General features: G+C 42.4%; 1 protein-coding gene across 4 annotated transcripts; it reads right to left on the reverse strand.

The window, feature by feature from the left end:
* Window positions 1-2,473: 2,473 nt before the first annotated feature.
* LOC137376233 (GDNF-inducible zinc finger protein 1-like) lies at window positions 2,474-48,764 on the reverse strand. 4 transcript variants are annotated; one of them, XM_068044378.1, is made up of 8 exons: window positions 48,594-48,761; window positions 43,390-43,474; window positions 33,088-34,425; window positions 20,987-21,955; window positions 20,252-20,346; window positions 18,401-18,568; window positions 10,484-10,641; window positions 2,474-4,205 (listed from the first exon to the last, which is right to left on the reverse strand). In XM_068044378.1, exons 3-8 carry the CDS (start codon window positions 34,422-34,424, stop codon window positions 4,026-4,028), a joined length of 2,907 nt encoding a protein of 968 aa, XP_067900479.1. In that variant the 5' UTR covers window position 34,425; window positions 43,390-43,474; window positions 48,594-48,761; the 3' UTR covers window positions 2,474-4,025. The 4 variants fall into 4 exon arrangements, with proteins under 4 accessions (XP_067900479.1, XP_067900478.1, XP_067900480.1 ...); XM_068044377.1 differs by having other exon boundaries at window positions 43,390-43,540; XM_068044379.1 differs by lacking the exon at window positions 43,390-43,474.
* Between the last annotated feature and the right edge of the window lie 95,415 nt (window positions 48,765-144,179).

Raw genomic sequence — 144,179 nt, forward strand, 5'->3', positions numbered from 1 at the left:
ATAATTATAATTACTGCATGAGGAGTCGGGCGCCCAAGAGCTTTGGAGGCTCCAGGATTTGGGAGGATGGTTACAGGAGGAATAGTAGTATTAGGCATGGGGAAAAGGTCTGGCAATGGGATAGATGCCCAATCCATGGCTCTTGGGAGACCTGCCTGTGGAACAGATTGGAGTCTAAAAATAGCAAGGACAGCAAAGAAAAAAGGGCGTTGATAGCAGGGCGAGATAGTACAAGCCGGCTAAGGAGGAAGTCTATCCAAGGTGAAGGGAGACGACCAAAATGTTGAAAAATTCAAAGTTTAATAGAAGCAAGAAGGCCTGGACAACATCCAAGCTTGGGCTGCTAAGTGGCAAATAGCATCAGTGCCACATAATGTGAGGCAATGACCATCTCCAACAAGACAGAATCTAACCATCTCCCCTTGATCTTCAGGTTTTTAAATATAGAATGAAGTCTGATAGGTGACAACTTCAGTTCTAAGAATTTCTTCAGATGATCCAGCAAAACCAACATCTCATCGCAAAGCATCTGTCTCATTGACATGTCCACGTTTGTTCCTTCATTGGCACTGCTGGCCTCCCAAAATGTAGCAAGTTGAAGACACCATTCAGGCCCATTTTAACTGATACACTGTTTTCATTTAGTAGAGGTTCCATTTTTAAAAGGAATGCAAAGGCATAACACACTTACGAATGGAAGATGTTTATGACTCTGATTGTTCAGCCTTGATGAACTCCTGCATGCAAGTCAGCAGTTCAAACTTTCTGGTGAATTGGTAATCCATTGGAATGGATAGCCCAGGCTAATGGAGTGACAGTATTTATCAAATGTAACTTAATTGTCAAATCCTTGATCTCAGTCATTGAAATGATTCATCACATTCTGTAGAATATCAGTCTATTCTGTAGAATGAGGCCCTCAGGAGTTTCAGATATTAGGGGGTTGCAGCAGTGTCCTGCCATAACTCCAGTGAGGCACTGCCAGAACACATTGGAAAACAGCAGGGGTCCGATTATGCAAGATCTTCACTCAGATTTTCCAGCATATAAGGAGCAGAACCTCTACTATTCTATAACTTCTTTTAAAAGCTATACTGTCAGTATTTCCTATGTAAATAGTCACAAATGTCATTGCAACATCTTATGGCTGAAGCCATCACATGACCTGCTGGGTGATGACCTCTGTACCAGGAGCATTAAATATGACAAGAAGGGAATCCCAATGGACACTGATAAAAATGTTCTGTGCCTAGCACAGATCCACTGTACAGCATGGATCCCTCATGCCGACGTTATATATTGCTATAAAACAAGACAGGTTGCCTCAAATTTCTCAGCAATCAAAAATGCATCAACACTTACTTCACTGTCTCTCATCGCTCTCTCTCAAACTTCTTTCTACATCCTTTAAGCAATGTTGCAAATTTTAGGTCTCTAAATATTCTCTCAGGTTTAACATCACTAGTTTTTCCCCAAAAGTGTTGATCAGGAGTCTACCTTTACTGGCCAGTATCTAGTCATGTGATAATTGTTTTAATTCTGGGACACACTAAGCCTCCTGCTAAATGAACAAGATATTCTAATCTCATATGTTCACACATATGTACCTATCTTCTGAAAGAATGCAAATCATCCAACTGGTTTATTGTACAATTACTGAGAGAATTAAGAGAAAAACATTTGTAGCAATCTCACTGCACTTTGATGACATAATACTGCATCATTACTAGTGGCAAAGGAAACAAAATGCAACTCTGCCTCTGTTATGTCAGTCCTTTCAGAATCTGACAGGGTCTATCTTAATATGTCTTTTGATGTGTCTCTCAGAAGATCTCAATTGTTGCACTGATCATGTGTGTGCGTCCTCTTGTTGACAAGAAGTGAAGGGAGTGATCTCTGACTCTTCCTCTGTATCGGAATTGGCCAGCCAGTAATTGGTGAAAAATGTAGGAAAATTTGGCAGCGAGGCCTACTGTTATGTTGCTGCCCCAACTGCTAATTTATTTGCCCGTTCCAACCACAATGGCTGCTGACTGTCCCTTCCCTGTCCCTGAAAGTTGGGGCTAGGCTAGCTGCTTAATTACCCTAACTTCTGCCCATGCCACCTTTGCCTGAGGCCACTAGGAGATAGGTGGCAGTGTTCTATGTGGTTGTGGTATAAGACTTGCTGATACCGGTTTTCGAGGAAGAGGGTCTGGTAGCGGGGATCTTTCCCTCCCTTGCCTTTGTTGGGCCTTGGCTCAGTCTGAGGCTACAGTTATTTTTACTGTGAAATCCAGGCCATAGTCTTTTTTTAAAAATTGCTAAAATGCAGAGTTTTTCATTCATTGCAAAAGGTTTTTTTTCCCCATTAACACTGAGAATCATTGGAAAATTGTATTAAAAGTCTAATTATTTTCATATACTCTTGCTTTTATAATATACAAAAAATTAAAACAATGATTTTAAAGGCTTGTTTGAAATAAAACACACTTTAATGCTGTTTGATTTCATACTGCTACTGCAATAGATTAACAATCATGATATGTTTTGCAATTATTATTGCACCAAAGTTTTCAATGTGACACCTCCATTATCAATTCAAAGTCAAGTGCATTAAAATATACCATTATGGTATATTTAACAGACTAGGTTTAATGCATCCATAAATTACAATGGATGCCTCTTAAAAGTTACAGGCTTTGTACCACAGCAGATGCGCACTCCTTATGACCATACAAGAAAATAAATGGAGCACAATACACAAAGGGTCAGTAATATGACATCATATAGTTGTAACATTTAATATAGGACATTACAATGATGTGATATGATATTATTGGTAAACAAGACATCATAGTCCCATTAGATGCTGAGCAAATACATGTCTAATATGATGAGCTCTCATTGAACGCCAGAAAATTACAGCTAGTCTGAGTAGGATCAGGAGTGTAGTATGTTCAACATATACAGTGCTACCTAGATTTTATAAGTGGAGGGAAAGGACATTTAATTTTCAGATATCTATCAGAATGCTGAAAAAATTATCAACAGTTAAGTCTGCAAAAAAGTACCAAGATTGGACACCTTGTGAAGGTCCATTCTGATCAAATAACAATGCTTCTTTTTGGCTTTTTCCTTCACTACTTACAAACCTCCTCTTCCAAAATATTGCACTGCATGTTAGATTATAAACATAATGCACTGAAAAAAATCCCATGGCAATTTATGTCATTAACCAAGTTCTTCTAAACTGCTTGAGTTCAGAATTGTTAAACTTTTGAGTTATACCAACCATTTAAATAACTGAAAATAGATTTTAAATTAATCTAGGGTTACAAACAGAGATGCAAATAGCCATCTTCACAGTAAACATGTTACTAATTATACTTCTCTAGTGTTATAAGAAATAAGGTACATATCAGATGGGGTTATTTCTAAGATTTCAAACAAATGTAGAGTACATTTTCGAACATTACAACTGAAATGATTTATTAAAACAATTTAGCTGTATAGATTTAACTTGCAGGTGCACTTCTGCTCACTGCACCAATGAAGCAAACTTCCTTCATCTGTCACTGCTTACTGGTAAGTTGTTTAAATATATAGAAGAAAATAATAATTTTGATGGAAAGTTAATTTCTGTAATACTAGATAATGCCACAGTGATACCCTGACCTCCAACAGCAAGGTACAAAAAAATTACTTCCACTGTAGGAAATAAACAGAAGTCTGATATTGATCACTTACTATGCTTCATTAATGCTTACTTAATATGATAGACTTAGATATGTCAGGGTTTTTATGAATGGACTAACTACAGAAATTCTGCCTGATGCACAACAAAAGATCTAAAATGACAATGTGGCTGATTGCTGTACATTTGACTAACTGAATGGCATGTATGTGGTGTATATGGTCAAACTATTACCAGCTTTTTTTTTACAGAAACAGTTCATTAGAAATAAAAATATACCCTATTTTTCATTGTAAATTTGAAGACAATACATACTGTGTGTTGTGTCCACCTGTTTCAGTAACATTGGTCAGTGACCTGTTTGTATGCCCTCCACCGGTCGTTCATTCCGAATGTTCATCCAGCTAACAGGTACAGGGTCATCGGAGAGGCACACATCTGCTAAAGTTTCAATTTTAGACCAATTATGATCTTTCTTTGAGGTAAGATCAATCAAGTAGGATCGCCAATGGGCATTTCGGTCATGAACCTAAAAGCAAAACACAATTCAAACAGAAAAATGAACCTGGATTTACACCTGTTAATTCATTTAACAACAAATGTTTTACCAACAATTCATTAAACTGCAACTCTTTTTAAAAAATGGAGGTACTGAGTAGGAAACAGACATCATACGGTTTCTGTGTATACAATAGTAAAGAACTTCCATATACATAAAATAGATTGCAATAGTTCCCTTGATGGTCAAATGGGTACAAGTATTGTCTGTTGTTAGAAAAAGGGTTAACTGAACAGGCAGTATGCCAGTTTGGTTGCACAATCACCATCAGCAGGGTTCCTGCTCCTGATTGCTATCAGCTGTAAAGTGCTTCAAGTTTGAACAAGATTCTACTTGGCTCTGATGCCCCCCCACCCCCGTCCCCTCCCTAGGGAGGAATATCCTGCAGGCACTTACCTAGTAGGTTCAGACATGAAAACTGGCCAGTCGGGAGAGGTGCCAGAGGGAATCCCAACAAGAGTAGGCCATCCAAAGTGAACAGAATTTTTATAGCATTAAGTATGAAAGGAAAAATCATTTAGGGTTGCATGTCCTGATAGTTATTTAGCGTCACCTGTTGAATGTGTGGATGCCAAGCAAGGACGAGATTGAACTCAATTATAATGTCTTTATGGTACATTGCCTACCGGCATTCAATGTCAAAGTGGGCACATGAATAATGGCCTATTGAGGGCAACCTCCTCTGCTTAACTGTACTCTGTTAAGACTTGATATTTCTCGAAAAGGAAAAAAAAAATCAGAAGTAAAACAAAATGAATTAGGCCTGGAAGAAACATCACTGCACCAAGACCAATAAATATGAATCAAAATCTTTTCTTTTGGGCCTCCTTATCTCGAGAGACAATGGATACGCGCCTGGAGGTGGTCAGTGGTTTGTGAAGCAGCGCCTGGAGAGACCAATAAATATGAATCAAAATGGTATTTAAAAAAACAGAATACTGAATGTAACTGAATCTTTCAATCATTTTGTATTGAAGGATCAGCACATTCAAGAATTTTATGGTCATCTGAGGAACTTTAACATAAGTCACTGACCTCAGGAGAGGAGAGAAAGCAGAGTAAAAATATAGAGAAGGATTCCATTGAGTACAAAATATCCCTACTATTGTGGAAACCTCTTAAAATAGATTTCTTTCTATGCATAGTAGTCCCTGCCTACTATGTACAAAAACAGCTTTTAATGTCCCTATTTTAATCTGTGAAATTTTAATTTTCCTGTTCCTCTCCCTGTTAAGAGGACTGATAACTCACTGTCTGCACCTCTGCTTCCCCGGTGCTCTTTCTCCCAGGTACCTCTGAACATATTCTTAGCAATAAATAGTTACAGTCGAGTTTGGCGCTTCTAGATAACACAGAAACTAGTAAAGAAACATGTTGAAACTTGTAAGAATAAACAGCCGAGTACCAAACTTCTGTACGAACTATTAATTTAATTGGAACTGCAGTTGTCATTTATGTTCAACACCTTTGCAAGTGTTCACAAACTGGAGATTGACGATTAACTGCATCAATCTCTTCAAACATTACTGACAAAATGTGGTAGGATGGAGGAATTATATATCACACTAAATAGCTAACATTGTGTCAATCTTTGCAGCCTGTATCATCAGAAAAAGGAAGAAAAATGGTGAAATTTGTAGGTATAAGTGTGTCCACTGGCCTTTCCTAGCTATGCAACAATGAACACACTTTAAAGAATCCTGTTAGAGTTCACCAGAATACAACTGCTGCAAAAATATATATATATATTTTATATGAGGTAACGAATTTAACAGTCAACAGATATACAAATTTGGCCCAATCAGAAACACGATTGGACATTTTCATTTTGCTCTTAAAATGGGCAGATCATTTGAAATATTTGTTTAGAGCAATATTTCTTACTAAAAATGCCATACAGTTTAGATATAGGGGAAGTTGAACAGTTTGTTTTGTTTAGGAAAATGCTACAAACTTTCTAATATGAAGTGGTGCAACATATTAAAAGAGGGATGATAGTTTTATTTTAGTTTGTATGTATCTGCAGATCAAGGAGGTCTGTAAAAAGAAAAATGTACTTAGCCCCGAAGAGGAAAAATGAGGATCATAGGTCACAGTTTGGATTTAAACAAGGCTAACTTGGATGGAAAACAAAAAAAAAATGAAAGCAATAGGCAAAGTTGTTATTGGTAAATCTACATACCAGTCAAATCTGTAAGAAGGTTCAAATCTGAAGAAATGGATCATAAAACAAGCAATGCCGTGAAAGGCAGAAGAAGAATTTTTCAGGTGATGCAACTATGCTCAATTAGAGTGTTAGAAACAGGAGAAGGCATATTTGAGGGAAAATAAGTGACAAGAATAAGGACTAGAAGGATTATATAAAAAATGAATAAAATTTAAAGATGGTATCAAGGGCAACAAATGCTTATATACATAAGAAAAACAATCACGGTAAATGAGGAGAAAGGCCTAATAAAAAGAGTTTTAGGAATGACAAAAGCAGAGGCTAAGGATATGTCAGAACTGCTAATTGAGAATATGATACCAGAGGTACAGGCCTGGAGCTTAGTGAAAATGGAAATTTACAGGCGTGAGTATAAACAGAAAACTTCAATTGATAATCTAATGGAATTGAAGGTAGGCAAATCTTTAGGATTAAATAGGTTCCACCCAAGCATATGAAATGAAATTTGGCTAGGAAATTGAAGATTTCTTAGTTATGATTGTTCAAAGTTTAAAAGGTAGAAAATGGCACATCATTTTTTCAAAAAGGAAGAAAGGACAAACCAAGTCTACAATGCATTGCCTGAGAATGTGGTGAAGGCAGGTTCAATTGAAGCACTCAAAACGGAATTAGACTATTACTTGAAAAGGATGAATGTGCAGGGTTACGGGAGAAGGTGGGGGAATGGCATTAAGTGAATTGCTCATTTGGAGATCCGGTGCAGACACGATGGGGCAAATGGCCTCTTTCTGTGCTCTCGAGACAAGGAGGCCAAAGAGAGAAGAGAAGAGAATAATTCTGTGATTCTGCTATATGCCAGTGAGTTTGTTAGTTGTGGGAATATTGCTAGAATCCACTATCGGGGCAAAGTGCACACTTGGAAATATAGGTTGATTCAGGAAAGTCAGTATCTTTTTTGTGAAGGAAAAGTGATCCTGGGCTTTCTGCCACCCCCATCAATTTTTTGACAGTTGGAGCCAGAGAGCACATTGGAGACACAGCAGAACACATTCTCCCCCTCCTTGCAGCTGTCCGTTAGCTGCTCCTTCAATGGAAAAGTATGGATGCCCACATATAAATAAGTGCTTGGTAAATTGCCTGTACTGCGTTTCCCACCATATACAATCTTTGAATTTTGGATGCAGGGGCATCTATTGAGCCCTGGTTTACAGTATTCGGAGATATGCTGAGGGGGTCCTGGGATAGAATTATGACAGTAAACCTTTAAAGCTCAAACTCTTGGTCTAATCTGTGTTTCTCTCTTTTGTCAGCATCAGTACTGACAAGAGGTATTAAAGATAGTGTTCTAAATGCTGTTCCTATTTTCCCATTTAGCTGACACACAAAATTTCCTGAAACTATAGAGAACCACATTACAGAACTTAAAAAGCAATGTCTAAAATAACAATTTATATTTATATAGCGCCTTTAATGCAATAAAACGTCCCGAGGTGCTTCACAGGAGCATTCTAGAACAAAATATGACACTGAGCCACATAAGGAGCTATTTGGTCAGAGTTTGGTCAAAGAGGTTGGTTTCAAGGAATGTCTTAAAGGAGGAAAGCAAGGTAGAGAGGCAGAGAGGTGTAGGGAGGGAATTCCAGAGCTTAGGGCCTAGGAAACTGAAGGCACACCCACCAATGGTGAAGCGATTAAAATTGGAGATGCTCAAGAGTCCAGAATTAGATAAACACAGATATCTTGGAAGGCTGTGGGGCTGGAGGAGATTACAGAGATAGGGAGGGGCTAGGCCATGGAGGGATTTGAAAGCAAGGATGAGAATTTTAAAATAAAGATGTTGCTTGACTGGGAGCCAATGTAAGTCAGCGAGTAAAGGGGTGATAGGTGAGCAGGACCTGATGCGAGTGAAGACCTGGGCAGCAGAGTTTTGGATGACCTCAAGTTTACAGAGTTTAGAATGTAGGAGACAAGCCAGGAATGCATTGGAATAGTCAAGTCTGGAGGTAAAAAAGGCATGAATGAGGATTTCCGTAGCAGATTAGCTGAGACAGGGCAAAGTCAGACGATGTTACAGAAGTGGAAATAGGCGGTCTTAGTGATGGCGTGAATATGTGGTCAGAAGCTCAGCTTGGGGTCAAAAATGACACTAAGATTGTAAACAGACTGGTTTAATCTTCAACTGTTGCTAGTGAGAGGCATGGAGTCGATAGCCAGGGAATCGAGTTTAGAACAGGGACCAAAAACAATGGCTTCGGTCTTCTCAACATTTAACTGGAGAAAATTTCTGCTCATCCAATACGGGATGTCAGATAATCCGTCTGATTATTTAGCAACAGTGGAGGAGATGAGAAAGGTGGTGGTGAGGTAGAACTGGGTATGATGAGCATATATAGGGACAGGTGGGGATGTTTGGTAGGAATATGGGATTAGTGTAGGATTAGTATAAATGGGTGGTTGATGGTCGGCACAGACTCGGTGGGCCGAAGGGCCTGTTTCAGTGCTGTATCTCTAATCTAATCTAATCTAATATGCGAAAACTAACGCTGTGCTTTCGGATGATGCCGCTGAGGGGCGTACAGATGAGAAATAGGAGGGGGCCAAAGACAATTCCTTGGGGGACACCAGAGGTAACAATTCAAAAGTGGGAAGAGAAGTCATTGCAAGTGATACTCTGGCTATGATTAGATAGGTAAGAATGGAACCTGGTGAGAGCAGTCACACCCAACTGGAAGATGGTGGAGAGGCATTGGAGGAGGATGGTGTGGTCAACTGTGTCAAAAGCTGCAAACAGGTCGAGAAAGATGAGGAGGGATAGTTTACCTTTGTCAGTCAGGTAGGATGTCATTTGTAACTTTGATAAGAGCCATTTGGTACTGTGATGGGGCAGAAACCTGATTCGAGGCATTCAAACATGGAGTTTCGGGAAAGATTTGGGAGGCGACAACATGTTCAGGACTTTGGAGAGGAAAGAGAGGTTGTAGATAAGTCGATAGTTTGCAAGGACAGTGTGGCCAAGGGTTTTTTTTTTTAAAAAGGAGAGGGGTGATAACAGCAGATTTAAATGAGGGAGGGACAACACCCGAACAGTGAGAAGTGCTAACAATATCAGCTAACATGGGGACCAGGAGGGCAAGTTCTGTGGTCTGCAGTTTAGTGGGAATAGTGTCATGGGAGCAGGAGGTGGGTCGCATGGACAAGATGAGCTTGGAATGGGCATGAGGGGAGATAGGAGAGAAACTAGAGAAAGATGTGAGTTCAGGCCGCTTTACAGGAGGTTTGGCTCAGTGGGCTAGTGGAAGGGAGGGAAACGGCAGAGGCAGCTGATTGGATGGTTTCAATCTTAGTGACAAAGAAGTCCATGAGCTCCTTGCATTACTGTTGGAGGTGAGGGTGGAGGAGATGGGTAGAGGGGTTAAGAAAATGGTTTGCAGAAGAGAAAAGAAACTGGTGGGGGTGGGGTGTTACCTTTGCATTTTAGGAAGATCCTGGAATAGTAGGCAGTTTTAGCAGACGAGAGCAGGACCTGACAGTGCTTTATTGGTCCACCTAGATCCTTTCAAGTCTGCATCCCTTGGACCAAAAGGAGCAGAGATGAGAGCCATACCAGGGATAACAGCCAAGGTGAGAGAGAGTAATGGTTTTATTGGGGACTAGGCATCAAAGATGGAGGTGAGGGTGCGGTTCAGCAAATCAGCAGTTGCAGAAATTCTGTGGCATCCTCAAAGTGCCAACACCCACTATACTGTCAAGTTGGATATTCATACACCATCTGTAGTAGTGTGCTGTCACTCTTCAAAAAAAAATAGATCAATTAAATAACTGCACAAACATCCAACTTGTAAATAAATAGAGATGTAGGAGAGAAATATCAGTCCACATGAAAAATAGAAGCCTACACGTTACAGACGTATTTCTGAATGCATCACGTACTATAATTACATACTTTAAGAATGTATTCTTGTTTATGGGGATGATCAGCTTTAAAGGTCATAATCACTGACCATACGTTATTTCCAAAATATATTTTCAATATATTTTCAAGCATGTATTGTTTCAAAATGCAAAGTTAGGGAGCACTTACAGACACGTGTCTTCTCAAAGTGGACATATCTGTGAAAGTTCGCTCACAAGCCTTGCATTTATAAGGCTTCTCCCCTGTGTGAATTCGTTGGTGACGTCGAAGAGCTCCCTGTTGGGTAAAAGCCTTTCCACACTGTTCACAAAAATATGGACGTGTTTCTGTGGAAAATTACAAGATTCGAGGAAAACTACCACAAGATAGAGCGAGACAATAAAACATTGCCATTTTCATTCATAAGAACTATGCCTAAATGTATAATTTTACAAGCATAAATGTAAATCAATCCAATCCTTTGGGAGCAGGGCAAATAACTCAGACCCTAATGATCTCTGCATTAGGTCATCCTACCGAGGATTCTTCTTTTACAATCAATACTTTGTGCATAGATTTTGGTCTTGACCAGTATGCTCGCTTGGTATACATGCAATATTTGTTAATGACTATCTTAAAATTGCTCTGTCCTATATTTTCAAAATGTACTGCTTAAATCTATTCACCCTGCTGTTATCTTGTTCTATATAATTTATTACAAACCACTGACTAGCAGAGGTCATTTTTAGATTTTATCATTCCTGCATGAAATTCTCCTATCAACTAGGCTTCAGTGCCTGGTTGCTATTAATCAAGCACTTAGTCAAGTTGAAGGAAGATAAGTGTTTAGGAAGTCTCTCATTCCTCAAGACAAAAAATCTAAACAGGACTGAAGCTATCATAATTAAATTTATATGGATTCTGATCACTTGTACAGCTTAACAAAAAACTTTATATCTCAGTATCCAATTAATTAGACAGACGTGTTACTTTTAGTAATGTATGTAATAGTTCCAAATAATTTGATATCAAGAATCACTTAGAAAATATGCCTTAGGAAGGAATGCAAAATATGGTATTTTTATTTTTGATAGTATCATTTGATGGTTATGAGTCAAATGATACAAAACTAGGTGGGAATGTAAGTTGTGAGGAGGATGCAAGGAGGCTTCAAGTGGACTTGGACAGGCTAAGTGAATGGGCAAGAACATAACAGATGGGGTATTTCTTAAATGGTGAGAGATTGGGAAGTGTTGATGTCCAAAAGGACCTGGGTGTCCTTGTTCATGGGTCACTAGAAGCTAGCGCGCAGGTGCAGCAAACAATTAGGAAGGCAAATGGTATTTTGGCCTTCATCGCAAAGGGATTTGAGTACAGGAGTAAAAATATATTGCTGCAATTGTATACAGCCTTGGTGAGATCACACCTGGAGTATTGTGTAGTTTTCGTCTCCTTATTGAAGAAAGGATATAATTTCCATACAGGGAGTGCAACGGAGGTTCACCAGACTAATCCCTGGGATGGCGGAATTGTCTTATGAGGACAGATTAAGGAAACTGGGCCTGTATTCTGTAGAGTTTTGAAGAATGAGAGGTGACCATGGAAACTTACAGAATTCTTACAGGGACTGACAGTGTGGATGTAGATAGGATGTTTCCACTGGCTGGTGAGTCGAGAACCAGGAGACATAGGCCGGAATGTAGTGGTGAGTGACTGTTTATCAGACGAGAGCAGATAAAAGCAGAAGTAGGAAAACATAAGGGACATCGTGACCATAATATAATACGTTTTAAGATGATAACAGAGAAGGACATAAGTATGACTAAAGCCAGGTTAACAGATTGGAGAAAAGCTGATTTTGAGGGGCTGACAATGGAACTTGGGAAAATAAAATGGGCAACGTTATTGGCAAACAACATAGAACGAGGAACATCTGAAATGGTGTTCAACAGATTGCTGGAAAAATATATTCCGCTAAAAGGAAGGAACAAACTAAACACTAGTGAGATTTCATAGATGAATAAAGACATAAGGGAACGAATGAGGGTTAGGAAAGATGCATACATTAAGTACAGAGACTGCAGAGGACTGCATGGTAAAACAGAATATGAAGAGATTAGGAGAGAAGTCAAAAACAATTAGGAAGGCAAAGAGGAACTATGAAATTAAATTATCAAGGGACATAAAACAAAATAGTAAAATATTTTACTGTCATGTCAATATAAAAGGAAGGCTGTGATGGGAATAGGACCATTAAGGGATAGGCAGGATAATACCACAGGCAACGATAGAGCGCTAACAGAAATATTAAATAATTATTTCACTTTAGTGTTCACCAGGGACATAGAACTGGTAGACATGACATTGACTGATGAGATGAGCATTGAGATAAGTATATTTAAAATAAAAAAAGGATGTACTAAATAAACTAATCAACCTCAAAGAGGATAAAACCTCTGGTCCCGATGGATTGCAACAATGTATTTTTAAAGAAATCTAGGAAAGAACTGGCAGAAGCATTATTACACATATTTAATAATTTACTAGAAAAAGTAATAAGGGGGACAGAACATGCCAGGGAATTATAGACCAGTCAGTGGTAGGAAAAATAATGGAATCGCTACTAAAGGAGAGATTAGAAGAACTAGAAATGAAAAATATAATAAATAGTCAACATGGATTTCAAAAGGGAAAATCTTGCTTGACCAACCTTATTGAATTTTTGGAGGAGGTCTGCACTGAGAACTGCTGAGTCTGGTAAGTCTGGTGAAGAGTTTTAAGGGTTAATTTCTATCTAAAGTCCAGTTCTTTCTTCAATTTAGTAGTAACTAAAAATTACTCAAGTTAAGAGAAGTTAAGTTTTATTCCAGCCTTAAAACAGGGGTATACAAGCTCTCTGGGAGCAGCTGCAGCTAGTTACTTGGAGCTGGCTTAAACTGTTTTTCAGAAGCTTGACTTGGTTGTTTTTCAGAAAGTATAAAAACAGGGCTTCCTCAGTGCTGCTTCATCTGCACTGAGCTACTTTCAATGCAGAGAGTGTAAAGTGGGAGTTTGGTGAGGGAGGTGCTCCTCTCTTTTTCTACCTTTTCTCAGCCTCCAGTAGCTGGCTCTTTCTTCGGTACGGGGGGAGCAGCTGATTGGTGAGTAACTGGTAAATTATTCTACTTATTGCAATTGTAATAAATCGTTTTTAAAGTTATGGTATGGCAAGTCAGCTCGGCCAAGTGGAATGTACATCCTGCGGTATGTGGGAAGTCATGGACGCACCATGTGTCCTAGACAGAAACATCTGCAGGAAGTGTCATCGGCTGCAGAAGCTTGAGCTCCGGGTTTCGGAACTTGAGCAGCGGCTGGAGTCACTGTTGTGCATCTGCAAGGCGGAGGACTACGTGGATAGCATGTTTAGGGAGGTGGTCACACCGCAAGTTAGGAACATGCAGGCAGAGAGGGAATGGGTGGCCGCCAGGCAGTCTAAGAGAACCAGGCAGGCAGAGTAGGAGTCCCCTGAGTCTATCTTGCATGCTAATCGGTTTTCCATTTTGGATACTGATCAGGGCAATGGTTCCTCAGGGGAGAGCAGCCAGAGCAAAGTCCGTGGCACCATGGGTGGTTCAGCTGCACAGGAGGGGAGGAAGAAAAGTGGAAGAGCAATAGTAATGGGGGATTCAATAGTCAGGGGATAAGACAGGCTTTTCTGCGGCAGTAAACCTAATTCCAGGATGGTGTGTTGCCTCCCTGGTGCCAGGGTCGAGGATGTCATGGAGTGGCTGCAGGATATCCTTCTGGGGGAGGGTGAACAGCCAGAGGTTGTGGTCCACATTGGTACCAATGACATAGGTAGGAAGAGGGATGAGGTCCTGAAAGCAGACTTTAGGGAGTTAGGAAGGAAATTAAAAAGTAGGACCTCAAGAGCAGTAATCTCAGGATTACTCCCAGCATCACGCACTAGTGAGCATAGGAATAGCAGGATTGATCGATTGAATGTGTGGCTGTAGAATTGGTGTAGGAGGGAGGGCATCAGATTTCTGAGGCATGTGGGACCTGTACAAGATGGATGGGCTACACCTTAAATGGACCGGAGCTAATATCCTCACAGGGAGATTTGCTAGTGCTGTTGGGGAGGTTTAAACTAGCTTGTCAGGGGAATGGAAACCTGAGGGGTAGCTCAACTTGGAAGGAAGTAAAGCTGCTAACAGGTGGTAGAAAAGTAGCAAGCAACATTAGAAGGTAGGCGAAACAAAGGCAAGCATCAACTAGGCTGAGAATGCAGAATAATGTCAAGACGGCAAGGTTAAGGACACTCTACCTGAAGGCATGCAGCATTTACAAGATAGATGATTTAAAGGCACAAATAGAGGTAAATGGGTATGATCTAATTGCCATTATGGAAACGTGACTACAGGGTGACCAAGACTGGGAACTGAATATTCAACATTTAGGAAGGACAGGCAAAAAGGAAAAGGAGGTGGTGTTGCGCTGATAATAAGGGATGCGATTAGTACATTAGTAAGGGAGGATCTCAGGTCGGAAGAACAAAATGTGGAATCTGTTTGGGTGGATCTAAGAAACAGCAAGGGGCAGCAAACATTGGTAGGAGTTGTTTATAGGCCATCAAACAGTAGTAGTACTGTGGAGCAGGGTATTAATCAGGAGATTAGGGAAGCATGTAGCACGGGTAATACAGTAATCATGGGCGAATTCAATCTGCATATAGACTGGGTAAACCTAATAAGCACTAATGCTCTGGAGGACGAGTTTCTGGAGTCTGTTAGGGATGGTTTTCTAGAGTAGTATGTTGAGGAACCGACTAAAGAACAGGCTATTTTAGATCTAGTATTATGTAATGAGAAAGGGTTAATTAATAATCTTGTTTTAATAGAACCTTGAGGGATGAGTGAACATAATATGATAACATTTTACATCATGTTTGAAAGTGAGGTGGTTCAATCTGAAGCCAGGGTGTTAAATTTGAACAAAGGAAATTATGAAGGTATGAGGGGTACTTTGGTAGGAGGAACAGATGTGCAGAGTATTTCTTAAATGGTAACAAATTAGAAAGTGTAGATGTACAAAAGGACCTGGGTGTCCTCGTCAATAAGTCACTGAAAGCGAACATGCAGCTGCACCAAGCAATAAGGAAGGCTAATGGTATGTTAGCCTTTATCGCAAGACGATTTGAGTACAGGAGTAGCAAGGTCTTGCTTCAATTGTATAGAACCTTGGTTAGACCGCACCTGGGGTACTGTGCGCAGTTTTGGTCCCCTTATCTTAGGAAGGATATTGTTGCCATGGAGAGAGTGCAACGAAGGTTCACCAGACTTGTTCCTGGGATAGCAGGACTGTCCTATGAAGAGAGATTGGGGAAACTGGGCCTGTATTCTCTTGAGTTTGAAGAATGAGAGGTGATCACATTGAAACCTACAAAATACTTAAAGGGATAGACAAGGTGGCTGCAGCTATGATGTTTCCCCTGGTTGGGGAGTTTAGCATCAGGGGACACAATTTCAAAATAAGGGGGAAGCCACTTAGGACCGAGATGAGGAGAAATTTCTTTATTCAGAGGGTTGTGAATCTTTGGAATTCTGTGGAAGCTCAGTCATTGAGTATGTTTAAAGCAGAGATTGACAGATTTCTAAATACCAATGACATAAACCACAAGGATAAGTGCTGCGACCACTGCTTTTCACAATTTACATTAACAATTTGAACTTTGGAATCAAAAACACAATTTCTAAATTTGAAGATGACACCAAATTTTGGCGGGGGAGGGGATTGCTGGTAAGAGAGAGTTAGGAAATACTGAAGAGGACTGCAACAAATTACAGGAGTACATTATTAAACATGTAGAATGGGCAAATAACTGGAAAATGAAATGCAACATGGATAAATGTGAGGTAGTACATTTTGGTAGGAAGATTAGGGAGGCCACTTATTACTTGGAAGATGCAAGTCTAAGTAGGGTAGAAAAACAAAGGGATCTCAGACTACAAATGCACTAATCTCTAAAAGTTGCGCCACAGGTTAGCAAGGCCATAAAAAACAAACCAAGCACTTAGCTTTATTTCTAGAGGGATAGAATTGAAAAGTAAATGTTATGCTAAACCTATATCGAACCTAACCTTGGTGTAACCACACTCAAAGTACTGCGTGCAGTTCTGGTTGACATATTATGTAGAGGCAGTAGAGAGGAGCCAGAGAAGATTTACAAGGATGATACCAGAAATGTGTGGGTATACATATCAGTAAAGGATTGACAGGCTAGATCTCCTTTGATAAAAGTAGGCTAATGGGTGAATTAATAGAGGTCTTTAAAATTATGAAAGGTTTTGATAGAGTGAATAGAGAGATAAAAGATACAGAATGTTTCCTTTTGGGGAAGAGCATAACTAGAGGCCATCAATATAAAATAGTCACCAAGAAATGCAATAGGAAATTCAGAAGAAACTTCTTTGTCCAAAAAGTGGCGAGAATGTGGAACTCTGTACCACAGGGAGTGGCTGAAGCAAATAGTATAGATGCATTTAAAGGGAAGCTAGAGAAGCATATGAGGAAGAAGGGAATAGAGGGTTACAGTGGTAGGTTTAGATGAGGAAAGATGGGAGGAGGCTGAAGTAGAGCATAAATGCCAGCATAGACTGGTTATGCCGAATGGCCGGTTTCTGTGCCATTTATCCTAAATAAATCACTGGTTGGGTCCAATTCTGTGCACCACACTTTAGGAAAGATGACAAAGCATTAGAGAGGGTGCAGAGGTGATTTACTAAAATGGTAACAGGAATATGAGGGGCTTCAGTTATTTGGAGAGACGAGAGAAGCTGGGGTTACCTTCTGTATAGCAGAGAAGGTCAAGGGGAGATTTAATAGAGGAGTTCAAAATCATGAAGGGCTTTGACAGAGTTAATAAGAAGAAATCTTTTTGGCAGAAGGGTCAGATTCACAGTCATTGGCAACAGAACCAGAGGCAAAATGATGAGCATTTTTTTTGCAGTGGGTTATGATCGGAAATGCATTGCCTGAAAGAGTGGTGAAAGCACATTCAATAATAACCTTCAGAAGAGAACCTAGGAATTGTATAAATGCTTGAAGGGGAAATATTTGCAGAGTTATAGGGAAAGGGCAAGAGCATAGGACTAATTGTATAGTTCTTTCTAACAGCCGGCACAGACATAATGGGCTAAATAGACTCCTGCTATGCTGTATCATTTTATGATCCTGTCGCTGCTAAGATTAGCTAGCTCAGTAGAGACTAGGGATTGATGATGGACCCTTTCTGGTTTCTATGGTTCAGCCACTATGGTTTAGCAGGGTAAGCTCAACTCGAGATAGAATTAGTTAGGTCCTTAAAAATGAATGCAATTAGTGCCAACTATTTACATAACTTTCATTTTATGCCACAACGTTACTTAAATTGGGCAGTGTGATCCCACATGCTTAAATTAACACAATAACGTAACAGACTTTTCACCCTTGAATACTACTGTTCAGTATCAGAGGCACTGACAAATATTGGCAATTACAACATCTATAGTGGCACAGTGGTGCAGTGGTTAGCACCGCAGCCTCACAGCTCCAGGGACCCGGGTTCAATTCTGGGTACTGCCCGTGCGGAGTTTGCAAGTTCTCCCTGTGACTGCGTGGGTTTTCGCCGGGTGCTCCGGTTTCCTCCCCCTACCAAAGACTTGCAGGTGATAGGTAAATTGGCCATTGTAAATTGCCCCTAGTGTAGGTAGGTGGTAGGGAATATGGGATTACTGTAGGGTTAGTATAAATGGGTGGTTGTTGGTCGGTACAGACTCGGTGGGCCGAAGGGCCTGTTTCAGTGCTGTATCTCTAAATAAAAATAAAATAAAATATTTTATAAAAATGAAGATGTAGAACACACCATGAACATCAATGGTTCATGCTTATCTCCAACATGACCATTTTGGTTGGCTCTCCAAAAATGTTCTACTCTGTAGAGAGAAGTAAAAGTAAGCAATGTCTATTTGATACCTTGAATCATCCTTGAGTAAAAATACATTCGATGTTAGAATGAAAGCAATATTATAAGCTATGTAGAAATTTGAAATAGAGATATTAATCCCTTTTTATAGAATTGCTACACACCTGCATGTATATTGCTGTGTTGGGCCAAGGAGGCTCTCAGACCAAAGGTTTTCCCACATACATCACACTTATAAGGTTTGGCACCCATGTGACATCGCTTGTGACACTTCAAGTACTCATTGGTTGCAAAATGTTTCCCACATACATCACACCCAAAAAGGCGCTCCCCTGCAACATAATCATTATTTTTGTCAGTCACTAGTCAATTAGCCTCTTTATTTAAAGATAAAATGAACCCAATACAGTATATGTTTAGGTTTAATCAAAGTTTAATTGACTAATACTAGAGTGACAGACTCTTCCACAGGTGCTGCAGGTAAAATTGGTTGTCAGGGCTGTTTCGCAGTTGGCTCTCCCCTTAGCTTCTGTCACTCTAGTATTGGCCTTTATAGCCACTCCAGGCGCTGCTCCACAAACCACTGAACACCTCCAGGCGCTTACCCACTGTCTCCCGAGACAAGGAGGCCAAAGAAGAAGAATTGACCAGAAATACATTCACAAAAAATCTTGCGTTTCTCCTATGTTTTTGTGCCAAATTTCTCTCCTACTCTTGAAGTTGACTCTTTGCTGGTTAAGTCGCCCTGTACCACAACCCCCACACCCAAAACAGTACCTTAAATAAATGACCATTCTTCATGTACGAGCCTATGGCCTGAGTGTTGCTGAGCCCATCCTGTACCTTATCCAATATTCATACACGTGTACTTCCACCAGGGATCACTGGATAACAATTACAAGTGGGAATCCCGGTTATTTTTTCTGTCTTTGGCTAGAGGTGCTGAGATTAGCAAACTCGGGTTGCTCAGAGAATCAGGCCTGGCTTCCTCCTGGTCTGTACGACTCAGCTACTCACTTAGTTAATTAGATGAGCCATGTGAGCAGCATGATTGAATGAACTTTGACATGTTTTTTTAGGTATTATTTCTAAGAAGTAAAATGCAATTTACCTGTACACAGTATTAGTGAAGTGCACACTTTCGAGAAACTTTGACCAGTAGTGCAAAGCAGGAAGAGATAACTGTTTCTACACGGTTCTGGAATATAGGTGAGGATTTTATAAATGATGATTCTATCAGTGGCTCTTCTTTAAAAAAAAAATTCTTTAAAAATAAGTACGGGACAGATGTTGCCACTTGTTGAATAATTTTCCTTCTTGGCTGTATGAGTGTAGTTGATCAGAAAAGGCTGCCATACTAGATTGATGCTGCCACAACAATTATTATATACCTAGTAGAGAGTTGAGCTAGAGCTGTAACCTAAAACATGCACACGTTAGGCCCTACACTTGACAAATGTGGTACAGACCCTAGCAATGGAGTAACTGTGGTCATTTCATAAATCCAAAATTATTTTCAAAGTTTCAAACAATAGCATTATAGAACACTTACTCTGTGTAGTATCTAGATGCTTAATAGATTCTATGAACTGCGCAATACATAATCCTACAGCCCATTATGAATAGTTCAGTTATTGCTTAATGTTATTTACAAATGCCACAACTAAATTTAGATATAAAATTCATCTTCCACAGCATATGTGCTACAGATGAAAGATAACTATTCTAGAAATTTAGTATTATTTTAGAGTGAGGATCACCTGGAAAATAAGATACAGAATTGTCAGATCACCAGTCCAACCGTAACAATGAAATACAATATTGTTTTTGTGCCAACAGTATCTATCTGGAGAGACTGGAGGGCCTTAGTCCTCATTCCTTTTGAAATGGACAATTGTCCACAAAGTTTTAAATTTTCCATTCAGCACTCCTGGTGTGATATCAGGAAATTCTGCCTCCCCAGCCACGATTATTCTACCAATAATTTTAGCATATACTTCAGAACTGTTTCGCACCTGTGTGTGTTCTCTTATGACCATTTAATTTAGCTTTATCAGTGAAACAGGCTCCACAGTCCTCACAAATATAGGGTCTCTCTCCAGTATGTGACCTGCAATTTGTATAAAACAATATCAAGTTTTAAAACCACTTTCAATTCACAGTAGGTAATCTCATGAAAGTTCAAAAAATAAATTACTTGACGGACACTATGTGGACAAATAGATTCCCTGCCAGATGATGACATTTTTAAAAAGTTAGATAACATTTATGTTTTTAAATTAAAAACCATTAGTATGCCACTTTGAAAGTTTATAACAGTATTCTGAAAAACCTTAGGGATAAATAAGTCTAATACTGTAGAGATTAAGCCACTTGCTCCCCAAATCCCAGAATTGTCTGAGATGTGACACAGCATGGGCCAACGACTGTGATGAGCTTTATTAGTTCCTGCACAGGTGGCTAAATAGCAAAAAACTCAAATGTTCAATATTGTTGTAGCAATAAGTTATCTAATTATAACTCACGTTGGTGCAAATGTGAAGACGACAGCTGCCCGCCTGCTTACTCACCCATCTAATCAGCACAGCAACGTTAATAGAAGTAAAAGGTTGCTTGCCCACACTAACAGAAGGGGAGACTCGAGAGGGGAAAGCCCTTTTTATCAGAAAGGGATGCCCTGTACAGATGGACGTCTGCATGGCAGAAAGAAAATTGATGGATAAATGGAAACTAAAGTATAAGGACGTGACCTTGTGTGAATTTTCAGCTGTGATGGTTGGGCAAATCGAGAATGGCAAATGGAGCATTCATAAGGTTTCTCTCCAGTGTGTGTCCGCATGTGGAACACCAGTGCTGTTCGTGAGCTCAGAATTTTCCCACAAACTGAGCACAGCGGACGTTTAATGCGCCCTTCATGCTTCCGAGCATAGTGAGTCCGTACATCTCTTTTTCTCTTAAAAGTTGCATTGCATAGAGTGCAGGCAAAGTGCCTTTCATCGCTGTGAACACAAGCACAGTGCTCTTTCCAACTGTTGTGGGTTGCAAAAGCCTTCCCACAGATCTCACAGTGATAGACTTTTCCTGGTAATGATTGGTGAACATCTTTGCAGTGAACCACATAATCCTTTCTGGAATCAAATTCATCATCACATTTGTCACATTTAATGATGTGATTTGATTTTCGTGATCTTCCCCTTTTACTGCCTTTCTTTACATCAAAGTCCTCATCAGAATCGTTTGGTTCAGGATCACGCTCATTTGAATAGTCTTCATCTTTACCATTATCATCCTCATTGTCTGTGCTATTTTCTTCATCATCCTCTACCTCACACTCTGCGTCACCATCATTGTCATCATCATCATCATTTTCAAAGTCTTCAGTTTCATCCTCTCCACTATTTTCTTCATTCTTAACATGAGCTTCTTTGTTATTTGGTGGGCTATTTTGTGCATTCCTGGTACCTTCACTTTTCTCTTCTTCAATTTCATTGTTATTATTACATCCAATTTCTGTATCGGATGTGCTCTGTTGCTCTTCTTCATCACATGTTTCCTTGTTATCACTAACGTCCATGACCAAGTCATTATCTTCTGATCTATCCCATCTGTCCCTGACGTCCATGTCAAAACTAGCAACGTTATCTGACTTATCTACTTGTGGCACTACTTTCCAGTAAATAAATGGTGGTTTCTTCTCTTGACCAGATTCATGTATCTTTCTGTAAAGAAAAACACTTCAATTAATTTTAAATGCAGTTTTCAAGGTTCAAAAAGCATAATAGCTTCAGGAGAAAACTATTTATATCAACCTAATTCCTTGGAACATAAACAAATCATGGCTCAACTTAAGGTCTGGATAACCTAACACAGCAAACAAGTGAAAGATGCCAAATAATCAGAAATTATTTCGGTAATTTGATTTTTTTTATCATTAATACTTGATATTGTATTGATATTATAATGATCTTCTAAAGCTCATCATTTCTGACACTTTTGGGAACAAGTTTACATGGTGCCTTTAATGTAGTAAAACCAAGGCGAAGGCACAACCACTAATGGTTGGGAAAAGGGAGAAATGCGCAAGAAGCTGTAATCAGAGAAATGGAAAGTTCTAGGGAAGCAGAAGGCAGTTGTAGTACTGTAGAAGGTTACAGAGTTAGGGAGGAACAAGGTATTGGATGGCTTTAAACATTAAGTATAATTTTAAATTCAGTATGTAAATTTAGAGACCAGGAACTAATGCAGGTCATTGTCTATGGAAGGTGGAGGATCAGAGACTGGCCAGGTGAGCATTCTAATAGCTGAATCTTGAGGTATCAATGGCACTGATGAGGGTTTCAACAGCAAACAGGCTGAGGTACAAACAAAGGCAATGTTACAGAGGTAGTAGGTGGTCTGTGATGGAGTAAATATGGAGTTAGATGCTTAATCAGGGCTGAATAGGGTAGCAAGGTTACATAGTCTTGTTCATCAGATAGTGACCAGAAAGAAGGATGGAGTTGGTGCAAAGATATGGAGTTTGTGGCAGTGACGAAAGATGATTTGTTTATCCCCATGTTTAGTTGGAGGAAATTACGGGTCATCTAAGACTAGATGTCAGATAAGTAGTCTGAAAGTAGAGGTAGTGGAGGGCTCAAAAGAGCTAGGTGTCATCAGTATATACGTGGAAGCTGATCTCATGTCTGTGGATTACGTCACCAAAGGACAATATGTAGATGTGGAACAGGATGGATTCTTAAGGGATTCCTGTGGTGTAGGAAAAAGGGTCTTTGGAAGAGATGCTCTGGCTATGTTAAGATAGATAAGAATGGAAATAAATGAGGGTCATCTAACCACGCTGGCCAACAAAGGAGAGGTGTTAGATGGTATGGGCGGCCATATTAAAGATTGCAGAGAGTTCAAGGAGGGATAATGCATCATAAAGGAGGCTATCTGGAACTTTGGTTAGCATTGCTTTGTTGCTGTGGAGGGACAGAAATCTGCGAAGAGAGTTTTGAATAAAAAGTTTTGGGAAAATGGACAGAGATCTGGGAGTTGATATGTTCAAGGATTTCAGAGAAGAAATGGAGGCTGCAGATGGTGCAGTAGTTAGGGAGGATAAAGGGGTCAAGGGTGGATTGTTCGAAATGGAGGGTCATGATGGTGGTTTTCAAGGGCTTCAGGAAAGGGAACCATTTATAATGTCAGCTATAGTAGGGCCAGGAAAGGAAGTTGGGTGATTAGCAGTATTAGTGGGAATAGGATTGAGGCAGAAAGAGATGGATGTGGTGGGTGAGTTTGGAGAGGGTATAGAGATGGGAGTGGGTTGGGGAAAGAGTTGAGAGAACAAAGATATTTTCCGATGCCATGCTTAGGTTACAGTGTTTTAAAAAATTTTTTTTAAAACATTTAATATTCTAAGTTTCCTATAACATTTTAAGTTACTATCTAATATTCATAATCACAATTATTCTTGATTCATCAAGAACTTAATTATACAGGGAGCATGCATTTTTGAGTACTGAATTTTGCTTGCACTTTGCAATGTATTAAAAAGCACACATTGTGAAAAATAATAATAGTAAACTATGTGAAGGCTTAACAGATGGTGCAGAAAAGATTCATGAGAATGATTCTAGAGATGAGGGACTTTAGTTACGTGGATAGATTGGAGAAGCTACAGTTCATCTTCTTACAGAAGACCAGGTTGAGGGGAGATTTGATAAAGTTGTTTAAAATTATGGGGGTTCAAGACAGAGAAACTTGAAAGAAACTGTTCCCATTGGCGGAAGGGTGAGAATCAGAAGACATAGATTTAAAGTGATAGGTAAAAGAACCAAAGACGACATGAGAAAAAACTTTTTTTACGCATTGAGTGGTTATGATCTGGAATGCAATTCTTAAAAGGGTGGTGGAGGCAGATTGAATTGTAGCTTTCAAAAGCGAATTGGATAAACACCTGAAGGGAAAAAAAAAATTGCAGAACAACAGGGAAAGGGAGGGGGAGTGGGACTTGTTAAATTGCTCTTTTAGTGAGTTGGCAGGGGCTCGATAGGCCAAATGGACCCCTTCTGTGTTGTAACCATTCTATGATTCTATTAAGTTATATTTGTACAATCACAGCACTTGCTGAAAAATAAAAGAAAAAACAGAATCCAATGGCGGAAAAAACTTAAAAGGCAGCAAAACCAAGCAACATTTGGAGCAATGCATAGCTTTTGTCTGTACAAGTGATGTATTCAAAATGCATTCAAAATGTATTTCAATTATTTGAGCTCCTGGAATTCAATGGGCTGGATTTGGCAATTAGAATAATGGTGAGACAAACAATGCTCATTGTCATAATGGGGTAAAATGGACAGCAACATCTGGCATCGCACAGTTAAATGTGCAAATCTGGAAGTTGCTGTCAGAGACACCCTGCGCCTCCACAGGGTGCAGTCCTGGCCGATCGACTCAACACTGAAATGAATTCAACAGTGTGAATTTGGGGTACCTGCCCACTACTTTCCCACAAAAATGGGTGAAAAAATTAGGGCCGGTGCATTTAGGCATGAGTGAGTTTTTAATGGTGTGATAAGTACTGCCAAACAACTTCTTTAGCCTGGAAAAATTAATTTTACAAGTGTGGAGTTTTATTTCCGTAGAAGATAATTAGCGATGGAGATTTTAAAAAATTAAAACTTTTTCTGCCTGTCTCTTTTTATCTCTTTCTCTTAATGCCATCTGTATTTCCCAATCTTTATTTCACTTTTGGTACAAAACTTAAATCTAATTTATGTCTCCTGCTTTTATAGTTCTTGATTTAAACTCTGCCTGTCTCAGTGAGGATTTTTCAATCTGATTGGCTGAACAGCCACATTGTGTCTTTCTCTGCTCATGCACTTCATATATCCCTTGCAGAGGGCGCTGTGTTGGATCAGATGCTGGATCTAGGCATGTTTGTGCTGTAAAGCCCACAAAAACTTTGTGGACAGCTATCAGTGAGGTGAATGGCAAGTGCTGTTGCTTTGCCTCTGACTGCAAAATTCAGGTCATTGTTTCCATGGGCCATGATACACAGAGTTGGCATATCCTTGGCAATTCATACTTAATCCATTTAAGGTGAAACAATTTCCTTAGCAGTAGCGTTTTACAATTGCATGTCTGTTCAAATGATGTAAATTTGCTGTGTGCCTAAAATTCAATTCACTTCAAAGCTGTGTTTTCCACTGTTTATTTTCAGTTTCAAAGTATTTAATAAAGTGAGCTCAGGGGGATTTTTAAAAAATTCGTTTGTGGGATGTGGGTGTTGCTGGCTGGGCCAGCATTTATTGCCCTAATTGCTTTTGAGAGTCAACCACATTGCTGTGGGTCTGGAGTCACATGTAGGCCAGGCGGCAGATTTCCTTCCCTAAAGGACATTCGTGAACCAGATGGGTTTTTTTTTTTACAACAAATCGACAATGGTTTCATGGTCATCATTAGACTAGCTTTTTAATTCCAGATATATTAATTGAATTCAAATTTCACCATCTGCCATGGTGGGATTCAAACCCATATCCCCAGAGCATTAGCCTGGGCCCTGGATTACTAGTTCAGTGACATTACCAAAAAGCCACCACATTGTGCTCTTGTTGCAGAAATACTTGAATCAGGAACATGGATAAAGAGACAATTTTGGAGACAGAACATTTGAAGAATGCATTTCAGAGTAATTGCTAAGAAGCCAACTTTTGTTTTTATTGTTAGTGCATCGCACTAAATACTTGCAATAGGAAAGTCTGGATTATTTTTTAAAAATGCATGCATGTCAGGTACAAATTATTAAAAAGTTTCTGCTGATAAACGTTCACCAGGTGTTACAGGCAGGAGAAGCAGCAGAAGATAAGATAAATCATGACAGACTTCACGATGATATGATGTGTTGGCGCTCCAAATCATAACATTTCAGAATGGCAGAATGTGGACTTGCTCCCCATGCAGAGATCTCAAGCTCAAAACATAAATGAAGGCAGGCACTTTCACAAAGGGTAGGAAAGGAAAAAGAATTTGTCTAATATAGTTCCTCATCAGGTCATCGAGACATCCCAAAGTGCTTTAATATATTAATTTTGTAGTACCGTCACTGTTGCTATGTGGGAAATGTGACAGACAATTTTGTACACAGAAAGCAAATAAATGAATATCAGATAACATTTTCTTGACGGTGTTGGTTGAGGGGTGAATATCAGGATGCCTGAAGAACATCTTACTCTTCAAATAATGATCCTTTACTATTAGGTTCAACATAGGAACCTGTTTCTTTTATTATTTTTCAGCAAGTTCTCCGATTGTACAGCTGTCACTTGAGCAGGCAGCCAGGGGTCCAGTTTAATCTGTCATCTGAAAAGATAGCACCTCCAACAAAGCATTACTGCACTGACGTGTCAACCTAGATTATGCGCTCAAGTCCTGAATTCATACTGTCCTAACACGAGCATTATTGTTACCTACTGTGCCAAGCTAACAGTTAGTTGCAAGGGGGAGGGAAATGGTGAGAATCAGTCATCCCAAGGTAATTCTCATAAACCTCCATGCAGCCAGCTGCAGAATGGCATTGGTGGAGGTTTAGAAGCTGGTTCCCAAACTGTCCTATTAACCCTGGGAGGTTGTGTGACATTAGGAAACTATGCGATAAGAAAATAGATGAGGAAAATAAAATACATTATTTTTAAAAACAATTAGGATAAAGAATATGTCAGCATATTTGGAAGATCAGGTTCATGAAAACAATGCTACAGCATGAACAATGAAGTCTGAAAACCACTTCTAAATAATATCTAGTTTATGTTATTACTAATATAGAACTTGTAACAGTTTAAAGCAGCTGTTACAGAAGTGCTTCCATTTTTCAAATTTTTTTTGAAGACTTGTGTTAAAGCTGAAAGGATTCCATGGATGTGTTTTTTTTTAAAAAACAGGTTCACCTCCTTCTCTACCTCTTTGAAGAAATTCTGCAAAGATCCAGTGTGGGACAGCTAAAGTCCCTGCTGCTGCAAAACTCCTGAGAAGTTGGAAAAATCCTGTGATTCAAGTGTGTGCTGGCAGAAAACCCTAATGCCACATTTCTCCTGGAAAGCCTACTAGAATAATTCTCAACATTTCCAGAACGAACTGCTTCTGAAACAATCCCAGTGACCCGTCTCCGTATACCCGGATGCCAGACCAAACGAAGGGACACCTGACATCCTTCTATATCTTCTCTTTTCTCCATCAAGAATTAGCAAGTATTTGGCCAAAGTAGTCTTTGCCTTTTTTTGTAACAAACCTCTACAAAGAGAATTTCTGTATTTTTTCCCAGTGTGTGTGTGTGTGAGTGTAATTGGGGAATTTAAAAAGGGAACTTTCATATTTTAATCTGTGTGTTAATGCTTTGCTTCGTTACTGGTTAAGTCTTGTTTTATAATAAACTGATAATTTTGTTGGTTATTAAAGAAATGTGGTTGGTGTATTTTATTCTGGGATAAAAAATAGAGTATATGATTGGCTGTACCGGTAACCAGGTAAATATTTAAATATATGTTGTGACCTGTGGAGAAGGGGAACTAGAAAAGACAGGGCCCTTCTCCCGCCTCGGTCGTAACTATTATCAGTTATTACTGATCTAGAACTCATAGCTTAGTTTAAAGCGGCAAATGGAGGTCAGATTTCAGAGGTGTCCAGTCTTTGGTTGTTCCTATAAATGGGGAGCTGAAGTTAGATCCTCTGGTAATTTATGAAGTTACTATACTGCACTTTCTCTGTAAAGTTACAGATGTCCCAAATAAATCGAACACTTTAATCAATATTAAATATTGCTTTCATCTGTAATATCAGAATTTCCAAAAATAATTTTATAACTGAAGGCTTCAGAGCTCACTGTTTCTGCCAGATAGATGTCTGATTTTAAAGGAATTTTATGAATATCTTTTTCAGTTTTAATTATAACATTGTGCCTTTATTAATATTTTTAATTTTTCCTAGTGATATCCTGACAATATATCTTTTCCTCTTCGACCCAATGTAAAGCTATATTCCTTCCTTATCTCTTTCTCACCCCCCTCACCTGTTACAGGAAAAAAATTGCAATTCTGGAGATGTGATTTTGAACTAGAGTTGCGTAACCTTGCTTTGTCTTGGCAGCATAGGACTCGTGGATTAGGCATATGATAAGAACATTTTAATGAGACAAACTCTCTGTTGGAAACTGCTTACTTAGCAATTATTCTGCAGCACATTCTGTAGCATTCAGTCTCCTCTGTTATCCATCTATACCAGTTATTGATTAGGTGCCCAATGCAATTTTGATTAATCAGCCCAAAATAAAGCATAATTATCTTTATAGAATAAATAATGAACATATATTTTGATAAATAGACCAGCTTCCTGGTCGCTAACCTATCGTTGCTAAAAATATTAAAGTCCCAGCATATTACAGTCAAGTCCAATTATATGATCACCTAACATGTTTTTTTTTTAAAAAATGAAGCCTCAATTTCCTGATATGGTCAGCACAGTACTTGTTAATAGCTTTTCTGGTTAAATTAGGCAAATTTGGTTAAAAAAATTGAAAACAAAGAAACCTTATTTCTAATTAGTTTTTACTAGCGTATTTCTGGATTTTTAAAATGAATATTTATCAGCTTTAATGTAAAGTATTCCAGACAGACTATTAAAATAGTATGCTTAAGTACTAACCTATTTAGGTATATTACCAGCTTCTCAGTTTATAAAGTAGCACAAAATTTAACACTCTTACTCATCACTTGCAATATAAAGCTTGATTATGTCATTATTTTATTGCAGAAAACAACAGTGCACACGGTCTAAATTTTTTGAAACAAATAAAACCCAATATATATGTATATGTCAGGCCAGGTGTTGAAACCTGACGCTGTAATGCCTGAGACTAGTCAATATGGAATGGTGGACGACAGTTACATAATCTAGATAGACAACATGATACAATTCCCTGCGTTAAGCGGTATGAAGGACAGTTTTTTGTTATTTGCAGTTATTTCCCGATAATTTTCCAAATTTGAGATAATCTGAAGAGTTTGTTCAGATAACAACAGGATTAAAGCAGCTGTCATACTAGAAAGATCTCCAATAACAGTATTTGACTTCAGGACCTATTTCGACCATTTCTTCAAAAGAAACAGCGAATCTGTAGCTTTAGATTGGCCAGTCCCTATTTCAGATAAACATTACAACTATGCTGCAGATCCCAGATCTCAAGTAAGAGAGTAACTCAATGGGAGAACTGCTAGTCAATTAAATTTTCCAGATCAAAAATAAAATAGATCTGTGATAATGATTTTCATCTTCATCAAGTTAGTTCCAAAATATCTTAATATCATTCGCACACATTCCCTCTCCTTGACACTACATACTGTTAGGAAAAACAAATGTTAGCTTTTACTAAATGGCAGCGTTTTGCCTGGCTTCATTGGGATTACAAAAAATATATATAATCTATAACCGGAGCAAGGTCTGTAGACTGCTAGATATAATTACTGTTGAATAGGTTTGCCTAAATATGCATTTTTAGGTCTGGCTTTACTGCAAGATTAATAATACACCACCATGGATACTTAAAGTAAGCCCTTATTACCTATCTTGGAAATGACCAAAAATCAAATTTTTTTTTGGATTGGATTTTTTTTGATGGATTGAGTCTGTGAACTGCTTTGCCTAAGACATGCTTTTTTTAAATTAGCGAAGCAATCTTTGCTGAGTAAATTCATAAAATAGGTTTAGATGAAGGTTTTTCAGTCCATATAACCTCACATTCTAGGATACCATTACAGTTTTAAGGACAGATTATTGTCCAAAATGACTGTCTGCAGATGAGACCAAAATGGGTACTAACCAACGTGCAAAACGTAAAAGAGCTCAGCATAAACTGAAGCAATGGGCAGAGAGGTGGCAGATGGAGTTCAACACAGTTAAGCATGCACTCAAGATTAGGTAAAGGAGGAGTAATATGTGGCATATGTATTAAATGGAAAAGTATTTTGAGTAAAAGCAAGAGAGCTGGAAATTTTGGCAGATGTTCACAGTTAGTCAAGTCAGTAAATAAAATGGTTTGTGTATATTGGCCGAGTGGTTAACAGTGAGGTGGAGTGTCTTAGGTTACAGGAAGATATAGAAGGGATGGTCAAATGGGCAGAAAAATGGCAGATGGAATTTAACGCTGAAAAGTGTGAGGTGATACACTTTGGAAGGAGTAATGTGACACGGAAGTATTCAATGAATGGCCTGACACTGGGAAGTTCCGAGGAACAAAGGGACCTTGGAGTGTTTGTCCAGAGATCTCTGAAGGCAGAAGGGCAGGTTAATAGGGTGGTGAAAAAGGCATATGGGACACTTGCCTTTATCAATCAAGGCATAGATTACAAAAGCAGGGAGGTCATGTTGGAGTTGTAGAGAACTTTGGCAAGGCCACAGCTGGAGTACTGTGTGCAATTCTGGTCGCCACATTATAGGAAGGATGTGATTGCATTGGAGGGGGCGCAGAGGCGATTCACCAGGATGTTGCCTGGGATGGAACATTTAAGCTATGAAGAGAGGTTGGATAGGCTTGGGTTGTTTTCACTGGAGCAAAGAAGACTGAGGGGTGACCTGATCGAGGTGTACAAGATTATGAGGGTCATGGACAGGGTGGATAGGGAGCAGCTGTTCCCCTTAGTTGAAGGGTCAGTTACGAGGGGTCACACGTTTAAGATGAGATGCGGGAGGTTTAAGGGGGATTTGAGGAAGAACTTTTTTACCCAGAGGGTGGTGACGGTCTGGAATGCCCTGCCTGGGAGGGTGGTAGAGGCAGGTTGCCTCACATCATTTAAAAAGTACCTGGATAAGCACTTGGCACGTCATAACATTCAAGGCTATGGGCCAAGTGCTGGCAAATGGGATTAGGTAGACAGGTCAGGTGTTTTAATGTATCGGTGCAGACTCAATGGGCCGAAGGGCCTCTTCTGCACTGTATTATTCTGTGATTCTATAGCTAAGCATTCCTGTTAGTTAACTGGATTCAGCACTATTGGTTCTAGAATCACAATATGTAACCTAATGGGAGACTTGGATGGTTAGACTAAATGGACATGATCTTTTCCTATCCAAAACATTACAATGTTACCATTAGCCCTTGGTAAGGCAACATTCCTAAAGTGGCAGTATCAAGTCTGATGGATAGACAAATAACAGGACATTTCCAATGCTCACCAACAGGTTTTAAGATATTTTTAAACTATTATACGGTCATCTGTTCATAGCACACATGTCCAGTGTAGTCAACACCACCACCCAAAGTAAATTTACCTTCCTTCATTCAATTGACACCAGTGGAGGTCATTTTTTCCCCGCATTTCCATATCTGTAGCTGCCATTTCAACCTCCATCGTTCGACTTCTAAACATGCTTAACTGGCTCAGCGTGCTTAAGTAATGATGTAAAATTATATTATGACACTAGTATGATGTACCTTAGTGTTTCTTTTCTTACAAAGTAAAAACAGAATATGCTTCCATTCTTCTGTAGGACAATTGGAGGAGACAGATTCAGAAAACTGCCAGGACTCTATTTTGCAAATCGACCTCCAAAATGATACTAAAGGAGAGCGGAGGCATATAATAGTGTACAGACCTAGGTGAATGCTGAACAGTTGTAGATATATTGATGCTCTCCCAAAACCCAAGGTAAGTGTAACTCCCCTTACAATGGGCCGAATCTTGTTAGAAAAATAATGCTGTTGTTAACAACCCACAGTGTTATTAATGTGCAAATCAGCCAGCAAATGCATGGGATTAAGAGACATATTGTGAGTTGCAAATCTCCAGAACTTGCTGGTCCATTTGCACTGCTCTGTCATTTGATTCACACAAATGACATCTCACCCTTAGCCTCCCTGTTATTTTTAACAACTTGCGGGATTTGCATATTATTTGGCAATTAAACAAACCACAGAAAGCTAAGTTTGGTAATTAAGAACATAGGCACTTTTTTAATGCATGACAATTGTTAATGCAATGCCAATGAACCTCTCTGGGCCAGAAAGAACCCGGAACTAAACTGGGGAATTAACAGACAGCTCTGAAAACTCAGTTCATATTTTCTGCTAGAGCGTTCTTTCCTTGGCATGGTAACAGATATTCTCGCTGCTTTCTTACAAATTATTGTAATGAGATTTTCTTTCTGGTATCATAATAAACAAATATTGTGCAAAAGCATTATCAATTGTGAAAAGGTAATTTGTCTCCCGAGATTGAAAATATGTAACCATATGGATACTCTAAGACATAGAACATTTGTTCTCATTCATGAGCTAAAGCATGCTCTCAATATCTAGAATCCGCTGACAAATGTGCCAGGCATGGACTGATATATCAGTGCAATTTCAAATCCTACCATCAATTAAACACTAACTGATGGATCCTACTGAAAGAATAGATATACGGGTCCTCAAATGTACAGATTTCAGGAGAATTCTGAACTTTAAACTGTGGACATGGAGATATTGGTTTATTATTAGCTGCTATATACTTTGACGAGTAAAATACTGTAGATCCTGGAAATCTGGAATTAAAACAGAAAATGCTGGAAATACTCAGCAGATATTTGACAAAAGGCTGTCAACCTGAACTGTTAATTCTGATTCTCTCTCCACAGATGCTGCCTGACCGCCTGAGTATTTCCAGCATTCTCTGTTTTAATTTATGCTATATATTTTTCTAGCACTATTAGGAACACTATTTGATACTATTCTTGATTCGAACTTCCTTTGAAAAGATCCAGTCAGGGTGCTTTTGTATAATATAAAGAAACAGATCAGTTCAGAAAGTCAAACAGTCATATATACAGGAATTGATAATACCTTACGTGAGTGTTGTAAGCAGACCGCTGAGCAAAGCTTGCTGGACAACATTGGCATTTATATGGCTTTTCTCCTGTATGTGTTCTGATGTGAACTGTCAGTCCACATTTTGAACTAATAATTTTGTCACAATAAGGACATGTCTGTGGAGTCCTTCTCTTCTCATGCACTCTCCTAACATGGTCATTGATGTCCTTTTGCCGTTTAAATCGCTTGTCGCACAGTGAACATGCAAAGGGACGCTCAGTGTTGTGAACAGTCAGTCTGTGCTGTCTTAGGTTCTGATGATTGGAAAAGAGCTGAGAACACATACTACAGCTGTACTTTACCACGATAGTAATACCATGCTCAGCACTCATGTGAGTTTGATATGGTTTCAAGAATTGAAATATCTGGTGGCATTTGTCACATGTGTAACTCTGAGGCAAGCGTCTGGTTGTGCTCCTGGTCATTTTTTTCAGCTCATTACTATCTGAGCTTTCAGTCTCATCATGCATTCCATCTTCATCTTCCAGACAGTGCAATTTCTTGATCACAATTCGTGTTTCTGGGGAATCTGCCTGTATTATTGGATCAGTTTTAGAGTAATCTTTTTGACTAAGATCATCAGCATCTTCCGCATTCACCTCTTCTGTGGTATAGGTAGTTGATTTAACCATTCCTGTGCTCGGATCAATGACAGTGATTGACTCAGTGGCTTCTTTTACACTTCCCTGCTGCGTGCAGTGTTCTGCCTGTGGCTGGTTGGTTTCAAAGGTTTTCTTTTTTGGTACTTTATCCCAAAGTCTGTTTTTCATTGGTGCAGCAACAATCCTGGATGAACTTTCCATCTCCTGGCTATCCAGATGCTGTGAGTGCATCTTATTCCAATCACTTCCAGATTTACCAGCAAGTTGATACTCTTGGCAAACTTGCTCCTTCACATCTGGGCTTTGCCTTGATAGTTTGACCTTCAGGTGCTCGCAGGCTTCCACAAGATCCTTACATTCTAATTTTTCAGCAACGTTCTGCATCCGATATACTTTCTGGGGCTCAATTTCCATTTTTGCTGTGTATACAAACTCCAAAAAGGAGGTAAAATCCTCAGTGTAAATATCTTGCAAGGTGATTGCAGATTCCTTTCTTTCAGACAGTTCATCCCTTAGGAATATTTCTCTGAAGTAATTGCTAGAGGCAGCCAGCACTGCTCTGTGTGCAGCAAACTCTTCTTGAACCCCAAGGTACTCTGTATGGACAGTCACATCACATAGATGGCCAAATTGATAGAAAGAATGCAGTGCACTCAGAAGATTGGAAGCAGCAGCCTTTGATTCCATGGTAACTCTGTATGGATCCATCCTTTTGGAATAAGAACAGGAAAATATAACAATGAAATAAAACACAGGACATTTATATATACTATCCTAACATTCTATCAATGACTATTCTGTTAAACAAAGGGGTAAATAACAGTCATTTTTGAGTGCATTCTTTATTCAAGGGTCAATAATTCCACTTCCAAATCCAGAACTTAATGTTGTTAGTGAACTTAGATCTGAAAAATTTCTATGACTATTTTCTTTTCCCCTGTGATCTTCATATATTTCTTGGATGAGAAAACATCTGGAACCCTGCTCCAAGCCTCCATTCATGATGTTCTATAACCAGCCAATATGAGTTGCACTATTGAGTCCAGAATGACAGGTCCTATGATCTTCCCATCATCAGTCGCTTTTGGAGCAAAAGATAATTTTTACTGTATTTATAGTCCAGAAGTTTCCAAACTTCAAAGTATTAACTTTCTAAAAATAATGTAAAACTACAAGGTAAGGTGCGCAAGACTAGAATTCCTTTAGAAATCTATATTATCCTCTTGTGAATGCAAGCGGATATGGAAATGTGTTGGATTAGTTGATCTCAAATGGGGCAGTGAGGAACCATTTCAATTAGCCTCAGTTTCCCCATCCTAGCAATGGAAAATAAAATAGGTAGAGTTCCAGCTGCTAATCATTATCCAGTCACTGCTATTGGAAACTATGTGTATATGGACATTAGGTTGCCCCAATAATTTGATATATTGTAAATAACTGAGAACCAGATGGATGCAAGATCCAACAGCCACGTTTTTTTCCTCATCTTTGAGAAGTGAGTTGTAGTGTTCGAAAAAAGGCACAAGATCACCACTACCTGTCATACAAGCATGTAAAAGATATGTTTTTTTTTAAATATAAGAAAACACTAAAGGAAGACATACACAGAAACATCATGGCATTCTTCACATAAAAGGAATGTTTGAGAGTGCTTTGAGGTCAACAATGATCAGCTAAAAAGGAGGAACTTTGGCATAGCAAGTTGAAAAATTGATTGCAAAAAGACTTGCATGCCTATTGACCATTGCATGACTTCTGGACATCCCACAGTGCTTCACAGCCAATTAAATACTTTTGAAGTCTAGTCACTGTAATGTAGGAAATGTGGCAGCTAATTTGTGCACAGCAAGATCCCACAAACAGTAACGTGATGATGACCAAATAATGTTTGGGAGATGTTGGTGAAGCTCAGTTGTTTCGGGTCTTAAGTAGCCTAACCAGAAGCCAGTAATTACAATGGGCCAACTCCCCTACTCTTAATAGTGCCATGGGATCTTTTACATCCACATCCGACAGCACAGCAGTCCCTCAGTACGGCACCGGAGTATCTGCTTAGATTTTGAACTCAAGTCTCTGGAGTGACACCTGAACTCACAACCTTCTGACTCAGAGATGAGAACGCTACCACTGAGCAAGAGGTGACACACGATTGAGGAGATGACTTTTTGGAGGCTTTTGAGAGGCAGCAAGGTGAACTAGTTTTGGGAAATATTAGCTAGTAACTCCGACATATACAGAGGTACACATACAAGATGCCTGCTCTTCCTGTCTCCACAGAAATGAAACTACTGAAAAGCTTTCTTACTCCTTTTGAACGACCAGCATCCACCTGCAGTACTTCTGTGGAATGAGAAGGCGACTTCCACTGAGCGGAACATGTGGCTGCAAGCTTCACCAATTTGATGACTAATTTCAACTGGATCCTACAAGAGGTGTTAAGACCCCAATTTGCATTGCAAGGTGCTAACTGTAATTTCAAGCAGACACCCTACAGAGCTAATTTGGCAACCACTGCATTTTTGGAGGCAATCAGGTACAGGAGGTTGTGCCCAAAATTCATCCTAACATTGACTTTAATGCTCAAAAAATGAGTGCAATGATGTTCAATGTCTTCCCCAGGGAATACAGAAGTTACTGCCTAGTGATTAATTCGGTGTTCAGAATATGATACAGGAGTTTATATCAAATCAGTTTCAACAGTAGAAAGTCAATGCACAATTGTAGGAATAAATATCAAAAAGGGCAATGTGCTTTCATTGTAATTTTCATTAAGATTATGCAAATATGGCTTAACAAGTTAAGCCTTGTAATCAACATTTACTTGGAAACTGTCCAATAAACAGAAGCCCTTCCTAATTTTTGCAACAGTTCTTCAATAACGAACTTCAGAAGTCTTAATAATTTTGTACAGATTAAAGACATAATGAAGATACATTTTTTCTGGCACCAAGACTCCAGCGTAATATCCCAGTGCTAAAACTTCAATGTTTCAAATCAATAGAGTTGTTTTACTAATTACATAAAACTGCAAACTGTCGATGCCTCTTGTATAAAAAGTTGAAAGACGTGCATTAGTATCTCTATTTCCATCTCTTTGCTTTCGTATGTCTCCGAAATTCTCTTTATGACACTCCTACATTTGTCTCTTTGTCATTTTCCCTTTCTTTTTGAATATCTGGAACATTTCACACACTTTCTAGCGTATAGCACACCATTTCTGTCCACAAATCCATCTTTGAGTCATGCCATTTTATATCAACATTCAACACTTAAATCAATACGCAAATATTTATAATGGGTAAACTCTTCATAAAAGACTTGCATTTTATAGCACTTTTCACAAGCACCAGATGTCCCAAAGCATTTTACAACCAATGAAATACACTTGAAGTGTAGTCACTGTAGGAAACGCAGCAGCTAATTTGTGCACAACAAATTCCCACCAATGTGATAATAACCAGATAATCGGTTTTATGTAACGTTGATTGAGGAATAAATATTGGCCAGGAAAACAGTGATGACTCCCCTGTTCTTCTTTGAAATAGTGCCAAATGATCTTTTATGGCCATCTGACAGGGCAGATGGGGTCTTGATTTAACGCCTCATTCGAAAGACAGCACCTCTGATAGTACAGCACTCCCTCAGTACTGTACTGGAGTGTCAGCCTAAATTTCTGTGCTCAACTCTCCGGAGTGGGATTTGAACCCACAACCTTGTGACCAGAGGTGAGAGTGCTACCAAATGAGCCCTGGCTGACAGATGTAACCAGTCTCTGTATAAACATTTTGCCATATTTTGATGAACCAATAGAATCATGCAGGTCTTTTGAAAAAAACATTCACCATCTTATTACAGTAACAGAAATTTATAATATCCAGAATAAAGTTTTAAACAGAATAATATATTTCACAATAACAATTACATTTACCCACAGAATTGGTCACCTGGCTTTTAATACCTTCATTGAAGCTTTTACTTCAAGGTCTCAGCCTCTCTCTAAAGCCTGAGCATCACTATTTTTTAAGATCACTCCAGTTGGACAAGCTTTCAACCACATCTGTGCATGCTGAGTATATGCAATTTGCCTGCATATAATTTATGTATCAGCATGAGATGATGACCTGTGTGGATTTAGAGTTTCTTAATTTTCCCCAAAAACCTCCAAATAGAATTCTTAAAACTTTATTTCAGGCAACTGAAAACACCTATTAAATTTACCAATTGCATTTTTATGGAATGAATTCCACAGGTAGACACCTCCTGTAATTATAATTTCTTTTAAGAATAGAGTTCCTTTTTAGTCACTTGCTTATTTCTGCAAAATGCAGTTAAAAATGTTTTCTAATCCATATTTGAGGTTAAGGGAACTTTTTATACAAAAAGTTGGAACCTAAATTATGAACTTGAGCGTTTTATCAGATCATTTTTGTTCACATAAATTTATATTTATTAAAGACTTTATACACTAGCCAACTCACCATTAGTGCATTAATGGGCAAATTTTCCATTCCTATTGGATGCCAAGAATTGAAGTTTTTACTTGACGGCCTCAGCATCCTTCAAAAGGGTAGGCTTGGACTTAATATTTTTGTCCAGAGTGGTGACGCTGTCAGCTGAAAGCAGATCACGTAGACTGAGCACACAGAGTGTGCACGTTTTCCTAAGATGTGCTAGTTGCATTTAACCTAGCAAGTAATTCAATACTTCTTTTGGCTACTTTTGGAAATTAATTTAAGGAAAGCTTGAGGGGAAATTTCAAAGGCTTGTGTGCAGGTAAAATTTATGTTGATTTTTTTTAAACCAATGAGGTTTTGTATGTATTGTGTCTACGTTTGAGAGTGAGTGTGAGCAAAAGTGACAGGCTGCATTGATTAAAGTTGCAGCAGGTGATAAATTCCAGAAAACTCAATAACTGAGACACGAAAAGGAATAGGCAGTAATAAAAACAGAAACAGCTGAAAATACTCAACAGGACGGGCAGCATCTGTGGAAAGATAAATAGAATAAATGTTTCAGCTTGATGATCTTTTGCCAGATAGACAGTACCTTTCCTCAATCTTTGAGATTGTTAAAATAAATCAGTTGAACTTTGAAAGCAAACAAAGCCTTTTTCATCTGTTTTGTTGATAGAAGATATAAACATTCTAACTACTGAAATGTGTCAGAAAGCATGTCTTTTCTTTAGTTCTACAGGTTGAATTTTGCAAGCAAAAAAGCCTTAAAACTATCACCAGTGGTTTGATAGAAAATATAAACTTTGCAATTATTGACCTTCCCTCCCTGACTCCAGCAATCCTCCCCTAAGTCCTCTTCAATCCCCAACCTCCAGATTTCCTCGAGTTCCCTCCAACTACTCTCTGCACATTCCACAAGGACTGCCATCATTGAAGGTAGCAGGACAGGTTGAGAGAGCGGTTTATAAAGCATACAGTATCCTGGGCTTTATTAATAGGGGCATAGAGAACAAGAGCAAGGAAGTTATGTTGAACTTATATAAGACATTAGTTTAGCCTCAGCTGGAGTATTGCGTCCAGTTCTGGACCTTGGACTTTAGGAAAGACGTGACAGAAAAGATTCACGAGAATGGTTCCAGGGATGAGGAACTTCAATTATGAAGATAGATTGGAGAAGTCAGGAATGTTTTCCTTGGGAGAAGAGAAGGCTGAAAGGTGATTTGAAGTATTCAAAATCATGAGGGGTCCGGACAGAGTAGATAGGGAGAAACTATTCTCACTCGTGAAAGGATCGAAAACGAGATGGCACAGATTTAAAGTAATGGGTAAGAGAAGCAAAAGCGACACGGGGAAAAACTTCTTCATGGAACGAGTGGTTAAGATCTGGAATGCGCTGCCTGACTGTATGGTGGAGGCAGGTTCAATTGAAGCATTCAAAAGGAAATTAGACTGTTATATGAAAAGGAAGAATGTGCAGGGTTATGGGGAGAAGACGGGGGAGTGGCACTAAGTGAACTGTTCTTCTGGAGAGCCGGTGTGAACATGATAGGCCGAATGGCCTCCTTCTGCAGTGTAACAATTCTGTGATTCTGTGAATTCTCCAGCCTGACCCTTTGCTCCCACCCCTGCAAAATGAAATTAGACCCATCTTAAAGTTCTCCTGGAACAAAATGCAATTACACTGATATTCTAGACCTCCGTATCAGCCATCACTTAATAACCAAGAGATGCAGCCCTCCCCACTCCAACCCATTGTCAGCCTCCAAAAGTATCAGTCCCTCCTACAATGAGTCCCAAGTCCTCTTTCTCAACAGCCCACAATGAAGCACATTTTCAGCAGCCTCTCTTTATGCCAACATATGACGTCTCTTATATTTTTGCATAATCTAGACCATAAAAAGACATGGTGAGTTCATCGCCAGAGGAAATTGTACAAGAGCCACAGAGTAACAATGGAAACATTGTTACTGGACAGGAGAGAGAAAAATACAGATAGAGAATAAATGCAGTGGAAGGATATAGACAGTGAAGGCCTGCTATCCAACCCGAACGCGACGGGACCCGACGATGTGTGTCAGGTCCGGGTCAGGTCGCGCTTCCGGGTCCAGCATTCAGGCTCGGGTCGGGCCGGATCAAACACGCTCTATCACCACCTCAGGTAAGTGACTCTAACGTTAATTAACTTTTTGGTCTTTAAAGGTGGTTTTGTTATAGTTTTAAGCTTGTGCAGGTAAGGAACAAAGTGAAAAATGGAAGGTAGGTTAACTGACGGTCAGGTCGGGCGCGGGAAAAAATGGAAGGACTGGGGCCGGGTTGGGCCGGGTCTCATTTGCAGACCCAAGCAGGCCTTTAGTAGACAGAGTGACAGGAAGAAACAAAAAGTTTTACAGGCAGAGATAAAACTTCTTTTTAATTCCCTGAGCAATGCCCATAGGAGATATCAATACATTGTATGTTATGTTCCTTTTATAAAATAGCATCTCCTTCTGCCCATCATGAGCAATAACACAAAAAGCTCAATAGTTTTAGTTAAATACAAGACACTAATGTAAAACTATCAAATGTTTAATTTTAAGTGTACTAATATAAAACAAAAATAATTTTGTAATATATTTCTATTTTCATATCACATAACAAAAATGTTAACATATAGACCTAGAAGACAAGAAAATATGTTGCAGTACAGTGTGTATGGAGGTGGTTGGCAGGAAAGAGAGCAAAAGGAAGAGAGAGAAATTCCTCATGTATTTTAATTCACTATCTACATTGAGGAAAAACAAACTGGAGAAGCATTAGAATGATCAAATTCAGTGGTTTATTTTGCAAAATCATCAAATGTTAATGAATCATTTACTTGTAACACAGTAAAAGCAAAATTCAAAACAGTTCACATGGTTACTTGAAAGGAGGAAGGAAACTGCAATCAGTGTTTTATGTTCTCAAGGCATCCCAAATGCTTTACAACCAACTGACTGTTTTTGAAGCAAATACAGCAGCCAATTTGCATAAAGTCCCACGAATGGCAAATGAATGATAAGGTAATGTGTTTTTGATGTTTTGGTTTGAGGGAGGAATTTGGCTGGGACAACATGGCATGGGAACATTTACATCCAGCTGAGCAGGCACTGGAGATTAGGTTTGTAGTATTCTCTCAGCAGAGCACTGAAACATCAGCCCAGATTACGTGCTTAAGTGTGCAGCTGGACTTGAATGCACAAATTTTTGATTCAAAAGGTGAGAACAAAGAACAGTACAGCACAGGAACAGGCCATTCGGCCCTCCAAGCCTGCGCCGATCTTGATGCCTGCCTAAACTAACACCTTCTGCACTTCCGGGGCCCATATCCCTCTATTCCCTTCCTATTCATGTACCTGTCAAGTTGTCTCTTAAACGTCGCTATCGTATCTGCTTCCACCACCTCCCCTGGCAGCAAGTTCCAGGCACTCACCACCCTCTGTGTAAAAAAACTTGCCTCGCACATCCCCTCTAAAAATTGCCCCTCGCACCTTAAACCTATGTCCCCTGACTCTTCCACCCTGGGAAAAAGCTTCTGACTATCCACTCTGTCCATGCCGCTCATAACTTTGTAAACCTCTATCATGTCGCCCCTCCACCTCCGTCGTTCCAGTGAAAACAATCCAAGTTTTTCCAACCTCTCCTCATAGCTAATGCTCTCCAGACCAGGCAACATCCCAGTAAACCTCTTCTGTACCCTCTCCAAAGCCTCCACGTCCTTCTGGTAGTGTGGCGACCAGAATTGCACGCAATATTCTAAGTGTGGCCTAACTAAGGTTCTGTACAGCTGCAACATGACTTGCCAATTTTTATACTCTATGCCCCGACCGATGAAGGCAAGCATGCTGTATGCCTTCTTGACTACCTTATCCACCTGCGTTGCCACTTTCAGTGACCTGTGGACCTGTATGCCCAGATCTCTCTGCCTGTCAATACTCCTAAGGGTTCTGCCATTTACTGTATACCTCCCACCTGCATTAGACCTTCCAAAATGCATTACCTCATTTGTCCGGTTTGAACTCCATCTGCCATTTCTCCGCCCGAGTCTCCAACCGATCTATATCCTGCTGTATCCTGTGACAATCCTCACCATTATCCGCAACTCCACCAACCTTTGTGTCGTCCACAAACTTACTAATCAGACCAGCTACATTTTCCTCCAAATCATTTATATATACTACAAACAGCAAAGGTCCCAGCACTGATCCCTGCGGAACACCACTAGTCACATCCCTCCATTCAGAAAAACACCCATCCACTGCTACCCTCTGTCTTCTATGACCGAGCCAGTTCTGTATCCATCTTGCCAGCTCACCTCTGATCCCATGTGACTTCACCTTTTGTACCAGTCTGCCATGAGGGACCTTGTCAAAGGTGAGAAAGAGAGTGCGAGCAATTCAGCCATGCTGGCAATAGTAAATCAAATTTACATGAAAATTTATACAATTTAAATTTTTTTCTCTATGGCCTGAATCTCCACAGGTTCTGCCTCAAGATCAAAATGACATATCAGTTATAGTGGTACTCTAGGCTCTTTGTTTGACAAGTCTGATCATCAACTGAGCTTTCCCTGACAATCTCCTTGCATTGTACTGAAGGTCCTAGTTGGGCACACACCAGCATAATCAACAGACTGACTACAAAGTAAACCTGTTTGGCTATCTGGGTACTTTTGAGATGCACTGAATTTGATTTCAAGCAGTGGCATAAAGTAGCATTCAGGGTGCTGCCTCAGTTACAAAGTCCTGAGTCTCAATGTGCTCCTCTATCAGGATCTTGTTGTGGAACAGCATTGTTGAGTTGACTTTAACACTGACCCCTTTGGCTGATATGTCATTCTCACTTGGAAGTGACTGTGGAGGTTCTTGGTCTTGGAGAGGTCTTCCTCCAAAGGTGTGAATTCTGTTGCACTTTAGATTTGCCGTTAGCCCCTTTTCTTCTTTTCACGAACAACTTTTCTCACCAGATCATAATGTAAATCAATCTGTGAAGATATGAAAGCTGAAATACTGAATTTATGTTGATAAAAAGATCTGTGAACCTTTCTGATCTAAAAAGCAATTTATTTATAGGTTGATAAGTTAGGTTGACAATGAACATTGTATCTTCAGATTAATTCTCTAAGGTGATAAGTCATTTGTATAAAATTATATGCCTTAAATGCGTAGATGAAAACGTGTATTATGTATTGAAAATTAACTTACCAGATACAAATGAGTTATGTATTTGAATCTTTTCCTTTCTAATAAAGCTGAAGTTATCCTCCTTTCAGCAGCTGGTAAGATTGTCCTAAGGGCATAGCAGTGGAGTCTTTTATCACTGTGTGCCACCTCCAGATCACTTCAATTCAGCAACCTTTTACAGGTTAAAATTCATAAAATTAAACAATTTTGTTATTTTGTAAATTCCTGTTCTTAAGTTAGATATTTTGTTGAACAGCACCTTTTGCCTAAGCTTCAACGTGAAGAGGCAAGCTGTTACAACCGACTAAATTATCTGTTGTTCCTTTTTAATTGGGAATACACTGTCCTTCAGTGAGAGCACAAACATTGCACCCCTGAGGCTATGCACCTCCTTTGATCTACTTTCAGGACATCATGAAAACTCCCCACTCTTCAAAAAGTGCCACAGAATCATTTACATTCACCTGAGCAGGCAAAATGAGCCTCGGCTGAACAATGCAGTTTTGAACGATCTTTTAGCATCTTCTTGGAAAAGCGGCCATGAGAGAACGAACATATGCCAGGGCCAAATTGCTCCAAGTTCTCTGGGTTTATGCAAGTAGGATGGGTCCATATAGGGAAACAGATTTCACTCAACTCTACATCAGGCAAACAGAAAATCTAAGTATATGGATTTCGCAGAAGTTTGATTTTGATCCTTATGTATACTGATGAGTTTCCATGTTTGGCAGATACTAAAGAGAGAGAGCTGTGTGGCATCAGCAGGATATTGTACCATTCAGCAGAGCTGAGATAAGAAACTTAAGGGTTAGAGATCAAACCAGCACCAATCTAGTACCACACAATGCAACATATGCCATTTTTAATCTTCATGTTAAAAGTTCTTTTGCTAAAAGTTAGAATTTTGTTTAAAAAAAACTAACTTCCGTTTGCAAAGTTATTTTGGTTACTTTCATTGCAAATTAAAGCAACTTGTTAACCAGTGCTTTATTTCTAATTAAGTACAGTTTAAATAATTATTTATGGACAGTTATTGCCAGCTGTAAATTACAACTAAAGTAAGAAAGATATTATAGATATACCAGGTCAATATATGGTTACAATTACTGCCAAAGAGGTCTAACAGTCCCTTAGGAAGAAACATCCCCCATTTTTTCAAACAAGCAGATCAGATGAGAAGCAATCCTGGAAAGCAAATCAAAAAGGCTCTCAGGCAATACACACATTATCCTGCCAGTACACAGTGGATCACAGTATTTCACACAAGTATAAACATAATCTACAGCAGTGGCAGAGCAAAGAACTCCAAGTTTTACTTTTTAAGCAACGGCTCTCAAAAGACGTGACCAATCTGTTTTTTCTTACCTAGCACTTTTAGTACCTAAAGAGACTAAAACATATCTGTCAAAAATAAAGGCACTTCAAAAATGTATCACTAATTTGATCAAATGAATAGATCTCTCCCCTTTAAGTTTTCTACTGACAATTTCAGCACTTAGATGGTCAAATGTCTTTGGTGCCAATGCATACAATTTTCAGAACCAAGGTGACATTGCTGGCACCCAGTCAGAGAGTATACCAATTTAACTCAGCCAAAGAGCCAGTAGTGACTAGCTGAAATTCCAGATAGCAACTCAAAAAGAAAGGTATATTAACAATTGAAATGTGAACGGGGTCTGGTGAAAGGAGACAGAGTAAGCCAATAGGGACTAAACTCAAGCCTAAAAAGGATGATGTCATAGTAACTGAAATGTTCTTTTCACAGGTGCCGGTGCCATCTCTGAACAGCTCTACTTCTGCGCTTTAACAGTTTCTAAAATTAACACATTTGTTCTCAGCACCTGTTAGAGAAAATCAACTAGAAGTTTTAGAAAAAGATTGAAACAGCTTGATTTTATTTACTGCCCCTAGAATTGTGTTCAACACTTTGGTGAATCATTGCCTTTTACTTCAATATTTTGGTATGATCCAGCACCATGATTTATCTTTGTCTTTTACATTGCCAATTTTTGATAGCTTTTGATACATTTCTAAAAATATACCATGAACATAACTTTGCTGATCATATAATCCTCTATGCTGTAATTGGTAACATTCTCCAAGAATATTTCTCCATTAAATCAAGGGCTTCCCAGGGCTCTGTCCTCTTCCACTCTGTTTCTTCTCCATACAAATGGCCTCCTAAATATAAATTGCAACCTTATAAATTCTTTTATTGATGGTTCCACTCTACAATCATCAATTTACTTCATATTATAAGCCCTTACTGTACACAACCTGCACTCCTCTTGCAGTGTAATAGTTGAATCACTACATAGAATCTCAGAAGTTTACAGTAGAGCAGGTTGTCATTTGGCCTATTGTGTCTGTGCTGAATTTATGTTAGAGCAATCTGAATCTAATCCCACTTCTCAGTCTCTCCCAAAGCGCTGTGGCTTCATCAATTTCAAATGTTTATTTACTCTTCCCTTAAAAGATTAATCCATGCCCTTTGACCCCCAGCTGAAAAATATGTTTTTAGGTTCTTCAAAAAGGACCTTATGTCATTTCATCCAACAGCTGCTACCTTTTATAGCTACAACCTTAATTTATAAAGAATCCTTGCCTCAGACTTCCAATGGAACTCAAATTTTCTTGGCTCCGCATCAATAACTCAAGTGCAGACCTGATCAATTCTTGAATTTGCAACCCCTCGCTGGGGAGATCCCAATATTTCACACACCACAGGACAGATAAGAGAAAAGGCTTCTGCCTGAAAGATGACTCCCTCTTCATCTCTCGCCTTCAACTTCTCTTTTTCCCTTCTCTCTTTTGCAAACTCTGTTTCTATTTTATTGGAACCACTATGATCAGTGTTCCTTGGAGCCTTCCTTCTAAGTTGTAAATATGTCATCCTACATGCTCCTCTTCATCCCTATATCCTGTGTTGAAATCAAAGTTTATTATACACTCTTCTACTGTAATGCATTTGTTCCTCGGTCCTCAAAAGTGTGAAACCTATCTCCATAGATCATGCTTTCCTTTTGCAACTTACAGACTCATATAGAAATAGAGAAATTGCTGAGAACATGAAACAGATCAGGAAGCATCTGTAAAGAGAAAAGTCGAGATGTTTCAAGCGCATGCTCTGATAACATCTGAAATATTATAATCTATCTTTTCTCTTTAAAGGCAGTGACTAAACTTCTGTGCTTCTACAACATTTTTAGTTTTTTATTTCAGATTTGCAGTTTTCATTTTTATTTGTACTTTTAAAACTCCAGTTTGGCATCACTTAAACATTACTTTCTGATTTACCTCATCTTTTACTCTGATCTGCACTGTAGTTTCTTGTAGAAGAATAAGTTAATAAAACAAAAACCTGAGACTCATTCATCAGATTAAAAAAACTGAAAGAAAAAATAGTGGTTTTAATAATTAAATTTATGAATACACTTCTACTTTGGATGGAATGCAATTTAACAGGTAGGAAATGTCAAAATTAAATTTACAAAAACTTTCTATATTCAGTAATTTTCTCTGTTCAAAATTGATTTATCCAATAATGTGAATTAAACATTATAAATAACAATGAAAATTTGATGGTAAACATTGAAATCAGATAACAGAGTCATACTTCACACTACCCATTTGAAAACAGCTTTGTCAGGTAAGATTTTACAAATTACCATAATTATTACTCGGATGCAGTTTACTGCTTTTTGTTGATTGGACTCACAGGTGCTACTGTGAGCTAAGTGGCGACAGCCACAAAACAATACAGCAGAAATGTGGGTAGATTTTGAGGACTAACACTCCAATATTTGAAATTCCTTTTCTTTCTGAAAAGGAGATTTGAAAGCAGGATTCAGCTTATAAACATGTACACAAAAATGGAAAACTAAGGCTAGCAAATTCCTCATCACTTACACAAATTTCTAAAACCCATTACTGCTAGAGTTACATGGCAATTTTCCCTTCTTGGCAACATAAATTTTTATAAAAACAAAGTTCTGAAATTATACAGCAAGTCAGTTTCTATGCCAGATGTGTAGTAGTGTAGTGGACCACAGGCCTGTTCAAATCCCACCAAGACAGTTTGCAAATCTGAATTCAGTTAACAAAAAAAACAAACTGGAAATAAAGAGTTGTATCAGTAAAAAAGTGATTATAAAGCTGTCAAATTGTCATAAAAACCCAACTGGTTCACTAATGTCCTTTCGGGAATGAAATCTTCTGCCATTACTTGGTCTAGCCTAAATGCGACTCCACTCCCACACGAACATAGATGGCTCTTAACTCTACGCAATCTAGCAAGATACTCAAGGTATATTAACCGCTACTACCGAAGCAAAACAAAACAGAAAATGCTGGAAATACTCTGCAGGTCTGGCAGCATCTGTGGAGAGAGAAAAAGAGAGTTAATGTCTCAGGTCTGTGACTAATGAAATGTCATGAACCTGAAACGTTAACTCTGTTTTTCTCTCCCTCCACGGATGCTGCCAGACATGCAGAGTATTTCCAGCATTTTCTATTATATTAACCGCTACAGGTGTACCAAACCGCTGTAAAGTATGTGTGATACAAGGTCTGCAGTGATTTTAAGGGGAAAGCCCACAAGGCAACAAGGTTAGGGCAGTAAATGGCAGCCTTACCAGCAACACCTACGAGGATTTTTTTAAAAAGCAAAATCAAGAGATCAGTTTGTTTTTAATAGTCACCAGCCCTCGGCATTATTATCGACCTGTCCTTTCTCAGGTCAGGTGATGATTTCCAACAACTTTTTAAAAAAGTATTTGCTCTTAATCTGTACAAATATGATGCTGGCTGAAAGGTTTAGCCTCAGCTCCGCCTCCACAAGTTGAGCAGCTGGATCCTTAGTTGCACTCGGACTAGGAAAGGGCAGTTCAATAATGTCTGGGGATAGACAACTCTTTGCTAAAGCAGTGCTGATTGAAGATGACCAAAAAGTGATGTTCTCGATTAACGAAATACTCGTTCTTGTGGGCGTTGCTGGCGTTTACCACCTATTGCTGGTTGCCTTTCTTTTTAAATCAGCCCCAAACCCTCCAACTGGACAAAGGCCAGTACCTGGTCATCACAGGCTTCTCGCTCTCCAGCCCAACACGGGATCTCTCCAGCAACCCCCACCCACCAAACCCCCTGGCCGGGGTGCACAGGCTCCCATCCCCGATTCCCCCCACATTCAGCGGCTCAAAAACCACGACTTCTTCCTACAAACTGACCTGCTTTCCGGGGCTCGGCCTGTGCAGGGGGGAATAGATGTTTCAGAAGCCGGGGCTCTCGGTCGCCAATCGGGCAGCTACGGCCCTCCCTCGGCGCACGCGCACTCGGCTCCGCTCCACAACAGGGGAAAAAACGGCCGCGCCTCGCGCTCCCGGCACCTGCGCGCGCCGGTGAAGGGGGCGGGACACAGAACACGCGCGCGCCGGGGGTTGGAGAGGGCGGGGCCAGATCGCCAGCCGAAGAGGCCCTGCCCAAGTACGCATGCGCGCCACCCCACGGGCGTCGGAATGATGCTCATGGGGGTTGGGGGGAGGCGGGGCCAGTCTCACCAATCCTGGAGCAACGTATTCCAGGAGGATTCATCACGTGACCAAGTGTGCGCCCGCCCACAGACTTCCTTCCCTCCATTGGTCGGCCAACACGTCAATCTTCACCGCCCCTCCCCTCGGCGAGAAGAGGCTTCATGATCCAAATGGATGATGTTTGACTCAGCCAAACAGCTGTTCTAACCTAATATAGATATACAGCTGTTGTCCCCTGTCCATCTCCAATATTTTTCTAAGTAATAGGAAGACCTGATCAAAGAAAATGAAAAACATGCCCACAATTCTTTTAATGCTCACAGCAGCGTCCTGGAGATAATTTTCAATTCCTGGAGGCTCCAGGGCAATCCTGGATTGTTGGCAACCCTCTGTGGTACACTTGTTACCAGTGACATTTATATGGAAGGATGGTGAACAACAGGGCGAATGGCCTCCTTGTGTGCTGTGAGACTTCTATAACATGGCAGAATCGTAAAGGGGGTGCAGGAGCAGGGAGACTGGGGGTGTGTGTACACACACCTTTGAAGGTGGTAGGACAAGTTGAGAAAGCAGTTGAAAGAGCTTTATTGGTAGAGGCACAGGGTACAAAAGCAGGGAAGTTATGCTAAAGCTTTATAAAACAGTGAAATAAAAGAAAAATACTGCGGATGCTGGAAATCTGAAACAAAAACGAGAAATGCTGGAATCACTCAGCAGGTCTGGCAGCATCTGTGGAAAGAGAAGCAGAGTCAACGTTTCGGGTCAGTGACCCTTCTTCGGAACTGACAAATATTAGAAAAGTCACAGATTATAAGCAAGTGAGGTGGGGGTGGGGAAAGGGATAACAAAGGAGAAGGTGCAGATTGGACCAGGCCACATAGCTGACCAAAAGGTCACGGAGCAAAGGCAAACAATATGTTAATGGTGTGTTGAAAGACAAAGCATTAGTACAGATTAGGTGTGAATACACTGAATATTGAACAGCAGCAAGTGCAAACCTGAAAAAAAACCTGAGAAAAACAGTGGGTAAGCAAACTGAACAAACTAAGATGAAATGAAATAAATGCAAAAAAAAAGTAAAAAATGTAAAAAAGAATGTAAAAAAAAGGAAGAAAAAATAACTAAAAATGAAAGTAAAATGGGGGGCTGTCATGCTCTGAAATTATTGAACTCAATGTTCAGTCCGGCAGGCTGTAGTGTGCCTAATCGGTAGATGAGATGCTGTTCCTCAAGCTTGCGTTGATGTTCACTGGAACACTGCAGCAATCCCAGGACAGAGATGTGAGCATGAGAGCAGGGGGGAGTGTTGAAATGGCAAGCAACCGGAAGCTCAGGGTCCTGCTTGCAGACTGAGCGGAGATGTTCCGCAAAGCGGTCACCAGTCTGCGCTTGGTCTCCCCAATGTAGAGGAGACCACACTGTGAGCAGCGAATACAGTATACTACATCTTCATTGAAAACTGTCGGCAAGACATTGGTCGTCTCAATTTCTCTGCCCCCCTCACTCACTCTAACCTGTCCCCCTCTGAACTTGAGGCACTCCGTTCTCTCAGGTCTAACCCCGACATGGTCATCAAACCTGCAGACAAGAGTGGTGCTGTTGTTGTCTGGCGTACCGACCTCTACCTTGCAGAAGCTCAACGCCAACTCACAGACACCTCTTCCTACCTCCCTCTGGACCATGACCCCACCACCTAACATCAAGCCATCGTCCAAAGGACTGTCACTGACCTCATCTCCTCTGGAGATCTTCCCTCTACGGCTTCCAACCTCATAGTCCCGCAACCCCGGACAGCCCGCTTCTACCTCCCTCCCAAAATCCACAAACGGGACTGTCCCGGCAGACCCATTGTGTCAGCCTGCTCCTGCCCCACTGAACTTATTTCTTCCTATCTAGACTCTATCTTTTCTCCGCTGGTCCAGTCTCTTCCCACCTACATCCGTGACTCTTCTGACGCCCTACGTCATTTTGACAATTTCCAGTTTCCTGGTCCCAACCGCCTCCTCTTCACTATGGATGTCCAATCGCTCTACACCTCCATCCCCCACCAGGATGGTTTGAGGGCTCTCCGCTTCTTCCTGGAACAGAGGCCCAACCAGTCCCCATCCACCACCACCCTCCTCCACCTGGCTGAACTTGTTCTCACATTGAACAACTTCTCCTTCAACTCCACACACTTCCTTCAAGTAAAAGGTGTCGCTATGGGTACCCGCATGGGTCCTAGTTATGCCTGTCTTTTTGTGGGATATGTCGAGCATATTTTGTTCCAGTCCTACTCAGGCCCCCTCCCCTAACTCTTTTTCCGGTACATTGATGACTGTATCGGTGCCGTTTCCTGCTCCCGCCCCGAACTAGAAAACTTTATCAACTTTGCTTCCAATTTCCACCCTTCTCTCACCTTTACATGGTCCATCTCTGACACTTCCCTTCCCTTCCTCGACTTCTCTGTCTCCATCTCTGGGGATAGGTTGTCTACCAATATCCATTATAAGCCCACCGACTCCCACAGCTACCTCGACTACACTTCTTCACACCCTACCTCCTGTAAGGACTCCATTCCATTCTCCCAGTTTCTCCGTCTCCGACGCATCTGCTCTGATGATGCTACCTTCCATGACGGTGCTTCTGATATGACCTCCTTTTTTCTCAACCGAGGATTTCCCCCCACTGTGGATGACAGGGCCCTCAACCGTGTCCGACCCATTCCCCGCACCTCTACCCTCACCCTTCCCCTCCCTCCCAGAACCGTGACAGGGTTCCCCTTGTCCTCACTTTTCATCCCACCAGCCTCCATATCCAAAGGATCATCCTCCGCCATTTTCGCCACCTCCAGCGTGATGCCACTACCAGTCGCATCTTCCCCTCCCTTCCCCTGTCAGCATTCCGAAGGGATCGTTCCCTCCGCGACACCCTGGTCCACTCCTCCATTACCCCCACCACCTCGTCCCCGTCCCAGGGCACCTTCCCTTGCAATCGCAGGAGGTGTAATACCTGCCCATTTACCTCCCCTCTCCTCACTATCCCAGGCCCCAAACACTCCTTTCAGGTGAAGCAGCGATTTACTTGTACTTCTTTCAATGTAGTATACTGTATTCGCTGCTCACAGTGTGGTCTCCTCTACATTGGGGAGACCAAGCGCAGACTGGGTGACCGCTTTGCGGAACATCTCCGCTCAGTCCGCAAGCAGGACCCTGAGCTTCCGGTTGCTTGCCATTTCAACACTCCCCCCTGCTCTCATGCTCACATCTCTGTCCTGGGATTGCTGCGGTGTTCCAGTGAACATCAACGCAAGCTCGAGGAACAGCATCTCATCTACCGATTAGGCACACTACAGCCTGCCGGACTGAACATTGAGTTCAATAATTTCAGAGCATGACAGCCCCCCATTTTACTTTCATTTTTAGTTATTTTTTCTTCCTTTTTTTTACATTCTTTTTTACATTTTTTACTATCTTTTTTTGCATTTATTTCATTTCATCTTAGTTTGTTCAGTTTGCTTACCCACTGTTTTTCTCAGGTTTTTTTTCAGGTTTGCACTTGCTGCTGTTCAATATTCAGTGTATTCACACCTAATCTGTACTAATGCTTTGTCTTTCAACACACCATTAACATATTGTTTGCCTTTGCTCCGTGACCTTTTGGTCAGCTATGTGGCCTGGTCCAATCTGCACCTTCTCCTTTGTTATCTCTTTCCCCACCCCCACCTCACTTGCTTATAATCTGTGACTTTTCTAATATTTGTCAGTTCCGAAGAAGGGTCACTGACCCGAAACGTTAACTCTGCTTCTCTTTCCACAGATGCTGCCAGACCTGCTGAGTGATTCCTGCATTTCTTGTTTTTGTTTATAAAACAGTGGTTAGGCGCCAGCTGAAGTATTGTGTTCAATTCTGGGCAGCACACTTTCGGAAGGATGTCAAAGATTTTTTTAGATTTAGAGATACAGCACTGAAACAGGCCCTTCGGCCCACCGAGTCTGTGCCGACCATCAGCACCCATTTATACTAATCCTACACTAATCCCATATTCCTACCACATCCCCACCTGTCCCTATATTTCCCTACCACCTACCTATACTAGGGGCAATTTATAATGGCCAATTTACCTAACAACCTGCAAGTCTTTGGCATGTGGGAGGAAACCGGAGCACCCGAAGGAAACCCACGCAGACACAGGGAGAACTTGCAAACTCCACACAGGCAGTACCCAGTATTGAACCCAGGTTGCTGGAGCTGTGAGGCGGCGGTGCTAACCACTGCGCCACTGTGCCGACAAAAAGCCTTCGAGATGTTGCAGAAGATGGTCTGGTACCAGGAGATGCAGATGTGGAGTGACTGCAGAAACTGGGATTGCTCTTCTTAGAACAGGGAAGGTTAAGAGGCGATCTGATAGATGCGTTCAACGTCATGAATGGTTTTGTTAGAGTAAACAAGGAGAAACTGTTGCTAGTGGCAGAAGAATCAATAACTAGAAGACACACATTTAAGGTGTTTGACAAAAAACAGAGGCAAAATGAGGAAACATTTTTTACACAGAGTGTTGTGATCTGGAATGCACTGCCTGAAAGGGTGGTGGAAGAAGATTCAATCGTAAAATTCAAAGGAAAATTAGATAAATACTTGAGGGGGAAATACAGGAAGATGGGGAAAGAGTGGGGGAGTGGGATTAATTGGATAGCTGTAACAAAGAGCTGGCACAGACACAATGAGACGAATTACCTCCTTCTGTGCTGTATCATTATATGATTCTATATGGAGCTGAAGAAGTATACCAAAATGAGTAATTGGCAGTCTCAACTGCATAGAAATTGCAATGTGGAAACAGTCTATCTTGGTGTTAATGGACATGGGCAATCTGGGAAAGGTGGGAAAGAAAGCAAAGGGAGACTACGTAATGCACAAGTGTTAAAAAACAATATTAAAAGTAAATTTTAGGAATAGGAGGAGGTTGTTATGGTGGATATACTTGAATGTAGTAAAGCGTGATTTTTTTGGCAGACAATAAATTCAGATTGGTTGAGACAATGAAAGTATTCCTCTCTCACCTCTTAAGTTTGAATCCAAGGCAGACTAATGGATGCAAGTTTATTCTTTCTGTGTTGTGAAATGTAGTGGATGTAATCAAAAGCTATGTTCTCTTTATTATTGGTATGCTAGAATATGTTCAGTACTGAAAAGAACAAGTCATCAACTTTTGAGAAAGATGGACGCACGATGCTGGCTACCCACTGTATCATAGTGGTTGTAAACCGGATTGTAAAATACCTTGAGTTAGAGAAATTCTGTTCACAGCAAGTATTAAAGAATAACTGTTAGAAATGCCTTTGATCCTCCATTACCATTGGTAATGCTAGTGTTCTACAAAACTTGTAAACACCCAGTCAAATACTTTCTGGAGAGTATTTCAGTATCAAGATCTCAAACCTGAGACTAAGAATCACAGAATCACAGAATCATTAAAGTGCTGAAGGAGGCTATTCAGCCCATCATCTCCACACTGGCTCTCTGAAAGAGTTACTCCCTCAGTTTCATTTCGCCGCCTTCTCCCCATAACCTTGCACATTCTTCTTTTTCATATAACTATCTGAACCTGCCTCCACCACGTTCACAGACAGCGCATTCCAGACCTCAACCACTTGCTGCGTGAAAAAGTTTTTCCTCATGTCACTTTTGCTTCTCTTACCAAATACTTTAAATCTGCGCCCTCTCGTTCTTGATCCTTTCACGAGTGGGAACAGTTTCTCTCTATTTACAATGCTTCCAGATTTCGTATCATCTGCAAACTTTGAAATTGTGCCCCGTACACCAAGGTCTAGGTCATTAATAAATATCAGGAAAAACAAGGGTCCCAACACTAATCCCCGGGGAACTCCACTACAAGGCGGCACAGTGGCGCAGTGGTTAGCACCGCAGCCTCACAGCTCCAGCGACCCGGGTTCAATTCTGGGTACTACCTGTGTGGAGTTTGCAAGTTCTCCCTGTGTCTGCGTGGGTTTCCTCCGGGTGCTCCGGTTTCCTCCCACTTGCCAAAGACTTGCAGGTTGATAGGTAAATTGGCCATTATAAATTGCCCCTAGTATAGGTAGGTGGTAGGGAAATATAGGGGATGTGGTAGGAATATGGAATTAGTGTAGGATTAGTATAAATGGATGGTTGATGGTCGGCACAGACTCGGTGGGCCGAAGGGCCTGTTTCAGTGCTGTATCTCTAAACTAAACCTTCCTCCAGCCCAAAAAATATCTATTAACCACTACTCTTTGTTTCCTGTCACTCAGTCAATTTCATATCCACGTTGCTGCCATCCCTTTTATTTCATGAGCTATAAGTTTGCTCACAAGTCTGTTGTGTGGTACTGTATCAAACGCCTTTTGAAAGTCCATGTACACCCCTCATCAATAGCATTGCCCTCATCAACCCTCTCTGTTACCTCCTCAAAAAACTCCAGCAAGTTAGTTAAACATGATTTTCCCTTAGGAAATCCATGCTGGCTTTCCTTAATTAACTTGCATTTGTCCGTGGTTTTATCATAGCCTGCAGGGCAGCAATGGTCCCTACACTCCTATATGCTTCAGGTACTTGGCCAACCTGCAGCAGGCACCTCAAAGCACTGGAGAACATACCACCAGAGGTGCCTCCGCAAGATTCTCCAAATCCGGTGGCAAGAAAGGCGGCGCAACAGCAGCGTCCTCTCCCAAGCCTACCTGCCCAGTATCGAGGTGTTAATCACCCAAAACCAGCTCCACTGGGCAGGACATGTTGTTTGCATGCCTGACACCAGACTCCCGAAGCAGCTATTCTAACTCAGAACTTTGTCGTGGCAGGAGACCTCCAGGAGGACAGCGTAAATACTTTAGAGATGTCCTCAAAGCATGCCTGAAGAGATCAAACATCTCCATTGACTCATGGGAGTCCCTGGCTCGTGACCATCCTACATGGAGAAAGCTCATTGAGGAAGGCATCATACACCTCGAGGGACTTTCTCGGGAACATGCGGAGGCAAAGTCAAGGCATCGGAGGAAACGCACAAACCTCCAAACTACTCATCTACCTGACCCTGCAAGCACCACCTGTACCTCATGTGGCAGATTCTGCAGATCATGCACTGGACTTATCAGCTATCTCAGAACCCATCGAACCGGACAGAAGCAAGATATTCTCGATCCTGAGGGACTGCCTAAGAGCTGATATACCCAGTAAAGAAATATTGTTAGTCAATATTTTAACCATTTTTACTGCATGTCTATTCCATATATCCCCAACTCTGGGAAAAAAATTCTAACCTCAGGTCTTGCTTGTTGCTTGTTTATTTGTATGGATATCATCTTATTCTGCAGTCATAGTCAGATAATGTATTTCATGCACATCTCTAAATATCTTATAATTTTAAATTCACGACAGCAAAAGCAAGTTTAGTTCTGGGATTCTCTGTTCATAGCTTAGAACTATATGCGAATAATCTTTTCCACCCTAAATCCTAAGGGGATATCATTGTATTTGAGGTTCCATTAAACTGAGGTTCCATGCAGGTGGGTATAAAAGGTCACACAGCACTATTTGAAGAAGAACATGATGTTCTGGTTAGACTTGCACTTAAATAGCACCTTTAATATATAAAAATGTCCCAAGCTGCATCACAAGAGCATTATCAAACAAAACTTGGCATTGAGCCACATAATATCCACACGTACACTGATGGCACCCAGCTGTACCACATCAGCACCTATTTTGGTCCCTTCACTCTGATGTAAGGATAGATGAACAAAAGCTTGGTCAAAGTGGCAGGTTTTAAGGAGCATCTTAATGTAGGAGAGAGAAGTAGTGAGGCGGAGAGATTTAGGAGGGAATTCCAGCTCACAGGGCCTCGTCAGCTGAAGGCATGGCCACCAATGGTGGACTGATGAAAATCAAGGGTGCGCAAGAGGCCAGAATTGGAGGAATGTAGAGAACTCAGAAGGTTGTAGGGCTAGAGAACATTAGGGAGGGGAAAGGCCATGGGGGGATTTGAAAGCTAGAATGAGAATTTTAAAATTGAGGCTTTGCCGGACCGGGTGCCAACACAGGGGTAATGGATGAACGGGATGGTGTGAGTCAGGATACAGGTGTTGCCCTGCTTTCTTGATCAAATTTGGCTTGTTACCTTAAACAACGAATTACACACACATACAGTTGTAACAGAGCAGAATCAGGTCTTTATTGAGACAACATACTCATGATTTCCATTTGAATACAACTATACAGTGATTCACTTACATTTACATACCATTTTTACCTTTGATCACTACATGCCACGCATATAACAAATAAATCATAGTGAAACAAAGAAACAAAAAAGTACAACAGAGTAACAACATGGACCCAAGAAAAATGCACTTAACCCTTCTGATTTCTTCCAATCTTTTTATTACCATAAAATATTGCACCCTTTAATTTTCTCAATCATTGTTATTGCCCAGGTTGTATTGCCCTCTTTATTTGCGGAGATTAATTTCCCTAACGCAGTACATAGCTAACAATGTCATGCTTTTCAGAAAATTATAACAAGAAGCTTTTTATGTTGTCTGATTGAAGATCTCAAACAGATTTATTAACAGCTAACAGCATATACAGTGCAGAGTTAACTACTTACATGATTTACCTCTTGGTGTTACAGTTACAAAGTGACACTGGCACATAGTCACATGACCACATCCTGGTTCTTAGCTCATTAGCATACTAAGACCTTTATAGGACATCACTCTTAAAGGCAATCACACAACATCTCCCTTCTTTCCAAAGATAAGTCTCTTATGCTAAAAGCAAATCACATAACATTAGATAATATCAAAATTATTTACATAAGTATAGAGGTTATGAACTTTACAAATATAGAGGCTCAAAAGTCCATATATTGTCTCGGTGGTTTGACATCTCTTGCTGAGGGAGTTTGCGTCTCATCTTTTTTATTATTCGTTCCTAGGATGTGGGCGTCACTGGCCAGGCCAGCATTTATTGCCCATCCTTAATTGTCCTTGTGAAGGTGGTGGCGAGCTGCCTTCTTGAACCTCTGCAGTTCATATGGGGTAGGTACACTTAAGTGCTGTTAGGAAGGGAGTTCCAGGATTTTGACCTAGCGACAGTGAAGGAACGGCGATATAGTTCCAAGTCAGGATGGTGTGTGGCTTGGAGGGGAACTTGCAGGTGGTGGTGTTCCCATGTGACTGCTGCTCTGTCCTTCTAGTTGGTAGAGGTCGCGAGTTTGGAAGGTGCTGTCTAAGGAGCCTTGGTGCGTTGCTGCAGTGCATCTTGTATTTGGTACACACTCCTGCCACTGTGCGTCTGTGGTGAAGGGAGTGAATGTTTGTGGATGGGGTGTTCATCAAGTGGGCTGCTTTGTCCTGGATGGTGCTGAGCTTCTTGAGTGTTGTTGGAGCTTCACTGTTACGACCAGATGAGAAAGGGGTCTAGGGTTCCCTCTCAGCCTTCACCTGCTCTTACCGTAACAGGGTTTAATTTTAAACACACTGTTTTTTTATCTCCCCCTTGGTGAATCCTTGTTCACCGCTTTCCAATTGTAAGGCAAAGAAACAAGCCAAACAGGTTTTCTTAGGTCTAAAGAAGAAAAGTTGAAATTTATTAAACTTAAACTCTAATTCGGTTAACACCTATGGATACACAACACGCCCACACTAGCATGCATATGTGATAAACACTCATGCAGATAGAGACAGAAAAGAGCAGAAGAAATAATGTGGAAGAGTTTGAGGCAATATCTGAAGATGGTTTTGGTTACTGTTCTTCGAGCTCGCTGTAGAGTTCTTGATTGTAGGTAGATCTTGCTTTTTGTTGGGGCCCAGTATTCTTCTTAAACCTTGTTCAATGTAGGAGACTTTTCTCTCTTAAGGTTCACGTCTTCAGTGGATTTGGAGTTCCATGAGAAAGAGATGGGAACAGACAGGAGAAGTCTTCTCAGTCCAGGAGCAAACATTCTTTTTCTCAAAACGTTCTGTGGAATTAAAAAAAACTCAGATTGCCCAGCAGGTTAGTCATTTGACTAGCTGGTTTGACAATCTCTGTTTGTGGATTTGGCCATCTTAGCAATCATCCCGGAATGTGAGTTTCCTCACCTTCAATATCTGGTGATCAAAGTCCATTGTGGGTTGAATGTGTCAGGGAATGGTCCTTTGTCTCCGCAAGCACTGTCTGTTAATATGTAAATGTTTTTTCCAGCCACGGCTGATCTGTTTAACAAGTCATTTCCTTGCTCCAGCAACAGTTAAAAATCAATGTTCATATGGCAAAATTAATATGCCTCAATCTTGGCAGGTGGGGGACTGCATGACATGCACCCACCCAGGCAAGTGGAGAGTATTCCATCACACTCCTGAATTGTGCCTTGTAGATGGTGGACAGGCTTTGGGGAGTTAGGAGGTGAGTTACTCACCACAGGATTCCTAGCCTCTGACCTGCTATTCTTTCTGAAGTTTCTCTCTCTCTGCATTCAGTTTCTGTTGCTCTGCCTTCAGCCTCCTAAGATGCTCTGTTGCTTTTCTCAATATGACCACTTTTGAGGCCTTGTCATTCTTGGAAAGTTCCGGCACCTCATCTCGAAGAGCCAATAGACAATGCTTCAACTGATTCCTCCTCTGCCTCTTCAGAATATTGTGCATCCTTCGCCTCTCCTTATCCTTCACGTCTGAAGGCTTGAGGCTCCAGATTGAGGACTTGTTGGGGCAAGAGTACTTGGTCTCATGGAAATACCTGTCCGTTATGGTTCGTTGTGCTGCTGGTGGTTCTCTAGAGAGCAGGAGTGAAGACGCAGCATAGTTATTCTGTTGTTGGGTTTCCAGACTGCACCGTTTGATGCTGGTCAGAGTCTGTGAGCAGGCTCCGGTCCTGGGAGATTTCCCCTTGTCAATGCTCTTGTGGATAGTTATGATGTTGAGGTCCTTACACGCTGGTAGTCCTGCCACTGTTGGTCCGCTTGTGTCTACTAGGTAGAACGTTTGTGGTTTCCATGCTGATTTGCCATAGCGGCATTGTATTGTTAATGTGCCACTGCATGGGATGGGTTGCCCATTATATGCAGATAACTTGGCAGTCGTCAGTTGTAACATTGATTTCCAACGAATCCGGTACATATTTTTGAGGATTCGGACTGGTAGGATATTTGCACTAGCGTCGGTGTCAATCTTGACCTTGAGTGTATGTTTTCCAGCTTCCTTTGGGCATATGATGTTGATAGTGGTGAAATTTTCCAGCTGTTTGACTTCATCAACATGATGTGTCAGGTTCGCAATGTGGAATGCTTGCTCATCTTCTGACTGAGACTTGCTCCTACCTGAGTCTTGTCTCAGGTTTGTTTTGCTGCAACTTCATGTATTGGCATGTGTTTACGCAGGTCTCTAGCACTTTCCTTGCTGCTATTGCCCTGTTTTCTGTTTGCTTGTTTTCTGCTGCAACTACAGGCTGTGTCTTTGGAGCCAGAATTCCTGCAGAGGTGGGCTCAGTGACAATTTACACCACATGCCTTGCACAGGTCTCCAAATGCAAGACAACTTCGCCGTGAGTGGGACCAACCACACAGCTTGCTTGCCTTTTTCGACCTGGTTATGGTGTTGATACTGTTGGTTGCACCTAGTGCTTGCAGGTGCTGTAATCCAGCTACAATGGCTTCGTATTTCCTGCCATCTTCCAGCAGTGCATCGATGCTGTGACCTTTCTTTTTCCCTAAGAGGTCTTTCTGGAATGCTTAAATGGGTTTTGATACGATTACTATCTCCATTATTCGGTCTGACAGCTCAGCTTCTGAAAATCACACTCATTGCCTTTGCTACGTCATCTACTGATGAACTGGTCTATTGATTCCTGTGGCTGTTGCCGGTCGAACATCAATTCTAGATGGTGAATTCGAAAATTCACTCTTAATCTGAGTTGATCTTCCAGCACTTTCCATATCTTTGCAGGATCTTTCTGATCCTCTTCAGATATGCCTGAGGTATTGATTCTGTGTAATCCCTCATTTCCAATTGCTATCATTATTTGTACAGCCTGTTTTTCTGGTTCTACAAGTACTTGGTCTGTAAAGCATAACTGTATTCTTTGTTGGAACAGTTTGAACTTGAATAGGATATCCAAGGCTTTCCAGTTCATTCAGGGAAAATTGGTATCCATGTTCCTGCTGTTCTTTTACTTTAAAACCTGCTTTAAGACCTGGTTGTGTGACTCTGTACTGTCTTCCTTTTAAGAAACTCTCTTGGCTGCTTTGATTGACAGAAGCAGGTGTTTGTAAGTGTTTTCTGTTTATCCAGTTTCCAGCACTCTAGTCTGTTTATTTATACAGTTGTGCAATAGGTATTTCAAGTGCTTTTTCCCCTTTGCTAGTGTTTGTTTATGCAGCCATTCAATAGGCAATTCTTCATGTTGAAGTGGTTTTATGAGGTTTTTTGAAACTCTGGCTGAGTGAATAAAAGCTCTTTGCATTCAAGTGATTTAATGGTTTCTTTTTATAGCCCTAGCTGCGAGCTGTGTGACAGGAGGAATCCCATGCTTTTTTCTGTCGGGCGCCTCCTGTAATGTCCCAGACCTAATCAGCATTGTGGACCCTTTCAAAACAATCGATCAGCCTGAGATAGGGATTGGATTTTCCGTGTTTTTTTTTACTGAGCCTTTAAAAAAAAAAACAACTTTGCAAGCATCTCAAAGCTTTTTTTTAAAACTGGGGTTCCTGTACCGATGGCAGACTGACTCACCAGCTCACAAGTGATTGATTTGCAGCCTGTCATTCAGCTCTGTCCTATACAGCTGGAGGTGAGTTTTTTTCTTCTTTACACTGTTTGGGTCAGTGTTTCTTTTAACTTTCTCTCTTTTAGTTGGAGGTAGTTTTTCAAGCTGTTTTCCTGTGGTCTTCATTCTTGGATTTTTTCTTCTCACCACAGCTGCCACCGTGTTATGAGAAGCTTTTTATTTTGTCTGATGCAACATAAATGAGATACGTGGAGTTTAGTTGATTAAAAATCTCAGACAGGTTTATTAACAGCTAACAAGTATATACAGTGGAAAACTAACTATTTACATGACTTACCTATTGGTTACAGAGTGACACTGGCAGATAGTCAAATGACCACGTCCTGGTACTTAACTCATTAGCATACTAAGATCTTAAAAGAACATCACTCTTAAAGACAATCACACAACAAAAACAGTTTTAACTCTTCAGGTGCTGCTTCCACAGACTACCAGGACACCGTGGTACTCAGGAGATATGGACGGTCATTCCCACAATGGGTAGAATAGTTTTGGGTAAGGTCAAGTTTATGGAAGGTGCATACTGGGAGGCTGGCCAGGTGAGCATTGGAATAGTGGAGGTTACAAAGGCAAGGATGAGGGTTTCAGCAGCAGATGAGCTGAAGTAGGGTGGAGATAGGCAATGTTACAGAAGTGGAAGTGGCGGTCTTGGCAATGGAGAAGACTTAGGGTCAGAAGCTCAGCTCAGGATCAATTAGGACAGCTTCAGACAGAGGCCATGGAAAGGGAATGGCTAGGCCATGGAGTTTTTGGCGTTTACCAAAGAAAATGTTTTCTGTCTTGCCATCTTCAGAAAACTTTTCAAACTTTACAACTTTCTTAAAACTAATATAAATATATATATATATGTATAACTATACATGTATATGTGTACTATACTGCTGTTGTAACCTGACTAGGTAAGGTCAAACAATTGAAATTTGTTTTCACTGGAACTTAAAGTATTGAAATGATGAACTCTTCATAATTTCAGTGTTTTTGCACAAATGGACACATAGTCCATTAGAGGGCAGACTGTTACTGCAGTTGTAGTTTAATAGGACAAATACTGTTAGTTGCCATTACATTGTCAAGGATAATTTTCAAGCAACATTGTTATTCCAGATGCACTGTTGCTTTTGAATGAATATGTAATATTGGTGTAGCACTGTTCTAAATGAGAAGTTATGTAATGCTTCATATTAAAATGATAGCAGCACTGGCTAACTAAAGCTTTCTGGTTCCTGTCTTGTATTTGATCAGATCTCATCCTCTCCACTCCTCCTTCAAACCCCCACGAGCGACCCTCCCTCCACCACCCCTGATGGAGTCCCCCTCTCACAATCGACACCTCCTGATCAATACTCCCCCCAATTGACACCCCCTCCTCCCACTTCTGATCAACCACTCCCTCCCGATCGAACCCCCTCCTTTGTGTATTTTAATGCCAGGCCTATCAGTGAAATACTGGTATAGCGTAGCTTCTGGAGGAGCATTGAAAATTGGACAGCAATTTCTGGATTTCCACGTTTAACTGCGTATGTGCTGACGCCAGATGTTGCTGTCCAATTTACTCCATGACAACGGGAGCAGTGATAGCCTCACCATTATTCCTGAAGCAAAATCCAGGCTGATGAGTTGTAGTTTGTAGAAGAGGGGAGTCAGGAAGGAGCACTTTGAAGAGATTGTGTTGCTAGGTGATGAAGGTGTGGATTAGCGTTTTGATAATGAGATGGGGAGGTAGAGGATGATGGGCTGAATTTTGCTATGTACCAGCAAGTACCACTGCCGGGGCCAAAAGCAAGAGGCGAGCCCACTTCGTTGGGCGGCAGACCAGGGGTGGCATAATGCCAGCAGCGGCCAATGAATAGGCCCGTGCTGGGGCTGCCACTCTTAATTGCTGATTGCTAGTCCACTGCTAGCGATGGCCATTGCTGAGGTTGCAGCTCCAGTGAAAGAGCGCCCCAATGGTCTTCGGTTGAGGTAGGTTGGGGGAAGCTAGGTCCTGGCAGCCAGGCCTGAACTGGGGTCGGGGGAGGGTGCCTCTGTGGGCCATGGAGTGCCCATAAAGGTGCACCCACCGAGCCCAGTTTCACTGGGCTGTCTCCTCAAGCAGTGGCGGGCCTTTGCGACCTGGGCAAAATGCTTGCCGTGTCATGTGTTCTTACATAATGTGGTACGTGGATTCCAGTGCCTTGAAGATCTCTAACAGCTAAACTAGCATATACAATACAGAGCAAACTATGCACAGAACCTTTGTGTAGGATGTTACAGTTGCAGAGTGACTATGGCTTCCAGTCACATTACTATGTCCCAGTACTTAGCTCATTAGCATACTGAGTTTTTAAAGGGACATCACTCTTAAGGCAATCATACAACGTCCTCTTTCTTTCCAAAGATAAGTCTCGTATGCTGCAAGTAAAAGCGCATAAAATTGGATAACATCAAAATTAGTTCCATCGGGATAAAGATTATAAAGTGTACAAGTAAGAGGATAGGGATTATGACAGTTATGAGTGCAGAAGCTTAAGAGTCCATATAGCATTTCAATGGGTTGTGAACTCTTTATCGTAGAATTTGCGTCTCAGTTCTTGCTGTTTTTTCTGAGGTTTCTCCCTCTCTGCATGCAGTTTCTGTCGCTCTGCCTTCAGCCTGCTAAGATACTCTGTTGCTTTTCTCAAGATGACCACTTTTGAGGCCTTGTCATTCTTGGAAAGTTCCGGCACCTCATCTCAGCGGGCCAACAGACAATGCTTCAACTCATTCCTCCTCTGCCTCTTCAGGACATTATGGGTCTTAGTCTCACCTCATCCTCGGCGTCTGAAGGACTTGTTGAAGGAGGAGTACTTGGCCTCATGGAGGGTCCTGTCTGTTCTGGCTCGTATTGGTGCTGGTGGCTCTCCAGAAAGCAGAGGTGAGGGTGTGGCATAGTTGTGCTGTTGTTGGGTTTCCAGATTGCACTGTTTGATGCTGGTCAGAGTCTGCGAGCAGGTTCTGGTCCTTGGAGATTTCCCCTTGGCAATGCTCCCCCCCTGCCAGCCTTTGCTCGTCAATGGTTACGACGTCAATCTCTTCTTCTGAGTCGCTAGAGCGTGAAGAAACACTGCCTGTTGACAAGGAACTTTCACCATCTGAATTTGGATCCTCATTCTCTTGGTGTGGTGTCTCTGAGAAGGGGCTGATACTCTCCAAACCAAAACCGCTGGGATCCGAGAAGAAATGTGACTCAATCTCAGACATCAGGAGGCTGGACACAGGCAGTGCATCCTCTCTGAGGTGCAGTACGGCATCGCCTTTGAAATCTCATGTGTTATCGAACCTGCCCAGGTGCATTTGTTGTGAGTCCTGAACTGACTCAATGCGGGTACCCTTGGTCTCTTCTGCTGTAATGGGTACCTTGGTGATCTCGTGGATGGTCATGATGTTGTGGTCCTTTCACGGTGGTAGCCCTGCCACTGCTGGTCCACTTGTGTCTACAAGGTAATATATTTGTGGTTTCCATGTCGACTTGCCATAGCTGCATTGCATTGTTAGTGTGCTACTGCAAGGGATGGGTGACCTATTGTATGCAGTTAGCTTTGCAGTTGTCAGTTGTATCATTAATTTCCATCAACTGCGGTACATATCCTTCAGGAGTCGGACTGCTGGATATTTGCACTAGTTCCGGTGTCAATCTTAATCCTGAGTGTGTGTTTGCCAACTGTCTTTGGGCACATGATGTTAATAATAGCAAAAGCTTCCAGTTGTTTGAATTCATGAACTCAATGTCTCAGGTTCACAACGTGAAATGCCTGATTGTCTTCTGGCTGAGAATCGCTCGACTCTGAGTCTTGTCTCAGGTCTATTTCGCTGTGAACTTTGTGTATTGGCTTGTATTTACGCAGGTCTCTGGTGCTCTCATTGCTGCTGTTGCTATGTTGCTGTGCTTGTTTTCTGTTTGTTTGTGTCCTATTCTGACTTCTGGCAGCGTCTTTGGAGCCAGATTTCTTGCATAGATGCCTCAGTGTGGGACAAACCACACTTACCACACAGCTTACTTGCTTTTTGTGACCTGGTTATCGTGCTGATATGCTCAACTTCACCTAGTCCTTGCAGATGCTGTTGTCCAGCGACAATGGCTTTGTATTTCCTGCCACCTTCCAGCAGTGCATCAATGTTGTGACCTTTCCTTTTCCCCAAGAGGTCTTTTTGAAACACTTCAATGGGCGTTGAGACAATCACCAGCTCCATTGTTCACTCCGACAGCACAGTTTCCAAAAAATTGCATTTGTTGCCCTTACTATGCCATCTACTGATGAACTGATCTATTGATTTCTGTTGCTGTTGCCTGTAGGACATCAATTCCAGGCATTGAATTCGAAAATTCACTCTTACCCAAAGCTAATTTCTAGCACTTTCCATGTCTTTGCAAGATCTTTCTGGTCGTCTTCAGATAAGCCAGAGTTATTGATTCTGTATAACCCCTCATTTCCAACTGCTATCGGTATTTTCACAGCCTGCTTCTCTGGTTCGACAGTCGCTTGGTCTGTGAAGCATAACTGCATTCTTTGTTTAAAAAGTTTGAACTCAGATAGGATATCAATGGCTTTCCAGTTCATGCTGGGAAATTTGATATCTATGTTTCTGCTGTTCTTTTGCTTTCTGCTCGGTATTTAACTTTGTTCATCTCTGTGTGTGCCTGTAGCACTGTATTTGTTATGACTTCTATTTGTGGCTTGAAACTAATTTTAAAACTTGTTCTATTAACTCTGCTGTTTCCTCTTTAAGAAATTCTCTTTTATTTAGACTAGTTGCTTTGATGGAGAGTAACAAGTGCTTGACATAGTTCTTTGTTTATTTTGTTTTCAGCACTTCAGCCTGTATGTTTACACAACTGTTCGATAGGCATTTCAAGGGTTTTCCCCATTGTTTTTTTTGCCAGAGTTTATTTATCTCTTCACAGTTGAGTGATTTAATGATTTTTGCAGCTTGACTCCTTCAATAGATACTCAGCAGCTTTCGGGGGTTTTGTGCGCTTTTTTTTCGGATGCCTCCTGTAATGGTGCAGACCTTGATCAGCCTGAGAGAGGAGTTGGGTTTCCCCATTTTTTTCTCTCTCCCACGGAGGCTTTTAAAAAACAATTTTTTAAGCACTCAAGGCTTTTTTTTAAAACAGGGATTCTTCGACGTAGGCACAATGACTGACCCAATCACAGGAATTTATTTGCAGCCTATTGTTCAGTGCTCTGTCTCCCACAGCTGGAGGTAAGTTTTTTCTTCTTTCCACTGTTTGGGTAAGAATTGCATTCACTCTTTTCAGGTACTTGTTTTAAAGTTTCTTTACTGATTTGCTGTTTTGCCCATGGGTTTCAAGGTTATAGCTGGTCTTTACACCACAGTTGCCACCATGTCATGTGTTCTTTGTGTGATGCTAAGCAATACAATGAATTATGTGGATTCCAGTGCCTTGAAGATCTCTAAGAGGTTTATTGATAGCTAAACTAATATGTACAATACAGAGCAATCTATGCACAGAACCTTTGTCTAGGGTGTTTCAGTTGCAGAGTGACTAGGCTTCTAGTCACATGACTATCTCCTGGTACTTAGCTCATTAGCATACTGAGTTCTTAAAGGGACATCACTCTTAAGGTGATTGTACAACACGCGAAGGCAAGAAGAGGCCCTTAATCGGCAGAGCCACCAACTTTCTTGCCACTGACAATATGGCCTGGGTGACAGGAGACATTGTGTCTCCCTTCCAAAGCCTTCCCCCACCATTTTACCAGCATTCCCACCTCCCAGCCCATCGCCAAAAGGCTGGGAAAATTCAGCCCGATATTTCCTAAGTGGGAGAAGGTGGCTGGGGAAAATGTAGTTCAGGTTAGTGAGTTTCGATTCAAGCAGTATGCCAAGTTTGACTGATTTAAATCCCCAATTATAATTTTGAGTAGATTTTGATGTAGTTTTGTGTTTTTAAGAGATGTTTGCTTATTCATCACAGGTTTGGGTGATGCTCAGCAGTTTATTTCTCTAGAAACACACTATTATTTCCTCTCCAAGCTGCCAGAACAAGACAAATGAATCATTTTATATGCCAGCCATTTCTGACATGTTCTGTTCCTTTTAGTATTTATGTTAGATTGCTTTTCTCAGAGACTATAAAAGAAATTTTCCCTTTTCTTGCCTAGTTTCAGGCAATTTCATGTGACAATAAGACATGTCAGTCTGCCCATGTCTACATTGATAAGGGCACCTAAAACAGGCAACAAATGTAAAATGACAAACTTTCTTACTTTATGTAAATATTAGTGTGATCAGAATACATGTCGAAGATCGGAAGTTTCTCCATAATGAATTCACTGTTTTGTGTACATTATTTTTCAGTAACCATTATAGATCATCAGCACTGAAATGCTTTCTCTGTGGCTTTTTGAGTGATTACTTCCATCTTTTCATTAGCTTTTTCCATTTTAAGACTGGTCAGCCATGTTGAGAGTTTGATAATAAGTGACAGTCACATTGGAAGAATGGGAATAGTTTTCTCTTTACGCGTTTCTTCATTTGATGACCAATGGCAGATTGAGCTGCAAAGTCAACTTTACTTTCTGTCGATTACTTCTTCTCAGTCCTTCCTTTTTGTTGTTTGATTATTTTTCTCATTGTAGACTCTCTTATTGTTTCCAAAATTCCCGGTAACATCTTCTCATCTCTGACACAGTTGGTGAAACCCTGCTACATATCGTCGGTTGATCAGCCATTCCTATCTTTGTTTTCACTGTATGGTTTTCACATTATTTGGCTCTCTCTAAGTTGTTATGGGGCACTACCATCCATACTGGCTATGGCTCTCATAATCCATTTGAAAATTGCTTGCAATTGATTCATAATCTTGTCTTGACTTATATTAGCATTGTCAATATGTTCATTTAATACAGGCCACTGGCTGTGGACTCTAGTTTGTTTGTGTGCTTGCTATATTTCTAATAAGTATCCATGCGTAGTTTTTAAAAGTCCCAGTCATGGTTCTTAAAGTGTGAAGACAGTCTGCATCTGGTGGGGAATTGTCTAATATGGTTACAGCAATGAGGATGTCATTATCTGGGGCACACTGTAGCTGGGCAAGTTTATCAGAATGCTGGCTAAAAGCAAAGGGAAATCCTATGCTGTGATCTTGTGATATTATTGACCTAACTCAGTGGTACTTGTAATGTGGTCTGCGCGACACCCCGCATGCAGCCTCCATCCTCAGAAACCATAGTTCATGGAAGGGGTCGTTAAAACTTTAAAACACTCAAACCCAACCCCGACGCACCCACTTTTGGGTTTAATGGAGGTGGGACGAGGGGTTGGCAGACAACCCCCGCCCAGGAGGCGGATTGGCTAATTAAATATTTTAATGAGTTTGGGAGCTGCTGATTTAACCTGAAAAGCATTATATAACCTTTTTTGGGGTGGTATCCAGCAGTCCCTTTAAGGATGGCTGGGGGTTAGGTTGCTGGAGACTCGAAACAACTGGGCAGAGTATGCATGACACAAGCCAATTTGCAATAAACAATTGGCCCAATGCCTACTTCAGGTCCCCAGCTTCCAATTTGGCAACCGATTCCAGGGGAGATCAGGCACCAGATCAAGATCCAAAATTCAACCCTCCAATGTTGATTTGATGCCTAAAAACAATGGGGGCAACAATATTGAATTGCTCCCCCACAGTATCGAGAGTGTCGGAGCGGGAATTATTGCTTTGTTGTGCTGTCCCCTTAACTCATGCTATTGGGTGCTACCTACAATAAGTCATTGTAATGCATATGTTACACATGCTTGTACTGCCTTTGAAAATTGTGAGGCGCAAAACTTGCTAACAGTTTCCAGAAAGATTAGTTTCAAATGACCTTTAGTTTAGCAGTCAATCTGATCTGTTGGTCACAGTAATTATTGGATTGTGAGTGTCCAACCTAATTGTTCTTGAGATCAGTGGAAGGTGTCAGCGACAGGGTGACTTTTCTCAATGGCAGCTGGATTAGGTTCTCACCCAGATCCTACAAGTGTGTAATACACGCCCTGTAATGAAGTTACTAGATAGCATAATCACAATCTCCTGCTATGTTCTAAAAAAAAGGTGCTGTCCGATTTGAACCTGCAGTGTAATTCCTCAGTACAGAAAAATACTCCCTATGATCGTGGCCTAAACATGAGCACAAAGTACATGAGGCAAGATGCTTTGCAGCTAAAACTGATAGAAGAATATGCTTTCAGTGTGTTTGTAGCATAAAGGATATTGCTTACGAACATATCATAGAAACTTGCAGAGCAGAAGGAGGCCATTCAGCCCATTATGCCAGTGCCAGCTCTTTGGAGGAGCTATCCAATTAGTCCCACTCCCTGATATTTCCCCGCAACCCTGCAAAATTTTCCCTGAAATGATGGGTAAGGAAAAACTACCTGGTCTATCAAGTCTGCCCCGGACAGTTGGGATGCTTGAAGTATCTTGAAGAATCTACTACCCACTAGCAGCCAGATAAACTCTTGGAAGAACTGAAAAAGCAGATAAATAATCCTAGACTAATTAGAAGGACAAAATCTGGAAAATCCTTCTCTTACCCTTTTAGGCAATCAAACTTAGTCCAGAAGACCACATTGACCATGCTTATATTACCTGTTATTTCACCTACCTTTCATGAGATGTGATCACTGTCCCAGTCAGGAATTAATCCAGCTCTCTTTTGGATGTATTCAAACAGTCAGCACTCACTGCACGAGCCATCCACTATCCTCTGGAAGAAAGAAGAACTGTCTATCATCTAACATAGCCTACCTTTGTGTAATTTTATACTCATATTGTATTTGTGTGCCAGCCATGGCTCAGATGGTAGCACTTTTGCCTCTGAGTCACAAGGTTACGGCTTCAAATCACTCTCCAGGACTTGAGCACTAAATTTAAGGCAGATACACCAGTACTGAGGGAGTACTGCACTGTCACAGGTACTGTCTTTCAGATAAGATGTTCACCTGAGGCCCTGTCTGTCCTATCAGGTGGATGTTAAAGATCCCATGGCACTATTTTGAAGAAGAGTAGGGGAGTTATCCCTCATGTCCTGGCCAATATTTATCCCTCGGTCAACATAACAAAAATAGATTATGTGGTCATTGTCACATTGCTCTTTGTAGGAACTTGCTGTGCGCAAATTGGCTGCTGCGTTTCCTACATTACAACAGTGACAACTCTTCAAAAGTACTTCATTGGCTGGTAAGTACATTGAGATGTCCGGTGATTGTGAAAAGCACTATATAAATACAAGTCTTTCATTCGTATCCCTGATCACCCCCAGTGTATCAAATTAAAATGGTTGCTAAGTAGGAACACAATCTAACCCTTTAAGGATTTTATATACCTCTGTCAAATCACCCTGAAGTCTTTGCATCTCTAAAGTGAATAGATCCAGATTCAGGAATGAATTAAGGCTGTATAAACTGGTGAACCATTCTTGTAGTCCCCTCTAAACATTTTTCTTATGATTCCCGTGGAGACCAACAAACAAAAAGAACAAAATTTACCCAATTTACCAAATGGCCCCAATTTAAACAGATAGGCAATATTTCACTTTTATAACTTTTACTCCAACAATCAAATCAAAATCAACATAAATTAAACATGAACTAACAGATAAATCATGTTTAATATACATAGTTTACAGATTACACATTTCTTATCAGATGCAACAAAGATAATCTCACAGATTTACTGGGCAGTCCTCTCAGCAGAGATGGCAATGAACAGCCACAAAGTTCCTCAAAACTATGAATTTCTTCAGGTAGCTTTCCAACTCCTGTCCTCCAAGTTGCAGATACCAATGTAATGTCTTCTCGTCGACGGACTTTCAGGTGAGAAGCCTGCTTCACGTGTTTGAAGCCAAGGAGATCAGATAGATCTAATTTTGGGGTCCTGATCACAGAAGGGTCCTGATGTTGGAGGCGTGGTCCAATTGTCCGGGGAGGGGTGGGAGGTGGGGTGGTGGCAGGAGAGGAGATGTTGCCTGGGTGGGGAGCCGACAGTTGTCATGAGGGAGCAGACAGATTGCAAGGAAGGGGTTTATTGGACTTGCTTGTTGGGCCTGGAGGAAGCACTGCTGCTCCTTCTGGCCCACAAGCAGTGCTGTAAAGGCATCTCCCTCATGAAGTCAGCCTTTCTCACCCACTTTCAGCTGCTGTCTTTCATGAGGCCTGGGAAACCCGGCTGACATGAGCTAAAAATACAATGACCATTAAAATGAAGGTAGGTAGCCTCATTACAGTAATTAAATGTCCGACCTGCCACCGTGGGCAGGTTGTTCATTCCCCCCCCCTCACCCCTCCCCCACCCCCCCCACCCCATCTGGCCTCCGTTAAAACTGGAAGTCGGTTGGTTCTAGGCTGGCTCCGTTCCTGTTTCAGATTTTTTTTTTTGGAATGTTAACATTTGACCTAACACCAACACATCCATTTTCGGAAGTTACAATTCAGGTTGATGACTTATCGTCAGAATTAAATTTTGGGGTTCAGATGGTTTATGCCATCATCTGAATCCCTTAATCGGACTACTGCTGCTGTGTGCTCCACTCCCACTCTGCCAGTAACACGTTTTAATGCAGCAGTGTTAATGTTCCTATGCACATGTGTCCTTGCTCGTGTTGTGCTACAGTGAAATAACATATGGATCTATAACTATTCTCCTACCTACAGATAGAAAAATGCTTGCAGTTTGTCATGAATACAGTGCCATTTAACAACAGCTTGGGTTAAAATAGCTGGGAGACTGGTTGTCGAGATTGTAAATGATGATACTTGTCACACCTCAGGCTCAAAGAGTCACAGTTGAAGTCACAGATTTAACTTCAACAAAGATTTAACAAGTGTTTGATAAAGACTTCTGTGTTGCATATGCCTATCTGACCTTACAACAACCCCCAGGTCAGGTTTTTTCCCCAAAGCACAAAGCTACTTTCAGTTTCTCTTCCAAGGACCCAATAGTCTCTAATAGTCAAGCCCACACATACAATCATGACTTTCCTCCCTATCAGACTAAAACATGTCCATGATTTTCTTAACTCACTGAGTAAATGAATTCCTTCAATTACATTTGCTTTTAAGGGCAACGTTTGGCATACACCCTTTTTGTTTTGAACATAATCACAACACAAAATCTTCATATTGTTTTGGTGGTCTCCTCTCACGCTGTGGTCTTCCTGTTGCCTCAGGAACTCTGGTCACCACATCAGGATTAGGAAATGTAGTCTGCCCCTCTGGAAACGGTGCTTCTTCCTCTGGATAGCAAACTGACTGCCTGCCAATAGTATCACTGGGTTGGACTTCTGAACGGCTGGATGTCAGCTTCACTTCAGCTCCTACATCTGGTTCATCTGCTGCTGTGTCTTTGTCACCATGATACTTTCCAACGCATGAAGAATTTCTGTCATGCAGTACTCCTTCTGGTGACTGCACAGTCACACTGTCTCCCTTCTTGGCAATAACAGTGTATGGCTTGGGATAATATGGTGTAGCCATCTTACTCGGACTCTCCCATCTCAGCAATATGTCATCAGCTGGCATCGCATCAGACTGTTTCGCTCTCCTTCCGTGATCTGCATAAAACTTTGCAGCACCCTTTTTCTCAGCATCATAATCTTGAACCTCCTAATATCCCTCAGCTCTGGTATCTTTGGTGAATATTTTGCATCCAAATAACAACTCAGCTGGGCTCTTTCCCATTGTTCATTTTATTTATTTATTTAGAGATACAGCACTGAAACAGGCCCTTCGGCCCACCGAGTCTGTGCCGACCAACAACCACCCATTTATACTAACCCTGCAGTAATCCCATATTTCCTATCACCTACCTATACTAGGGGCAATTTACAATGGCCAATTTACCTATCAACCTGCAAGTCTTTGGCTGTGGGAGGAAACCGGAGCACCCGACGAAAACCCACGCGGTCACAGGGAGAACTTGCAAACTCCGCACAGGCAGTACCCAGAATTGAACCCGGGTACAGCTGTGAGGCTGCAGTGCTAACCACTGCGCCACAGTGCCGCCCCGTTGTGTGTGTAGTTGCTCTTTCCATGGCCACAAATGACAACAACATCTCCTTCAAGTCTTTACCCTCAGCCTGAGCAATCCTCATCCATTTCTCTAAGGATTGTTTTTGTCTTTCCACTTCCCATTTGCCTGTGGCCATTTTGGGGGTTACACGGTAATGGTGAATGCCGGTGACATGCATAAAATTAATTGTGGCCCGTTGTCTGAATACAAAGTTACTGGTAGACCATGCCTTGCAAATATTTCAGTCAATGCAAACACCGTTTTCTCTGCCATTGTACACTTCATTACCACATACTCATAAGGGCTGTAATAGTCAATCACCATTAGTATGGACTCTCCTGATGGACATGGGCCTAAGAAGTCAACTGTTACATTGTCCCATGGTCCAGCTGGTAACAGTGTGCTGCATACTGGTTCTGGTGGGTTGAGTCTACTGACAAATTGACATCCATGACATGTTTTGACAAGCTGCTGCACATCTTTCTATAGCCCTGGCCACCATTCTTTGGTTTGAAAGTTTTGCTTCAGTGAAATTGAAGTATGAGAACCACTGCCTGAAGACTCGGTGTGGGTATGGCCTCCTGTGCAATGACCTCCTTCTCCCACTTCTCCCAGCTTCCGCTCTCTCCTGCCTTCCTCACTGCTCCCCCTTGTCTTCTGTCCACAAAGGTAGCCCTACCAGACCACTAAAACTGCTTCAAAGGCAGACAAAAGCAGTCCAGCAACAGCACAAAGTTGTTGGCAGCAGTCAGAATTCAGCAGTACAATGCAGAAAAAGGACCAGGTATTAACTAGCAGTCTAAAAGGACAAAGTGACAACTAAGCTGTGTGGAGTGGACGAGCCCTTTAAATAGTGTTGCTGCAGAGCCCTCACTGCCTGTTTTTGCCTTGAGTTGCTGGGCACGTTTATCACATGGAGAGTCAGGTGCCGGGGCTGACCAATTTCACAATATTATAATGAGCATTTTTAATGCTTCCAGCACCTGACCTGGGCGTCTATGGAGAAGCCCAATCCAAAATGCAGGCAGAGCATTTCCAGTGCAGAATGAGCATGCACGTGCTCCCCTCTCACTGCCATATTGGAACCTTAGGCACCCTGTAACACGGGCACAGCTCAATTGAATTTCTAGGCCCACATATTTAATTGACTTTTGGAAAAGCTTACAGAGAGCTACAGAATAATAAAAGGACTAATAATGGAATATTAAAGCATTATTTAGAAGATACAAGCATGTTTTATTTCACCACAACATTCATCTCTGGTGGAACGAATGTAGTGCATCAAGTGAACAAAGCAGACCACAGTACAGGATGTACTAACAGCTGAATGCCATACACAACTTAAAAATAGTTGGCCTTGCCAACCTATTTCTTAACTTAATTAACTGATATTTTGCTAGCTTTTCAGGCTCCTCCAAAAAGGTTCCATTAAAGTATTATTGAAAAGCACTATGAAATCGTGCTAACAAAATACAAAGAAAAAATGTTTTGTGCAGAGGTAATTGATTCTATTAAAATAGTGGAACAATTCGGATTGAAACATCTGGAGTTTTACCACCAATGCCATTTACTACTTGCATGAATGAACACTCCAGCTATAGCCAGATGTGTTGATAATCAAGAAGCTGTAGACAAGATTCACTTAAGGAATTAAAAAAATAAACCGTCACGATTTGGTGCGCGTGGGGAGGGGGTAATAATTTTAAAACAAAAAATGAGGTCCTGGAGTTTACTGTCTTCCCTTCTTCCACTTTTCTTCCCAAGTTTGCTCATGCCACCTACCTTCCCCATCTGAGGAGACAGACTGTTCCGAGGTAGCCATAGTAACACTCTCTGATTTTACTTTTCTTGCAGAGACATGTGCCTAGTTTTCACTTGATCAATGGAACGAGTGGTTGTGTTCAGATAAACAGCCTTTTCATGGTCTATACTTTCTAATGTCCTTACAAAGAAAGCAGCTTTCAAGTTGTTCAGTTTTGCCAAAAAGATAGCTGACCATATAGTGGTCTCACTGAAGCAATGATTTATATTAAAAGCAAAATACTGCAGATGCTGGAAATCTGAAAAACAAGAAATGCTGGCAAGGTCTGACAGCATCTGTGGAGAGAGAAGCAGAATTAACGTTTCAGGTCTGATGAAAGGCCACTGACCCGAAATAATGATTTATGTTGTTTGTCTTTTTTAAATTTGGTGGACTGCATGATAATTTGCAGTCATGAAAGTGCCACAATTTATGATAGCTAAAATATCTGCCACAGTGGCGGGCAAGAGATGAAAAACAGCTTTCATGGGTTATAGATGTTAAAGGCAAATTGTTTCATGTGTGTTGCTGGGATGGCTTTCTCCTCAATCATATCATGAGCTGCTTTTGGGTATTCACAAATAAACTAGTTTCAGATCACTTCAGTTTATGAATTTAGTTCTGTCCTAATGTTCTATGGAGCTCCAATAGATTGCATGTCAGTGGATATATGTATCTTACTGCTGTGTGGGTTTTAATGCTCACATTATTATCTTTTACATTGCTGAATCACCCTAGTTCAATTGAATGTTTCAAATTTCTAATTCTCTTCCTCTCAAAACTGATGTGTTAGGCAGAGTATATCTGAAATGCATAATAATAATTATTGAAAGGATGACTCATACTTAATCACAAGGGCGGAATAAAATCATTTCGTTAAAATTATCTTATATTTCACCTGAGCTATTAATAACCATTAAAGCCAAAGAGTTTTGTGAAATCTTGTTTTGTCCAACTTGCTCACTAAATATATTTGAATATTTTTCATTTTTATGGAATTTGAAATTGCATTTAGTTAGACTGTTTTTAGTTTGGTTGTTCAATAGCAAGATTTGATGTTAGAGTCATAGAGTTATAGAGAGATACAGCACTGAAATGGCCCTTCGGCCCACCGAGTCCGTGCTAACCATCAACCACCCATTTATACTATTCCTACATTAATCCCATTTTCCCTCTCACATCCCCACCTTCCCTCAATTCTTCTACCACCTACCTACACTAGGGGCAATTTTTTTTACAATGGCCAGTTTACCTATCAACCCGCAAGTCTTTGGCATGTGGGAGGAAACCGGAGCACCCGGAGGAAACCCACGCATGTTTCTGCAAAAATATTGTATGATTAAAGAGTCAATAAAATGTTCTACAGCAGAATATATCTTTGAAAGGGATAGGATATAATTCAAATTGTTTACTCTATTTTCACCTTCACATTACTACCATTGACCTTGTAACTTTAGGTTAGAAGTGAGATTGACTAACGTTCTGCTATTGCTTTATCCCATCCTTGCAAATGAAATTGGGAACAGATGTGGAAAACTCTGGGCATGAATCTTATTCTACCATACTGTGCCACACTAAGGTGTTGCCCATCTGGTTCACTAATGTCCTTTAGGGAAGGAAAAATGCTACCAATACCTTGTCTGGCCTATATGTGACTCCAGACCCACAGTAAGGTGGTTGACTCTTAACTGCCCTCTGAAATGGCCTAGCAAGCCATTCAGTTATATTCAAGAAGGCAGCTCACTATCATCAACCTCTCAAGGGCAATTAGGGATGGGCAATAAATGGTAGCCTTGCTGGCGATGAATGAATAAAAAGAAACTCTACCTCCCGTATAAAACGCAGTTTGCACGTTGCAACTTCCTCTAAAATTCAGCAAGTACTAGCAGGCAAACAAAAATGTTAAGTTGACAGAATAATCTTGTCTCTCCATAGATCTGCTGATCCAAATGTTCCTCTGATTTTCTTCTTGAGCCACCTTGTTGTTAGATTTTTCTTCTTCTTCTCATGCTATCCAGCTATGTGTCAACCATTCATCCTTTTCAAATCTGAGCTTTGAGATGTAAAGAACAGAGAGCTGAGGCTAATCAAATCTCTGAATGCCAAGTTCCACTGCTACATTTTCCGTCCTGATTAATGTGAAAACAGTTATTTAAAAAAAAAATCACTGACACCACCTGAAAATAATTCCCCCATATATTTATGTTTACTGGGATTTTTAAAAAATAGATGTCCTATTTCTCTTATTTTGTAGTCCAAGCATCTCTCCCAGAGGTTGGCACAGAGATCTGTGCATTCTTGATAACTACTGTCAGTGGCTCTGTTTACTGTAAATGTACAATGATTTCTGGAGCTTACTGGATGAATCAATAAATAGGAAATGTTGGAAGCCAAATTTGTTAAAATCACATGCCATTTTAAGCACACAGCCAGATATGTAGGACCTATGATTTGCACAAAGAAAATCTGACCACTAATTTAGTGACTCAGCACTCTGTAAGCAGAAGCAATCATTTTGTTCAATGTGCTTAACTGTTTTCTTTTCAGACTTGCCAATCTGGTGAAATAGTTACTAGCACACCAAAACCAGTTGACAGCAAGTAGTGTATTACATGACTTCCCAGTATCCAAGCATCCCAGGAGAAGGTTTGATTTCACAAAGAGGAGTCGGATGATGTCAGGTCCTTCACTTAGCTTCATTTGAGAGTTCATCTTGAGATCCATCTGAAATCTGAAGAAAATTGGTTTGAGTGACAGGTAGACCTGGGCATGAGCACATAACATTTTGTTAGGAGTTAAGTTACTAAGATATCCCTTCTACAATTTCATTTTCTTATTGATTATTAAGCATAAGTGGCAAGGATTGAAGTACAGCACTTTGTTTAAAATACCAGCGACATGATATTTGTAGTGTTTGATGGGTCAGGGTTTGATTGAATCAGTCTGTCCACCACCTATGTTCACTGTGTCTGATTGCTTAAGTCTTTGGGTGGAGCTGCAGTGTGAAAGTGAAATTAAGACAGTTAGAAGCTTCTACAGAACACGCTGCTCTCAAGACATGTACTGAAATCCTGTAGGAACTTTTAAGTTAATATGTTGTAAATAAATAAGTTGGTTATTTAACACAAGTGTGATATGGGCACTGTTCTGAGTTAAATCAGATATTACAAACTAAACCTGGTAACTCAGCATAACAATAAAAATATTTTCATTTTTTTCTTATTTGGTCTCGGGAGGTGGTCAACAGTAGCAAGCCCACATATATAGCCCGAGATGGTAATTGTGGGCCTTCTCCTGAACCTGCAACCTTTGTTGTGATGATGTTCCTATAATAGTGTTAGGTAGGGAATTTGAGGATATTCACCCAGTGGTAGGATCATAGGAGCAGGAGGAAGCTATTCAGCTCCTTGAACTGCTCTGCCATTCAATGAGATCACGGCTGATCTGTATTTTAACTCCATCCATCTGCCTTGGCTCCATATCCTTTTATAGTTTTGTCTGCCAGAAATCTATTGATCTCAGGTTTGAAATAATTAATTGAGCTAGCATCTACTGTTTATTATGGGAGAGGGATCCACACATCTAACACCCTTTGAATGACCAAGTATTTCCTAACTTCTTTCCTGAATAAAAGCAAAGCACTGCAGAAGCTGGAAATCTGAAACAAAAACAGAAAGTGTTGGAAATACTCAACAAGTCAGGCAGCCTCTGTGGAGAGAGAAGCAGAGTTAACTTTTCAGTTCTGATAAAAGGTCATGGACCTGAAATGTTAACTCTGTTTCTCTCTCCACAGATGCTGCCTGACCTGCTGAGTATTTCCAGCACTTTCTATTCTCTCCTGAATGGTCTGGCTTTGATTTTAAGGTCCTTAACTCCCCCATCAGAAATAGTTCCACTCTGTCGATCCAATCAATTCCTTTGAAAATCCTAAAAAATTCAATCAAATCATCAAATCACCCCTTAGCCTTCTATATTCTATGATGCTACACCTAGGTGTGAAAGGTGCCTAGGGGTCTGTTACTATCTTCACCTGGTCTTATTGTAACAGGGTTTAATTTTAAACACAGTGTTTTGAGCTCCCTTTTTGTGAATACTTGTTCACAACTTTCCAATTATAAGGCAAAGAAATGAGCACAAACAGGCTTTCTTTGGTTTAAAGAAGAAAGATGAAATTTATTAAACCTTAAACTTAAACTCTAATACGGTTAACGCCTATGGATATATGACGCGCCCACGCTAGCACGCACACGCGATATACACATGCAAATAGGGACAGAAAAGAGCAGAATAAGATACAGAGAGAAAACCAAGCATTTCTCGCATTCATTCACCAACCCTAAAGCTCATTAAAAAATGATCTATTCTAGGTGCCAGGGTTGCTTTAATTTCCTCCCTTTTTTATCCTCAGGAGAGTTCGTAGGGGGCAGGGCTATCCTGAACTCTGAGTCATTCAAAGATTTTTGGCTTCGGGGGATGGATTTATTTTATTTAGAGATACAGCACTGAAACAGGCCCTTCGGCCCACTGAGTCTGTGCCGACCATCAGCCACCCATTTATGCTAATCCTACATTAATCCCATATTCCTACCACATCCCACCTTCCCTCCATTCCCCTACCACCTACCTATACTAAGGGCAATTTATAATGACCAATTTACCTATCAACCTGTAAGTCTTTGGCTGTGGGAGGAAACCGGAGCACCCGGCGAAAACCCATGCAGTCACAGGGAGAACGTGCGAACTCCGCACAGGCAGTACCCAGAATAGAACCCGGGTCGCTGGAACTGTGAGGCTGCGGTGCTAACCACTGCACCACTGTGCCACCCGTGGTTCCCTTTCCCTCTGACTTGGGGGGAGGAGTCTCTGTTACTTTCCCTTTGTTCTCTGGGACACTCCTACCAGCAGGTATTTGTGCAGACTCAACTGCATTCTCCTGCGACACTTCAACTAGTTGAGGCATCACCCTCACGGATTCTCTGCCCCCTATGTCTCTCTTTGTCTCTGCAGGTTCCTGTAAATGCTGTGAGCAACTCTGGTGGGGTGCTTCTAGTGTCTGCATTAACATAGGAGGATGTGGGGGTCTAACTTTTCACATTTTTCAGGGTTGGTTGTCCAGACAGTAGGGGTTTTCATCTGGGATTCTTCCTGGACTTCCTTTAACATGCCCTCTTGGTGACTTTTTCCCCTTCTCTTTCTAAACTTTTGCCAGCCATGTGCCCGCCTTTTGCCTTTTGTTCTTGGCAGGGGTCCCTTACCATTCACCAGCCCTCTGCTGGAGGGTCCTCCTAACACCGGTACAGGACTTAGTGGTGCAGGTTTCACTGTAGGTTGGGGTTTCCCCTCAACCTGGCACATGTGGCAACTCCTGCAGTTACCCACCACCTATTTCTGGAGTTTTGGCCAGTCAGACTGCTATCTTATGCAGGCTTTGGTCTTTCGTATACTGGCATGTACAGCCACTGTAGTCTCGTGGATCCTTCTTAATATTTCTCCCCAGTACCTTTGTGGCACCACTAACTGGTGAACTACAGTCCCTTTTCTTCCAACACTGCTGGTTACTATACAAAAATGTCTTTCCAGTCAGGGGCTTGCAATTTTAAGTTTAATGTTCGTGTAATGAAATACTGGGTGCCTCAGTCTTGGCAGTTGGGGGGTTTGCCTGACAATATATATACGGACACATATATATCCAAGTCCAATTCAGAACCTATGTGACTTGGAGGGAACTTGGAAATGATGGTGCTCCCATTATATTGCTACTCTTGCCCTGCTCGGAGGTAGAGGTGGGGGAGAGAGTTGCTTTCTAAGTAACCTCGCTGAGTTGCTATCCCACTTTAAAACTTGCCTGTGAGAAAATGATTGGTAACTAAAATCTATTTAAGATGATTTATATTCACAGTGCTTAATAATTAGGAAAGTGATTTGTTATTGCTTAGCTCCGCTCACAAATTGGCAGATTGATCAGCTCTGGGATGTCTGATGCAGAATTGCAGTCGTCAGCAAATCACACTACACACAGCAACTTAACAAATCAAAATAAAATGTTTATCATATATTGATCTTGGGTAAAGAAGGTTAACTTGAGAAAAATAGATCTAAATTCAAATTACATTCAAGATGCTTTTGGAAGGGGAAACAGAATTGGTATACAGAGGCAGAAGTAGGTGGTTTGTGTGCTTATGCGGTTAATCTCTGAACTATGATTTTGATTTCAAGGGCTCGGCTTCCAGAAGACAATGACCAATAACTTTTTATTTTCAAGAGAATAAGAATGGTAATTGATATTCTAAGGAAAGTCACAAAATCTAACCTCCTAGCTTGAACAACAAGCAGGCAGGCAACAGAATTAACTGTAGGGGCCTGCAAGTGGGAAGATGTGTGATCCAATGGGGGGAATTTTATGCTGTTCCCTGTGTCGGGTTTGGAGGTGGGGAGAGCACTTAATTGGACGGACGGTGGAGGGGAGGAGCCCGCTGCCTTCCCACCTCCTCCCAAATCAAGTACAGGGTGGGAAGGCTCAGGAACAGCTTTCTCACCCCGCCACCATTGAGGCCCTTAACTGGCCAATTAATGCCCAATTAAGGACTTCATCCCGCCTCCGCTGGTATTAGCCCAGGGGCAGGCAGGCCTGTTGCTGCACAGGGGGGGCTCGAAAAGAAAACCTGTGCGGGTTGCTTGCCAGCTCTGGGGTGTGGGGGGGGGGGTGGTTTCCCTCGTTGAAAGGCACTTAGTGCTTGATTGAGGGACTCTACATTGGGAAGGGGGGGCGTCCCTGCTGAGTGCCAACCACCCCTCCCTTGCTGTCGACCCCCCCTACACCCTCCTCCCCCCTTGACCCCCACTCCGCGAAACCCGTTCTGCTCTGACTTACCTGTGGCCTGATTCCAGCACCTCTGGTAAGCCCAGTACTTGCAGCAGCCACTGCCTCTGCGGTGCCGCTGCTCAGTTAAAGAGCTGCTGGCCTCTGATTGGCCGACAGCTCTCAGCAGGCGGGACGTCTGTTGCCGGGGTGCTTAATCCCGGAAAGGCCCGCCGCTGTCCACATAAGCGCCTAACTGGCACATAACCCAGCAGGCCTTCCACGGAGGAGGTGACGTGGGGCTCTCACCAGCATTTCAGCTGGTGGTCAAGACCCCCATCACCAAGATAAATTCCCAGCCATTGACTTTAAAACTGAAAGCTACAAGATATTAAACATAGGTCAAAAATGTGGGACATAGGTATGCAGTGAATGGAACTAAATTAACACAGCAAATTTTAGACAAAAACACTTTCAATGTAGCAAATTAGTAAAAAGGTTAGTCGAATGTTGGGATATATATACAGAGCAGTAGAATATATTTGTAGAGAAATTCTGCTGATATTTTTCAATGCAGATTACAGACTACAGTTATAACACTGTGTTCAGGTCTGGTGACTGAGTCACAGTATTAGGTTTAGGAAGGACACAGAAAGGAGCAGCAAAATTGATGGTAGTTGAGCCTGGTTCTGCTCTCACTCAACGTCTGCCCATGCTCACTTTTCAGCAGGAGTAATTGGAAAGCGATAGGGTGTGAGAAACCTAGTTGTTTTATCTGCTATCTAGCTCCAGGGCACTTAAGCATGTTTTAACTCCTCTGCTCCTGCTTTGATTAACAGAGATTGCAGAGGCAGTTTTGAACTACTGGGAAGAAATAAGATACAGCAAGAATTATTGCAATGAGTCTCGATTTCACCATAGAGGACGCAGAAGGAAAGTGTTTACGCTGGTCTATTTTGGCTGAATTCTCAAAGTGATCCTCACTGGATTTACTGAGGGTACCCTCCACTGGACAGATGAGAGAATGTTGCAGATTTACCTGATTAAGGAATCTGAGCAAAGGTCGACCTGAATTGGGCCTTGAGCCTCATTTACATAACCTGTTTTTCCTTGCCTCTATAATCCAGGAATGCTGAGGCTAGTTGTAGTTCCCTCACCTTTGTCCCAACTGACATCAGCTAATTCAGCATGGACTGGGGTTTTAGCCTGGATTGTCCGGATCTATTTCTCACAGGATAAGCTCCGGAGAGCCGACCACCCTTATTAAACCACACTGGCGCAGATGGGGTGTAAAGTGCAGACCATAGGATATTGGCTGACTAAAGATGGATTTTCATTGTAAATCTGTACAACATGTCATACAGCTACTTTAGAAAGATAAATATATATTTTTAAAAGGATCATGGCTATAAGAAGCAGCCAAGTAACCAGTTAGTGCGCCTTGGTTCCCCACCTAGCGAATTCCCAGTCTTGGCCACATTGCCCACTGAGACATAAGTGTACTGAAGCAAAATTCAAAAGGGAGCCATTGCCAGTACTGGCTAAATCGGGCATATGATTTAAGCAACTGTAGATATGAACACAAGTTTTTTACACATCTCACTGCGAACTAATCACACAGTTTCTGCGCTGTTAACCCTCTCCTGTCTGTATTTTTGTTCCTTCCTCGATGTGTTGAATCCTGATAGGATATAATTCCACGGCTGCTAGAACTTCTCTTCAACATCACCCAAGTTGTCATTCATCTGTGTGAGCTAACCAGTAATAATCAGCAGGCTATTTAACTATGGAGAGAAGGATCCCTTGATCACCTGACCTCCAAACAAATGCATTTTATAGCATGGATAACTGATTTTGCTGTCTGTCCCAAGGCCCTAGAAACAGATGCTGATTGTCGGACACCTTATTGCTATTCCATCTCAGATCAGCTAACAATACAGATTTGGGATTAAATGTGGGATTGTTCTGGCCTAAATGGTTTAAAAAGAAAGACTTTGCATTTATAAAGTACCCTTCATGACCACCATTTTTTCAGAATGCCTTACAGCCAATTAAGTACTTTTGACATGCAGTCACTGTTGTAATACAGGAAACGGAGCAGCCAATTTTCACACAGCAAGCTCCCACAAACAGCAATGTGATAATGACCAGATAATCTGTTTTTGTGATGTTGATTGAGAGATAAATATTGGTCAGGATACCAATAACTCCCCTGCTCTACTTCCAAGTAACACCATGGGGTCTTTTACTTCCAATGTGGAGGGCAGACAGAGCCTCGATTGAACGTCTCATCCAAAAGACAGCACCTCCAACAATCTAGCACTCCCTCAAATCTGCACGATTGTTATGCTCAAGTTCTACACAAGATTTACTGTGCTCACAAAAACACCAGCGCTGGGCGGTGCATCAATTTCAAGATGCTGATCCCAGTGCTGGAATTAATTACCAGTGTGGGGGGAGGGCAGGGCAGGAATCCCACTCTCCTCCCATATGAAGCCAATTAAAACAGTTTAAAACTTGTTAAGAGCTTGTAAGGGTTTCAAGTTCAAATGTTTAAAAGACGGGACAGATTTCATGTGCCTTCAGAAACTGACCAACTGAAGACAGGCAGGTAAAGAGTGGGGAGCCAGTTATTAGAGGGTCAGTGGGGAATAGAGGAACTAGGGCGCAGGGTATTTGGCGAGGAGGTGCCCTTGGTGCTGCACAGGTGGCAGAGAGTTGGGCACTTAGCGCCCGGACTTTGAATGGGCTGAGCACCCCTCTGGCATCGCTGAGGCAGAAGAGCAGGGGGCAAGGCTGCCAAGGTCAATTGGGCAGTCACCTGCTCAGAAGGAAGGCTCCAGCTGGCAATGGGAGCGCAACTGTCAGTTTTGGGCCCAGTGTCAATGAGTGGCAACACCCTCTGCAGGAAGGGCAGAATCCCAGGCATCTGGAGGGCACAGGAGAGGAAAGAAGGGCAGGAAGGCAATGGAGGCCAAATCCTCCACACAGGTTTGACCGCTGACGATGGAGATACCTGGAGATGACTGAGAACCAGTGCCGCAAGAGGCTGCAACTCTCAAAACAGATGGCCACAGTCATCTGTACTCTCATCGCTGAAGACCACACACCTCGCAGCACTGGTCGTCATGTCCTGCCAGTGGCTGTCAAAGTCACTGTGGCCTTGAATGTCTTTGCTTCTGGCCTCTTCCAATGATCAGCTGCAGACCTTAGTGGCATCTCAAAAATGGCTGCACACCAATGCATCTTACTGGCCACTGATGCTCTCTTTGCCTTGCAGGGAGAGAGGGCACTGGGTTTTGCCTCAGTCACTGGATTCCCCCAGGTGCAGGGCATCATGGATTGCACCCATGTGACCATAAAGTCACCAGTGACTGGCCTGTGAGATCCATCAACAGGAAGGGCATCCACTCCCTCAACGTCCAACTGGTCTGCGACACAACAACAGCTTCTTCCATCTGTGCGCTCATTTTCCTGGCAGCTGCCAGGACTCCTTCAACCTCCGCCAGTCCAGGCTGCCTCAGATCTTCACTCCAACCCCCAAAGTGCAAGGGAAATCTACTGATCCCTTTATGGGATCCCCAGATAGAGGCACAGAAGCAATACAATCAATGCCACCTGCTCAGCAGAACAACCACTGAACTGGCCATGGGCTTCTGAAGTTGCGTTTCCAGTGCCTGGACTGGTCAGGCGGCACCCTCCAATAGCCTCCTGCAAGGGTCATGGTCATTGTGGTGGTCTGCTGTGCTCTCCATAACATGGCACTCCAGAGAGGTGTGGACCTCCAAGACGGTGAAGCCTTGGAAGGAGACAGCTTATTGGGGGAGGAGCTGGAGGTGAAAGCAGGAGGAAGAAGAGGAGTGGAGGGTGATGATGCTGAACTGAGAGGTTCTCCTGCTGCATGATGAGGTGACCTCCTCCTGCCAGCCTCTGGGAAGAGGACCTTCCTCTTCTATCTCATGCCGCCAGCATTAGATCCAGGTTGGCATTGATGAAGTGAGGGGCTGCCCTGCACCAGGTGCCAGGCCTCTAGCTCCCCTGTGACATCTTGCTTCCCTCTGGTGAAGTGGAGAAACCTCTGATGACTTTGTTGCATTTAAAGGCCCTTGCAGAAGACAAATGGAATATCAGTTAAGAAAACAATTAACAGCTGAATTGGATGAATTCCTTTGCACTGGAAATAATGACACTGCACATTTGAAGGAATGGGCAGTGCACTGAGCAACGCAGTCCAAAGTTTATTCCCTGATGTTATAGCTGAAAATCCTGTTTAAACAATTACAAACAACAGTGTGGTTTGTTTGGATGTAGTAACAAAGTAATGAAGGTTTCATAAAGCAATTCCACAACAAATCAGCACACTATATTCCAAGTTAATGATTTTGCCATAAAGCAAATCGACAAGCATCCAGGTCTGTGTTTTCAGAAGGGACCCAGAGTTTTGAAACAAATAATAAACTATTCGATGTCCTGTAGCATTGCACACTGTAAATTGAAGAGTAAAGCACAGTCAAGTTGCTGATTCTCTGTGCTTCGTCTTGCCTGCTTCTGTATCTCTCTTTGCTGCTTCTCTCCCTTTAAATCTTCTTTTAGCTTCTCTTTGCCCCACTTCTACTTCGCACTCTGCCTTTTTCTTCTTTCCTTTCATGTGGGAGAAACTGTTCTAAGTTGTGTTTGAGTGTGGCCCCTCAGTGGCTCTCTTACCATCCTTCAGCCTCACTTGCGCTTCCTCCAATCTTCCTACTCCCATCACTTCCTCCACCCTTTTACCTTCCCACTACCCATTCACCTTCATACCATCCTCTTACTCCTATATACTCCTCCTACCTCTTCCCCTTTGATCAATCAATTTACGACCATGCCCTCACCTTCCCCTTGCTCCAGAGTCACTCAACTCACCTTTAATACTCCATTCCACTCTTCCCCACTCTCTGTCTCTCTGATCATGTTTGTTTATTTGTTTAAAAAAGAAACCTCAATAGTAAGTTTACCTCAGTGAAGGTTTTGAAATTTGTCCTCTTGTTTTTCCAAAATTGAATTGAACGAACACTACTCTGTAGAAAGTGCTGGAGATAAAGAAATATACCCCACCATCATAGGTGACTGAGTGCTACTGGCATATTCAAGGAAACTTAGGAGCTCACACCGATCAATACAAATTCATCTCAGCTCGAGGCCAGAATATTGGGAGAGGCTGAGCCCATCAAGTCAACATTACTGAAAGCATTAAAAGACATACAGTTGGTAGCACTCTTGCCTCTGAATCACAAGGTTCTGGGTTCAAGTCCCACTCCAGGGCTTGAGCACAAAAATCAAAGCTGACACTCCAGTGCAGTACTGAGGAAGATAATCAAAGTTCACTCAAAGTCTTCGTCTGGATGTGATGAAAATACTCTTCTTGACAGGCATTAAACAGTTCTTTCAATGATGAGCACAGCAATACAAATAATTTGTTGAAAAAGAAAAGCTTTTCTTCCTTACTTAGGGAATTAACTTGGCTTGTAGCTTTGCAGAATTTTTCTTGAGAGAGAATAAAACAGCTCCTTTCTTCAGACTGCATCGCTGGAAAAGTCTCTTAGACCTAATTGGTTCAGGCCGCTCCCTGCCAACTCCACACACAGTCAAATGGACACATCATCCCATGTGACCGCTCTCTCTAGTACTGTTGCTCAGGCTAACCAAAAATGCAGCTGTGGTCCACTATGTCTCCAGATTTCTAGAATCTTCTCACCCTTAAAGGTGCACTTTTTTATTCAACAGTCTTAAAGGCACACACACAGTTTTTTTCAATTCGAGGAGAAAAAATAATACAAGTCTGTGACACTTTCAAAGGGGAATTGGATAAATACTTGCATGGAAAAATTTGCAGTGCTGTGGGGAAAGAGCGAGGGAGTGGGACTAATTAGACAGCTTTTTCAAAGATCCAGCACAGGCACAATGGGCTGAATGGCTTTCTTCTGTACTGTATCATTCTGTGATTCTATGATTAAAATTTCATCCTCCGAGTTTGATGCTATTAGCAAATTTTAATATTTTCCCTTGATTGCCAAATCCAGTTCATTTATGCATATGGTACAGTGGAAGGAGTTGCACTGCCACAGAGACGAGTGTGATAAGTCTCAGAGTGAAGCTGGAGTGGCGAGGGAGAAGGAGGGAGTAGAGAGAGTAGTCGGGGGGTGGCAGAGAGAAAGGGAGGGGGATGGATGAGGGGCCGAGGTGGGAGAAAGAGAGGTGAGGAGTGAGAAAGAGAGGGAGAAAGGATACAGAGTGAGGAGAGAAGAAGGGGGAAGGGAGAGGATTAAAGAAGGGGAAGAAGGGAAAAGGGGACCTGAGAGAGGGAGAAAGGAGGGGAAAGAGTTTGAATGCACCTTGATCATTTGACAAAATAAATGACTTGACTTAATAAATCAAAGAATAGTACAGCACAGAAGGAGGCCATTCAGCCTATCGAGTCTGCACCGGCTCTTTTGAAGAGCAATCCTGTTCGTCCCACGCCTCCAATATTTTTCAATATTGCTGCAATTCTTTCTCCTTCAAGTATTTCTCCAATTCCCTTTTGAAGGCTACTATTGAATCTACTTCCACCATTCTATCAGGCAGTGCATTCCATATTCTAACCACTCATTGCGTAGAAATGTTTTTCCTCATGTTGCCTCTGGTTCTTTTGCCAATCACCTTAAATCTGTGCCCTCTGGTTATCAACCCTTCAGCCAAACGAAACAGTTTCTCTTTATTTACTCTTTCTGTAACTTCCATGATCTTCAACACCTCTACGAAATCTCCTTTTAGCCTCATCTACTCGAAGGCGAACAACCCCAGCTTCTCCGGTCTATCCAAGTAAGTGTAATCCCTCATCTCTGGAACCATTCTAGTAAATTTTTTCTGTATCCTCTCCAAAACCTTCATATCCTTTCTAAAGTGTGGTGCCCAGGATTGGACACAATACTCCACCTGGCATTGTGCTAGTGGCCGGAAGGCTGATAAAATGGCATGGGAAGGCGTTGGAGGGGTGTGCCTGACATCTTCCCGACAGTATGGCATTTTGCCAGCAGAGTGAAAGTTGGCTGATTGGCCGCCTGCTGAGTGGCCAATTAAGCCACTTAAGTGGCCAATTAAGAGCCATTTCCCACCTCCGTGGGCATTTTGCCCGCATGGGAGCACCTGTTCCCGTGTGAAACCTGGCGGCCTCCTAGCTGGCTCCAGGGGAGCCTCTTTTAGGGGCAGTCCATGGTCCACTGAGGGGCCTGCCAGCAACAATGGTTGCCCCTGTGGCAACGGTACTGCTGGCGCTCAGAGACCACACCCCCTGCCCACCCCCGCACACCACCCCCCCCTCCCCCGATTGCTGGTACCTGCCTGATACCCACACTCAATTTACCTGTCTCCAAGGGCGCCATTGAAGTGCCCTCTCCTTGTAGCTGTAGCCTCTGCAATGGCCGCCACTAGCTGTGGGCTGGCAGCTCTTGGGGTACGGGCCACCCTTCTTAATTGGACAGCAGCCCTGGGGTGGCCACTTAATTGGCTGCCACCAGCAAAATGCAGTCCCGGTCCAGTTGCTCTCTGAAGCAGGGTTGCCTTCTATTTTCGGCTCTGGCAGCAGGACTTCTGCCATACAAACATACGAATTAGGAGCAGGAGTAGGCCACTCGGCCCCTCGAGCATGCTCCGCCATTCAATAAGTTCATGGCTGAACTGATTTCTCCACATTACCACCTACCCCCGATAACCTTCTACCCCCTTGCTTATCAAGAATCTATCTAACTCTGCCTTAAAAATATTCAAAGACTCTGCTTCCACCGCCTTTTGAGGAAGAGAGTTCCAAAGACTCACAACCCTCAGAGAAAAAATTTCTCCATCTCTGTCTTAAATCGGTGACCCTTTTTTTAAAAACAGTGACACCTGGTTCCAGATTCTCCCACAAGGGGAAACATCGTTTCCACATTTACCCTGTCAAGACCCATCAAGACCTTATATGTTTCAATCAAGTCGCCTCTTACTCTTCTAAATTCCAGCAGATACAAGCCTAGCCTGTCCAATCTTTCCTCATAAGATAGCCCACCCATTCCAAGTATCAGTCTAGTAAACCTTCTCTGAACTGCATCCAACACATTTACATCCTTCCTTAAATAAGGAGACCAGTACTGTACACAATACTCCAGATGTGGTCTCACCAATGCCCTGAATAGCTGAAGCATAACCTCCCTACTTTTGTTTTCAATTCTCCTCGTGATAAACGATAACATTCTATTAGCGTTCCTAATTACGTGCTGAACCTGCATACTAACTTTTTGCGATTCATGGACTAGGACACCCAGATCCCTCTGCATCTCAGAGCTCTGCAATCTCTCACCATTTAGATAATATGCTTCTTTGTTATTTAGAGATACAGCACTGAAACAGGCCCTTCGGCCCACCGAGTCTGTGCCGACCATCAACCACCCATTCATACTAATCCTACACTAATCCCATATTCCTATCACATCCCCACCTGTCCCTATATATTTCCCTACCACCTACCTATACTAGGGGAAATTTATAATGGCCAATTAACCTATCAACCTGCAAGTCTTTGGCATGTGGGAGGAAACCGGAGCACCCGGAGGAAACCCACGCAGACACAGGGAGAACTTGCAAACTCCGCACAGGCAGTACCCAGAATCGAACCCGGCTCCCTGGAGCTGTGAGGCTGCGGTGCTAACCACTGCACCACTGTGCCGCCCCCAATTATTCTTCCAGTCAAAATGGACAACTTCCCACATTATACTCCAGCTGCCGGATTTTTGCCCATTCACTTAACCTATCTATATTCCTTTGTAGCCTTCTTATGTCCTCTTCACAACCTACCTATCTTTGTGTCATTAGCAAATTTAGCAACCATACCTTCGGTCCCGTCACTTAAGTCATTTATATAAATTGTAAAGAGTTGAGGCCCCAGCAAAGATCCCTGTGGCACACCACTCGTTACATCTTGCCAACCAGAAAATGACCCATTTATGCCTACTCTCTGTTTCCTGTTAGCTAGCCAATCATCTATCCATGACAATATGTTACCCCCTACACCATGAGCTTTTATTTTTGCAATGATCTTTGATGTGGCACCTTATCAAGTGCCTTCTGGAAATCTAAGTACAGTACATCCACTGATTCCCCTTCATCCACATCATATGTAACTCCCTCAGGATAATTCAATGCAGTGTTTTTTTTATAGGTTTATAGGTATGATGGTGATTTTCACCAGATACTTCAGGTGCTAAAGAGCCTCAGAGGTGGCCAAGATGCTGTCTTAAGAAGAAATGCCAGTTTAGCCCAATTTTAGTGCAAGGCACCATCTTGGTAAAGGAGTTGAAACTTGTGATAGGAATGGTTATCTGGAGGTTTGTTAAACAGCTCATTGTCCATTAAATTGTCTGCTAGAGTTCAATAAAGAGGCTGCACTGTATCCTGGTGGCTCGCGCTTCTCCTAACAGTAACCAGCTGTTTGGGAGTAAACAGTGTTGATGTCAGTTTCAAGCATTAGTTAAAGGGATACTCACCATTTCATGGACATTGCTGCCAGAGCTGTGAACATGTCTTCTGAAACACATCGGGAGGCTTTCTGGGACACTTGGTCAAGACTTCACCGACATTCAAGCAATATTTATTCTGGACATTCCCTGAGGACTCCACCTTATAGGAGTCACCAGCAGGAAGGCAGTGCATGATCATTGGCATCTTTCTGTGGGTCTCCCATGAACTGGATGAGGAATGCAAGGAGGGCATGGAACCAGGCCGAGCAGCACCAACCGCTGCAGGAGAGAGGGACAGGAAGGCTTGATGGCATCATTTCCGCCGTGGGTCCGGACATTCCTCCTCCGCTAGACTGGGTGGAGTCAGATAAAGGGGGCATAATCTTAAAATTAGAGCTCGGCCATTCATGTGTGATGCCAGTAAGTATTTCTTCATACTCCCCCAAAATGCTCTTGGGGTTCAATTGAAACTATAAAACTGATATTGAACGATATTTGTTTGGCTTTATGGAACCAAGGTGGGCAGATGGAGTTAATATTCAGATCAGCTATGATCTAATACAATGGCGAAACACAGCTGAAGCACTCACGACTATGTTGTAGTCACAAGGCAAATTTCTTCCTTTTCCCTGATTAATATATGAATATTTAAGCAACTGATGAGAAGACCTCAGCCATCAAAATGTTTTAATAATAATTTAAAACAAAAGCAATTTGAGAAAAAGCAGGCGTTAATCTGTAGCAAGCAAGGTATGAAACGCTTAAACATTGAAGACTCCGATCACAGAAGCACCTGCAGGTGTAACAGGCAGTACAACAGGATCTCCCCATAGGAGGAGGCTTCATGTGAACATTTTTGATGAATTGCACATTCTAAATTTGGTATATAATAGAGTGATAGATGGGGAAAGGGCAGTGCTTCATAAATTTATGAGGTTCAGACAGGGATCAAATGCTGGCAGCTAATGTTCAACTAAATTTCTATACCATTACATGCTGCTTTAATGCAATCTGTTATGTGTCACAACCAACGTCATTTCATCTTTGCAGGAGGTATATGATCCATCTGAGTATGTTTTCATGCTGACACTGGCCAAAATTGAGGCTGCAATGTCTTTTGAACACTAGAGCACTGTAGAGAACTGAATGTTTTAAGTTACTGCACAATCTCTAAAGGTGGAGCTGTTGCACTTTAAAACCTTGTTGGACCTTAACATATATCTATCCACAAGTTCTGAGAGTGGCCATCCCAGTCTAGGGGCTGGACTTACCAAGCCCACGACGTTGGACTTTGTGGCGGGGGAGGCCGGAAGATTGTTCCGGCAGGGTCCCGCCACGATGGCCAACACTGGAAGGGCCCAGCCTGATCCTCGCAGCGGCTGTGTGGCAGCCTCCCCCCACCCCCCCCCGTGGCTGGGCGACGGGACTTGGATTTAAATATTTAAATGAATGAGATGAATAAATTTAAATCAAATTACCTTGAATCTTCCAGGCCTGCACTCCCATGCTTTCAATTTACCATCGGGGGAAAGCAGGCGGGGAGATGGGAGGTGCTAAAATTTTTACTTGTGGTGGTGAGGGAGGGAAACAGGGTTAAATAAGCATCATCAGTGTAGGGGATGGTGGGAAGGGGTGAACTTTCACCTTTGTGGAGTCTGGTGGAGTGGGTGGGGGGGGGGGGTGTTTGTGGGGGAAGGCCAGAATTCAAAGGTAAATGTTTTTGGTGGGGATAGGGCAAATATTTACTCGGATTTTTATTGGAGGGCTGGAAAGGGGTGTTGTGAGGAGAGTTTTTTTCGCTCAGAGGGTTGTGCGACTTTGGAACTCTCTGCCTCAGAAGTTGGAGGAGGCGGGGTCATTCAATATTCTTAAGGCGGAGGTAGATTGAATCCCTTGCCTAACAAGAATCTAAGGTTTTCGGGGGTAGATGGGAGTGTGGAATTCAAGACACTAATAGATCAGCCATGATCTTATTGAATGGAGGAGCAGGCTCGAGGGGCCGAAAGGCCTACTTCTGCTCCTAATTCGTTCGTATGTTAGTTTGTTTTTTGGGGGGGTTCAGCACCGGCAGCTGACCCCATTGCCGGCGATGGACAGCCCGTCCCCTCCACATGATTGGAGGGGTGGGCTGCTCAGGCTCTTTAAATGAGCGTGGGAGATTGCAGTGGCTCTTCGTGTGGTCCGCAATTTTTTGAGCTCGCCGCCGGGTGCAATGGCAGGCTCTTAAAATCCAGCCCAAGGCATTGTATTGCGTGTAAAATATCAATAGATCACAATGGGACAATTTTAGAAAAGGTATACAAAGAGAGAAAGAAACCCAATTGTTGCCTGCTCTTTACCCTTCGTTGTTGGTGTGGCAGTAGGAAGAGCAATTAATCAAACAAACCTTCTAACAATAACAATTGGGCTTGTAATTTACCTCAGGATTTATTTAGACCTCTTCCCCCACCCCCCTTAAGAAAGTAGCTGAGCAGTGCCTTAAAGGGACAGATCCAGTTAGTAGCTAAAAGTCACAGGCCCAAATTTCGTGGTGGCAATGTCGGTGAAACTATCAACGTTCCCCACCATAACTCCATTGAAACTGACAGCAACCTCAGGAGTCCAGAGATGCGCAGAACAATGTGGAAATCCAGAAGTTGCTCTCAGTGATTCAATGCTTCTTGAGAGAGTGCGCTGCTGAGACACCCTTCTCCCCCAAGACTGCAATCAATGGAAATCAATTGAATTGATGGGAACTTCCATTCCAACACTCTTAGTCTCGCTTTTAAATTCCTTATAAAAGTTACACCTATTTGAAGGAGGAGCAACTGAGTTTTTAACAGCATACTCACTTCATAATTACTGCTAAACACCCTCACTGGCCCTGAAAAACTAATTTTATATTTGTGGAATATCAAATTTCTTCACAATGGTAAAAAATTCTACATATTTAAAAAAAAAATAATTTATTTTATTTTTAGAAATTTGTCTTTAGCTTCGATCTTAATCCAACCATAATTATTTATTTTTCTACCTGAAAATTTAAATTAAAAGTGAAGGATATTAAGTGCTTTTAACTTCCTCGTTTGCTGTGTGCAAATACTTCAATGTGATTGGCTGCTTATCTGCATTCTGACATCACTGCTGCTGAACGCCAAGACATCCCCTTGACTTGGCGTCAGGTTTAACCTGTTGTTGGGAAAGGGGAAAACCACGCCACGGAGATTGCTGGATCTTTGTGGGCAGTTCTCTTCGAGGTCAGTGGCGGGCAACATTGCTTTATCGCTGACTGCAAAATCTGGGCCATAATCATGCTCCAGATCCCAGGAGGTTAGATAGTTTCCTTAAAAAATGTCAGCACTATCTTACACCTCAATCACATATAAACATATTCCTCCTCCTTACATTACTGCATTGGATATAGATAATGGGAATTTTTCACTGATTAAAAAAGTAACCTCTTGAAAATAGTTCTCAGTCTCTCTGCTCACTTTACCATTTCTCAAGCAGTCTTCCAAGTGCCATTAAGGAGTGAAAAACACTCATTTTAATTTTAAAATGTAACCTTTTAAATATATATCACCCATACAATTAAGATAGTTTGACATATTTAAATAGTTCCAATCTGTCTCACTCTTGCCAATCAGAAATATAATGCATAACATTTCCCCTGATCAGCAAGGAAACTTGCCCTGACATTTGCCTATGGTGTTCTTGATGTGGTGTGGCCATTTACTCATTCCTAGTGGGGTAAGCCTTTGTCTCCGCTTGCCACATTAAGCAGAAAATCCTAGACCAGAAAAGATCCAACAGCACACAGGAAAAACCCGCTTGGAAATTTCAGAGGGACTGTTCTGATCTAATTCATCCTACATAGCAATATGGTAATGCTTTAAGCAGGAGGACATTGGTCCATCTAGTCTACCATTCAAGATCTCCCATCAGTATTCTTACTATGATTCTGGAACTAGTAGTACTTTATCCATTTTCACTTCTTTCCAAGTCTTAAAAAAAATCTGTCTGAGCATCCAACCCATTATCCCTTTTTCACTCCTGTTTGCCTCATTCAGTTCCAGTCTGTACCATCTATAAAGGCACTGCAGCAGCTTGCCAAGCCTCCTTCAACAGCACCTACCAAACTCATGACCTCTAAAAGAACACGGGAACACCACCACCTGTAAGTTCCCCTCTAAGTCATGCATCATCATGACTTGGAAATGTATCACCATTCCTCCATCATTGTTGGCTCAGAATCTCTACCCAACAGCACCTTGGGTGTACCACATGTACTGCATCAGTCACCACCACCTTTTCAAGGGCAATTAGGGATGTGCAATAAATGCTGGCCTTGCCTGCGATGCCCATATCACACTAACAAATAAAAAAAATTCATTTAAGAATTCACTAATTTCCAGTTTCCAGTTATGATGAAGGGTCCACACCTGAAAGGTTACCTACCTGTTGTCTTTACCGAAGCTGATGGATCTACTGACTGTTCTTCAGCGGTTTCTGTTTTTTTAATTTCAGATTTGAAACATTTACAGTTTCAACAAATACGTTTAAACGTTGGAAGATGGTGAAGACTATAGATTTGGTGTCATTTTTGATCATTTAGGGAAAATTGCCAGTCAAGTTGGTGACTTTAGCCACAAAGCCTTTGGTGATTTTGACTATAACTCACCCAAAGTTACTTGAACCTTGTATAGGTTACAAGCAGCCGCTCTATTTGAAGTTCCATTGGAGTTCTTCTGATAGTTTGACATAATTTTAGCAGAAGATCGGGGGAAAATCCAGAGAAGTGGTCTAAATGTGGGAGACCTTCTGTAGAAATTCAACCCTGTTGAATTTAAAAAAAAAACTTGAATGTGATTGACACACTATTTTCAGAAAAAAGGATCGATTGCTAGTAATAATATGAAGCTCAACATTATTATTTAGTCACTAGTAATGTGATTCTTATTCATCTGATTCATACTGATGAGCTGTTGAGACATTGGTCCAGATTTTCCTTGGAATTACCACCTATTTTAGGGTAGATTTTCATCAGTAAACAGCGTAAAATGCATTTCTAAAGGCTATCGCCTCAAGAGAAGACAGTGCCACAGGTCTATGGATTACATGGAGACCATATGAGGTCATGGATGCTCTGCTATGCTGAAGTGACTTGCCTTTTAAAAGAAGTGTCCTTGAAGTCTTGCAGAATGCCTTGTAACAGAGAGAGAAAAATGGTTTTGTGTAAAGATGTTGCTTGAATATTTGAAGTGGTTGTCCTGTGCTGAAGTGGAGATTGATACTCAGATACTTGGAGAAAATGTTATGATGGGTAAGTCAAGCTTCATGAGCGATAGAGGATATATATTGGCAGCAGAGCCTTGTCTTACCTTGGCCACCCTTGTGAGGTTGTTGAACCTATTCCTGCATTGTGCTGCAGTTCTTGAGGTGGTGGAGGTTGCACCGACTGCCTTTGTTACCAACCTCCAGACAGCCTGCACCACTCTCTTATGGTGTCTCCTCCCATCAATGCCCATCAAATGGTCCCTCCTGGGCTTTACTTCTGCCAGCAGAAAATGCTGGATGACTGCATCAGATCAGTCCTCATCGACAAAGAGAAAAGACAGACCAGCGATCTGGGTGTAAACCCTCCTTTAGAACTCATTTGCTGCTTTTAATTTCCAATTTAAAGCACCTGTATCATTTTTGTTCTTTTCATTTGAACGCAGTAAAGTATTTCTAATTTTTGGCTGTGTACAATTCTTCTTAAGCTTCAAAATATGAATTTTCCTATCCCCTTTTCAAATATGACAATTGTGAAATGGTCGTCTTTGAGACTGGATGATTAACTGGATGGTGGCCACTTACAGCACAGGCAAGCCCTTGTCTGTAACAAGATAAATAATCTCAGCTGTGGTGGTGATCAGGGGCTACAACTGCCCTCAATGCTCTGAGTCTGTGCAAGAGAAATAATTCATCCAGAAATCCTGCTCCTGACCACAATCTGATAGCTGCTGCTGGGAACTGTCCTTGTGTGGAGAGCAGGACTGGATTTCCAAATCAGGGTCAGGAACCCGACGCCCCGATGAATTCCAGGTCCCGACCCCGCGCCTCAGCTGCATTGCTCTTGTCGCACCATTTTTAAATGTAAATGCCTTAATTGGGCAGGAGGCAAGCTCGGCGCCCAATTAGTGGCACTGAGCATCTCCAAGAGGCAGGAGCTGCCTGCCTGGCACCAGTGGCTAAGGCAGGCAAGTAGCCATGTTGGGGGCTGCTGCTGCCTTGCCAAAGAGGGCAGGCGGCTCCTACCGGGCCAGAAGTGTCCCTGGGGACGGAAGTGGTCCAGAAGGAAAAATGAAGGTCCAGCGCCAGCACTGGCACAAGAAGGTACATCAAAAAAACAATCTCAAGGCAAAGAGTAATAAACTTTATTTGGCCCCTTGGCGAACCTGATATTTGTGCACTATCGTGCACCAGACTGTTCAGGTTCGCTGGAATAATGATTAAAAATTCCATTCTGCACCAGACAGGCCCCTTAACAAGCTCCATAAGGGGCCGTTAATTGGCGGCGAGCGGGTTTCCCATTCCCTCAACCCCCCACTGGCCCTTTGAAAATTATAATCTGTCTTGGAGGCGTCAGGATCCCGAGATGACCTCCGGGAATGCGATTTTGAAATAGCACCCGCATCGGTTCCCGACCCGGCGGCCCTTTGAAAATTCAGCCCCAGGTGAGGGTGGGAGCAGAACTGATTGTGAAAGCCATCCCTTTAGTTCTGTAGTGTTGATTAATGTGCTGACAGTCACTGTCTAGGCTACACATAAACAATGGACACTAGGATGAGGGATTGGTGGGCTGTTAACTCCCTGGAGACTGAGTGCAACATAAACTTAGGAGAGGATGGAAGAAAATCATGGGTGGAAAATGATTGAAGGAAATTAAAATGACCAAATGTTTTACTTAAAAAGAAAATATGGGTTAAATAATAATGGAATTACATGACGCTGTAAGAGGGAACTGAGGATACACTAATGGACTAAAGAATAAGACCATATTTGTCTTCATCAATGTAGCAACGTAAGGTATAAGATTACAAATACTTTTAAAATATTGATTATGCGTGTACGTGGAACCATAAACCAAAGAAAATGGCAAACTAACATTGCACTTACTGTCATGATTGCTACTTTTTAACCAAACTCCATTTTACAAACTCAGATTTAAAACGTTTTTTTCCTAGTTTTCTGGACCAGTTCAATACAGGCTAACTAGTTTGTGGCATGTATGTGTTATTGTAAAAGTGTGTACAAAAATATGTTTATCATGTGACAGCATCATTATACATGTTGCGGTATCTTCAACTGGTTGTGAAAGGAGAGTTCACAACAACAATTGGTATTTTATATAGTGCTTTTAACATAGAAAAACTTTCCAGGGTGCCTCAAAAGGAATCATCACATAAATGACATTGAACCAAAGAAGGATATGTTATGAGAAGAGAGGTGGGTTTTAAGAAAGGTCCTTAAGGCAGAGAGGGAGCTGAAGAGAACGTGGATTGAGGGAGGGGATTCCAAAGCATGAGACTAGGTGGCTGAAGGTGGGGCAAAGGGAGGTGGGAATTCACAATAGGACAGAGTGGAAGAATGCAGGGTTCCTGGGTTTCTAGGGCGAGAGGGAGATTACAGAGATAGGGAGGGCAAAAGTTATGATTAATTTAAACAAGAGGATGAGAATTTTAAAATTTGAGCCATTGGAGGACTAGGAGTGAATGTAGATTAGTAGGAATAGGGTGAAGGGTGGCCAGAACATCAATCAGAATGGGATATGGAGAGCAGAGATTTTGGATGGGCAGAAGTTTACAGAGCGTGATGGATGGGAGTTCAGCCAAGAAAACACTAGATTAATTGGGTATGGCAGTGACAAAGACATGCATGAGGTTTCCAGCAACAGATGAACTGAGGTAAATGTAGAAGCCGTGATATTTCAGAGGTGGAAGTAGGCGGTCTTTGTGATGGTGAAGATTTGGGATCAGAAACTCAGCATGAGGTTGAATAGAACGTTGAGATTGCAAACAATATGATTTGATCTGAGACAGTGTCTGAGGCGGGGTTGGAATCTTTGGCTAGGGTACAGAGTTTGTGGAGGGGCCCAAAGATGATGGCTTTGGTCTTCCAAATGTGTAACAGGAGGAAATTACAGCTTATCCAAGAATGGACGTCAGCTAAACAGTCTGACAACACAAAGGTAGGAGAGAGGTTGAGTGAGTTGGTGGAGAGGTAGACCTGTGTACAAATGGAAGTTGACTCTGCGTCTGTGGATGACGCCATCAAGAGCAACATGTTGATCAGGAAGAAGATGGAGCCAAGGATGGGTCCTTGCGGGACTCCAGAGGTAACAGTGCATGGGTGAGAAGAGATCCCATTAATGTTGATACTCTGGCTATGGTTGAATAATTAAGTATGGGACCAAGCCAGAGTAGTTCCACTTAGAGACATTGGAGGAGGATAGTGCGATCAGCCATGTTAAAGGCTGCAGAGATCCAGAAGGCCAAGGAAGGATAACGCATCTTGATCACAGTTATGGAGGATGTCATTTGTAATTTGGTTTAGGGTGGTTCTGGTTCTATGGCAGGGCAAAGAACCTGATTTGAAGCAAAAGGAATGAGAAGATTGTGGAGAGTATGAAGAGAAGTTTGTGGGCAACACCATCTTGAAGGAGGAACATGATCGTCTTCTGCCTTACACTATTATGAGACCTGACCATGCCTGAACACGTTAAGCATGTGGGAGACATTGAGACCTGTGGGAGGTCATACACTACGGGGAAAACATTATTCAACCACTCTCCTTTGCTTCTATTCATATATGGCAAGAAACTCAACTGGCAAGCTATTACAGCCAGTAGGAAACATTGAAATGCCACCAACTGGAATCTATCCATGCAAGAAACTATATAATCAATTTCACAGTCAAAGTATGTTTATCATGTTCACATTTCCCAAGATACATGACCAGAAGTTGAAGTTAGCCTTGTGTAGGTTATTGGGAGGCAGAATAATCTACACAATATTCATGAACAACATAAAATATTAATTTCCAATAGCTCATAAATATGTGGGAGCACCAGCATGCAACATGATAGTGTGAGGAGATTTTAATTCATAGCCATAATCTTCCAGATTATAAATTACTAATCTCAGCCACACAGCTGAAGCTAGGCCAGCTGCTTCCTTGCTTCACTTATTCTTTACCTGTCTATCTATGAATCAGTTTGTGACACTGAGTGTTCCTACCGACTCAGTTATATTTCTTTGTTGCCTTGTTTGTTATCTGCCTCTCACAGCTCCCTTTTTTTTCTTCTGTCCTTGCCATTCCCACCCAATTTATCGACTTCCTCCGTGATTGTTTTCTTCCCAGTTTCTTTCCCTTGCTGCTTTTGTTTTTTTTAATGATGCTACAGAAACTGCTGCACAATAGGAAGACAGGAAGGAAAATCAGTAACGATCTTTGGATTTTCTGGAATTAGAACCCTAGAATAGTACAGCACAGAAGGATACAATGTAGCCCATTGAGTCTGCATTAACTCTTCCAAAGAGCAATCCAGTTAGTCCTGCTCCTTCGCTTTTTCACCATATTCCTGCAATTTTTATCCTTCAAGTATTTATCCAATCCCCTTTTGAAAGCTACTATTTAATCCATATCCACTACACTATCAGGTAGTGCATTCCAAATCCTAACCACCCATTGTTGGAACATGAGGCAAAAGAGGAAGCAAAGAGGCACCTGGGAAGTTAGAAAATAACTTGGGAAGTTTAAACATTGCTTAGCATAAAGAATGAAAAAATATTGCTGTAAAATAAGGTGCTTGTTTAATTAAGTTGTAACTGTGACTGGACCTTGACAAGTCTGCCAGAAAGAAGGCATTTGGCTGTGAAAGTTTGAAAGACAAAAGAGTTATTAAAAGCACAGCTGCTCCTTTGTAATTTTCACATAAAATCCAGGCAGATAGGGAGTAAGAACAGGCAGATAAGGGAGAAGGCTACATGAAGGAGAAACATGACATTGTATTTTTAAACGGCTGCAGAGGCGGAACCAGAGGCAGACAGGCCCACATTTTCTGCCACCAGCCTCCCTACCATATGTCCTGCCTCCGTGAAGCTTATAGGCTAATTAAAGGGCCTGTTAAGGCCAATCTCCTCGTGCCGGCTGGAATTTTCCAGTTGGCTTGTGGACCCCCACTGACATCAAAAGATGGCCAAGTGATGAAGGTGGTCTCCAGGCAGCAGACTGGGGAGAGGGCCAGGGCTCAATCCACCAAGAAACTCCCCCATGCCTGCCATACCGCCATAGCCGTTGGGCCAGAGTTGTGACCACTGGCTGTCCAATGGAGACATTGTCCCTCGGCTAAGATGGCCTGGCAGCTGTGGCCCTTTTTTACTTTAAAATCACTTCAGAGGGCATCTCCATCTTGAGGTGCTCTCTCTTTCCTACCTGCAGTGCCCGCCTGACGGTGGGGCTACCAATCTTGAGTGATGGAGGGCCTCCTATTGGCCCTCCAGCCTTGGGAGCTTGTCCTCCTTCTTTAATTGGATGGAATTCCTGCCTCCTCAAAAATCGTGCTCTGGGTCCCGATTCCAACACGTGTGGGTTCCCTGACTCGCATTTCCTCCTGACGGCGGGATCAGGACCTACAAACAAAATTCAGCCTATGGTCTTTAGGCTTGATGAAAGGGAGGAGCACGTGAGGTCAGATGACAGAAGGGATCCAATCAAATGGACAGAGGCAGATTCAAGCTTCCCAGGGAACAAGGGACATATAAAATTAGACATATTGTGTGTTAAACGTAGTAAACGTCGTGTATGTGGTACGGTGAGGGCATGCATGCTTAAATGTACCATAATCTATCTGTTAAACTTGCTTTACTTGTAAAATTGCCTTCTTTGCTGGAGAAAAATAAAGTGTTGAACTAGGATGAATCTCTAAGCCATGGACCATTTTGGACACTACTCAATTAAAGGAGAACATTCATCATTTTACCTCATGTCGCCTCTGGTTAGTTTGCCAATCACCTTAAATCTTTGCCCTTTCATAATTGTTTCTTTTTATTATAATGAGCAGATGTTAAACTTGTACTCTCTCAACAATGTGACTCAAACATTTTATCCAGTTTGTGAGTGCTCAATACTAAAGCAGGTCACCTTCTTGTCTTCAGATTGCATAATAGATAGGCTACCTGGGTGTTAGCAGCATAAATTATAATAGCACTCCCACTGGCTTTACTCCAGCAATCTCTGATGACCTTCATGTTGTAGTTTACGCTTTTCTCATGGTTTCCTGAATGCAGTAGTCCATGCAAGTTAACTTGTTTATCCACTGCAGATTGACCTCCAAGATATGTGTTTTCCTATGCAATCATTTAAGTTGTTAATAAATACAGTGAATAGTTGAGGCTGCACAAAGATCTTTGAGGGACACTGTTAGTTACATCCTGCCAGTTACAGTACCTGCCCATTATCAGTGCTCTCTGTTTCCTGCTGCACAGCCAATTTCCTAACTAGGTCAACAATTTGCTTTCAATTCCATGAACTTCAATTTTAGCTAACTGTCTCTTATGAGAGACTTTATCAATGTCTTGTGCAAGACCATATAATTAACATTTATAGACATTCCCCTGTCCACTGCTTTAGTCATCTCTTCAAAATATTTAATCAGATTTATTATGCATGACCTACCCTTTCCAAATCCATGCTGCCTTTCTGATCAACTGAAAATTTTCAAGGAGTTCATGTCATGTGTTTCTTTGTGTTATCGTAAGCAGCACAATGAGGTATGTGGATTCCAGTTCCTTAAAGATCTCTAGAAGGTTTATTACCAGCTGAACTAGTACGTAGAATACAGCGCAAACTATATACAGAACCTTTGTCCAAGGTGTTGCACTGCAGAGTGACTATGACTCCTAGTCACATGGCTACATCCTGGGACTGAGCTCATTAGTGTACTGAGTTCTTAAAGGGACATCACTCTTAAAGCGATCATACAACAGATCAGTCATCATATCCTTAATTATTGACTCTAGTAAATGCCTGATAACAGATGTTACGCTAACTGGTCGATAATTCCCTGGGCAGGAAAGTGAGTTGTGGTAGAAGATCGGCCATAATCTTATTGAATGGTTGAACAGGCTCGAGGTGCCTTATGCTTTTATATTTTTGTTAACCAGCAGGCTGATTAAGAGTACAATTTGCCTGTCAATAACCTCTATTATAAATGGATTCAACAATATCTTAACTCCAAAGAGCATCCTTTGCTGCACAAACGCAGCACTACAATTCCCTACATTGATACCAATGCATAAATGGATTAAGATGAGGCAAAGTAATTCAGATCCTTAACAGTATTTCAGATAGTCAACCTTCATTCGCTCTGCAGAAAATTCATTTGAATCCAGATGTCAAAAAGTGAAATCTTGATATTGAAATCCATCATTCATTCCACTTGCAGTCACTGTATTCTGAGAATAAGTTCAATTTTTGACCCATCCATATAAACGCAATTCACCCTTTTGTTCTCTACATTTTTGTATTAATTCTACTCCTGCCAAGTTGAAGCATGTTCGTGCCTGAAACATCTCTTTCATTTTTGCATTCCAGCATCAAATGCTCACCACACAAGTTGACTTCTTTTAAGGAAATAACACTAATGTGCTTAATTAACGCAGAATACAGATCCATGAAATACAATAAATTGTAGCAATATCTTAGAAACCACTAAAGTAAATCTTAAGAGTGTTACAGTAATTTGATCCCGAGGGATCGAGTGAACTATCCAACGGGAATGCAAATTTGCACGGTGCATTTATTGATGGATATTTAAATTGATGGTGGTCTAACCAGATGGGAGGATTTTTGCCTCGATTAGAAATATGGAAATGCCCAGTGAAGATCATCTTAATAGTTGAATAACATTCTCAGAAAATTGTGGACTAAATACTGCTGCACTGAAGGGCTCAGAACACATTGTGACGAAAACGTGCTTTATGTCAAATGATGGCTGGAAACCCGAATTGAATTTTAAAAGAACAGAGACTAAAGTTGACATAATGCTCACAGCTAAAGATGGCTCCCCCAATTTGCATCACTCTACCTTCCACATTCCAATCCATTGAGATGGAAACACCATGGCTGGGATTTTGTGAGTGCTGTGACATTCCCGACGGTGGGACCGGAAGTTGGCGTAACATTTGCTTCCACCATTTTTCCCGTTTTATGCGTGATTTCATATGTAAATGAAGCCATGTGGCGATGGGCACAGGAGACATGTGGGATTATGAGGAAGGGACGGCCTTTAATTGGTGGAACCCGCCGTCACTGGGCCAAGCATGATGATCACGTCAGCTATAAAGCATTCTGTGCTTGCAGCCTCTAGGAACAGCAGCTTTCCTGTTATGTAAGTGTCTGCAATGGAACCTGAATTGAAACTTGAACTTAATTCAAAATGCTTTTGCCTCCCTTAATTTTTGGAACCCAGCACCAACTTCACATCATTTATTTTTCTCTGCAGCAACAGCAAAGAAAATGTCAGCCAACAGGCAGCGTCCCGCCCCATGGTTCAGTGATGCCTACCTGCAGATTCTCCTCCAGGCCATCAGGGAAAGGCTGGAGGTCCTCATCCCGGCAGATGGAGTCTGGAGACCCTCCTGCCTTATCAAGGCTGTTTGGATGAAGGGCGCAGAGGAGGTGTCGAATTGTGGGGTGGCGAGCAGCACCTGGGTGCAGTGTCGCAAGTGCATCTTGCTCAGATCGGCGAAGGTAAGTAGTCTTGGCGAAGCTGTTCCATTATTTTTCTCTTTGGCTCCATCTCTTTAAGACAGAGGGCAGACAAGGCGTGCAGTGGATTGCATGAGCAGCCTTGGTGTCTTACACAAAAGGATTGTGTGCAATGTTGACGATTAGCATTGTTGATGTGCTCGGATGTGTCGTGCAAAAGCCAGTCCTGATTGAGTGATGTTGATGCATGTTTACAATGGTTGTGATTCATCTTTTGACATATCGTTAAATCTGCACCCACAACCAGGGCGAGTGCGCCAAGGCAGGGGGAGATGTCCCAGACATCAGAGTCCTGACACCGGCTGAAGAGGAGGCTGCAGAAATAGCGAGAGAGGAGGGAGGCAGGGCAATAGCAGATGGCGAGGCTGGATCCTCAAGGTGTAAGGATGAGGTGTCATCTGAAGGAAGCATGTGCCAGCTGGGCCCCTTGACAATTGGAGGACTGCTGGGGACCCTGCTCAGCCCTCTGTTTGTTGCTACAAGAAGTCTGCTGGATGTGCAGCAAAGCCGTGTGGAAAATATACCGGAGATGCCTGAGGTCATGCTTGGCTTTGCGCGTGCCATGGAGGCGTCCATGCAAGTCATGACCTCTGCCATGTCCTAAGCATTTAAGCGTATGGCTTCCTCAGTCAAGTGTTTGGCAAGCTCTGTGGTGAGTCTGGTTGAGCACTTGAGCCATATGTGATCTGACCTGCACTCAATCGCTGTTGCTTTTGGCTCCATGTAGTAGAGTCTAAGTACACAGATGGAGGAGGAGTGTGTGCCAGTTGCCCCGGGGTCTTCCTCTCAGGACACCCCCTAGGGTAAGCGGCGTTCCCACCCCCCCCCCCTCTACATTGACCCCCCCTTACGTCCAGCAGGCAAGCACACACAGGGGCTACTCAATCACCAGTGCTGCACACCCCCAGTACGATGGAGCCATCAAGGCCTCATTCCTTCAAAGGATGCCCGCCATGTTCACCCACAGCAATGGGGCAGCACACTGAGCAGACTGCCTCCATCTCAGCAGCTAATGTTGGGGTAGCATAGAGACGTAGTGGAAGAGAATGGAAAAAGAAAGTTTCAAGCACTGAGGTGGCATGGGTGCTGTAAATATTGTGCAACTCTTCCAGAAGTTTAAATACATCTTTATTTACTTTAATATTTGATGCACTCTTGTAAATCATTTGCTTGGTTTCAGATGAAAAGGAAAATGTTCATTGGGGGCTTATGGCAGGAGTGCATTGATGCTTGCAAAGCATTTCAAAAAATTTCCACTGTGCATTTATCATTGCTATTGGAGCCTTCAGTCCTCAATGATGACTGTTTGTCATTTGATGATTATTCACTTTTTTCACTACCGACATGCCTTATATTTCTGGTTCTGCGGTCATCCCCTTACTTTGTTTGCAGTGGTGTGTTTTTGGTTCCATCGTAGCCCAGAGAAGATTTCGTCAGCCGGTCACATCAAAGAGCAAAAAAGCTTCTTTGACATTACAGTAATGAATAAGACCTCAGGCGCATGTGAACATATGTGTGAAAGTTTTATTTTCTCCTACCAACGTTTCTTGATTAAGTGGCTTATTGTTGGTGGAAACATGCAAATAGGAGCTTCTCCCTGATTTCCCTTGCATGCCTCTTCATAGCCCTCACAACTATAGTGGCATCGTTGACATTGTCCTTCTCTTCACACTCTTCATAGTCTTCCTCATCTGAAGAGAACAAATGTTCCTCCTGTTCCTCTGCCTGCAGAATGTTGCCGCGTCTAATTGCAAGGTTGTGCAAGGCACAGCAGACAATGATTATTCGTGCCAGTCTCTGTGGCACGTATTGAAGAGCCTCTCCAGACCGGTCAAGGCAACGGAAGCACATTTTCAGCACGCCAATGGTACGTTCGCTGATTGCTATGGTGGATGCGTGAGCAGCATTGTACTTCTCTTCAGCAGCGCTTTGGGGGTGATGCACTAGTGCCATCAAACATGTACCAAGGGGGTAACCCTTGTCACCCAGAATCCAGCCGTCTACTTTGACTGGCACTTGGGTGTTCAACAAGGTGTTAAATTGTCATCTTATGTTCGATGTTTATGCACCATAAACTTTATTTCAAAGCTTCATTGTCTGGTCCTTCCCATTGTTGCCTGTCACTTGCCAAGTGGCCTTCAGCCTTGAGGAAAAATGGTCTGAAAAGAGTAAAAATGATCAATGATGTCAGTGAGGGGGATGGAATATCGACTGTGGGACTGCTTTGTGCTGGTGGCTGGGGATGGGCACAGCGGGTTCAGCATTGGTGTGCCAAGTGGCTGCACTGTCTCAGATTAGCTGAAGCGTGACTGAATGAGTCTGTTCTGGGCATCCCTGCAGCTAAGCTGAGTGACTGCAGGTGCCCTCACCACATCGATTCCTCCTCCTCTGAAGATGCAGAGCAGTCACCACCTTCCTCCTCCCGCAGCTCCAGTCCTCTCTGCAGCGCGATGTTGTGTGAGGCACAGCAGACCACTGTCATTCCGGACACCCTTGCTGGTGCCCCCAGATCTTCCAGGCATCTGGATAGCAGCTTCAGCGTCCCGATGGCTTGCTCAATGACAGTTCTTGTGCACATGTGGCTTCGCTTATATCGTTCCTGGACGTCAGTGGTAGGGATCCTCACAGCTGTCCTCAGCCACTGGCACAGGACGAAGGCATCGTGGCAGCCTCCTGGGTATCTTGCACAAATGTGCATGATTATCTTTCAGTGGTTACATATCGGCTAACTTTAATGGGAGTGGAATCCCTTTTCATTGATGAATATCGCTGGTAGAACTGATAGCACCTTTATTGTCATTTGGGTGAAATCTCTGACTCTCTGTATCCGTGGGAATCCGGCCAGAGCAGAAAATCTGAGTGCCTCTCTCATTCTGACAAGATTCATCAGTTGCAAAGTGAACCCTAAGTGGCAGCCCTGGCAAACATGGCATCGGTCTCATGGGAAATGCACTTGTGGGCAGCTGATTGTGAGATTCTGCAAACCTCACCAGCATATCCCTGGAAGAAGCCAGACGTGGTGAAAATCAGAGCTGTGGTGACCTTGACCGTCACTGGCAAAGAGTGCCCACCTGGTCCACCTAGCAGGAGGTCTTCTTCCAGGAGGCTGCAAATGTCAGCAACCACCTGACGTGAAAGTCTGAGTCACCTGAGTTCTCAGTCATATCCACAAATATAATCTCCTGCCTGTATACCCTGTGTTGGGGGTATTGCCTCTTGCAAGCTGGAGCTCTGGTTCATTCCCTCAGTCCTGTGGAAAGCAGGTGGTTGAGGAGAAGGCTGCTGCTGCCCCTTCTGGTACTGCTCCTCTTGTTCCTCATCAGAGGGCCAAGGTAGAGCTGCAGAAGCTGCTCCCTTGCTGCTCAGAAGCCTGACAGAAGAGAAGTGCAGATCAATGTGAAAAAAACTTCAAGGTAGCAGAAATTACATCCATAGTCTTGGAAATCAGCACCAAAGCAGTGAAAAAACACTCTCAGAACAAATATTGTCAGCAAAAGCCTTTCACTTAGGCAAAGAAGCAGCTGTCCTATCTCAGTATTTAACGGCTTTCTAGCCTGTCAATTGCTCAGCCCTGCCAATGCCCTCTGACCTCTCAGGGGGTGCCATTGGAGCTGGAAGCTCCATCGCCCAAGAGGACGCCAGGGAAGGGAAGACCTCCCCTGCGGCCCCAATAGGCCACCCAGCAGGGCCTGCCTGCTTGGCCCCTTTGATTTAAAATGTTTTACTTACCTCTCCGAGGGCGCCTCCATTTTGAGGCACCCTCTTGTTCCCCAACCTGCCTCAGCTGCACCCAGCTCTCCTGATGGGGCTGCCCAAGGCTTCATAGCTGACAGCCCTCTGATTGGGCCAGCAACATCTACATCCCGCCCTCTGTCCTTACTTGGACAGCGAGCCCAGAGGTGGCCAATTGGGAGGCCGCCCCCAGTAAAATTTCTGAGCTGGTCCCCCTGCCAGCAAGTGTGGGCTCAGGACCCCCATTTGGTCTCTACACCTGGGTCCCAAAGCCCACAGTAAAATCCTGCCCATAGAGACTCCACCAATCTTAACAGTTAGGCTTCATTTAAGGAAAGTTTCCTGAGGTTTCCACGCCAGTTGGATGGAGGTCAGGCTCTGGAGATACAAGGACTCCTATCAGGCCTGGAGGAGCACTCCATGGATATGAGTAGTCACTGCAATGCAGTAAGTCATAGATTCCTGCCCCGGTGTTCCCTACATAGTAGCTTCAACTCAGCTGAATCATTTAGGGAATTCAGAGACTGCACTGTGTTGCACCTCTGGAGTTTTAAGCAACTAGTTCACAACAATAAACAGAGATCTGAGATCAGGTCAGGTATCACTCTTTTAGTCAGACAATGGTGTGGAACTGTGGAGGTGGAGGAGGGGTGGGGGTGTTGGAAGCTAGAAGGTTCAATTGGGGACCCAAGCACATTACATTTCTGAGCTCTGTATCTTACAAATCCAGATAATCATTACAAACTAATTTTTTTAATACATTTCTCACATAGTCTTTATGTGATAATCCACACCTTTCTGCATGACATGATTATACAAAAGTTAAAATACAACTCCATATAATGAGAATTTAGTTGACATATCCCTTACAAATAACTTTCATTTTCCTTACTTAATGAGCTCTTCTTCTGTTAGGCTAACAAGATTAACATAACTCCCTTACTTTATTATCTTATTGATAGTTTTGCTCTTGGTACATATAACTACTATTTCACAAAGAGAAACTTTTTAATATGTCTTCCTTTATTTCTGTCTCTTCAATAGTAATTAAAAAGGATGGTGCATCCCCAGATAGTTTCCTTTGCAGAATTAATTGTTTGGCTACAGTGTTAGAAAGTTTTCTGAAACTTGAGGTACCAGCAAAAACTTGACGTGCCATGACTTTAATTAAGTCACTTGTTACTTCATCCTGTAACTGTGCATTGCCACAGGGTCAGCCCTGGCTCACTAGCCCACTGGTCACCACTCCAAACTGATTCATACTTCCTTACATAACAAGCAAAGATTGCAGCTTAACATTACTGCAATATAAATTGTAATCAGTGGTAGTGTGACAATAGTGGACTCCAGGGCAGTCTGATTCACCCTTTCACCACACACAATCCAATAACTCTGCACTAAAATTGTTTATTTTTTTTAAACACAGAATGGCTGGCTTGAAAATGGATAGTCACATGGTAAAAGATGGGCGTGGCTCTTCTGAGATTGGGATAAGGCATGGTTATTAATAATAATATGTGAAAAATGTGATTTTTCATGCAAGAGCTCACTTGTGTATATTATGGCCGGAATTTTATGCCGCTCCAGCAGGTTGGATGGTGGCGTGGGGGCAGCGTAAAATTGAGTGGCAGGCTACGGGAGGCCTACCTGTCCTGATTCCGCCTCCAAACAAGTTTACGGAGGTCTGGCCATGGGGGGTGGGGTGGGGGGGGGTGAGAAGCGGCCTGCCTGCCCGAGGCCAATCAAGACCCTTAAGTGGCCATTTAACGGCCACTTAAGGGCCCTCGCCTGCCTCCATGGGTATTTGCCTCGTGGTAAGCGGGTGTGCCGGGGACGTGAAAGGCCGCCCAGCGATAGCTGTCAGCCTTTCCGCACCCCGGGGGGGGGGGGGGCATAACAGTCGGCACAGGGTGCCTGATTGTGGGCCGCCCCTGCCTCACAACCCACCTCCGGAATCCAAGACACCCCCCACTTCCCCCAAACGACCACCCTAGCCTCACCAGGGCATGACCAATGGTGAGGCAACCCAAATTTACCCACTCTCTTGGCTCCATCAGGTCAGCTGGGCTGCAGTCCCAGCAGTGGCCACTGCTCCCAGTGGCGCTGCTGAGCGTAAGAGCTGCCGGCCAGCTGATTGGCCAGCAGCTCACTGAGGCGGGATCTCCTCCCTCAAGTGGGTGGAAGTCCCGCCTCGGGCCAATTAAAGCCTGGGGATCCGTAAAATATGGGACGGAACCCCAGGCTGGGCGGAAGCGGGGTCGTCACCGACATTTACGTCGGAGTCCGGCTTCCGTCCGATCACTGTAAAATTCCGGCCAATGGCTCTGAAATTGCCAAAAAACTTATTTGTAATTCACGCAGGTGGCTTACATTTCAACCTTTAGTGTTACTAAGTTTTGTTTAATTTGTTCCCACATCTCTAATTGCCCTTGACAACTGAATAGCTTGTTAGGCCATTTCAGAGGGTAGTTAAGAGTCAACCACATTGCTGTGGATCTGGAGTCACATGGAGACCAGACCAGGTAAGGACAGCAGATTTGCTTATTTCAAGGATATTAGTAAACCAGATGGGTTTTAGCAACAATCAATAAAATTTTCATGGCACCATTACTGAAATTAGCTTCCAAATCCAGATCTTTTGCTGATTAATTGAATTTAAATTCCACAAGCTGCCATGTTGGGATTTGAACCCCAGTCCCCAGGGCATTAGCATGGGCCTCTGGCTTACTAGTCTACTGACATTACTACTTCTTTGGCCTCCTTGTCTCGAGAGACAATGGGTAAGTGCCCAGAGGTGGTCAGTGGTTTGTGCAGCAGCGCCTGGAGTGGCTATAAAGGCCAATTTTAGAGTGACAGAACCTTCCACAGGCACTGCAGATAAAATTGGTTGTCGGGGCTGTTACACAGTTGGCTCTCTCCTTGCGCTTCTGTCTTTTTTCCTGCCAACTGCTAAGTCTCTTCGACTCGCCACGCTTTAGTCCCGCCTTTATGGTTACCTGCCAGCTCTGGCGATCGCTGGCAACTGACTCCCATGACTTGTGATCAATGTCACAGGACTTCATGTCGCGTTTGCAGACATCTTTAAAGCGGAGCCATGGACGGCTGGTGGGTCTGGTACCAGTGGCGAGCTCGCTGTACAATGTGTTCTTGGGGATCCTGCCATCTTCCATGTGGCTCACATGGCCAAGCCATCTCAGGCGCCGCTGGCTTAGTAGGGTGTATATGCTGGGGATGTTGGCCGCCTCGAGGACTTCTGTGTTGGAGATACGGTCCTGCCAAGGATTTTCCGGAGGCAGCGAAGATGGAATGAATTGAGACGTCGCTCTTGGCTGACGTACGTTGTCCAGGCCTCGCTGCCGTAGAGCAAGGTACTGAGGACACAGGCTTGATACACTTGGACTTTTGTGTTCTGTGTCAGTGCGCCATTTTCCCACACTCTCTTGGCCAGTCTGGACATAGCAGAGGAAGCCTTTCCCATGCGCTTGTTTAATTCTGCATCGAGAGACAGGTTACTGGTGAAAGTTGAGCCCAGGTAGGTGAACTCTTGAACCACTTCCAGAGTGTGGTCGCCGATATTGATAGATGGGGTATTTCTGACGTCCTGTCCCATGATGTTTGTTTTCTTGAGGCTGATGGTTAGGCGAAGTTCGTTGCAGGCAGCCGCAAACCTGTCGATGAGTCTCTGCAGACACTCTTCAGTGTGAGATGTTAATGCAGCATCGTCAGCAAAGAGGAGTTCCCTGATGAGGACTTTCCGTACTTTGGTCTTCGCTTTTAGACGGGCAAGGTTGAACAACCTGCCACCTGATCTTGTGTGGAGGAAAATTCCTTCTTCTGAGGATTTGAATGCATGTGAGAGCAGCAGGGAGAAGATCCCAAACAGTGTAGGTGCGAGAACACAGCCCTGTTTCACGCCACTCAGGATTGGAAAGGGGTCTGATGAGGTACCACTATGCTGAATTGTATCTTTCATATTGTCATGGAATGAGGTGATGATACTTAGTAGCTTTGGTGGGCATCCAATCTTTTCTAGTAGTCTGAAGAGACCACTTCTGCTGACGAGGTCAAAGGCTTTGGTGAGATCAATGAAAGCAACGTAGAGCAGCATTTCTCCTGTAGCTGGCGAAGGGAGAACAGCATGTCAATGGTGGATTTCTCTGCCCGAAAGCCACACTGTGCCTCAGGGTCGACACGATCAGCCAGCTTCTGGAGCCTGTTTAAAGCGACATGAGCGAAGATTTTCCCCACTATGCTGAGCAGGGAGATTCCACGGTAGTTGTTGCAGTCACCCTTGTTCTTATAGAGGGTGATGATATTGGCATCGCACATGTCCTGTGGTACTGCTCCCTCATCCCAGCACAGGCAAAGCAGTTCGTGCAGAGCTGAAAGTATAGCAGGCTTGGCACTCTTGATGATTTCAGGGGTAATGCCGTCCTTCGACATTACTACTAGACCACCATTATTCCCTAGCTGCTACTCGTCTGATCAAACTGCCCTAAGCAACCAGCAACTTTGGTCTGGATTTTATTCCAGCGATGGGGACCCAGGCGGCAGGCCGGAAGGCAGCGGGAGAACAGGTCTCGGCTCTCCATTGGACCCCAGTGCAATCTAACAGTGGGCAGCCAATTAACTGCCAGGGCCAGTTAAGGAGGCCCCAACATCGGTGGGGGGGCGGAGTTTGGTGACTGCGAGGGGGTGGGTGATTCTTGCCAATCATATACTCTTTATCCCAGAATAAAATATACCAACCAGGTTTCTTTAATAACAAGACTATCAGTTTATTATAAAACAAGATTTATCCAGTAATGAAGCAAAGCATTAACACACAGATTGAAATCTGTAAGTTTCCTTTTTACTTGAGCACCACCTCCCACCTGGTTAACCAAAAATAAAGAGATTTTCCCTGCAGAGCCCTCTTACAAAAAAAAAGACAAAAAATACATTGGACAGATACTTGCTAATTCTTGAAGAAATAAAGAGAAGATATAGAAAGATGTCAGTTGTCCTTTTGGTCTGGCATCCAAGTATATGGTGACGGGTCACTGGGATCTTTTCTGGAGCCATTCTTTTCAGGAATCGTCGAAAATTAAGCTGGCAGGTTTTTCCAAGAGAAATGTGGCATCAGAGGTTTCAGCCAGCACACATTGGAATCGCAGGGTTTTCCCAAAGATTAGAGGAAAGAGGAGCTGACACACTGAACTTCTCAAGGGTACAGGCAAAATGAGCTGGAAGTTTATTTTTCCTTGGCAAGCAAAATACCAACTGACTTCAAAACAGTTCATACCCCAACTGAACTGAAAACAATCCAACCCCCCCCCAACAACAAGTCAACCTCTTGACCTCCATAAACCTTGACATGTGGCTTCTCTGTAAACATCTCCCCTTAGTCCAAGGTTCCTGTTGTTTATTTATCTTAAGGCAGGTGATTCCAGTAGAGGTTGTTTTTAGCAATCCTTGATTCTTCTAGTAAATGTTTTCAGTCAAGTGTCCTTTCAATGGGCTGAATTTTACTGACAGCCCCGATGTCGGGGGTCATGGTGGGGTGGCCCAGAAAATGGCTCCGGGAGAGGCCCGCTACGGGCCTCGATGCCGGGATGGCCCTGCCCCATCTTGCTGGTGGCGGTGAGGCCTTGTGGTAGCACCCCCCCCCCGGCCGCCGCTCGGTGATGGGAGCAGGATTTAAATATAGCAACGAATGTAAATTATTGAATTGATGACCTACCTGCTCCCACTGGGCATCCCACTGCAATATTGTTGTCGGTTGCCCGGACTCCTGCGCCTTTGGATTTCCGTTCGGAGATCTGAGGTGGAACACTGGTTGGGAGGGGGAACAGGTAAGTTTTGTGGGGGGAATGGGGTTTTCAATTGGTCTCGGGGGTTGTGGGAAGGGGTAAAGTTCATATTTTATTAACTTTGTGGGGGTGATGGTCTGGAGCACAAGGTAAGTTTTTTTCGCGGTGGGGGGAGAGGGAAAGTAATAAATTTGATGGTAACTGTTGGAGGCATCGGGTAGGAGAGGGTCAAGATAACTTTATTTAAATTTTAAAACTCCTTTAAAAGTGGTGTCGGCGCCTGCACAGTGGCGCCAGACGGCGTTGCCAGGGATGGAACGTCACTGGGGTGGGGTGGGGTGGGGGGGCAGTCTACCCCGTCCATGTAAATGAGCCGCCACTTTTAACATTGTGGCGGCACCGCGGAGTAAAGCCCACGTGTGCGGGCTGCCATCTTTGAAGCTCAACATTGAGATCATTAGATAATAGGAAGGGAGGGAGCATCTCAAAAATAATCTAAAACAGAGGATGTGTTCAGTCTGCTAAGAGATTAAACATTAAGGTACTCATCTCATGTCAATAAGCTTGTTCACTGAATGACATAAATACGAATAATAAGAAACATGAGATTCAACTTGTGACAGAAGGGCAGACCATTTGAGCAGGGCATCATTGGAATAAATGATGATTTTAACAGCTTTTCTTAGAAAGGTTTTTCCTGTTTTTTTAAATCACTGACCAGAAAATTCTATGAAAGTCGTAGACCCAGATGTATTAAAACTTACAAAGTAAGATGAGAGTGTGAATTGCTGTTAAATCATTATTTTAATTCTGATCTTGGTGAGGTGCAGAGCAGCAGGCAAGTTGCATTGAACTTGTATGTTGACTTAGTTTCGGCTATTCTGTGATGTACCATTTGATCTTTTTATAGGACGAGTGACTGCTTCAAGCACTAGGTTACTAAGAGTAACAGAGGAATGTAACAGTTTCACATAGAGTTATCTTAACAAAACCTGTGTTGTTAAAGTCTGACGTTTGCCCCTTAGTGTTGGAGACTTTGTTTAATGATTGGTTACTCTCTTTTTGCATTTAATCTGCAACAGTAGTTTTAATTGCATTAGCAAAAGCCTAATATGGCTGCTTCAAAAATGTTTTAATAATATTACTTCCTGGGGCTTTTCAAATGCAACAAAAAAGCCTCATACCTCAGCAGTGTGCTGGCTGTGAGCCCAATCAATGCATTCTGCCAATCGATGCTAAACAGTGACAGAAGTCACTATTTAATATCAATTACCAGAACGTATTCTGATAGCCTTGGCATGCTAAAGGTCATAAAATTAGACTGTGCTTGTTCAGATCTGGAATATCAGCAACATACAATTTTTTTTTTGGTTCACTTTTCTCCAATATTGTTTGCCGAATTTTCTAGCATGTGGTTACAAAGATGTTTTCTCAATATAGAGACGTTCCTGTTTATAGTTCAATCGGTAAATCCTCGAAAATCCCAATCGCCTCTGATTCTAATTATTATCCTCTTTTACAATGCTATTCCTTCATTGCTGGGACCAGGTAACCATATGCTTATTTACATCCAGTTGCCTGCTTTTTAGGTTTTATTCAGTAATACAGGCAGGGATGGAGCAACGAGACAAGCCTTCTGTATTGGATAAACTGCATTAGAAATATAACAGTAACCCTTACCTGACTGTATTTTTCTGCCACTTTTCATTACCAGTGAAATTAAGAAGTGGATGGTTTATATGAACATATTTGAAAAATTAGCATCAAGGCCTGGCGTTTCGGTTAGGTTGCCCTGTCTTTTTCAGCACAGTTTGCCCAGAATTGGTGTGACTGGTGCGAAAAGTTGCGGAATATTAAGTGCAAATTACATTGAGTGCAACTCAAGTTTCTGCGATCTTTTGTGCTAGCTTAAAAAACATCATGCTGGAAGCAGGTATCACCTGCCAAACTGGCCATGCCCCCAAGGTGATTAATCACTGTGGCACTATGCAAACAAATTTCTCCCCTATGTCCCTTATGTCACCGATAAGCTCACAGGAAATAATATGAGATGCCTTTTGCTATCCTGGCCTCTTTTACTGATGGACAATTAACACTGGAACAGACCATTTATCCCAGATGAAAACTGTGAATTGTGTTCATTAAGAAAAACATTTTGCATGAGTAAGAACAAATGCAGAGGATTTCACGAGATAAAAAATGTTTTTATTTAAACTTGCTGTCCATCTTCCAAAACAAAATGAAGTTTTGAAAGATTAATCATTCTCTTTAGTTTGAGTTGTACCAGTGCCCATGAAGTGAAGTGCATGGGGAAGAATTTCATCTGGACCTGTTTTCAGGCCCAGGATTGGCACCATGCAAACAGCACATGCCCAACATGTAAGATGCTTACTGACAAGTTGTTAGCTCATTCTAGTTTGTTGCATAACAACATAAGAGTAGGCCATTTGGTCCTTCGAGCCTGCTCTGCCATTCAATAAGATCATGACTGATCTTCTACCTCAACTCCACCTTCTCGCATTATCCCTATATCCCTTAATTTCCTTAGAACCAAAAAAAATCTATTGACCTCTGCCGTGAATATACTCAATGACAATGCATCCACAGCTCTCTGGGGCAGAGAATTCCAAAGGTTCACAAACTTTTGAGTGAAGAAATTTCTCCTCATCTCAGCCCAAAATGGCCGACCCCTTAATTCTAAGACTGTGACCCCATTGTCTAGATTCCCCAGCCAGGGGAAACATTTTCTCAGCACCTATCCTGTCAAGTCCCTTAAGAATTTTATATGTTTCAATTAGAACACCTCTAATTCTCCTAAACTCCAGGGACTATAGTCCTGGTCTACTCTGTTATTCCTCATAGGATAATCCCCTCATCCCAGGAGCCAGTCTAGTGAACCTTTGTTGCACTCCCTCTAGGGCAAGTATGTCCTTCCCTAGGTAAGGACCAAAACTGCACACAGTACTCCAGGTGTGGCCTCACCAATGACCTGCATAATAAGACATCTTTGTTCTTATACTCCAATCCCTTTATAACAAAAGCTAACATACATACGAACATATGAATTAGGAGCAGGAGTAGGCCATTTGGCCCCTTCAAGCCTGCTCCGCCATTTAATAAGATCATGGCAGATCTGTTTGTGGACTCAACTCAACTTTCCCACCTACACTCGATAACCTTTGACTCCATTGTTAGTAAAGAATTTATCTACCTCTGCCTTAAAAACATTCAATGACCCTGCCTCCACTGCTCTCTGGTGAAGAGAGTTCCAAAGACTCACAACCTTCTGAGAGAAAAGAATTCTCCTCATCTCTGTCTTAAATTGGCGACCCCTTATTTTTAAACTGTGTCCCCTAGTTTTAGTCTCTCCCACAAGAGGAAACATCTTTTCAGCATCCGCCCTGTCAAGTCCGCTCAGGATCTTAAACATTTCAGTCAGATCACCTCTCATTCTTCTAAACTCCAATGGATACAGACACAACCTGCCCAACCTTTCTTCATAAGATAAACCCCCCATACCAGGTATCAGTCGAGTGAACCTTCTCTGAACTGTCTCTGATGCATTTATACCCTTAAATAAGGAGACCAAAACTGTACACAGTACTCCAGATACATATACGTATAGATTTCCATATACATACCATTTGCCTTCCTAATTGCTTGCTATACTTGCATGTTCACTTTCAGTGGTTCACGTATAAAGACACCCAAGTCCTGCGGAATGCACAAATTTCCCAGTCTCTCACCTTCTAAAAATATTTTCCTTTTATATTTTTCCTACGAAAGTGGATAACTTCACACTTTATCACATTGTATTCCATCTCTCTCTTCCCTTAGGCAGTCCCTCGGGAACAAGGATGACTTTCTTCCACTCCAGGGTTGTGGGTCCTTAGGTGACTGAATAGTCCAATTCTGGATCTGCACACTCTGACACAGGTGGGGCAGGTGGTGTTTGGTGAGGTGAGTGAATGGGATGCTCGAAATTCCGAACACTCCTTCCGCTGTTTGCACTTGGTCACTGCCTGGGCATGTCGACGTTGTTCGAACTGGCTGGCACCATTGTGGATGCTTCTGCTCCATTTTGAGCGGTCTCTGGCAAGAGATTCCCACGTATCAATGGAGATGTAAATGTTTTTCAGGGAGGCTTTAAGGACATCCTTGTAGCATTTCCTCAGCCCTCCTGGAAGCCTCTTGCCGTGATGGAGTATTTCGTCAGAGAGACAAATACAAGACCTCATGGCAGCACCCTCGCTCCAGACATTGGCATTTGCTCGACTATATCATCGTCCGAGCGAAGGACCGCAAGGATATTCACATCGCCCATGCCCTGATAGGAGCTGATGACTGCTGGACCAACCATCGCCTAATCTGAGCTACTACCTCTATAAACCAAGTCCAAAAATGGCAGCAGAAGCACTGCCACAGGAAAATCTAGATATCCCATCTGCCATGTTCATGCCCACTCACCCAGTCTGTCTATATCCCTCTGCAGCCTCTTTGTGTTCTCCTCATTGTTTACTTTCCCACCTCTATCATCAACAAAGTTGGATACGTTGCACTCAGTCCCCTCATCTACCTCATTAATATAGATTGTAAATATCTCAGGAGCAAGTACTGATCCTTGTGGAACCCCACCAGTTACAGCCTGCCAACCTGAAAATGTCCCGTTTATTCCTACTCTCTGCTTTCTGTCCATTAACCTATCCTGAATCCATGCTAATATATTATCCCCCCAATCTCATGAGTCCAAATGTTGTGTAACACCCTCTTCTGTGCTACCTTAACAAATGCTTTTTGAAATTCCAAATACACTACGTCCACTGGTCCCCCCTTATCCATCCTACTAGTTACATCCTCAAAAACCCTAACAGATTTGTTAAACATGATTTCCCATTCATAAATTAATGCTGATTCTGCTTAACCATATTATGATTTTCTAACTGCCCTGTTAACACGTTCCTAATAATAGATTCTAGCATTTTGTCTACTATTGATGTTAGGCTAATTGGCCTCTAGTTTCCTCGTTTCTCTCTTCCTCCTTTTTTAAATAGCGAGGTTCTTTTTTGCTACCATCTAATCCTTGGCAACTGTTCTAGAATCTAAGGAATTTTGTGAGATCAAATCCACTATCTCTGCAACTACCTCTTTCAAAATCATTATAAGCCTCTCCCTTTGATCTAATACTATCTTTAACTCCTCCATGACTGGACCACTTTATCTGTGGGTTTTTTGTGCCTTAAAGGAATGTATAGTTGCTGCAAATTATGTATTGATTTCTTTAAATGCTAGCCATTGCTTGCCTACCGTCATATCTTTTAATCACTAAATTTAGTACAGCCTGTTCATTTGTTGGCTCAATAGCACATTGTTCCAGAAATCTGTCCCAAATACATTCTAGAAATTTGTGGTATTTCCAACTTGAGCTATTCTGCTTCTCCCAGTCTATGTGAAAATTAAAAGTCTTAGAAATGTGCATCAATATACTTTTTGAAATAGGACGACCACAACTGCACAGCACACTCCAGAATTAGTCTCACCATTGATCTGAACTATGCTACTATAACTTGCTTTTATTTATAGTCCAACTTCATCTAGATGCACAGGCATGACATGATGGGTCGAATGGCCTTCATTCTATGTTTCGTTCTATGCACTCCTGTAACTCGTTTGCATTGTTAATAAATCCTCCAATTGACCAGATGCTTTCAGAGTATGACTAAGGGTCAGGGAAAATTCCTTTCCTTTTTCAACCCCCGCCAATGGAGAATTGTTGAAATATTCTGCGCGTTGAATCTGACTTAACCTTTAATAATTCTCAAGATGTATCTGGTGCTGTAAATTCAGGATTCTTACAGGTTTTGGTGCCACACATTCACTGAAATGACTGCCCACTGTTCATGCAACAAATTGATTGCTTTGGGTGTTGTGTGGTCTGTATTACTAGATGTTGAGAGGGCACAGGTTTAAAGTAATTGGTAAAAGAAGCAAAAGCGACATGAGGAAACACTTTTTCACGCAACGAGTGGTTAAGGTCTGGAATGCGCTGCCTGAGAATGCGGTGGAGACAGGTTCAATTGAAGCATTCAAAAGGGAATTAGCCTGTTATATGAAAAGGAAGAATGTGCAGGGTTACGGAGAGAGGGCGGCGGAATAGCACTGAGTGAATTGCTCTTTCGGAGAGCTGGTGCGACACGATGGGCCGAATGGCCTCCTTCTGTGCTGTAACAATTCTGTGATCCTGTGTTCTAAATTATAATGAAAATTATATAGGTGAGAGGGTGTCCATGTCCGTATTGATTACGGAATCACAAATATCAGTTGTCAACAAGCCAAAAAAATCTGCCAGGTTCTACAATTTCACACTTTAACACACAAATGCACTAACGTAACTTTGCTCAGGTTTATCAAAGCACCCAAAGGTATATAATAATCAATATACTGGATTATTTTCATTAAGAACAGTTTTCACTTCAAAGAAAACTAGGCTACAAATTTATGTTTATGATATTAATATACAAATGTCTACATGATCCATCTCATAAACTTTTATCTGATATTTTAACTCCAAATAGCTAAGTGAATAGGTTAACAGCTAGAGGACAGCAGAATGTCATATTAATGGGTGATGAAACATTTCTATAATATTGCAAATAGAAATTTATAGGTTTTTCCTCCAAAGCAAAAGTACTAATTTGGGGGTCGGGGGTAAAGCAGCAACAAATACATGAGATAGAAACAGAAAATGCTGAGAACATTCAGCAGGCTAGGCAGCAACAGTGGAAAGAACAGAAGAGTGAGGCTTTGGCAAAACTGGAGGTAGGTTGTGTTAGGGTGATGGGATATCAAGAAGTTGCCATGTTTTGCGGACTGCAAAACACTCTGAGCTGTGCCTAGTAATAGACAGAATAGTCACTTTTTGTTTTATTTCCCTTCGGATCATCTTCAAGTTGGGAAAACATATCTTCTAAACCCTAATTCCTAGCTCAGCCCCAGGCCTGTGTTCTCACAGCCTTTGTTAGACAGTGAACATGGATCTTTCTCCCTTTTGTTTTAATTCTGACCCCAGGAAGAAGAATCTCAGCATACTAGCCTGGCATCTATCCCTGAAGAATTCAAATGAATTGCTTCATCTCAACCGGAGTGGAAATGAGCAATCGTTGAAATGTCCAAACTGATTTTCAAGCATCCAGGTGCAGACACCTCATCTGAATCTTAATCCACATCTCCCAGATTTACTGCTGTGCAAATTTAACCCCTTCAGAGCTAAATTTAAGTCAACAGCAGCATATTCTAACATATATTACATAAAAGTGCCCCTTCCAGACACCATCATGTCAGCTATTTGCCTCCAAGAATTTTTTTCAAATTTTTCTGGGAAGGATACTTGGAAGTGCAAAAAGAGGGTAGCCATTCTGTGCCTCATTACATGAAGCACGACCTCAAGTGTTGCTTCAGTGCCTTTTTGAGTGTGCTATTGGAATTGCTGAATTTTGCTGCAGCCACCAAAGACTCTTGGTCAGTAGAGAAGGCAGCCCTTAAAATGTTTGCTGCTTCCTTAGAAAGCATGAAGCTTTCTTGCGCTTATGTCTGCAGTTGAACAGATGGCAGCCTGTAGTGTGGGGGGGAAGTGTCTTCCATGAATAAGGTCCAAATTTGGAAATCTTGGCAGGAACAGCCACATGCTACAAGTCAGCAGGATCTTGCATCCTTCACCACTGCCACTGGCAGTGTGAAGACAAAACTTCTGTGATGTGGCAGATGATCATGCTTTCCCATTGTAATGTTTTGCTCTTCCTTGCCACAGGTCAACAGATGTGCAAAGAGCCAGGGGCTGCAGAGAGAGCTGAGCTGGTGACTGAGTGGGACGAGGAGGGACAGGGTGGGGAGGACACTTGGAGGAAGAGGAGGGTGTGTGCCCTGTGGGGGGAGAGAGGGCAGGTGACATGGCATCATCACCACTGTCCCAACACGGTACCTTCAGCCATGGTATTTTACCTGTTTCTCTGTTTTAATTGCAAATAAATATTGTGAGCTGGTGTGTTCTGTAAAAAAACTCTAATCTGCATTTAATATACTTACTTCGAAAGTGAGTGTGACCATTCAACACAAGTCTCGATTAATTGAACAAACAGCGTAATGCAAGTAGGATAACTGTTAATCCTTGTGTCATACAACTTTGTCAAATAAAGATTATTGGAAAAAGGTGCTGCTTCCAGAATATAGTGTAACCACGCTGCACATATTGAGAGAGAAATGGGGATAATTTTAAGCACAAAAATCAGATAGGTTGGTGTTGGGTGGGATGTTAAAATATTTAAAATCTCAAACCCGACCCTATCCTGCTTCCAACCCATCTACATTCAGTTTTAAGCGAGGCGGGATAGGGGCAGGCAAACAACCCACTCCGAGGAGGCCTGTTGGCCATTTAAATATAATAATGAGGCTGTCACCTAAGAACCCACAACCCTGGAGTGGAAGAAAGTCATCCTCATTCCCGAGGGACTGCCTTGGAAGAAGTTGACCTCTGGTCTGTCTGCATAAGAAACCAAAAATGACAAGTATTCATGTGTTCTTTCACCAGTTCATTTTTGGAATGTAGTTATTTTAATGATTCAGTTTTAAAAGAATTATAAAGACAAAACAATTCCAGTCGAGTTCAGTAAAATTTGAAGACTGATTTAACAAACCTGTGTGTGTAGCATTTTAACCCGTTTGTTGCATTATTTACAATGTTATTCTCCCTATTTCGCTGCACCTGGAAACTGTTTAATTTCCAACAGTAAATGGCAATATCATTATTCAATAACTTAATCATGCACAGCAATAAATTGGAATACGATTCTATACTATCAGTTAGCAGTAAACACTCCAGTTCAAAAGCTTATTAGCAAATTAAAAATAATAGACCACTGTACCATTTATATTACACATATTCTTTTTCACATGTGAAGGTCTATCATTATTCTCTTCTGTCTGTAGCACTCAAGCTCTGGGTCTTTCATACTGTGGAAGATCAATACCATACTCCTACTCTTTCATCTTCTGTGTTAGTGTGTTTCCTAATGTACCAACAAGACATTATGTTAAAAGAAAACCTCTTTCAAACTAAATCCGGTTCCCCTGCACTAAAAGAGAGATATTAAGTAAGCATAAAATTAGGTTCAACGTTGCAAAAACAGGGCCAATTTGCTCATGCTTCTTAGCTTAGGAAAGTTATTACAGAATCCATTTTATGTTTGGGACTCCATTTCAGGGATGAAAGACAGTTTTTGCAGAATCTGTTGAAACAGGCATCTTGTACAGAATGTCACAAGACAGCTCAACTCACAGAGGTCCCTTTGCAAGGCTGTACCCATCATATAATGTAGTCTTGTGTACTTCTGTCTCTCTAATAGATATATCTATTTGTTTGACAAGTATGTGTTTACTGCATTTTACATGTAAGGACAGTTTTTGTTACCAGGCCCACTCTCTGGAATGCTGAGCTGATATAAGTTGGTGTATGGCCAAGAATGAAGGTCATGGAGGAGGTATGATGTAAAGATCCTTTTAGCTGAAGAGACAATTCCCCTGGAAGTTAGGGACTTCCTGGGGGCCAATCTCCCTGCGACTGAATTCAGCAACTATAACATGAGGTCCCCTGCAGTCTCTGCATTAGTGTGTATGCTGTCTGTGAGTATCATTCCCTCAAATAAAATCTATAATCTAAAGAACTTTAATTCCTGGCATAGAGATAACAGTCCTGATATTTACGGGGGGTGGGATTTCCAAGCAGTGGAGGCAGGAGTTCTGTCAGAAGTCCAGGTTTCCCTGAATGTTATGGAGTTTTGAATATATTTTTTTAATAGCAGGATTCCTACTCAGAAGCCAGCCAGATTGACAGGCTTAGCTCCCTGTCGGGTGAGGAAAGCTGCAGAAGGGGCCACAGTCCAGCGCAGGTATGTTTCGTGCTGCGGGAGTAGAGATCGTGAAGGGGGGAAAGTGTGGTTTGGAGGATTGGGGGTTGATCCCAGGGGCTCTGACACAGATTGGTGTGGGATGGGGGCTTGGCAATCATGGGAGGGTGAGGTGATTGTGGGGAGGGTGTAATTGCGGGTTGTCCAATGAGGGTGCGGGGGGCTCGATCACAGGATGGGGGCTGGTCATGGGGAGGAGGTCCAAATGCAGGAGGGGTGTCCAGTTGTGGGGGAGAGAAGCAAGTTAACTTAGTGGACTAGGGGCAGAGAGGGGGGAGGCCCCCATGCTCCTTCTGCCCCACAAGCAGTACTGGCAAAGCACTTACCTCTTCTACACAGCAGTCCTTCATTTCCCGTCAGGTGCTGGGTTGCCAAAGGCTCAGGTAACCCAGCCAGCCAGGGTTTAAAATGGAGCTGAATTATGAGGCATGCAGTCTCACTGAAATATTGAAATGACCAAACTGCCTCCTAGGAGCAGGCTGATTGCCAGCATGGGCACCGGAAGAAATTGATAATAAGGTTTGGTTCGGGTATGGGCTTTTAAAATATTTTACATCCCACTGGACCCTAACCCACCTGTTTTTGGGGGTTACAACTCCCCTCAACAAAGTCCACTCTGACTGCCATGATGTGAATCTGCTTGTTTTTCTGGGCTCAGTCACTAACATGTCCCCAATCTGCCCCTGGCCCTGGACAGTGTATTCACCTATAAACAGGGAGTGAAAATGTAGCCGTTACTAAGAGATCTGCTGCAGTGGGAATGGCTGCTAGCTTTGGATCCTTCTGCCTAATCTGTTTGGACAGCAGCAAGAAGGCTCCTAAGTCTGAGTATCCATTGTGGGAGATTTTACTTACCTTGTCAGCCCTCCCCTCCTTTGTTGCCTGGCACCCTTAAACTCGCTGAGCTGTGAAAGGCCAAGAGGCATGACTTATTATCAATTTCTTCCGGTGCCCATGCATTTCAGCATCTTTCTGAGAAAAATGAGAGTAGACACAGAGATTGGTTCTGCCGGTCGAGGAATCGAAAACATGGGGGCGCAGTCTCATGATAAGGGGCCAATCATTCAGGACTGAGACGAGGAGAAATTACTTCACTCAAAGGGTTGTGAATATTTGGAATTCTCTACCCCAGAGGGTTGTGGATGCTCCATCATTGAATATATTTAAGGCTGGGATACACAGTTTTTTGGTCTGTCAGGGAATCAACGGGTATGGCGAGCGTGTGCGAAAGTGAAATTGAGTCCGAAGATCAGCCATGATCGTTTTGAATGGTGGAACAGACTCGATGGGCCGTATGGTCTACTCCTGCTCCTATTCCTATTTCTAGAGGCCTGAGCACCAGGATTTCCCCTTTCCCATCTCATTGTGATACCATCGTTTACTTGCATCTTTTGTAGGCACAGTTGCTTTGGAGGAAACACTGGAAATTTGGGACAGTGTAAATGGTGGGGATGGGGGTGAGGGGTGGGGGGTGTCGGGAAGCAGTGGCAGATAAAGGGGAGGCTGTGGGGGCAGAGCCCCAGAGTCACTGGTTGCAGTTTGATAAAGAAATGAATGAATTTGTGCGTATATATCACAACAAAAATTAAATGAGTCAGCGCTATCATTTTATTTATCAATACTCATTTAAAGCTTGGTTAACAATAATGGGATGGAGGAATGTCGCCTCTGTCACAAAAGAGCTGTTTATAATGAAATTGTTTATAATTTTGTTACACCCTAAGGATATTTGCTCTAATATAAATAGAAAAATGCTAGAAATACTCAGCAGGTCTGGTGGCATCTGTGGAGAGAGAAATGGAGTTAACGTTTTGAGCTGAGAACCTTTCATTGGTATTTTGCTTTTGTAAGAATATCTGCTCCTGGGTTTTCAGTGAAGTTTGTTTGTGGCAACGTCAGCTGACTGAAGTCGCCATGTAGGCTGCAACCCAAAAGCCCTAGTTATTAATACACTTATCATGTTTAGAACCAATGTTTTTTTTAGAGCACACAGCCTGTCATTAGGTCTATCCTTCCAAAGTTATCAACACCGATGAGTGTGATTTACGATAAACAAGAATGAGGCAGTTTCCCAATAGCCATTAAAACATATGGAGCTCTGTTTATTTTTCAGTGATACACTGCATATCAAAATCTGTTAACATGATTTTTAACCAAAATGAATGACACTTGGCAGGTCCTAAACTTCACATTGTGTATTTTTACAAGAATTTGCAGTTGTCTTTTTGCATTCTGTACACTGCCATAACATGGTGCAGCTGTAGCGACAGCTTGGATATATCTAATAGAATTGGCCCTATGGCTAGTTAGAGCAGAGAATGACCCAAAGAATTTGTACTGAAGTGTGAATGGAGTCACCACCATTTTTCCCCAGTTTAATGAATGCATGCTTCAGAAAGTGTTGGCTTTTTCTACATTTAAGCTTCTATACTTAAGGGATGACCTTCCAGGTGATATCTCTGGCAGAGAGGTACACAATAAATGAACTGGTATGTGCAGTTCAGTTGTTATTTCTTTGCAGATGTTTTGAATTAATGCAGAGTGTTGAAATACAGCTGTCCTCATGCTCATGGAACTCTGTCCTAAATGCTATCAATTCTTACAGTACTGTTCCAGTCAAAATCTTGGAGCATTAGCAGTTCAATCACATTGCTCTAGTGGTATAGAGCCTAGACTCTGACATAGTGAGACATCCTTATTGTGTTCACTGCCCACTGAGCTTAATGGTGTTGGATTAAATTGAGTCCAGAAACAGGAGATTGGTTTCTTGGTAACCTGCCAAGCAGGACTACAGTATTAACATGACCTCAGAGATGGTATTTAGACAGAATATCTAGAATTTACAAAATACTTATGCTGTTGACTGTGACAAATAGGCCTGACGTTCTCTAAGAATCCATACTCTACTGTCCGATTTCTAGTTATTTTTGAAGCCTGTATACGACTGTTCAGCTACGATGCAATTACCTAGCTATTTGTAGCTGAAAAAAACCCCTGGTATTTGTACTATTCTGAGTATTCCTAGTTTAATACAGAATATCTCATGAGTCTGCAGAAATAAAAGAAACATGTCTTACTGCTATGGCTTACATGTTTCAAGAGACTGCACAAGGGATCCAAAACACTAAACATCACTTCCTGTGATGAGGTACACCATATGATTAGCATATTAACCACTTAGAATTAACTAATTAACCAACCCAATGTCCAATATAACACATTGTACTGCAGTATTAATCTGAAAGAGAACAATATCACAATCTTTCTTGACAAAGTTATTGACTTGACCTTTTCTGAGCTGTGGATTACACCCTGAGCAGGATTTTGGGTTTTGGGTCGGGACCTTGACCTTGGGGTCAAATGGAGGTCAGGATCCTGCACTGTGTGGGGAACAGTCACCTGGTAGTGGTTTTCCCTTAATTGGCCAATTAGTAACCAGAGGATGAACTTGCCATTCAATTAGGGTAGGCAGTGGTGTAGTGGTATTATCACTGGATTAATAACCCAGTGACACAGGGTATTTCTCTGGGGACATGGGTTCAAATCCCACCACAGCAGAAGTTAATTAACAAATTTAATTAATAAATCTGGATTTTTTAAAAAAAGCTCGTCTAATGATGGCCATGAAACCATTGTCGATTGTTATAAAAACCCATCTGGTTCACGAATGTCCTTTAGGGAAGGAAATCTGCTGTCCTTACCTGGTCTGGCCTACATGTGACTCCAGGCCCACAGCAATATGGTTAACTCTTACATGCCCTCTGAAATGGCCCAGCAAAGCACTCAGTTGTACCTAACCACTACAAAGTCAATAAAAAGGAATGAAACCGGACGGACCACCCGGCATCGACCTAGGCACCGGAAACGACCCTGCTTCAATGAAGAGTGCAGGAGAGCATGCCAGGAACAGCACCAGGCATACCTCAAAATGAGGTGTCAACCTGGTGAAGCTACAACCCAGGACTACTTGCATGCCAAACTGCGTAAGCAGCATGCGATAGACAGAGCTAAGCGATCCCATAAGCAACGGATCAGATCTAAGCTCTGCAGTCCTGCCACATCCAGTTGTGAATGGTGGTGGACAATTATGGGGGAGCCCAGCACATCAGTGCGAAAGAAAAGGCTGAAGCATTTGCAACAATCTTCAGCCAGAAGTGCCGAGTTGATGATCCATCTCGCCTCCTCCTGAAGTCCCCAGCATTAGAACATTAGAACATTACAGCGCAGTACAGGCCCTTCGGCCCTCGATGTTGCGCCGACCATCTGACCTACACTATTCCATTTTCATCCATATGTCTATCCAATGACCACTTAAATGCCCTTAAAGTTGGCGAGTCTACTACTGTTGCATGCAGTGCGTTCCACGCCCCTACTACTCTCTGCGTAAAGAAACTACCTCTGACATCTGTCCTATATCTTTCACCCCTCAACTTAAAGCTATGTCCCCTCGTGTTTGCCATCATCATCCGAGGAAAAAGACTCTCACTATCCACCCTATCTAACCCTCTGATTATCTTGTATGTCTCTATTAAGTCACCTCTCCTCCTCCTTCTCTCGAACGAAAACAACCCCAAGTCCCTCAGCCTTTCCTCGTAAGACCTTCCTTCCATACCAGGCAACATCCTAGTAAATCTCCTCTGCACCCTTTCCAAAGCTTCCACATCCTTCCTATAATGCGGTGACCAGAACTGCACGCAATACTCAAGGTGCGGCCTCACCAGAGTTTTGTACAGCTGCATCATGACCTCGTGGCTCTGAAACTCGATCCCCCTACTAATAAAAGCTAACACACCATATGCCTTCTTAACAGCCCTATTAACCTGGGTAGCAACTTTCAGGGATTTATGTACCTGGATACCAAGATCTCTCTGCTCATCTACACTACCAAGAATCTTCCCATTAGCCCAGTACTCTGCATTGCTGTTACTCCTTCCAAAGTGAATCACCTCACACTTCTCCGCATTAAACTCCATTTGCCATCTCTCAGCCCAGCTCTGCAACCTATCTATGTCCCTCTGTACCCTACAACACCCTTCGACACTATCCACAACTCCACCGACCTTCGTGTCATCCGCAAATTTACTAACCCACCCTTCTACACCCTCATCCAGGTCATTTATAAAAATGACAAACAGCAGTGGCCCCAAAACAGAACCTTGCGGTACACCACTAGTAACTAAACTCCAGGATGAACATTTGCCATCAACCACCACCCTCTGTCTTCTTTCAGCTAGCCAATTTCTGATCCAAAGCTCTAAATCACCTTCAACCCCATACTTCCGTATTTTCTGCAATAGCCTACCGTGGGGAACCTTATCAAACGCCTTACTGAAATCCATATACACCACATCCACGGCTTTACCCTCATCCACCTGTTTGGTCACCTTCTCGAAAAACTCAATAAGGTTTGTGAGGCACGACCTACCTTTCACAAAACCGTGCTGACTATCGCAAATGAACTTATTCTTTTCAAGATGATTATAAATCCTATCTCTTATAACCTTTTCCAACATTTTACCCACAACCGAAGTAAGGCTCACAGGTCTATAATTACCAGGGCTGTCTCTACTCCCCTTCTTGAACAAGGGGACAACATTTGCTATCCTCCAGTCTTCCGGCACTACTCCTGTCGACAATGATGACATAAAGATCAACAACAACGGCTCTGCAATCTCCTCCCTGGCTTCCCAGAGAATCCTAGGATAAATCCCATCTGGCCCAGGGGACTTATCTATTTTCACTCTTTCCAAAATTGCTAACACCTCCTCCTTGTGAATCTCAATCCCATCTAGCCTAGTAGGCTGTATCTCAGTAATCTCCTCGGCAACATTTTCTTTCTCTACTGTAAATACTGATGAAAAATATTCATTTAACGCTTCCCCTATCTCCTCTGATTCCGCACACAACTTCCCACTACTATCCTTGATTGGCCCTGTTCTAACTCTTATCATTCTTTTATTCCTGATATACCTATAGAAAGCCTTAGGGTTTTCTTTGATCCTATCCGCCAATGACTTCTCGTGTCCTCTCCTTGCTCTTCTTAGCCCTCCCTTTAGATCCTTCCTGGCTAGCTTGTAACTCTCAAGCGCCCTAACTGAGCCTTCACGTCTCATCCTAACATAAGCCGCCCTCTTCCTCTTGACAAGCGCTTCAACTTCTTGAGTAAACCACGGCTCCCTCGCTCGACAACTTCCTCCCTGCCTGACAGGTACATACTTATCAAGGACACGCAGTAGCTGCTCCTTGAATAAGCTCCACATTTCGATTGTGCCCATCCCCTGCAGTTTCCTTCCCCATCCTACGCATCCTAAATCTTGCCTAATCGCATCATAATTTCCTTTCCCCCAGCTATAATTCTTGCCCTGCGGTATATACCTGTCCCTGCCCATCGCTAAGGTAAACCTAACCGAATTGTGATCACTATCGCAATGGCATCACAGATGCCAGACTTCAGCCAATTCGATTCACTCCGCATGATAATAAGAAACGACTGAAGGCACTGGATACAGCAAAGGCTATGGGCCCTGACTATATTCTGGCAATAGTACTGAAGACTTGTGCTCCAGAAATTGCCGCGCTCCTAGCCAAGCTGTTCCAGTACAGCTACAACACTGGCATCTTCCCTGCAATGTGGAAAATTGCCCAGGTATGTCCTATACACAAAAAGCAGGACAAGTCCAACCCGGCCAATTACCGCCCCATCGGCCTACTCTCAATCATCAGTAAAGTGATGGAAGGTGTCATCAACAGTGCCATCAAGTGGCACTTGCTTAGCAATAACCTGCTCAGTGATGCTTAGTTTGGGTTCTGCCAAGGCCACTCAGCTCCTGACCTCATTACATCCTTGGTTCAAACATGGACAAAAGAGCTGAACTCAAGAGGTGAGGTGAGAGTGACTGCCCTTGACATCAAGGCAGCATTTGACTGAGTATGGCATCAAGGAGCCCTAGCAAAACTGAGGTCAACGGGAATCAGGGGAAAAACCCTCCGCTGGCTGGAGTCATACCTAGCACAAAGGAAGATGGTTGTGGTTGTTGGAGGTCAATCATCTGAGCTCCAGGACATCACTGCAGGAGTTCCTCAGGGTAGTGTCCTAGGCCCAACCATCTTCAGCTGCTTCATCAATGACCTTCCTTCAATCATAAGGTCAGAAGTGGGGATGTTTGCTGATGATTGTACAATGTTCAGCACCATTCGTGATTCCTCAGATACTGAAGCAGTCCGTGTAGAAATGCAGCAAGACCTGGACAATATCTAGACTTGGGCTGATAAGTGGCAAGTAACATTCGCACCACACAAGTGCCAGGCAATGACCATCTCCAACAAGAGAGGATCTAACCATTTCTCCTTGACATTCAACGGCATTACCATCGCTGAATCCCCCACTATCAACATCCTAGGGGCTACCATTGAACAGAAACTGAATTGGAGTAGCCATATAAATACCGTGGCTACAAGAGCAGGTCAGAGGCTAGGAATCCTGTGGCAAGTAACTCACCTCCTGACTCCCCAAAGCCTGTCCACCATCTACAAGGCACAAGTCAGGAGCGTGATGGAATACTCTCCACTTGCCTGGATGGGTGCAGCTCCAACAACACTCAAGAAGCTTGACACCATCCAGGACAAAGCAGCCTGCTTGATTGGCACCCCATCTACAAACATTCACTCCCTCCACCACCGACGCACAGTTGCAGCAGTGTGTACCATCTACAAGGTGCACTGCAGCAACGCACCAAGGCTCCTTCGACAGCACCTTCCAAACCAAGACCTCTACCAACTAGAAGGACAAGGGCAGCAAATACATGGGAACACCACCAACTGCAAGTTCCCCTCCAAGTCACACACCATCCTGACTTGGAGCTGTATCGCTGTCCTTCACTGTCGCTAGTTCAAAATCCTAGAACTCCCTTCCTAACAGCACCGTGGGTATATCTACCCCAAATGGACTGCTGAGTTTGAAGAAGGCAGCTCACCACCACCTTCTCAAGGGCAATTAGGGATGGACAATAGATGCTGGCCCGGCCAGTGACGCCCACATCCCATGAATGAATTAAAAAAAAGGTGGGCTCTCGAAGCTGGAGGACCAATAGGAGGCCCTCCAGCTCAGAAGGAGATGGAGCCTGCAGTTCTGGTACGAGAGAGAGAGGGCACCTTCATTTTGACTACCCCTCTCTGCAACTTTTAAAACTTTTAAATTAAAAAATTCCAGTTGACCTCTGCAAATGGCCAATTAAGGCCAATTAACTCACCTTAATTGGCTACCCGCTACTTGTGGGTGGGTAGCCCTTCCTACCCCCATCCTGCCTCTGGCAAAATGGCCTTGGGGCAGGATGATGCCGGCGAACTGGCACGCCAGACAGTGGCTCAAATTTTCATGCCCACCCACCTCTGTACTTATCCCCATATGGGGGCAAAAATTCTGCCCTCCATTTGTCTGCTCACTTGCAAATCCATTTATTTCTGTCTGCAGTAGTCCAATTGCTGGTGATCTACCAGATAGGGAGTTAATCTTTCTGCAATGAATGTTTCTACATATAAAAAGATCATGTTTAACAGATTGCTGACAAAGCTGGCGAATGGAGTGGGGTTGAGCTTTCTTCCATCTAAAGGTGGCAAAAATGAAGACAAAAATCAATTTCATTACAATCAGTATTTGTGCTCTATGTGGACATTGAAAATATATCAGAAGTGGCCAGTGTTACAGCTTGGACTTTTCCCCAGCACTTACTCTTGTGTTCAATGGCAGATTACAGTTTCTATAAGCAGAACAAGTCCCTTATGTACTAGAATCTGTATCTTTATTCAGCATACCCAAGAGTAACAAGCTGTAAGAAATTACCAGTGAATGCATGGGATGCGTAATGATTTTCTCACATTACCTCCAATGTCAGCAGATAACATGCTACAAGACCAATGCACTCAGGCTAAGCTACTTGGCTGAATTTATTTGCAAGTGAAATAACATATAGAAGCAGAAAGACACAGCAAGATTCTAATGGGAACCAGCTTACCAAATTTATAAACTGCTTTATAAAGAAACAAGAATGTCTGAAATCCTTGAAGTTTTTTTTTCCAATACTTCTGAGTACCAATTGCTAATGGTCAGTTCTGTCGGACGTTTCCACATGAAGCCCGAATTGGAACGAATCAGCAATGAGGCAAGTTGGAAATTGAAGAGCTTGAGAAAACCTTGAGAATTATAAGATGATTCTTCTTTGAAGATCAAATTGCTATTTTTTTCTCTCAGGCAATCAACTTTTTAACTATGCTTTAGCACTTACAGAATCACAAGACGGCACAGATTCAGCCCATCGAATCTGCATCTGCATTTTTTAAAAGCAATCAGTTTGTCCCATCCCCATATCCCTGCAATTTGTTTCTCCCTATCTGGCAGTGCATTCCAAATCCTAACCACTAGTTGCGCACAAAATGTTTTTCCTCATGTTGCTTCTGGTTCTTTTGCCAATCACCTTAAATTTGTGCCCTCTGGTTATCGACCCTTCAGCCATTGGAAACAGTTTCTCTTTATTTACTTTATCTAAATAGTTCATGGTTTTAAACATCTCTGTCAATCTCCTCTTAGCCTTTCCTGCTCTGAGGAGAACAACCCCAGCTTTTCCAGTCTATCCAAGTAACTGTAATCCCTCATCCCTATTCCAGTAAATATCTTCTGTACCCTCTCCAAGGCCTTCACATCCTTCCTCAAGTGTGGTGCTCAGAATTGGACACACAACTCCAGTTGGGGCTGAACCAGTGCTGTATATAGGTTCAGAGTGAACTGAAGCTTCCTGGGAAGCTGTTTAAGAGAGTGTCATGGGAACACATGTTTGCCCTGAAGCTAAATTGATGATCAGATAACAAGCTATTGTAACTGAGATACTCCTAACAACTTCTTATCCATGTGGTTTATACGAATTTTGATACAATTTGCAGTTGGAACACTGTGACAGTAATAGTATGGGTGCAATTTTATGCTTTCCCCTGTGGGCGGTTTGGAGGTGGGGAGAGGATAAAATCGGGTGGGATGGTGGCAGGGAGGTGGGGTGAAAGGGTGGTGGGGGGGGGGGGGGGTGGGGGGTTCCTGTGAACAGCATTCCTGCCCTGCTTCCAATTGAGACCCTTAAATGGGTAATTAGCTGCTCATTAAGGGCCTAATTAAGCTTCTTCCCGCCACAACCGCAATTAGCCATGCATGGAACGAGAAAACGTTGTGCCTGATCAAAGGACCTGTCATTGGGAAGGGAGGGAGCCTGCTGAGGGCCACCCCTGCTGCCCTTGCTACCGGCCCCTGTCCCCCCCCCTCCCCCATGAACCCCACCCCATGCAACCCCCCTCCTGCCCTGACCTACCTTTTTCTCTCTCAGGCAACCAACTTTTTAACTATGCTTTAGCACTTACGGAATCACAAGGCAGCACAGAAGGTGCCCATTCAGCCCATCGAGTCTGCACCTTGAGCCTGGTTCGAGTGCTTCTCCTTCAGTGTCTGGTAGCTGCAGCTATAGCACCAGCCACCTTCTCTGTGGTGGCGCTGCAGCTGCTGGTCTCTGATTGGCTGGCAGCTCTGCAAGGCGGGGACTTCCGGCGGTGGGGTCGTAAATCGTACTGTAGGCCTGCTGCTGTCCAGTTAAGTGCCTGATTGACATTAAATTTGGCAGGCTTTCCATACAAGAGCTGACGTGGGGATCTTGGTTTCCCCTGACATTGAGACCCCACTGCCAACACAAAATTCCACCCTATATGTCATAGTAGTGGTTACTAATTTACACTTCTAAATAAAGCTTGAAACCATATCACTCCTGGTGTTCCTAATTTTTGAAATATTGAAAATTTCTCTGTCCATTGTACTATTCCCTACATTTAACAAAGCATTTCTAATTGAAGGGCACTATGATTTATCAGGTCATATTGTTTTATCTTCATATAATGTAATTTTGTTGTGTCTTTGTTGGATGATTGAGTTCTTTATTTATTGCAATTAATTAATTCCTTGCAGGCATGTTGCTACATTGACCCATGGGGATGGTACTATAAAGTGGCATGGGGGAAACTTTCCTTACCCCCATGTCATACTGCACCAGCTCAACTTCAGCAGCCAACAGTGTACTGGATAATCCTTTGTGAGTTTGCAGACTCATGCCTACAACATTAGTTTAATTTTTGACTGCCTTTGCTTAGACCTCACATCAATGATCCATTAACCAAAGAGCGTAGAATGTTGCAGGAGAGCAGGACCTGGCAGGCTTCTTTACCTCTGAACCAATCGCCCAACCTGCCACATACCCTCTCCTTTGCACTCAGTAGCCCAGAAACACCCACTTAAGGTGGACTGTAGCATAGATGAGGAATTGAGACGTAAGAACATAAGATCATAAGAAATAGGGGCAGGTGTAGGCCATTCAGCTTCTCGAACCTGCTCCAACATTCAGTAAGATCATGGCTGATCTGATTGTGGCCTCAACTCCACTTTCCTGCCTGCCCCCCAAAACCCTTGACTCCCTTGTAGACCAAAAATCTGGCCAGCTCAGCCTTGAATGTATTCAATGACCCAGCCTCCACTGCTCCCTGGGGTAGAGAATTCCAAACATTAACAACTCTCTGAGAGAAGAAATTCCTCCTCATTTCCGTCTTAAAAGGGAGACCGCTTATTTTGAAACTGTGTCTCCTAGTTCTAGATTCCATCATGAGGGGAAACATGGAAACATCCTCTCAGCATCTACCCTGTCAAGCCCTTTCAAAATGTTACATGATTCAATAAGATCACCTCTCATTCTTCTGAATTCCAATGAGTATAGGCCCAACCTGCTCAACCTTTCCTTATAAAACAACCCCTTCATCCCAGGAATCAGCCCAGTGAATCTTCTGTGAACTGTCTCCAATGCAAGTATATCCCTCCTTAAATAAGGAGACCAAAACTGCACGCAGTACTTTACGTATGGTCTAACCAATGCCTTGTACAGTTGTAACAAGACTTCTCTACTTTTATACTCCGTCCCCCTTGCACTAAATGCCAACATTCCATATGCCTTCCTAATTACTTGCTGTACCTGTATGTTAACTTTTTGTGATTCATGTACAAGGAAACCCAGATCCCACTATATCACAACATGCTCAGTTTCTCTCCATTTAAATAATATCCTGCTTTTTTATTCTTCCCACCAAGTGGACAACCTCACATTTTTCCACATTTTACTCCATCTGCCAAATTTTTCCCCACTCAATTAACCTATCTACATCTCTTTGCAGACACTTTGTGTCCTCCTCACAACTTGCTTTCCCACCTATCTTTGTATCGTCCACAAATTTGGCTACACTACACCCAGTCCCTTCATCCAAGTCATGAATATAGATCATAAATAATTGAGGCCCCAGCACTGAGGCCTATGGCACTCCACTAGTTACAGTTTGCCAACCTGAAAATGTCCCATTTATTCCGACTGTCTGTTTCCTGTTAGTTAGCCAATCCTCTATCCATGCTAAGATATTACCCCCAACACCATGAGCTCATATCTTGTGTAATAACCTTTTATGTGGCACCTTATTGAATGCCTTTTGGAAATCCAAATACACAATATCTACTGGTTCCACTTGATCCACCCTGCATGCTACATCCTCAAAGAATTCGCATAAATTTGTCAAACAGGATTTCCTTTTCACAAAACCATGTTGACTCTGCCTGATTGCATTATGATTTTCTAAATGTCCTGCTATTACTTCCTTAATAATGGATTTTAGCATTTTCCCAATGACAGATGTTAGGCTAATTGGCCTATAGTTTCCTGCTTTCAGAGGTGCAGCCTCCTGAGACAGAGCTCATGGGAAAGGTCTGAAAAAGTGAACTTGGGTCTAAATGTCCTACTGGGTAGAGCTGGGATGGTCTGGCTCTTCTCTGGTGCTTTCCTTACAGCCTCTTCTCCTGTATATTGATTGTGTGAAGTGGAATTCTTATTGGAATGCCTACTGTGCAGCCCTTGGATCTTAGCTCAGTAACATTGTTAAATAAAATGCTTTCCAAAGGTAATGGAGAATGCTAGGGAAGGCATCCTGAACACAACAGTAATTTACAATACCTGCAGTGAGTCCTAAAATATGGCTAAAAGTCCCCATGAGCAATTTCAATTGAACAGTGTCTCTTTAAAAAGAACTTTAACCTTGATAAATGTGTCCTAGATAACTATGTTGTATAAATAGCAGCACACACATCCTCAAGGGTAGCTGGGAAGGTGTATGTTATGGACTTTAGGATGGGTGATGCCATCTGTTTCTATCTCCGTCATTTGCTTGTGGCTGCCAGCGGGGAGGGCGTGCACTTAAGTGCCCAGTTACAATGCTTCGTACTTAAGACTAGTGAAAAAATATATGGATTGATCTATTTCTGAAAGATGAGGGTCTGTGGCACACAGTTTATCCACAGTTTAACAGTGTCAACTGTGGCTCAGTTCGTAGCACTCTCACCTCTGAGGGTTGTGGCTTCAGAGAGTTGAGCACAGAAATCTCAGTTACACTCTTGTGCAGTACTGAGGGAGTGCTGCACTGTTGGAGGTGCTGTCTTTTGGTTGAGATGTTAAACCAAGGCCCTGTCTGCCCTCTCAGGTAGGTGTAAAAGTCCCATGGCACTATGTCGAAGAAGAGCAAGGGAATTATTTTCGGTGTCCTGGCCAATATTTATCCCTCAATCAACATCATTAAAACAGATTGCCTGGTGATTATCAGATTGCTGTTTGTGGGAGCTTGCTGTGTGCAAATCGGCTACTGCATTTCCACATTACAACAATCACTACACCACATTACAATACAATCACTATTGGCTGTAAAGTGCTTTGGGACATCCTGAGGTTGTGAAAGGCTCTATATAAATGCAAGTCTTTCGTTTCCTTTTATTAATTTACTAAGCTGTCAGTTTCACTTAACAAGGCCTCAGGAATGACTGGTGTGGGAAATGCAAATGGGAATGTAACACTGGTACAATGAGGGTGTTCTTGTGAATTTAGGATTAAAGGACACGGTAGGATCAGAGTGAAGGGAATTGTGTACTTGGCTCTATTACAGCTTTATGCCTGATGCTGATGCTTGAGTGCCAAAAATCTTTAAAAACAAGGATTTCAGCTTTCAGGACCAACATTACGCACTTTCATAAGGACAATGTTTAGCCAAGATTAAAAAAAGGGAAAAGAAACAAACAATGTAAGTGTGCACACACTACACTGCTTGATAAATAGATTTTGCTTTCAAGATTAGATGTAAAACAAACCTCTTACATAATGCACTTAATGACCACTCTCTTAAAAGAATAGGTGGAAAGGAAAAAACACATTGTAGTTAATTACACTGATATTTTAACTGTATTTACTTTAGAAATGATTAGCTATGGAGAATATTTTTATGGTCACGTTGTTTCTGACTCGCAGACTTCTGTTGTTTTGGACTCATGACTAGTATTCATCGGATGAAATCGGGTGTTAATCTGTTTTGAATGAAGAAATGCTTCCACTAAAATAGCAGATAAAAGAACATCATACAAATGTAATGTGTTCATCTGCTTTTTAAAAAAAATTTCAAACAAAATCAAAGCAACTTACAGTAAAACCAAGGACTGTACTTTAGTTCCAGTGTTCTGATCCTGACGCCGAGCTGAATTCCGGGTCAGGAATCCGAACACGTCATGGCAGGAGCTTGGAGGTGATTTTAGAGGAAGCAGCTAATTAAGAGGCCGCCTCTGGGGCCCCCGTCTATTTATGGATGGCGGGCGGGCTCTGCAGCAGAGAGGGCTGATGGGTTTGCCCGAGGAGAGGTGAGCACCGCTGCTGTAGGATGGCAACACCAAGGTTGCCTCAAGATGGAGGGACCCTCTGAAGACTTGTAAATTGCACAAATGATACTGTGGCTACAGCTGCCAGGCCATCATAGCGGAGGGGGATCCCCTCCACAGGATGTCCTGCGGCCCCAGCTGTACCCTTACAACCCAGCAGAAACATGCTGGGACTTTTGGCAGGATGCGCCTCTGGCATGCTTCTTCCCTGTTGTGGGATGACCTTAAGAAGGGACTGCCTTAAGAACAGACCACATTAAGTGCAGCAAGTGAAGATACCAGAGGAAGTGATGTCATGTCATACATGACCAGGCATTTGTGGGTGGCAATGTTAGATTTTTCCTGAAGCGCACATCAAGTGAGAGAACAAAGAGCAACAGCCTGCCTACCTAAGTGGCTGAGGATCCAGCAAGAGATCCCACAAAAATGCAGCAAGCCAGGATATAGACAGGACCCTGGGAGGTGTTGAAACTCTGAGTACACCTGGCAATTTTCCAGGCGATCAGAACTTTCATCTACCTGGCAGTTGTTTGAAAAATTTAAAAAGCACTACTTAGCTTTCCCTTTTTGTTTTGCTTCCTGGGTGGGACCCAAGTTGAAAAGAGTGGGAGTTGCAATGGGAGATGAAGCATGAAGTAAAAGACTGGTTGTGGCAGCTGCTAGTAGTGCAAGCTGCAGTTGGCTGCTTAGAAAGAACTCTCTCACTCAGTTTAAAAAAGGAAGATCACAGTTTTTTTTTAAAATGAACACCTCTGTCAACAAACAGCTTGTCTCTTATTTTTAAAAAAATGCTGTGCAAACAATGAAGACTACAGTCGCTCTCACTCTTAAAAGGGGCAGGTCTTAAAACATATGAAACTGTCTTAAAAGGGAAATGAACAGAAGTGTGCCTGTGAAAAATATAACCTGTAAAAGTCCTGTATTTATAAAAAAGCAGGATCATTAAGATAATGTCTTTCAGATATCCAGTTATGGACTGAAAGGTGTCAGACAATGCATTTACATTTAAACTATTCTGGCAGCAAACTGAGCTGTGTTTCCTGGACCCAGGAGTGAATGAACCAGAGAAACAAGCTACCGAAATGAGGCTCGCACTGGGCAATGAGGGTTTGCAATGGCTCAATATCTCAGGCCTGACAGCTGAGGATCTGCAAGATCTGGACATTCCTGGAGCAGCAACTGAAGGTAAAGGTACATTTCCAAATACATAGGCTTGAGTTTATGACCTACCGGCAAAGACAAGATGAATCCATTGACCAGTTTGTTGCAAGATGCCAAGTCAAAGTTCAATATTGTGACTTCGCAGATATTGAATTGTCAGAACGGATTACAGAGTTAGTAATCGCATCTACCCCACTAGAGGCCTTTCAAAAAGACCTACTGGAAAAGAAGAAACAGCGCACCTTAAATGCACTACTGAATGGTGGAAGGAAATTTGAAGGCATTATGGCTGGGCGCCAACAGTTACAAGCGTTGTGGGTGGCTACAACAATTGGTGTGGTAACCAAGGTCTGCTAAGCCTTGTGGTAAATGTGGCCTGACTCACCCAATTCGCAGTTGTTCCACATACCATGACCAATGCAAAACCTGTGGCATGCGGGGATATTGGGCAAAGCAGTGCAGAAGGCCGATCTCAGGTACTGTACACAGGAATGGTGGCAGATCACATGCAGAGAGAACATCTGCAAAAATGGTTGGCAAATGCAATAAGGGGTATGTCGACACCTAACAAAAGCCCAAGCAGGTGTTACGACCAGGTGAGAAAGGGGTCTAGGGGTTCCCTTTCAGCCTTTGCCTGGTTTAACCGTAACAGGGTTTAATTTTAAAAATACCGTGTTTTTAGCTCCCCCTCAGTGAATCTTTGTTCACCGCTTTCCAATTGTAAGGCAAAGAAATCAGACATGTTTGCTTAGATTTAAATAAGAAAGGTGGAAGTTTATTAATCTTAAACACTAATTCGGTTAACAACTACGAATATGCGATGCGACCACGCTAGCATGCATACGCGATAAACGCACACGCAGATAGAGACAGAAAAAGTAGAAAAGCATAAAGGGGAAAAGTTTGAGGCAATATCTGGATTATAGTTACAGTCCTTTAAGTTCAATGTGGAGTCTTTGGTTGCCGGTGAGTCTTGCTGTTCACTGGGGCCCAGTGTATGTTTCAACTTGTTTCGATGTAGGAGTCTTTTCTCTCTTGAGGTTTACGTGTCTTCTGGGGGTCTGGTGGCTTAGGAGAAAGTGAGAGAGAGACAGCCAGGAGAGAGGCTTCCTTGTTCCAGCTTCAGTTGCAAACTCTGCAGTCTGAATTCAAACTGTCCTGTGTCTAGTTCAAAAGCCTGGGTCAGCCAGTTAGTCATGTGACCAGCTGGTTTAACCAGTCCTGTCTTTGTGGATTGTATCATTTTAGCAGACCCTGGAATGTGAGCTTCCTTATACCTTCATTGTCTGGTGATCAAAATCCATTTGGGTTAATTGGCCCAGGGAGTAGTTCTTTGTCTCCACAAGCACCGTCTCTTAGTATGCAAATGTCCTCCAGTCAAAGGTCAGGTGATCTCTTTAACAAGTCATTTCTTCACTCCAGCAACAGTTTAAAATCAATGTTCATATGATGAAATTAATATGCCTCATTCTTGGCAGGTGGGGTCTTCATGACAAAGTACATCAGGTCAGCGGAGAGACAGATTGCCAAGAGGACACGGATGAAGAGTGCACTCGTGTGAACAGCAAGCAAGAATTGCACATAGTTAATTTGGATCAACATGTCAATGCTATTACGCAAGCCAAGAAATTCGTCACAATCGGGATTGTATGTCCACAGAAGAGCGGCAAGCATAAGCTCAGAGTAAAGATTGACACCAGAGCAAGTGCAAATATTCTCCCCATCCGTATACTGAATGACATGTACTTAAAGAAATCTATGGTACGACCCATCACAGCTAGGCTAACTACCTACAATGACTCGCCAATCAAGTTCATTGGAACGATAATCTTACAATGCCGCTACGGGAGCTCTGAATGGCTACCACAAATGTTTTATATTGTAGACACAACTGAACCAGTTGTTGCAGGACTTCCAGTATGCTGAAGACTACGAATTGTCACAATACATGAAGTCAGTAATGCACCGAAGATGGCAGAAAATGCCCAGGTCGAGTGTATCGGGTCGGTCCATGTACAGGACAACACAAAGTCTGGGAGTCTTGACCTGTAGAGGCAATATGACCAGGAGTCTCTCCTTGGGATCGTTGCAGCAAGTATGTGGAGGCTAGAGGGATTGCCAGTGATTGCTGATGTTGCCAGTCATCATTTTTCTGAGCTTTCCAAACCAGATTGGGACGAATAAGCAAACCTCCTCTATGTTTTACAGAGTGTTAAATTTGCTTATCTGTAAATAACGTTTTGTTTAATAATAAAACCCACCTTTTATTGGGATATTACTTGTAGTGTTGTCAGTTTTACAACAGATCAAACACAAAAGGGACAGGTAATATTACACTCCTGAGCCTGGCCTGCTGCCGGGAGGCAGCCAGCATTCTATATACTGGCTCCAGGCACATTGTGGGGGCCTGTCTGCTGCCTGGAAAATCCAGACATCATGTGAAGAGTGCCCACAATTGGCACTTTAAATTGGTCTACCCGCTGGCGGGTGGGTAGCTGTCACCCCCAGAAGCCGCCTCACTGAAAATAGGCCGGAGGCGGAAACATGGCACACCGGCCAGTAGCAAGAAATTGCTGGATTTCCTGCCTCCAAACCCGCCTGCACTTTGGGATAAAATTTCTTCCCCAAGTCTCTGCAATCACTAACATTGAATTATTAATAATGTGAATTGTGTAACGAAAATGTGCTGCAGTCTTTCTCCAATCTGAGAAATACAATTGTCTCATTCTATGTAGGATAATTAGGATACTTTATGGGAAGTCGCAGTAATTTCCTTTTCAGAACATAGGAACAGCAGCAGGCCATTCTGCCCTTTGAGCCCGTTCTATCATTCAGTTGCTCATTTAAATTAATTAAAGAAAGTTAGCATGGATTGCTTAAGGGAAAATCATGTTTAACTAACTTGCTGCAGTTTTTTCAAGAGGTAACAGAGAGAGTTGATGAGGGCAATGCAGTTGATGTGGCGTACATGGACTTCCAAAAGGTATTTGATACAATGCCACACAACAGACCTATGAGCAAAGTTATAGCTCATGGAATAAAAGGGATGATAGCGACATGGATACAGAATTGGCTGAGTGACAGGAAAGAAAGAGTAGTGGTTACTGGATGTTTATCGGCTGGAG

This window comes from Heterodontus francisci, chromosome 13 (assembly GCF_036365525.1).
Source record: "Heterodontus francisci isolate sHetFra1 chromosome 13, sHetFra1.hap1, whole genome shotgun sequence".
Lineage (NCBI taxonomy): Eukaryota > Metazoa > Chordata > Chondrichthyes > Heterodontiformes > Heterodontidae > Heterodontus > Heterodontus francisci.

Coding starts and splice junctions, on each gene's coding strand:
- LOC137376233 (XM_068044379.1), bottom strand. CDS start 34,424: ATGGATCCATACAGAGTTACCATGGAATCAAAGGCTGCTGCTTCCAAT. Junction 21,956..33,087: donor GCTTACAACACTCACGTAAG/GTATTATCAATT, acceptor TTTTCTTTACAG/AAAGATACATGAATCTGGTC. Junction 4,206..10,483: donor CTTTGAGAAGACACGTGTCT/GTAAGTGCTCCC, acceptor TTTTGCTTTTAG/GTTCATGACCGAAATGCCCA.